This window comes from Euprymna scolopes, chromosome 38 (genome assembly GCF_053919585.1).
Source record: "Euprymna scolopes isolate OS-2025 chromosome 38, ASM5391958v1, whole genome shotgun sequence".
NCBI classification, from domain to species: Eukaryota; Metazoa; Mollusca; class Cephalopoda; order Sepiida; family Sepiolidae; genus Euprymna; species Euprymna scolopes.
This window is the reverse complement of record NC_136519.1, coordinates 43,904,419-44,048,597: the sequence shown is the minus strand read 5'-3', so window position 1 is coordinate 44,048,597 and position 144,179 is coordinate 43,904,419. Positions and strand designations below refer to the sequence as shown.

Sequence of the window (144,179 nt, the reverse complement as noted above, 5' to 3'; positions counted from 1 at the left end):
TACTATTTCTGACTTTTGAATCTCAAACCATAAAAAAACAAAAAAAACAAAAGAACAAAAAAAATAAATAAAACCAGAAGTAGATAATTAGAAGGCAGGCGCGAAATAAGAGAGAACTTTGATACAATGGAAAATTCTTTTAACTCTATTTATAATAATAGAATCGAATACATAGGAATTGAAGAAGCAATGAAAAATGTGTGAAGGTGTGGAAATAACTATATAATAAAAAATAAATATGGATAATTCGATAAAGGAATAAATTTTACGCGGCAAAAGATTGATTTATTGTAACCACAAGATAAATGTTATTGTAATGCAGGAAAGTTAGTAACGGGCACCAGTATATTACTTAATCTGAAAAATACCAGAGGAAAGCCGAAAGATATAATTCAAAATAGACTTCGTATCCTAGTTGGAGATGACTTTTTCTCTTCCCTACAACCTCTTTCCCACAGAAGAGACGTTGCGAGCCTGTCTCTTTTTTATACTATTTTTCATGGCAAGTGCTCGCCTGAGCTCCAATCTATCGTCCCTTCTCGCCAAAAGTTCATGATAAACATATGTCTAGTTGCAACCACTATCAATAATTCCCCCATTCTTTATCTGTACCTAAACCTAAACGTAGATTACATGAACAAAGTTTCTTTTTCAGACCAGCACACCTGCGGAACTCTCTTCCGTTTGCCTGCTTTCCACGTACTACAATTTGGTTGACTTACAGCCCACTGTAACTAAATGCTTGATGAACCGTTCCAACTTACCTAACGATCACTACGATATTATTTCATTGACTGCTGTACACCCATTAACTCGTATCCTCGAGTGGTGTCCGGGCCTTGATAAGTGAGGACTCCTATGTAAAAAGACAAAACAAAAACTAAATAGCTTTTAAAAGACAAGCACAACAGATTATGGGAGTTCCGATGGAATGTTTGGTAAAAGAAAAATATATTACAAAACGAAATGAAATGACGAAGTATATCAAAGAAAAATAACTTAAGGCAAAACAAAATAATTGTACCTAGAGAGTGTGAGTTAAAAGAGCCAGAGAACGTATTACCCTTTATCTTGAATGTCATCAATAAATATAAAAGCGAAAACATGTGTGTGTATGTATGTATGTTCGATTTTTGTGTCTGTCTGCAAAAGGCTTTTTATTCCGCCGGGCTCTCGAAGCCGTCGATTATTTTAAAAACTTTTTATATGCTGCCTAAATGATAGTATCTACGAGTTAACAACAGGGGTCGCCTGTCTATTAAATTTGCCCGACTTTGAAACGTTAAATATTCGACATTTTCAGATCGCCGCGTGTTGCTTTCGTTTTCCGGTATAAAAAAGGCGAAACTCGATTCGAATCTCTGGCCTTGGCCAGTGGTCTCCAGAAAGCGATGTAACGTTTGGTCAATGTCGGCTTATCATCGTCATATCAGACGGTTGCTTTCATTTCGAGACGGGACACTCATGTCGTCGTAACGCGCGCACAAAATATTAACTCTATGATTTCCACTTGACGTCATTAAATGGGGGCACCTGTCAATTCTGTTGTTATTTAAATGAATTCCAACTTCTTTAAGTAACTCATTTTTGCTGGCCGAGCGGTTAACGTGTCATGCTTTTTTTCACATTTTAATTTATAACTTCGCCTCAGGGCTTCGGGTTCGAACCTATCTACTTACCAAAACTTTTTACCCCCTTCTGTATTTCTTTTTTTATATAAGAGAACACACACCTCGAAACAACCGGGCAACGCCGGGTTCCTCCCGCCTAGTTATATATAAAGCGTAAAATGGGCGCGAGTGTTTGTGTATATCACCGAAAGCCTTTTTGCATCGGGTGTTATCGATTCGGTTAGATTCCGCGAAATTTTTCGCATACTTTCCAGATCGTAATATATCGCATTCGCAAAAGGACATTGTCTCCTTTTCTTTCTTTTTTTTTGATCGAGTTAAACAAAAACCCCGCCGTACAGTCGTCTCAGCTTTTTTTTTCTCTTTCGTATAAATAAAGCGAAACTATCAAAACGCAACCGCCTGGCTGTCGGACTGGGAATTATCTGTTCCGTAATTGGTCCTTGGTCAATGTAGGGGAAACCCTTCATACTGAGACAATTACTATTTATTTGGATACTGCCAGAGCGCTCATTTTTCGAGGGGGGCTGTTTTTTCTCTACATTAAAAAATACCTTGTGTCTAATTTACATTTCTGGGAGGTTTAAAAGCAACGCCATTTCTGCAATCCATTTCTTAGGATAAATTTGAACACTTTAAACTTCTGGTCGCGTCAGTTTTTTTTTTTTTTTTTCACTTTATTTTCCGTCATATTTCGAGCCTGCCTGCCTACTAATATTTTTTTTGCTCAACACACTCTTACAAACAGCTAGGCAACGCGGGACACACAAACTAGTCGCTTATCAAGTCCCGGAAACTACTCCAAGATAAGGGATTAGGTAGATGACGAGACAGCACCGATCAGTATTGGTGGAATTTGTTAGGAATTAATTAAATAAAAGGACGGTTCAACAAGTACTTATTTACATAAGACTTGAAAACGATCATGTTATAGTCAGCTGGGAATCAACTCCGCGGAAGATCTGACACGACCACGATGCAACCAATACAAAAGTTAAGATTGAACTATAGCTGGCTGCAGGTATTGATGTTTAATATCACAAAGCATATGTTTGATTATAAGATAATGTAACAGCTAGTTAAAGATAAAAGAAGTGGCTAACTATAAATCTAGTCAATTAGCTTTACGATCCCCCCCCCCTGGAATGACTCATAACATCTTTGTAATAACTTACTCGTTATAAGTACATGTTTGTACTTATAAACGACCTTTAACACGTATGACATATTATTACAGAAAATATTAGAAATGTATATAGTAATAATTTCTGTTATTTAATATTATAATATTCTCATGGCTACAAAATAGCTATTGCAAAAAAGAAAAACAACGAGGCAATACAAAACTAAATTCCCTGATTACAAACAACGTACTCTTTGCACTGAAAATCCAAAACACGTCCTTATATATAAATGATCTCCTAATTATATCTTCGAAGATAAAAATAAAATTATGATTACAAATGTTAAACTGACACCACCCAGAATTGCGTATCAGACTGTTATAAAATGCAACCGTCCCTTTAAATTAAAGAAAAGTTATAAAATGTGACTCATTATTCACTATAAGAAATTTTAGACCTAATCTCTTATAGCAAAAGAAAAAAAAAACTATTTTCTAACCCTTGCAATATTAAAACGAAAAATCTATTCGATAAGTGTAAATGCTACAAGACAATGGAAATATCATAATAAAACTCAATATGCTACGCTAGTTTTACGATCACTATCCAATCAAGCTGCATTAAAACGCATCCTGTTAATTCTAGAATCATTGATCAACATCTACAATATTATAACTACCATCTTTAATTTAAGAACAACCATAATGATCCTTCAAATTATGTCCCCGTTAGTAACCCCCTACTTCAAAGTAGCCCTCTTCCTTGTTTGGAGTGAAAATTGAATAATAATAAAAACAAATCTTAGTTAATAACACTAACATAATACATACATAAGCCAATTAAAACAAATTAAATTACTTAAAGTTATCTATATAAATGGACAACAACCTACAATGGATCCCGTTATCTAAAATGCAGTTATAATATTTTAATATGTTTAACATAAAACAATTTTTTTCAGTTGACGCTAATTCGTTCATAATGAATTTAAACAGTTAACGTCTTTACTAGAAAAGTTTAAAGAAGTTCAAACGGCGGTAATGTGACTGCGTACATCCGTCCACAACTACCTTTTAAAATTCTCTTCTTTACTGCAGCAATTATGTTATTTGCTTTTTCAGTTACTGATGATTCGACGAAAAATCGAAAACGTTTATCATAAACACAGAACATATATTCATATTTTTGTAGTTAATACAAACAATTGATAAGATATTCGGAAACGATGAAAACTGTATGATTAAGCAGATATTTTTATTATTTTAAACAAAAATACACACACATGTATGTATAGTGCCTCTCAAACGTATTGAATACATTACATCTTTCTTCATAACTCTGATTAGGGCTCAAGATTTTACCTAAAATATAATCAGTATATTCATTTTTTTATACGGTTTGCATTTTGAAGGCGGAAGAGTTTGTTCGAGATAAGTGACTTCTATATTAATCGTACTTTTTATGTTTAGATTAAAATATTAATAACTACATTTTATTTCAGTATTTATTTTATATATTTCTGCTTTATTAAATGCTAGAGTTTTTCTCGTCGATAAATATTTATTTATTAACCAAGTTGATCTTAAATATTGAATAGGCTCAATCCATTATATATTCTTTCAGTCCCCGCCCCTTAATCCTGCTTTCATTTTACCTCGCAATTACTTATAACATCACCAACTAACTTTCGGAAGAAACCCCTCCGCTTTTCTTTTATATCGCAGGTTTCTTAAAACGTGACCAACTAAAGTCCAGAATACGATCACACTTTTCTTTTAACGGTTAAGTTTAAAAAAGTCTTTTGAACCCTGATGTTATTAAAACTTAAATTCTTTTCTACAGTTTGCATTCTGGAGACGGAAGTGTTTTTTTCGAGATAAATGACTTCTATATTAATCGTACTTTTTAATTTTAGGTTCAAATATTAATAACTACATTTTATTTCAGTATTTAATTTATGTATTTTTGTTTTATTAAATGCTAGCGTTTTTGTCGTCCATAAATGTTTTTTTTTATCTACCAAGTTGATTACAAAAATAGATTAGGTAATTTTATTAATTTTAAGTTCGGGAGAGGGGAATCTATCACAATACTTTCCCTTAAACACGTCCGTTGAACTTCTATTTAGTATAATACTTAATATTTTTTTTTATTAATGGATAGTAGAAAACGCATTGTGGATGCGTTATCGGCAGCTCCTGTTACTCTCGCTTCTCCTTATTTGTCCCTCAGTCCTGATTTTCTAATGAGTGATTTTGCTAATAAAGAGAGAAAAAAAACGCTGTTTTCTAGGTTAGCAGTATTTTGCGCGAACACTTGGTAGAGATGACGGAGATTTTCTATTTCTATGTCTATCATTGTAGCCATGTCAATAGTAAGGGTGCTGGAGGTAAACGTTTATCTGGGCTGACGTTATCCGCCTGATCGTCAGGGACCCGAACTTTGGATTAACCACTAAGGAGGCTGTCCTATCAGCAGGTGTAAAGTACTAGGGCTGCTGTATCGCCATTTGGTGAATGGATTCTGACCCATGCAGTAACTTCTGTTAGGGCCTCTCGATGCCATATTAGTGGGTAATTGTTACGGCTTTACCTTATCATGTTCTACAAAAAAAAAATCTTCGTCTCTTTTTCTCTCTTGGAGTCCCCTCTCTGTCCTGCTCTAAATAAATCTGACATTCTAACCTTCCAGAGGTTGAACCCCAATTACAGGAGACTAAACCAGACCATTTATTTTTAAACAAAACTGGCATTGGACAGGCTATTTCCCTAGAAGAGTTCGCAATTAAAGGATACTCTAACTTAACTTCTAAATTTGACCCCCAAAATCGCCATGGGCATGGAATATGTGCTTATATTAAAGATGGCTTTCCATGTGGTAGGGACATCTCCAGAGAAGATCCTAACTTACCCTATATGTGCTTACGGGTTGCATTAGCTCACACTACTGCATTTATACCTACTCTCTATCGCCCCCAACAGTGGACTTACTATCTTTAAAAGCATATCTGAGAAACTTGACCAAGTGCTATCTGCTTATCTTTCAGCTAACATTCACGTATGTGGAGACTTCAATGTTCACAACGTCGAATGGTTGACTAACTCAAAATGGACCGATGATCAGGGGAGGTTCTGCCATGATTTCTCCATTGCATATGACCTTACTCAGATTGTTCACGAACCCACCCGTGTGCCCGACAATGACGGCCAGTATGCGAGTCTACTAGACATTTTTCTCACAACTTGCCCTGAACTATGTTCAGTTTCTGTTTTGTCTCCTCTTGGATCTTCCGACCACTCTTTTGTATCAATTAAGATAAAAATGAAATGTAATAAGTCCCGAGACGTACCTCTCCGTCGTACAGTATATCGATACACTAAGGCTGACAGGGATAACTTCCGTACATTTATATCGGATCTTCTCTCTGCGTTCCATGATTAAAAAGGATAGTATCAGGCCTGACCGAATGGTTAATTGTAGGTATAGACCGTTTCATATCCTCGAAAAAGTTCCGCAAAAACCTAATGGACAGCCATGTTTCTCTCCAGAATGTGCTGCTGCCATTGCGCACAGAAATCAATTTTTCCACTGTTTCCAACGTAATAGATGTATAGAAACTAAAGCCGTTTTTAGGAATGCTAGCAACCATTGTAAGAAAGTAATAAAGAACGCAAGAGAGTTGTATGCTCAATACGTCAATTCCAAAGTAGACGAGCAGCGGCTTGGTTCCCACCAGTTTTGGCTAATAGGAAACAGAATCCTGAACAGAAGCGTGTACTCTATCCTAACTATCATCAATGGACCTGAGGTAATCTCTTCAGCATCAGACAAAGCCAAACTCTTTGCCAAGAACATTGCAGCTAATTCTACCCAGTGCGACCAAGGCCGCCAACCCCGAATATTTTCTCCCATATCAGAAAACATGCTATGTGATATACATATATCTGTACGTGATGTTGCCAGCTAATCAAAAAACTTGAATCCAGTAAATCAATTGGCCATGACGGTATTCCAATTATAGTACTCAAAAACTTCAACCTGAACAAGCGGCCATACTTACAAAACTGTTTAAACGTTGTCTTAAGGAGAATAGCTTCCCATCACCCTGGAAAATCTCATTAGTATGCCATGTATTTAAGAATTCAGGTGATCCCTCATCCCCCTCTCAGTACAGGCCAATAATTCTCCTGTGCGTCATGAGTAAGTTGCTGGAATCTATGTTAAACAGAGAAGTAATCAATTATCTCAACAAAAATAACCTTCTTAGTGACACTCAATATTGTTTCCGTTCTGCTAGATCTACAGCAGATGTGCTTACAATTACATCTCATATGATTAGCACATCTTTCGACGGAGGCAACCTTTCTAGGGCAATTGCTCTTGACATATCAAAGACCTTTGATAGAGTATGACATAAAGGTTTACTTCACAAGATCTCTAGCAATGTTATAGCTGGAAATGTCTTCTCAATTATTAAATCATTTCTTTCTGCTAGGTTCATAAGAGTAGTAGTTGAGTGGCAGAAATCAGAAGCTCACAGTATTAATGCTTGAATCCCTCCTGGGTCCATCCTGGCCCCAATCTTTTCCTGATCTGCATTAATGATCTTCCAAATTAAATCTTACATTATTTGTAGACATTTATGTTGATGACACTACCATTTATGGTAGGGCATCTAAGAGAGTAAACGACCAGGTTCTCTCCGATTCTATCTCCTCTGATCTTGAGCACGTGGTACAATGAGGGAAGGAGTGGCTGGTTACTTTTAATGGGCTTGACCGTTACTCCTGATCTTAAATGGAACACCAAATGTTGCCAAGGTCGCTGGAAAAATTGTTGGATCTTTCGATCGAACCAGTAGATAGCTCACTGCTGATACAATTATCTATCTATATGAGAGCCAGGTACGTCAAAGTGTGGAATACTGTTGCCACATCTGGGCAGGAGCTGCTAGAAAGGGTTTGTCCTGCTTTGATAGAGTTCAAAATAGACTTCGTAGCCTCGTAGGAGATACCCTTTTCTCTTCCTTGCAACCTCTATCTCACAGAAGAGATGTTGCGAGTTTGTCTCTGATGTATCGTTATTTTCATTGAAAGTGTTCGACTGAGCTTCAATCTATGGTCCCCCTCGCCAAACTTTCACAAGAAACACTTGTCTAGCTGAAAACAATATCAATAATTTCCCCCACTCTTTATCTGTACCTAAACCTAAACGTAGATCCCATGAACAAAGCTTCGGTCTTAGAACTGCACGCCTGTGGAATTGTCTTCCGTTTTCCTTGTTTAGGCTGACGACAATATGGTTGCCTTCAAGTCTAACGTAAATAAGTTCTTTATTTGCCGTTACATATAAGTTAACAAATTTATCGAATTTTCATTACTAATGATTACTATATCGACCAATTTCTACTGTACACTCTTAACCCTTATCCTCGAGTGACCTCTTGACCTTGATAATGTGGTGATGCCTGTGTAAAAAATGTTCCTGTTACTATTGTAACTTATATTTGGTGTTTGGGTTAGGGTTAGGTTTAGTAATTATAGTAATTAAAAAATCAAAGTTTAGAAAGTTTATATTTAAGGAAAATATAAATTAGCAAACGCAAAAGTATAGGATACAATTTAAACATTTCTTAATTTTAAAAATTTAGATGCCTTTAATTTTGGGTCTTGCTGATCTTTATATAAAATAATTTTCATAAAACTCTTTCGGAATGTGTACATCTGCTTCAAAATCAATCTGTTCATTAATAAAAGTGCCAAAAACGAAAGAGTTGTCAGCAGTTATTTTTCGAAAAATCATCGATAATCACACAAAAAAGAAATGGGTACCGAATATTATGAAAGAAAACTTTGCCTATTACCTAGTACAGTTGGAAAGGTTAATAGAAATTAAAACACCCTGGTGAAGCTATTGCAAATCTTCCAACATTTGGTCAACTAAGGAAATTAAGAAAAAACAGGTGGCTAAGCAAAATGGTACAACAAAACCCTTTTATTACTCGTGGTGAAACTGACCTCAGAGAGGATGGGATTGATGTGAGCAAGGCAACAATCATGTCAAGGTTTTCTTTCAAGATCTCCGAGCATAGTTTTTTTGTTGCAGCGTCAAGATGTCAAATCTCGTTTGAAATATATAAAAACATCCGGAGAAAACAAGAGAAATTTTTGTACAAGGTAATTTGGTCAAACGAAATGAAAATTGAAATCTTGGGAAGAAAAACAGCAACACAGCTAGGGCGGAAAAATCGCACCGCCTATAACAAAAGGAATACTATTCCTACATTAAAATTTGGTGGTAGTTCGATTATGGTTAAGGGGTGTTTTTCATCCAACATACCTGAGGAAGAATGGCGCAACATCCCTGCATACTTTTGCCAAAAAATATATGTGCAACTATAGAAAGCGACTGGAAGCTGTTAAACGCAACAAAAGCTATGCAACCAAATATTAAATCACTGTATCCATTTGCGTTTATTAAAACAGTTTTCGTCTTAAATATACACTTTCTCTAAGTTGATTTTGTAATTACTACCCCAAATATAAGTTAGAATAGTAATAGAAATATACTGACCAAATTTAAGGAAAAATCTTGAAACCTAATAAGAGTCATGAAGAAAAATGTAATGGATCTAATACTTTTGCGTAGCAGTGTATTAATGTGTGGGTTTGTGTGTATGTAGGTTTGTGGGAGAGAACCCCATGAAAACGCTCGGTTATAAAGACGATATATAAAAGCATAATATTTATTAATGTTATCTTATCTTGTTACAAAGACTCGTCCATGCACAAGATATGAACGTTTTTGAATTGCAGAAATAGACCGATTCTCGCTATGGTCAGTGTATTTCATAATATGCTATCTTGATGGAATGTGGTGTGCGTATTACTTTTTGTATATACTGTGTTTGCTTCAATATATTTTACCTTTCTAACCCATATACCATCTCTAGTGACCCTTCCAGGCCTCAATATTTCATAATCACAAAAAAACGAAATTGGTACCAAATATTATGAAAGAAAACTTTGTCTACTACTTAGTGTGTAACCATCTTTTACTCTCTCTCTCCCTCTCTCTCTCTCTCTGTATATATATATATATATATATATATATAATGTCCTAATGGAAACATATTAAAGGTATATGAAGCTCTCTTCCAGTATTTGAATAAATACTTGTTTGCTAAATTCTAAACTCGAGTGTTTCGTTCATCTAAGCAATATACTTCTTTCCAAATCACAAACTTGGGTACCTTTTACAGATTCGTTTCGTTGACAGGGAACAATCAATATTTTTATGTTAATATAGCATATTTCTTCCATGGAGGCATCAGAAAATGAAACAATTCTCACAAAGAAAAAATTATTGTGATGTAATATGTGCAATTAAAAAGACCCGAAAAACACCCATCTCACACAGACACAGAAAAACAGACAGAAAGACACACACACACACACACACATATATATATATATATATATATATATATAAACTATACAGAATCTCAGAAAAATATTGGTACCGTCGGTTTCAAGCCTAACATAGGTGGACTAGTTAATGGTAAATAATCTTAGGCTTTCGTCATTCATATTGTTTTCTGTTAATTATAAAGATATAGAGAAAGATGAACAGAAAACGATATGGCTGAAGATAGCCGAACATTATTTACAATTAACTGCACCCCTGATGTTAGGCTTGAAACCGACAGTAGCAATGGGTTACTGACCCTCTGTACAATTTTAAATGAATAAATATTAAACAATTATGTAGAATTTTTTTCTATGTAATCGAGAACTTTAATGGAATTCTTTTCCCCAAACAGTAAAAAATGCTATATATATATATATATATATATATATATATATATATATATATATATATATATATATATATACTAGCATTTCGACCCGGCGTTGGGCGGGTGCTTGGATGTGTGGACAAAAATAAAGTGGACGTAGGAAGGCAGGCTCGAACCCGTACCGCAACGTTGAAAAAGAACTGGGTAAAAACCTAATGTCTATGCTGTTACGACCACCACAAAACCGGAAGTGGCATTTTCTAAAATTAAGGCTAGACAATCTAACGGAAAGGATAACTTTCAAAAATATCGGCGAAAAAAGTGACCTCCCTGTAGAAAAATGCCTAGTTGAAGGGGAATATATTAAAGTTTATAGCCAATTATTCGATATTTGTCGCATGAAACTTCGAACTTCAAGACGATACTGATCTTGATAAAATCCGTTGCCTCTATTGAAAGTTTTAGGCAGACATGCACACATACATAATACATACCTTTATATATTGGCAACTAAAAATTTTCGACCCACCCCGATGAAGAACCTTGCCCTATCTCTGAACACCCTTTATATAAAATTTCAAATATTTAGTCCAGAAATTGTCTGAGTAATGTTGAAGACCCCGCAGAGGTCAATTTTTTTTTTTTAAATTAGACCACTTTTTTGATTCCTTAACATTTATTGTTTTGGGCTCAAATCAAGTGATGAAGTTAGATCCATGTCCAAGGAACCTATCTCTAAAGTTTCACGTGTTTAGACCGAAAGTTGTAGGAGGAGTTTGCTAGAGTTCAAAAAGGTCGAATCGCCAAATTTCTCTCCGACACCCAATCACATCGAGTTTTCCAAATCTCAGTAGCCTGTACATCAAATTTCAAATATGTAGGCTTAAAATTGACAGAGTTATTGCGTAGGGAAATGTACACAGACACACACAGAGACACGTTCACTTATATATATATATATATATATAATTATATATATATATATATTCATATATATATGTGTATATATATATTCAGAATATGAGAGAATATATATAATAAATTTCACAGCCAAACGACGTCGTAGCCCATAAGGGCTGTGAAGTCACCTAACCGGAAGTCCAAGACTCGAGTTCGGATGTGTTTAACTGATGAGACCAAATGAGGGAAAAACTCCAGTTTTGGGCTTCCGGTTCGTTGACTTCAATGCTCTTGTGGGCTGTGACGTTGTTTCGCTGTGGAATTCATTATATATATATATATATATATATATATATATATATATATATATATATATATATATATATATATATATATATATATATTTATATATATATATTAGTTAATTTGAAATGGAATTATTGATTCCCAAAAATATACGTAAGATTATTAAACCATAATACCGTAATATATATAAGAAATATTGACGCAAATCGTTAGCCACATTCCAAATGAGTTAATAACAAAATAGGGCTGACAAAATGAAGAAGTAACATTCTTGATAAATCCGGTGTTTTGATTTCCGCATGTAACGTTTGTGTTCATCACTTTTCTAGCTTATCTAACATCTGTCAAAATGATTGCCGGGCCAGTTTGCTTATATTCGCTGTTGGCACAATCCGCTTTCTGCATTGGCGACGCCCAACAAAAGTTTCTCTGTTACCGCCCCCCCTCCCATCACCACCATCATCTCTGTTAACATCACTTCTCAGATGCTGCACCGTTTACCACTCCTTCCCTGTGTACGCTCCGATGATTTGCAATATCGCACCAATCAATATTGAGCGAATCAATATCGAACCGATCCAAATTTCTGAAACCAAGGCCAAAACGGCCACCGATTTTGACATCAATTTCTCGCCGGTTGTCCCTGACACCGCCTCCACTTCCACAGCCTTACTTGTTTTTTTCTCCCGCCATAAATATCTTTTTCAGTATTGTAACGAACAGATGACATATCTCAACTCAATTAGTGAATGAGAGGTAATGTTGCGTCCAAGGATGCTGAAATAAAGTATTATTTTGTAGGTGCTATGACAAAATATTAAGAAAGAATCTGGAGGAAAGTGATTCTCTATACTCACAATACTCATAAATTTAGCAAAATAAAACTGAAAAAAATATTTAAAATGAAGGCGATGATTTTATTGTGAATGAATGCCCGTATTTCAATTCAAGGTTTCGATTATCGGCTGGTCCATTACACGGGGAATAGCTCTGCTTCAAATATGTTTGATAAGGTAGGATTTACACTAATTCTGCAATTGTATTGTGCGTATTTCATACACTGACATTTGAAACTGCAAGTTCTAGATAAGCGTTCCTCATGACTGAATTGTATCAACTATTTATCTTTATACCACTTGTCGTTGTGGATAGTATCTGTATATTCTTACTATTTATCACTCTAGATGTTTACCTAATACTTCAGATAACTGTACACCCCCCCCATATATATATATATATATATATATATATATATATATATATATATATATAATAGGGAAATCAAAGGAGATGCAGTGTTTATCTAGTTTAAGCAATGGTAAACACTTCGATTTAATATAAATTCCAACTATTTATATATATATATATATATATATATATATATATATATATATATATATTTTTATATAGCTGTTTTCATCTCAACCAAATAAAAACTCTCAATACACACACATTAGACAGTAGAGCTTATTATAAGAGAAAAGAAATTGACATTTAAGATCAAATATAGTATACGACTTAATACCCCCAAACCACAATTTTCAAAGCCCTTATTCCGCGGAGTTTCGAATAATGCTATTCTTGCTCTTCTTCTCATAAGAGGGAACTGTAATTTGTTTTCTGGAGTATTCAGTCGAACTATAAATTTGATTGTAAATTTCAACTTACAGATTTAATTTTTTTCTTTTATATATATATATATATATATATATATATATATATATATATATATATATCAATACATACATATAGAAGCAGGCCGCCCGTCATGGCCTCGTCGAAAAAAATGTTTAACTCTCATATTTTGATTAGTGCATGTTTCATATTGAATGTTATATTATATTGATTATAGTGATGATTTAAAATGATGCGTGGGCCATCACCGAGAATCGAAACCAAAATATTAAGCTAATGATATATGATTTCTTTTAGATTAATAGGTTAATATTTGAGCTATTAATATGCTTACTGTAAGGTTAACTATTAAAACATAAACAAATGACTTCTACGTTACGAATTTATATTCATAATGCCGTCGTCTGACCTTTACCTATCAGATTCCATGTTTTAATTTTCACACTTTTGCACCTATTTTCCCCCAGTAAAACTTAAATATCAAGTTTTGTATGGGTTCGAATACCCTATATATGAAGTTTAATGTCTGTAGACTAAAAACTTGCAGAAGAGTCCGGTAGGCATTTTTAAAACAAAAAAAAAATATATATATATATATATGTATATATGTATATATATATATATATATATATATAAATATATATGATACCAAAATATATAAAAAAAGAGGTATGTGTTTACTATACCTTTTAACGACAATATTACACAAGTATAAATCATTTAGAATAAGTGCATGAATGGAATTACACGTAATAGTTAACTAAAAATATCATCGCAAAACCGAAAAAAAATAATAGGTATTAATTAAAATGAATATTCAAATAAGCTGGTTAGTTTGCAGATGAATGCAATCCTTCGACCAATATATAACGAATTTACATTTTCTTTTTAAATAAATAGAAAAAAGGAGTTTTAATATGAATATCAATACACAACAACAATTATAGTATATATATATATATATATATATATATATATATATATATATATATATATATATGCATTCTTTTTGTAATTGAAAAAACACTCAAAGTAACATTAGTGCGAATAATCTAAATGCAACGATGTTATTCCCGGTTGAAATTTAAATAAACTTCATTCACTTTTTAGAAATAAAATACTCAAAAGTATTATTATTTTCTTGTGGACTGATAATGTATTTGATGACGATTATGGTAATTATAAGTACGATGATAGTGATGGTAACCGCATTTTGCATTTAGTATTATGCCCAGCAGCGTCTCCAGTGGGAATAAAATTTGAAGTTGTGGCTTGCGTTTAAGATGTATGCCTGCGCCAGTGATAAGGAGACCTAGGTGTGTATTTTTCCAGTTTCTCTCTCAACCTCTCTCTCTCTCTCTCTCTCTCTCTCTCCCTTTCTCTCTCGGCGTTGAAGTCAAACAGAAGAGCAAGATATTCTAGTTGGAGCCAACGCAGCTGAAGGAGTTGCTGGTAAAAAGTGTTGCTGTGCTTCACCATCTGATTTTTGATGCTAAAACAGATGTTTGTCATGTTTTTTTTGCCTTTTTCTAATACATCCAAAACACTTATCTATCTGACAGCTATCAGATTGCTTTGATAACTGTTAGATAGATATTTACCACATTCCATTTATGTAATGCGTAATGAAATTATCTACGCTCAAACCTCAAGCCCTCAGAATATTCCTGGGACATTTAGGGGTGCTGCTCAGAGCACTTTTGGCTGCTTAGATCGCGTTTAACATTTTGTGAGAAATTAGCTCTTATGGTTGTTACCAAGTTTCTAATCTTGGTTTTTCATTGAAGGTGCACATTTTGCTACCACCCCAAAACTTCCTCTTCTGTTTTACAGCACTTTTTCGTGCAAAAGCAACGATGCTAGTTATTCGTTATTTCAAAAAGATGCCGCAATCTTTGATCAATCCATATAAGGTATACATAATAATACTCCTCTTCTTTTCTCGCAGTAAAAACACACACACACACTTTACTCCATCTTGTGCCTAGCGTCCTGCAATGACTTACACAGATATTGCCTCTTTGTAGTGGTTCCCTATCTATAAAAGACATTGTAAAACATTTGCTATGCTTGCAATAACAAAATGGCCGTCTTCAAATCCAATATTAAAAGATTCCTGCTATGAACAGCCTCCCCAATTTTTGAACTAATTGTATTACAACTACTATTTTCAGTCCTTTATTCTTAAACTGACGGTCATTAACAATTTCTCAGAGTTGCTTTCGTCGCGGTCTATTATATGTTTACTTAAAATACAACAAAAAAATTATGGAGCAACCAGGAAAATAAGATTTAGATTGTTCCGTTTAATTTGAAGGTCTTAAAATCCTATTTCGAAATAGAGAATGTTAATGAAACCCATTTTAAACTTCGTATTATTGAAAATTTTCAGACAAGTTTTCATATCCTGTTACGTTCCTGGTCCGAGTTTAAATGCGCAGCATTAATTTTGATGTCAGCACACGGACTTACAGATACTATCTGATCCGGCTTAAAGAAGGGTACGGGGATGTACTCCTAGAGACGGCTACCCGGCTGATCCCAAGTTCAGTCGAGTGTGAGCAAGTTTCATCACCACTCGATTTTCCCGAGTGTTATCAAAGACAAGGGAGCATGCGGCAAAAAAAGAAACATTCAACATGAAATAATTAGGAGGTCGGAGACAGGAATATAGTTTATATATATGTATATATTTTCTTTTGTTATCTGGGCTTCATTAATACCTTTTTTATAAAACAAGTTAACAGAAAATAGACAAACAAAACGTATAGTCCAGGATGACAATAACGTAAAAATCTCTTCGATGAGGAAAAATGGAGGGAAATTCACAAACTTTCATGGCGAACCTATATTCGACTGGCTAACGTTTTTGCTTTCTTTCTTTTCAAGGCATTATTTTTTTCTTAGTTTTCCGCCGCCCATACTACGTGTCAAGCAAAACGAAATCATAGGGTTTTTTTCCCACAGAAAACAAACAATGCCTTTTCCTTTTGAAGATATCATCCCTTTTTCTTTCTTGGTTTTTCGCCGCCGATTCTACGAGTCAAGCATCCCCTAAACAAAACGTCTTTCCTTTTTGAAGCGCCAACACAGAACCCCACTTCCTTTCCTTTCTTCTTTTTCCTTTTCGCGCCTCTCGGAAACTGCTGCTGCTGCGAACCCTACGGCATTCGCATGGCTTCGCATCGATTCTACAAATAACTTGCCCTAACAACGTCGCGGTCGCTCTGCAATAAACTTGCGTCCACGCCTTGGACTTACGCCCAACTTTTTGGGGTGTCTGTTTTCTTCCCACTACCTTTGGACCCTGACAATTCTAAATGTTATTTTCACAAAGTTCCAACTGATATAATTCTTACCTTCTTAAAGTGTATCTATCAAACTCGCGCATCTGTGCAGAATTTAGTGCGGCATCCTTAAAATTCGGTATCAAATGAAGCCGTTCTGGAGGTTGACAATTCGAGTATTAGTGCGGCGCTTTCTGAAATTACAATTGCGAATCGTTTAAGCATGTGATAATGTTGCTTAAATGTTAGATATAATAATGTGTTCTGTTCGTTATTCCCTTAAATTCCGGAGTTCGATGAAAAATATGCGGCTAGACAAAGTACACATAAAGAAGATCAAATGTTAAATCGGTGGGCATGTTGTTTAAATCGCCCTGAATACGAGAACGTAAGTCAGAAAAATAAAAAAAAAAACTGTCACAATCGAGGTATCATAAATGTTAGCAAATGCAGTCAATTGCAGAAAAGTAGATTTAACAAAATAAAGTGTTACGTTGTCAGGGCACCAGTACGTTGTATGCTCAGCTGTAAAAAGACAAAGTATAGAAAAAGTTCAACTCGCATATTTTATTGCGCAACGTCATTCATTTCCTCATTGTTACGTGATGACGCTCGCATTCAGAACGTGATTTCGAACGTTTCTCACGTCTCTAACGTGATCCCATATTTAAAGTATTTATTTTTTGTAAAGTTTACATAATTTCGCATGCATAATTTTGCATACGTGCGTCCGCGCTGTTACAATAGTTCACATTTTAATCATTCACGCACAGAAGCCGTGCTTATCTATAATAAACCAATCATTCTATGATAGATTTCTTGCATGAAAATGTATAAACAGATGCGCTTGTTTTATTTCATAACGATGCCCCAGATTACGTCTGTCCATATGCCACATTAGTGAAACAATAATCGGACGAAATATCTGTACGAATTCCTCTTTCCAAAAAGGTCATCTCCATTAGTTAATTGATACAAATACAATGGTTGTAATTCCTTTTCATTAAAAGCTTATCAGGATAATATTTTGCTACAGTCTCGACAAACCCTATTTGTACAAATTAAAATAAAAACAGAACAACTAAAAAAAAACAAAAAAAACTATAAACTTTATGAGTGTGACAAAATGGCGTCCACACTAATCGACACGTCTCTCTATCTATTGACTTTAGTAGAGAATCTTCATTATGCACTAGAAATTAATTAGATATTAATGTAGAGATCGCAGATAGGGTATGTGTTCCGGTGAGAAAGGTTACAGGGTTATTAACATTTCATAAAGATGTTTATCTGTAAAAATATAAAACTCTTTCATATTAGAAAATAGGATTTGCATCGTTAGAATTTTAAATAGTCACTTAGTGCAACTAAAAACAGTAACAGGGCTAATAACAATTTTTCACTCAGCTCCACTGCGTTTGAGAAGAATATGGAGAGCAAAATAGAAGTCTCACCTCAGATACACATTGACACACAACACACACACTTACAAGGTGCCTTCAATAAGTTTCCTCACTTAGTACACACATGAAAGTCTAATTCCCTCGAAGTAATCTCGCGTAGCTGCAATACACTTGTTGCACCGTTCCACCAACGCCTGCAAGGTCAAGTTTACTTGTGTGAGCGTGTCAATGACCTTCCTAACAACCTCTTTCATCTCTTCAGTTGTCACGTAACGGCAGCCTCTAAGGATTTTATCGAGCTTAGGGAACAACCAACATAAGAGAGAGAAAGGTGTGCACTATAGGAGGGGAAACGAACGGTCTTGATTCCTATGCCAACATCTTTCGTTCTGACCTTCTTTGAGCACCATTGGAACAACATTCGCGCAAATCTTCTGCATGGTCAGTTCCTCGCGAATAACTGTGACAGTTCTCACAATTATATCAAACAGTGCACTATCCTGTATGGATACACGACGGTACCTATCCATGGAATTATTTATTTGGCCTAACAACTGTGGTGTTCTGATATTCTTACTCAGACTACAACTCTTGTCGTCCCTCACAGACTGCAAGCTTTCCCTGAATCTCTTATGCCACTCAAAAGCTGATGCTCGATTCATGAAAGATTGTCAAAAAGCAGTCTGAAGCATCCCATATATTTCACAGTTTAAAAATAAAGCCTTGCATCAGATAAATATTTGAAGTCACTCTGCTGAGCCGCCGAGACGGACGGACGTGAAAAATTCCCATCCTGACAAACAAGAGAAAGGTGAACGAACGGACGTCGTCGATATATAGAATGTCGATTTTGCGAACACGAGGGACGTGTCGCATGGAAAAGACATACCCCAAAGAATAACAGAAAAAAAAAGATAATGCCAACTATAAAATGACGAGGAAATGGCGAACTTTACAAATATGTTTTCGAATTATGGACTAACGAAGAGACGGATATTGAAGAAATTTATTTTACCCAACCACCCGAAACAAAAGAAAAAAAGAAAAATCAAAATCTGTGAGTCCCCTCTCTCTGCATACCTCTCTTGTATATTAGGATGGCGAGTTCATTTTTCCATTGTTTTATTTGATATCGATATATTTCTCGTCGACATTTTCAGATGGAAGATTAAGATATTCCTTCCACATACTCGTAATTTGTTTTTTTTTTAATTTTGTTTTATCTCATCCCCCTACGGAAGTTTAATATTTTATAATAAAATTAGCTTTAAAACCTTATTACTGACGTTCGTGTTTCGGTCTGTCCCGCAGTTCGTTGTGGTCGAACCTTCGTGTATGCTATTTTTTTACCCTTGTCAAAGGTTCCATAAATATTTGTTTTTCGTAAATTTCTTTCCATATCCCTTTGTTTGCTTTTTATTAAATTGCTTTTGTTTTAATTTACCCCCCCGCCCACATTTTATCGCATGTATTACAGCAGTGAATATTAAACCGACAAAAGTCCAGTTGAAACAGACAGAAGTATAAAGAAGGGAGAAATAATTGCAAGAGAGAAATTGCGACAGCTAGGAGAGAATGCACTGAAACCACCAGAAAAAACGCATCGAAGCAGAAATTAGGAACCCATGATTTTTGGAAAATCTACAACAGTGTAGTAAATAATGGGCAGTCATCGATTCCCATGCTATCAAACAATCATGGGGTTGCTTGCACGGCAACCGACAAGGCTAAACTACTTGCCCGTCGGTTTGCCTCAAACTCCACACTGAAACGTCACACACTCCCTCCCCGGCTTTCCATTCCGGACAGACGCCCCACAAGACGATTTGGAAATCACCCGTTCTCAAGTATATGGTATCATAAAAAGCATATACATCTCAAAAGCAAGTGGGCCTGATCTCATCCCGGCTGTGCTATTAAAAACATGCTCATCTGAGGTTGCTCCAGTTCTCTCCAAACTTTACAATAAATTCCTTAACGAATCTTTCCTTCCCGACTGCTGGAAAACCGCTTCCGTGGTACCACTCTTCAAAAATTATGGTGAAAAAATGACCCATTAAATTATCGCCCTATTAGCATTCTCCTTCTTTTCGCCAAAATATTTGAGTCCTTAATTAATCAAGCCCTAGTCCAACACCTTACAGCTGCAAAACTCCTGACCGACAAACAATATGGATTTAGGCACAGATCTCTGAACGTTTATAAAGTTGACTGGACAAAACAGGGGACGATAGAGCAGTATTCCTCGATATATCTTAGGCTTTTGATAGAGTATGGCACAAGGATCTTCTAAGGAAAATTAGATCATACGGTATCACTAGAAAAATACATAATGTAAATAAATTCTTAAGTAAGAGAAAAATCCAGGTTGTTTTCGACGGCTTGCATATAAACAATATAATATAAATGTGGGAGTGCCCCAAGGGTCTATCCTTGGACCTCTATTATTCCTAATATTCATAAATGACCTCCCTGACAAAATTATCTGTTAGATAGGTATATATGCTGATGACACCACGCTCTATAACATACACGAGAGGAAAAAAATGAACACATATCCAAAGAAATGACAGACACACTAGAGAATGACATTCAATCTGTAGTGGAATGGGGGCAAACATGGATTGGCACATTCAATGCCGCCAAGACTAAGATTGTTTACTTCAGTAATTGCAAGAAACCTTCTCTACCACCAATAGCAATGGCCAAGAACACATTACCTGAATGTACTTCCTTTAAACTCCTCGGCCTAACGTTTACAGTAAACATGAACTAGAATAGATACATTGAGAGCATTGCGAACGTTTCTGCAAAGAAGGTGGACTCTCTCACTCTCTCTCTCTCCCTCTCTCTCTCTCACACACTCTCTCTACCGTACTATAAAACTACACCTGGAAGTATCCTGTACTTCTATAAGGCCACCATTCGCCCATGTATGGAGTACTGTTGTCACATTTGGGCTGGCGCATCTGCTGTTGTCTATCACACCTGGACAGTGTACAAAAGAGAGTCGCCAATCTGATAGGTCCTGAAGTGTCATCTAGGTTTCATCCTCTGTCTCACCGACGAAATGTTGCATTTCTCTGCCTTTTCTATAAGTACTTTAATGGGGAATGCTCTGACGAACTACAAGCACCTGTACCCCTTCGATGTGACTACTCCCGACAAACCCGACACACCCGACAAGCAGCTAAGTCCCAACCCTTCAAAGTAGAGATCCCTAGGTGTAAGAATGTCTTTTACTCATATAGTTTCTTCCCCGGAACTGCTAGACTTTGGAACTCCCTTCCGGGATTCTGCTTTCCCAACTATACTGACATGCTGAAGTTCAAGTGTAATGTGAACAAACACTTGCTACTCATCTCCCTTCATAATGCCCCCGCGACTTATGTTCCCGATAGTAGTCCCCTACGTCAAACTGGCACTGTGACTTTTTTGAGGTGAAAATTGATTAAAAAAACAAAATAGAATTTTATTGAATATTCTTCTTCTAAAGTGTCCTAACGAGATGTATAGTAATGCCATATAGAATTCTCATGAGTCTACTAGAATTTTAAATGATTGTACAAAACAACCCCTGGAAACTTATATGTCACCTCGTATGTATATTGACAAAAGCAGAACCTAAACGATGGTTACTGAACCAGAACAATGCTTATGCATAACGTCATTTGGAATTGGATTTCTAATGCTATTTCATACAATCGTACCTTTTTCTTATTTCGAACATTTTGTTAGTTGGGAAATTAACTTACATGATATTACTTCCAAGCACTTGGATATCTCTAGCATTATAATAAAAGAACTTTGACTGTGTGAGGGAAAGAGAGATAGTTTCCTACTGAATCGGACACGGCTGGGCGACACAAATATATTTGATGTTTCTGCGAGTGTTACCTAGGTAGTGTATCGGAATGGTCCAATAAATATCGAAAAGCGATAATCGAAAATCCTATTATTGACGGATTTTTGATTTTGACATAATTCAACTTTTTACACAACCTGAAATCACGAGTCAATGTAAGAAGGGATATGACCGCACAAGCAGATGGGGCAAGCGTAAAAATAGTAGTTCTATTCAATAATACAGTTGTGCGTTCGAAATGAATGTTTCTTTTTCGTGCACAATTGAATTCGGATTTTTAGTTTTCGAAAATACGATTTGAATTCAAGAGATTATGTTAAAATAAATTAATAAAATTTAGAGTTTGCTCTTTGCTAAAACAGGGAGGCGTTCGAAGTCAATGTTTCTGCTTGAGGTTAATTGAACAATGAGCTTAAATTTTGCATTTTAAAATTCAGTTGTTTCTAAAAGTAGGCTTCCAGAGGCAAGATTTAAGATGTAACATGTAAATTAGTTGGATAGTAAGGAAGAACATTATAAAAAGAAAAGTAGTCGAGTATATTAACTGAAAGGTTAATAATGTATGAAAGAGATTATATATGAGATATTATGCCAAGATTGAGTATTATGAGTATAAGATGATATGTAGTGGGTATTATTTCTCTTGTATTGCTTAGTGTTAAATAATGTATGTTATCTAAGATTGGCTGCATTTACATTTTCTCCTGTGTTTGCAGTGTGAGATAAATTAGTTCTTAGTATTTATTGTAAGTTTAGGGAAAATGATTCTGTTAACAAGTTCGGAGATACAACGATTACAAAATTTAGACATTGGTTTGTATGATTTTTATATACGCCACATGATTAATAAGGAGTCTTCTTTAGTGTTGGGTTTTTAATTAAGGCAGTTAAGGAAGTGCCTTTTTATTCCGTGTATTTTAGTTTTTGACGGAATGTAAGTTGTTTCAGATTCTTAGTTTTATTAAATTAGAAGTTGCGCACATGTATGTGCGAGTAATTACATCGGATTTCAATTTTGTTCCATTATTTATATATGCATTATGTTTGGATTCGTATTTACATCAGGGGGTTTGAATATATATTGGTCAGTTTGCTGCGAATTAATAATGAGAGAACTATTATATGAATTAATTTGTCGGTTGTTGTATCGGTCTGGTGAACTAAATTTAGAATAATTTCGTCGGAGTCATCGGTTATAAGTCTATTTTGAGTGATCTCATGCATAGGTAATTGGGTTACCATACAAAAGTACACAACGTCCTTATGTACGCATTTATTATTTAAGGGGCACTCTCTTTTTTTCTACAGTTACATTTAGTCATGAGGGTCGTATTTGGGAGATGAGTCTGAGTTTTTTTATATTCATGTTATTGGAATATATTATTGTTTCCGCTAAATACTAGAGTATGATATATTTATGGAGTTTATGTTTTATAATGTAATGCGGGTATTGAAAAGAATTTTCTCCTATTTTGAAAATATCATTAGGTATGGTTGTTTTACGTTCAGGCTAAAAGGTGAATACAACGATATGGAGTTTTGTTGTCTTAGCCCTCTTTTATTTTAGCTTGTGGTTCGAATTTCTATTAGTATTAGTATCTTTTATGATTAGCTTATATTTGCATGGAAAGCGTTTTATTATACAATTATTAACTGTCTTCATGGTTATCTACTAAGCAATTACTGATTTAATTTTTTTTACCTTGGAGTCTTTTTTGCTGTATTCTATACTAGCGGGGGTACCCGGTGTTTCCCGCGTTGTTAGGAGGGGTGTGTGTAAGCAGGGGCTAAAGTAAAGAATAAGCGAAGTAATAACCCTGTGAAAATATAAAAATTTAAAAAAAATCTATGTACAACTTCTTAAAAAAATCGGCAAAACAAAAAAAACACGGAAAAATAAAACGCATAAATCAGAAAGAAAAATGATGGACGTGTTCGGAAAAACAAAAACCAAAAAAAAACACACAGTGAAAAGCGATACAATGGCAAAAATAACCCTTCGATTCGGTTAACTCCATGGGGCATTTCACCTAGTAAAATTAAAATTCCATTCCAGTTTTTTAAGCAACTACGGTGTAAGAAAAACCGACACCAGTGTTCCTTCGTAAGTGTCTCTTGTGGACGATTCCGAAACAGTGTTAAGTGGTGGCGGAGGAAAGAGGAATTTATTAGAGGGAAAGGATTTAACCACTTCCATTGATCTTAACCGGTTTTGGCTGTGAACTCTCATTTCTCTGACCCATTTTAGCTAACTATTCTGATATATATATATATATATATATATATATATATATATATATATATATACATACATTGTGGTTCATTTGTACAAATGTATAATATATTCTTTGTATTGATTTTCAAAACGAAACAAAATATATTTGCCCTAACTTTTATTTTTGCGCTAAAAAAACGGCTGTTTTCTGCTAGTTTTATTATGTAAACAACACAGGAAGAAAAAGAGAAAAAAGACATGTGAACGGGGGGAAGAGAAACGGATCCTATACGCGAAGGACAGAAGAGACAGAGAAAAGAAAGCTTCTAGTTGAGAGAAATAGAGGTGAGAAAAACGATAGGGACTTTATAAACCGTACGGAAGGATAGAGAAATATAAACCGTATATATAAAGAGATAGACAGCGAGAGAGAGAGAGAGCGAGCGAGAGAGAGAGAGCGAGAGCGAGAGAGACTATATAAAGGTATATATATATATATATATATATAGAGAGAGAGAGAGAGAGAGAGAGACGGAAAGAGAGGGGGGACTGCCAAGTGTCGTGGGCAGTCAGTCAGAGCTTTGCTCTGGGGAGTGAAGATCGGGGTGGCTAAGGCAGCGAAAGTAGAGACAGTGAACGCGAAGACGACGACGCCGCTTATCTGAATATAGACAGCGAAGGTAGTGGAGGTGAACATCAACGAGGCATAGCTTCAAAGCGAAAGCGGCGGCGACGATAAAAGTCAATATGACTAGCGACCAAAACGAAAAGGCCGACTGAAAAAGAATAAACCAAACGACGAGATAGTTAGGCGAAAATCGAAAGAATCACAAAATACTAACGACAGACCAGTGATTACATATGAGCTTCAGAAACGCGAATTTGGACTAAAAAACGCACATAACAATTAGAAACAATGAAGTAAGGCAATCCAATATAAGCAAACCAAAGGAAAGAAATCTAAAAACAAATAAAGGACACAGTTTACAAGGAAACTTTTTATCTGTCTCGCATATCTCTCATATAACTTATAACACATTTAAAACAGAGCAGACGGAATTTTTCTTTGATATGAATAAAAACTGTTACCTGTTGCTTATATATTTTATTTTATTGTTGTCTTCAGGATGGATTCCTATTTCCACACCAACGTATTACTAAGGAACCAGGTAAATTTCTGTTTTATATATTTCGTTACATCACCCAATTCTCAGTCCAACATAGGGCTGGGTTGCACTGTAACACTATATATATATATATATATATATATATATATATATATATATATATATGCATATATATATAACTTAAAGTGTCTGTCTGTCTGTGTATCTGTGTATCTGTATATACATTTCCCTACGCAATTACTTTGTCAATTTTAGTCTACAAACTCGAAATGTAATATAGAGGGAACTGAGATTTGGGAACACCAATGTGATTAGGGTTTGGCATGAAAATTGGGGATTAATGAGGTCAAAGTTTAACGATTTGACCTTGGAAAACTCTACCAAACCCCTCGGACAGTTTTCGGGTTAATCACTTGAAATTTTAGATATATGTTCCTTGAGCATGGATCTTACTTAATAACTTAATTTGAACCCAGAACAATAAATTTTAAGGGGTCATAATAGGGGTCAAAGTTAAAAAAAATGACCACTGTTTTTTGCTCAACGTACATCTCCAAATACCCGGGCAACGCCGGGCACCATGCTAGTATATCTATGAAAGTGAACGTGTCTGAGTGTAGTGTTTCAGTGTGCGTGTCTGTCTGTGTGTCTGTGTACATTTCCCTACGCAATAATTATGTCAATGTATTGTCTACAGACTCGAAATTATATATACAGGGTACTGAGATTTGGGAAAAACTATATGATTGGTTTTCGGACAGAAATTTAGGTATTAATGGGTCAAATTTCAACAATTTTACATTTGAGAACTCTACCAAGCTCCTCCCACAATTTTGGGTCTAAACACTTGAAATTTTAGATATAGCTTCTTTGGACATGTATCTAACTTAACAATTTGTATCTAATCTCAAAACAATAAATGTTAAGGTGTCATAACAGGGCTCCAATTTAAAAAAAATGGCTGTTTTTTCTTTTATTGCTCAGCACACACCTCCAAACACCCGTGCAACGCCGGGCTGAAATGCTAGTATATATATATATATATATATATATATATATATATATATATATATATATATATATATATATATATATATTCAAATTTTTTTATGTTTACCATTATACAATGTTTTTGGTTTAAAACTTTAGAGCGCAAAATCATTCGTTTAATTATTATATCCATTAATGAATATATTTTGCCCTTGAACCATCAGAAGAAATAGCAAATATAAATCTACCAAAAGAAAAGAAAATACAATGTTACAGGAATAAGGCTGTCCCTTTCCATGTAAAGAGGAAAAATATTAGACAAGTTAAAATGAGATTAAGAAAAGCCGATACTCGAACCTTATAAGCAATGTTAAGAAATAGAATGTTAGAAATCGGAAGGTTAAAAATGTGTATTGTTAAATTCTATTGGAAATAGTAAGATATTGTTTATATCGTAAGAAGAATTGATTGTTCATTTTTTTATAAAACTGAATATTAAAAAATGTTAGCTTAAAAGAATAAACAATACAAATGAAAAATGTATTGTTAAAAATAGGTTAGGTTAAAAATAGGTTAGGAGAGAATTCTTTGTTTGCAGAAGCGTGTTTTGGAGAAACATGCATAGCCACGTGAATTGGTCACGTTTGGGAAACACACTTTTGACGTCAACGCAAAAGGGGGGTTTTCAATATAGGGAAAAAATTCAGTCAGAGAGTCAGTCTACTAGTTAGCAAGAGAGACAGTGTCAGTCCGTGGTCCGCTGATCCTTTGAAAGCGAGGGGGAGAAGATTGAACCATGTTAATACAGGTTAATCCCTGACGTCATCAGCATTCGACCGCTCCAAATGAATAAAGAATCATCATTGTGTTTTTGTAACTGATGTTATGTGCCATCTTTCAGCAATCAAAATCTTAATCATTTGTAATGAACATTGTGTAACCCTTCCGAGAATATGCACCTCTCCTCCTCTCTATATATGTTGTAAGTAATATAAGAACTGTGCATCTATCACCCTATCTCGTCGCTTATATATGTTCTCAGAATCCACAGAACTGTATAAATGTCCAAGTCATCATTGATATATATATGTATATGTATATATATATATATATATATATATATATATATATATATATATATATATATATATATGTCTGCCGTCTCTCCTTAATATGAGTCCCCAGCTATACAACATTTAAAAAATCAAAAAAATTGGAAAATAATTAACTTTTTATTTTATCTTTTATTACGCAATTAATTAACATTCTTTATTGCTAATTAATTTTTATCATTAATCCTACTTGATTTCCCTTTGTAATATTTTATCGTCGATAATACACTTTTAAATTAGAATGTGCTGTTTTAATACATCAAACGTTGTTATATTTATATATTCTATGATTATATTGATGAATTTAATATATTTATCTAGTTTTATTGTTATTTTATTATATATTATTATATTATTAATCCAATTTGTTTTATAGATTGAAATATTTTATTAACTTAAATTATATATTCACATGTAAAACATTACAGCATAAATAGTTCTATATTTATGTATTTCATTTCTCCAGATATATACGGCATAATCACGTTGCCACGCCGGTTGTCGCAAGATCACAGACGTTAACAACGATGAGCCTCGCCATTACCGGATGGTTGGCAATTTAGGAAGGCGAAACGCTGCATGTACTGCAAGGTAAAATACCAGGCTGTGAAACAGACACGGTCTATCCTTCTCTCGAGGGTAGATTGAACTTTCTTAAGCATGGAAGGAACCCGTCTCGAAATTGCGTCAGGTTAAAAAAATTCTCTTGATAGCCCTAGCGAAGCATTAAGAATTCAGCTACCGACAAGATTTTAATTACACTGCAAACTCATGTAGTGAGTTCAATCTCGGCTACGGATGTGCTGCATTTATCCACAATCTAAGTTAAATTTTGCTATTCAATTCGTCAGTTAGCTGGTAGGTCTATTAGTTAGCCTTCCATAATTATATTTCATATACTCTAATTAATTGAATAGAAACATATCCCAATTTTTCTTATTTTTAATTGTATCCTTACATATTGAAATTAGATCACATACGTAGTGTATTCCATATCTTAGCCCTAAAATCTAAAGTAATAATAAATTAGTTGATATTCTTTAAGTTATTTTTTTGTATTAATATTTTCATTTGTGATTTTTATCGACATATATTTTACTTCAATTCATCGTATAATTAGTAATTATAATGCATATTTATACATATATATATATATACTTATTCTTATATAATTATTAATTATAATGTATATATACATATATATATATACATATATATATATGTGTGTGTGTATATATATTAGTATGCTACCCCCCTTACAACAGGACAACGTACATAATTTATTAAATATCATGTGAGGGTCATAGTACTGTTTCTAAATGATATAATTTAAAAAGTAGGTTCTCTTTACACAAACAGTTGCCTTGAATATTTATATATATATATATATATAATATAATTAATGCTGATATATTAACTAATTTATCTTTTTTATCATGTTGACAAGAAACTGCTTGCAGTTTTACGCTATTTAATTCAGACCAAGTTATATTGGCTCAACAAGAAAAATTATGGATCGAAAAATATACTATCATAATCAACACAATGTTAACAACGAAACAAGAAAACGTAAAAATCTTGCGTTCTAGTGGGGATACAATCCCTGAAGAGTTTTTTTTTATATCGATTAAACTTTTGAAGCATATCTTACGCAGAAAACTTTCGAGATGCTTGAAAAAGTGGTAGTCGGTAGCTGAGAGATCTGGAGAGTATTGAGGCTGAGGCAACATTTTGTAGTATAGACCGTTGAACTTTTGTAGTGTGGGTTTAGCAACACGCGGGCGGACATTGTCGTGGGGAAAATTGTGCTATTTCTATTCACTAATGCTGGGATGTCGTTGTCGAATTTTCTGATGCATTTAATCCATTTGTTGACAGTTCTTATCCGCCGTAATGGTTTTCGAAAAACTATAATTAATAGTATTGGTCTAACAAAACAGCGTGCCCTTCTTTTGGTGCAACTCTGGCTTCGGGAATTGTTGTGGAGATTCGTCGGCATATAACCACTGAGCTGAGCGTCGCCGATTGTCGTAAAGCATTCCCTTTTCATAGCAGGTCACAGCCCGGCCGAACAACGGTCGTATTTAATGCGAAGGGGAGAACACTTCATAACGACGTTTCTTTGCTTGTCGTTCTATTCCTGAGACACCCATTTTTCAGGGTTTTTTTTTCTTTACAGTGTGTTTTTTAATTAACAATTCACAATTTTTATGTGCATTATTTTAAATTTCATGATATTTGCAGATTCATTTTATATCTGATCATTTTCTCAGTATCCTCGTAACTTCTGAGTGCCACTTTGAATTGACTAAAAATCATGGGTTCTTCTTTCTGGGTTATCACGGTGAGAAATGACTTAACTAAAGACGCACGTTGAGCCCATAAACTCGAGAGTTTAAAGCTATGTTTAGTTTCAAAAATAAAAGCTTAGGTGTTGACTTGTATTGATACAAAGAAAACATAGGCAAAATTGCTACAGAAAATGTTTAATTTTTATAAAGCAATTCTGGTCTCCCATTGGTTGGTAGTAGAACGTGAATTAATTTGATTCGTCAGTTCCTAAGAGCATCGTTTATAAATACAATCTGCCCACTGAGCAGGATCATACCCCCATTATAGTAAAAATAATATTGCAACACTAGCTCAACTGCACGCCCGTGGAACTCTGTTCCGTCTGCTTGCTTCCCACCGGACTACAACTTGGATGTCTTCAAGTCCAACGTTAACAAATTCCTAATGAACCGCCCCCTTAAGTAAACACTTCATCAAATCTATACTAACGTAATGTATTTGCAATAACCCTTATCCCTTAGTGGCTTCCGGGACTTGATAAATGGTGATCACTGTGTAAAAAAAAAGAAGTAGTTGTAAATTGTCAAATATGTTACGCCTAATTTAGAAGCAAATTCTGGAACAGTTCTGCATCTATTGGCTTCGACTAAGGCTCTTATTTATCTGTTGTCAACATCCGATGGCCGACAACTTCGCTAATCATCTTCAACCTTCTTATCGCCACTACGAACTTCCTAAAACCATCATTGTGCTGTGTATTCAATAGTGGCTCCTGGGCCAAATGCTTTCTTGATATCGCGAGCTGTTTCAGCAACTTTTGGAACAGCTTGAATTAAAATAAGAAAAAATGTGCAAACTTGCTTTTTTTTATCGTCTCGTAATCAACGTTCTGAAGAAAAGACATAATTATTTTAAAACGATTGTAATTCAAACGATTAAATAGACCGAAAAACACCGTTAAAATGATGTATAATTTAACGGTATTATAAAGAGCACTTACTATTACGAAATAGTCTTTATAAAATGCATTAAATAATATTAAATGAATATTTTCTCTATAATTTTTTTTTTAGCGTACGTATATCAAATATTTTGACGACTCAGCGAATCCTATTCAGTACACATGTTAGATTAAATCGCTCATGTTTCTCACCATGTTGCTGAGAATATATATTGTAAAATTCATAATGATCGTTTCATAAAAATAAATAAACAATTAAATATACATATGTGAACCGCTTAACTGTTTAAATTCTTAAAAAAGATGAAGTTACTCAGATATTTTTAAGAATAAATATTTCCTCAATCAATTTTTTTTTTTAGTGTAGTAAAAGATTTTGAGAGGTGGATGTTTTTGGAATGTTGACGGACTCTGCCAAATGATGAATATTACAAAAAAATAAAGTGCCTGTGTTTCCCGCCAAGATCGGAGAATATGTATGAGAAACTTTATAATAACCGTTTCATAAACAAGAATAAATATAAACGATTATATTGTTTTTATATGTGAAATTTACTACATATTTACGTATACTTAATTCCCCCTTCTTTCTCCTCTCTCTCTCTCTCTCTCTCTCTCTCTCTCTCAACTTTGAATTTATATAATCATTCCCAAATTGTTGGATTTCTTTTTAATATTGTTTTACTTTTTGGTCCCCCGACAAAAGGAGGGTGGACCTATCAATTCAGCCTTGTCCGTTCGTCCGTTCGTCCGTCCGCACATTTATAAAAAGTACGCCTTGTTTTTCTTTTGTTGTTGTTGAAATTTGACACAAACATTACACATAATATGAGTATAAAAGTAACAGAACCGAAACCCCCTCCCCCTAGGCGTGCCTTTCGGGCTAAAATGGGTAAAATTGACACTTTTGTGCTTATTAAAAAAATTGATACCTTGGATTTTTATAAGTTGTAACTAACTGATTTCTATATAATTTTGTTTGTCTATACTTCGCGATAACTCTAGAATGTGCCCTACGGGCTCTTGTAGGGATAATAAAAACACTCCATTTTAGAGGACTATTTTACCATATTTGTCCAACATTTTGTGTGTATGCCTATTTAGTAGTTTTGCATTGCTGAACTCAAATTTTAATATGTTAAGGCCTTGGTGACTTTTGGGCTAAAACTGGGGGCAAATGATGGACTTAGTCATATCTTTTTTTGCATGGTGCAGAACTCAAATTTACACATGTTAAGGCCTAAAACTGCACTGTTTGTTCATTTTCCCCAGGATTTGACGTCCCTTGGGGACTTTTGGTACTAAATCGGCGTAGCACAGGCTGCAATTATTCATTTTATTTATGCTTTGTTCACAGTGCAATCACGGGGGGGGGCAAGCATGATTCATCTTTTTTTTATTTATTTATTTTGGTTGTTTAATAATTTGATATTAAGTTAAATATTCGTATTTTCTCATACCGTCGTTAGTATTAAATACATCTTCCAATGAGTAAACATTGCCTTATGTTATTTTTTGTTATTAATATGAGTGCTGTTTGTATTGTTTTGGTATCTTTCAAGAGACGCAATGATGGAATATTCAGGACATATACGTCTATTTAAAAAAAACCCTTATCATTTCGTTGTAGCTGGGGATGAAGGTCCCTCTCAAATCTCAGACATTCACCTGCTATTTAATACATTCCAACCTGGAAATATTTTAAGGATTATAAGCGTCCTTTTAAGTGCAATAGCTTGCCTCTCTTTTACTTTGTTCACAAGGTATATTTGACATGCAATTTTTGGAATTATTTTTTATGAATTCAGTTAGTGCGATAATTATTAGTGTGCTCTACCTAAGATTTCGGTTTCTCTTATATGGTATATAAGGACTTGCTATTTTGTTATGTTTTCACTATAATCTCCATTAAACAACTATCATCGAATACATTAACTTCTACAAAATTTGTTTGTTGTCTCATATCCCTATATCAAACTAGATAGATGGCTATAGGAATTTCATTGTCCTTATAAGTAGTGTATTACTTATTTCCAATTGTTCTCTCTGGCATATGTTCCCAGGATTGCTGCGGCATTGTATAATGAAGTTCTTACAGATGATCTAGTGGATATATTACCGCACTATTATGCCGCATTGTATAGTAAAAGTCCCCCAGCAGCACATTGCATGTTGATGTCAGGTTGTTAACACGTTCTACTCTGTGTGACAGCATCTGCATATTGTTATTTCTGAAACCACCCATCTCCTTAAAATAATCAGTCATCAAGTCCTGATTGTGGCGGGCCAATATAATCTTTTTGCACGCTGATGCTTGGTTCATTCTCCGAATTTTATTGCAATAAATGGTTTTGCTAAAATTTATGCGACTCTTGTTTAGCTATTTCTATAGCCAACTTGGTTTCTGATACTTCCTCACTTGTAAGGTAGTCTTGTGAAAACTGTTTGGCTAGTTCCGTGACAAATGTTATACTCCTACCTCTTACTTTGTAATGCTGATATACTCATCAGGAATTGGCCAGTGGTTATAATTGTTGAAGGATGTGGAGAGCCAATTACTGAGAGACCACAACTACCTGCTCCCCTTCGCAGATGCAACCTAGACAGACACTGGCTTATGCGTGTAATTTTCTATTGTGTCAACGTATCCATGTTGAACTATCTAGTTTGTTTATTCTCGTATTTGACAAGTCGAAATTGCCAACTTTGTATGTTATCAAAGGCATAGCAAGTTCATTTATGGCAGATCCCTGAGCTCTGTCTGTCTTACACATTTTCATACACATTCACCGCAAATTTCTTCTCTGGTCTTGACATGCTGACTTGCATTGGCCTCCTCTATGCCATAATATTTGTATTCTTGCTGCTTTTCTAGATCCTTGAGGATAATATTTTATCACGCTTTACTTTTTCTGATTAGCATTCTTCCCGACTATGATGGGGTACTTGGCATGTTGGTCTGGGACAGAATTAATTCCTATATCTTTGGAAAAGTTATATACGACCTGCGAGAGTCGTCTAAATTCAGCATATAAGCAGGCATACAGCTTGGGAGCAAGACTTGAATGTCTACTGGAGAGAACTTTAATTACTACTTAACAGTGTTCTCTAGTGTCTAAAATTTCTCCGTACAACCAGACATGGGGGGTCGCTTCTCTACGACTATAACCTGACCCAAATCACATAGTACTCGCTGCCTAAATAAGATCTCCTCTATATCACTAAGCAAAACTGGCTTTTATATATGCTGGTGCACCCTCACCATATGTGGTTACTGTAAGTAATACTGCAACATACCACATGAATACTTTTTATAGAATTAAGTAAAGCGAAAAAGCTTTACGATATGTAAACTATAATCCATGTAAATGGTTTATTAGGGAGGGAAAACTATGTTTTCAACTTTTTTACTAACTCAGTGTTTGGTAGCAAATAAAGAACTTTAATTGAATCTTTGAGTACTTATGTATCTAATACAAAAATCAAGTGTTAGCCCTAGTATGTGGAACACTTGATTCCTGTGAACTTTGCCTAAAGTAATATAAAACCTTAAAAAAAGAAGAAAACAAAAAGTGAGGTTATTTATTAAGAGCAGGTGATTGACTGTTTTCTTTGGGCCTTGTTGGCGGCCCTGGCTACACCTATATTATGGTTGGTCACGTGTTACCAAAAACGGTCTGTCAAGTATATAGGTTTTCTAACATTAGTTACGGGAATCTTACTGTTTATATACTATATAAATATATAATAATATATAATATAAAATATATGTATTATTAAATACACATACATAATTTTATATATATATATATATATATATATATATATATGTGTGTGTGTGTGTATGTGTGTGTCCGCACGCGCCTATGTGCCGTGTGTGTGTGAGTGCCGTGTGTGTGTGTGTGTGTGTGTGTGTGTGTGTGAGTGTCGTGTGTGTGTGTGCCGGGTGTGTGTGTGTGTGCCGTGTGTGTGTGTGGGTGTGTGTGTGTGTGTGCCGTGTGTGTATGCCCAGTAGAAGTTGTCAGTTTCGAAATTACTTTGAATATCGCACATTTCCTTATGCAATTTTCCACACATGGCTTCAATATTTCAGATGTTTTTAGCTCTTTTTAAATAATTATTAGATTTTATCACGTTTTGTACTTTCTTATTTTCGGCCTTTTTAAAACGCCTTCGTCTGTGGATTTAATTAAATTGCCCATCAATGCGAAACTAATACTCATCTAAAATGAAATAATCGGTGATGAGACACCTGCGGTCCACACGCCTCGAGAAATTACAAGCTGGAACACACAAAAGGCGCCTAAAAAAATGAAATATTAAACAACTTGCTACACATATTAATCGGATTATTTTGGAGCTTTAACACTAACAAAATATTAAAATCCAGATGAGTTAAATTGTATAAATATAAGAATAAAATTATACAGAGCTGATATGAGAAATGTATATGTTGATGCTTCACGGGGATAATAAACACGTAAATATTCTTAATTGAAAACCGACTACTTTTCATTTTTCATAAAACATGAATAAAAAAATACTATTGAGAAGTAGAAAGTGAATATAATCAATATTTAACAGCATAATGAATTCTTTCATAAAAAAACATGTATTATTCTTTAGATAAATATTTATTTCTGAGACACGATTTTCCTTAATTTAAATATTTATCTCTCATGCACACACGAGCAAACGCACCCACCCACCCATATATATATATATATATATATATATATATATATATATATATATATATATATATATATATATATATAGTAATTTATAAAATATATATGGCGATTAAGCTACACTGAATATTCCGCGTTTCATCCACTCTAGGACTCTTCAGGCTTATGCGCATAAGCCTGAAGAGTCCTTAAGTGGATAAAAAGCGGAATATTTAATGTAGCTTAATCGCCATATATATTTTATAGATTACTAACTAGCTCTACCTACGTATTGAGCACTTTTGAAGTAAATACTTAAAGTTTACGCATAAATCTATGCTTTCGTATATTAATTTTATGTGAGTAAATTAAGTAGTTATATATATATATATATATATATATATATATATACAGCCCCCCATGTATATATATATATATATATATATATATATGGCTAAATAAATACCAATCAACATGAAGATATAAAAAATTAAAAAAATGAAAATAAAGGTTAGCTAACCAGGTTTCATCCCTCGCTCAACATACCTAAATCAAGGAAAATGCGATTAAAAAAAAGTGATGAATATATAAACGGGGGAAAATTGCATGGAAAGTACATTAATTCCTAAAAGATTTTCTTTTTGCTTGAAAAGAGAATGTCTCAAAAACTTAATAGAAATTGTGTCTCGAATTTCTAAATGAAAGGGCAAGTGCGACTTACTCAAGCCCGTAAACATCTTCGCAGTGAAATTCGTGGCACGTGAATGGTTATTTATAATGTGATCGCAAATTGTAGAATCATTCGTATTATTCAGAACATCCGAGGGTAAAAAATTTGCATAAGGAATCTTTGATGGTACATGCTGTTTCAAACGGAAATCCAATCTTTGCCATGTTCGCCCAACATAGTGCGTACTGCAACTACATTTAAATAAATAGATAATAGAACTATTATGGTGGTGGGGGAGAACATCTTGCAAATCGACAACAGCATAGGTTTGGTAGAAAAACAATACGTGGAGTCGATTCAAAATAACACTGTTGCACAGACAAAGAAATTTCCTTGCAAATCGGTCACTGATAATACCTAGAAAAGGTAGACGTAGGTCAACAGGGCATCTATTAACTATAATTGATTTAGGTTTATAAAAATTGGAAACCTTCTTATTCATAGTAGTTTCAACAATATCTAAGGTGTAGCCATTGTTACAAAGGGTCTTAGTAACGTTAGAACAACTCATCCAGACCCTATGTGCTAAAGTCTTAATTAAATTGTATTTTTTGTTTGAAAGACAAAAAGAATCCCAATGCGTATAGACCGGTAAAGTTTGGTTTACAATAAGCAGAAGTAAGAAAACACGAGGATGTTTTGGACACAAGAACATCCCCAAAACGGAAGAGTAGAATTTGTTTCCTTGTCTACCGTAAACTTAAGGGCTGGATGAACGTTATTGAGGGACACAAAAAAGCATCCGCATTCGTTTCGTTGTCAAATAAGCAAAAAGTGTCATCAACGTAACGAAAGTAAATGTCTGGCTTATGCAAACCAGATAATAGACCATGTTCATGAAAACCCACGAAGATATTAGCCAACGTTGGCCCCAATAAGGAACCCATGACCACACAATCTGTCTGTCTGTATATAATAACATTAAAACTGAATTAAACCGACATGTTGACGAATTCCATCAATTCTACAAAAATATTTTCTGGAATTGAGGGAGTTGGAAGTTTAGTCCGATATAAGGCGCCTGCACAAATATTAATAGTCTCTTGCAATGGCCCATCTCCTTCCCAAACTAAAAACCCGCTGGAATACTTCATTTGGTTATGCATCACCATTTTTTACTTGCTTGAAATTTATATTTAAATATACATAGGAGTTTGCGTTGTGGTTTGGCTTTCAAACTACCTCATACGTATTTTTGACGAAGCCTTGTTCTCTACCAACTGTTTTTGTCTTCAACTTTACAACATTGCAAAAGAAATACTGATGATATAGTTTCCCTCCAAAATATATTTAAATTATAAATTTCAAGCAAGTAAAATATTTGTTTATTTCATTTCATAGCGTTGTGATTGGGCTTTTAAACGCACATGATACGTATGATATATAAAACATGAAATACGGTTGGCAAAATGTGTAGCTGTGAACAGATACTAATTTTGCTTTTCAGCACAAATATTGAAAATAGTTTTTGGAGTGGTTGTTGCTAATTATATGGAGATAATTATAGGAAGAGAGAATTTGATACAACCTGGAGAGTCCATTATCGGAATGTGTAACAATTTCCTCCGGGGTTATAATCCAGGTAGGCAAAGGATAGGTCCAGGGGAGAAGGTAATATTTCCATCTAGCAGAAAAGCGTATTGCTCCTTATTGATTTTCTGAAAAATTACGGGGCAGCTATTCTTAAATATTGAGCTTTTCCTTTTTCGCTAGTATTACCTTGAAATTGTTACTTCAAGTAATATCTATCAGTATATATATATATATATATATATATATATATATATATATATATATATATATATATATATATATATATATATACCTCGTTCCGGTGAGTTTTGAAAAATGCAATTCTTCTTATCAGAAGAAATAGGTTAGCAAAATATACAATAAATGTGTCAGGCTAATGCGTTAAAAGGGCCTACGAATATGAAATTGTATCGAAAAGCTATTAAATAGTTAATGACCGTGTATAAGGATTCAAAGAATTTAAAAAGCGGAGAGAATGAAACGGGAAAGATGGTGAAAATCCAATGAAAAAAATTATGAAAATCCAGAACAGGATTATCCCAAAATGAATTCATGGAAAATGCATTGCTAATCCATCATTATTGAAAATGCACTGGCAATGTCGACTTGTCAAAACTTGGCATCATTCATTGAAAATGCACTTGGCAATTTCGACTTGTCAAATAAGGAAATAAAAAAAACTAGACAGTTTAACATGGATACCGTTGACACAATAGAAATTACACGCATTCATAAAACATGCAATAATAATATAAAAATTTATAAACGTGCATTGATAATCCATAATTCAGTGAAAATGCATTGATCATCCATAATTAATTGAAAATGCATTGATCATCCATAATTCATTTAAAATGCATTGATAATCCATAAGTCATTGAAAATTCATTGATAATCCATAATTTATAAAAAATGCATTGATAATCCATAATTCATAAAAATGCATTGCTAATCCATAATTCATTGAAAATGTATTGATAATCAATAATTCATTGAAAATACATTGATAATCCATAATTCATTGAAAATTATATGATAATCCATAATTAATTGAAAATGCATTGATAATCTATAAATCATAACAAAATGCATTAATGATCCATAATTGATAAAAATGCATTGATAATCCATAATTCATTGAAAATTCATTGATAATCAATAATTCATAAAAATTCGTTGATAATCCATAATTAATTGAAAATATATTGATAATCCATAATTCACTGAAAATTCATCGAATCCATAATTCATAAACCATTCATTGATAATCCATAATTCATAAAATTCATAGATAATCAATAATTCATATAAAAATGCATTGATGATCCATAATACATTTAAAATGCATTGATAATCCATAATTCGTTGAAAATGCATTGATAATCACTAATTCATAAAAATGCATTGATAATCCAAAATTCATAAAAAATGCATTGATAATCTATAATTCATTGAAAATGAGTTGATAATCTATAATTCGTTGAAAATGTATTGATAATCCATATATCATAAAAATGCATTGATAATCCATAATTCATAAAAAGTTCTTTGCTAGTCCATAATTCATCGAAATTGTGTTGATAATTCATAATTCATAAAAATGCATAATTCAATAATTCATTGAAAATGCATTGATAATCCATAAGTCATTGAAAATTCATTGATAATCCATATTTCATTGAAAATATAATGATAATCCATAATTCATTGAAAATGCATCGATGATTCAGATATCAAAAAAATGCATTGATAATCGATAATTAATTGAAAATGCATCGATAATCCATAATTCATTTAAAATGCATTGATAATCCATAATTAATTGAAAATGCATTGATAATCCATAATTCATTGAAAATGCATTGATAATTCATAATTCATTGAAAATGCATTGATAATCCATAATTCATATAAAATGCATTGATGATCCATATATCAAAAAATGCATTGATAATCCATAATTAATTGAAAATGCATCGATACTCCATAATTCATTTAAAATGCATTGATAATTCATAATTAATTGAAAATGCATCGATACTCCATAATACATTTAAAATGCATTGATAATTCATAATTAATTGAAAATGCATCGATACTCCATAATTCATTAAAAATGCATCGATAATCCATAATACATTGAAAATGCATTGATAATTCATAATTCATAAAAATGCATTGATAATCCATAATTCATTGAAAATGCATCGATACTCCATAAGTAATGGGAAAACAGAATTATAGATTTCCAGGGAAAACTAAAGCTTTAAAAAAAAGGTAAAATAAAACATCAAATCGTGGAGAAGTGAGGTGTTGGTTTTAATTTATAAAACGTTTCTTTTTAATAATGGATGAGGCAAAGGGGAGAGTTTTTTAAATTAAAATTGAGAAATGAGGCGGAAATAAAAACATGGGACCAATGTAAAAGAGAGAGAGAGAGAGAGAGAGAGAGAGAGAAAAGAAAGATAGGAGAGGACGAAAGGATAGTCAGAAAATGAAAAAAATATGAAAGAAGATGGGAGAAATAAAAATCGACATGGTTTAGAGAATCGGAGAGTAAGATAGAGGAAAGAGGGCATATGGAGCATTATGTTTATAAATACTTTTTTAGAACATATAAATGTAGGTCACTTGTGGTCGATTGCACCCAAACATGAAGATAATTGTGTGGAGACGATAATTCAGACTTGGTATTTTAAATTTGGAAAGAAGTAAAAATGGGTTAAGTGTTTCCTGATCATAAGTACTGGTTTAATAATTTAATGTATACTTTTAATTATTCGCATACACATATATACATATACAAATGTATAGAGGAATATACACAGAAAAAATAAAATGATGTAAACTAATATAGGATAAGAAGTTAGACTAAAGAACACAAATAAGCCACAACCAATATGGACACGCATATCTGTTATTATCCACAGATATAGATGCATATATTCATACACACACACACACACACACACACACATATATATATATATATTAATGTGATTGATAATTTAAAATTTAAAAATCAAATTATAATTAAATTAAAAATCCGTTTCATAAGAAGGAACAACAACAATATCAATTATTTGTACGATCGTTTCGGAAAACAGTGTTTTTATTGTGGCAGACATCATATTACGTCCCCTACAAGGCTCATGTAAAATTAAAAATGTTATCTATAGCTGAACAGTATCAAACACCCCAACTCTACATGAATCTATTAACAGCCATAACTCAACTACCAGATTAAATAATGGCACCAACTTAAACCAATCTACCGATCAATTACAAACCAACCCACCATATAATAATCCAGCACCAGACCTAACGGAAAATAATCACAATAAGCAAGAGGCAATATATTTTGGTTCCACATCTGGCCTAATAAAACATAGAATTTCAACGCACAAATATTCTTTTAAAAATAACTCTCTGTCAAACAAAACTAGTCTATCCAACTATATTTGGCAACTAAAAAATAGCAATATTTCTTTCAACTTGAAATGGCGAGTAATTGAATCTTGCAAACCATATAAACCAGGAGATAAATTCTGTGCACTATGTACAAAAGAGAACCTAAAAATGTTAAAATATGAAGATATAAAAAATACAACAACCCTATTAAATTCAAGACAAGAACTAATATCCACATGCAGTCATAAACGTTAGTTTAAGTTTAATAAATATAAACAACCTTAAATCATTAAAAATTACTTATTAGTAAAATAGATTAACATTTTTGTTGTAATAAATTAAGTTAGACTAATTATCCCCCTTGCACCCTTTAATTAAAGAAAACATGACTAATTATCCCCCTTGCATCATGTAATTATAAACACAACATTCGAATTATGAACTGTGGCGTCTTTAAATCCAAAGTATGCTAAAGTAAATAATTTATTGCACGGGCGTCCCTTTTGAAAATTAATCATTCGATGAGGTGAAAAGCTATAGCAAACATCTATATGAGTACTTTAACCATAGTTCCTGATTTCAAAAGGCGAAAAATTAAAAGGTAAATTTTTGTACCTATATTTTTATGTATATTTAATTTTTTCTTTGGTTTATCATAATCTAATATATTTGAACTATATATAGCGTCGCTTATTAAAGAATATGATTATTTAAAATTATGAATTTAATTATTTTCGATTTTAAACGGATTTGTTTTATCCTAACTTGATTTTTTACTAGTCTTATTAAGATAATTGTGTAATGGCACAAAAGCTAATTCTATTTGATAATGAGTATTTGATTATGATTTTTATTAACCTTGATTCTTATTCTATATCTTCAATAAAATACATGTTTACATTTTCCTTTACATATCTTATTTAAGATGGGTAAAGTCTAAATTTCTTTTAAATAGTTTGAGAAAGTTTATTTTTGTTCGAAAGTTTATTCTAAAATAATATCTTTTAGATTAAATACCATATGTTCTTTAGTCAATTAATTTTAAAATTTATTCCAAAATTGCCCATTCTAAAACAGAATTGTTTTCGTCCTAACCCAATTTATAACGAGTATAAATGAGATATATTTCTAAAGGTAAAATTGATAATAATTTTTTAAAAATATTTTTAAAACTTTGTTTTTAGTATATACAGGGTGTCCCAGAAGTCACGCACCATGTAGATTTATATAAAAACAAATATGAATATCAATGAATATCAAATTTATTAATCAAAATCACAATAGATGCATCGATTCTCTTTATTTCTTTATTTCTGTGTTTTAAGAATACGATGTACTGATGATTTGCTAATCTTAAGCTCCTGGCTTATTCTCCTTACTGATTTCACGGGGCTTCTAGCAACATTCGCCAAAACCATAGTTGATGTTACACTCTTTCATCGACCACATCTCTTGCGGTCAGCAACTGAACCTGTTTCTTGGAAACGTTTGATCAAACGGCAGACAGTGGTATGGCTCAATGGTTTTTCTTGCTCGGGATGAGTGAGGTTGAATTCTTTAGCTACCGAGCGGTATGTAGCCCCATCTCTTCCAAACATAAAATACAATTAAACTCTTTCTTGCATTGTAAATTTCTTGCCCATTTCGAATAAAATCTTAAACAAAAAAATATATATATAAATATAAATATATGGTGCGCGACTTCTGGGACAGCTTGTATGTATGTATATATATATATATATATATATATATATATATATATATATATATATATATATATATATATATATATATATATATATGCTAATGAAAACAAAGGGATGGGTTAACCTGATATACGCAAACGTAAACTTCAAACTAATATAAATAACAATATTTATATATAGAGCATTTAATACAAACCGAATTAAAAACGCTCAATATGCAATAGAGTGAAAGCTTATTATTTTTCACTTTTATTTCTTTTATTTTGCAATTTATAACTACAGTAACTTACGGTTTCAATTAATGCCTTAACTAGTAAATTATCGCATTGCTACAAATATAATTTGCTGGTATCTTTATGTCCTCTGATTAGAAGAATAACAAGAACAATAGTCTTTACAACTAAGCGGAATGAGGACTTTGTAAAGGGTTGTTGGAGTATTCAGTCGAATAATAAATTGTGATTGTACAGTTAATGTAAAGTTTTAATTTTCTCTCTCTTGTATATATATATATATATATATATATATATATATATATATATATATATATAACTACTTCATTTATTCACATAAAATTAATATACGCACGTATAAATTTATGCGTAAACTTTAAGTAATTACTGCAAAAGTGCTGAATACGTAGCTAAATCTTGTTAGTAATTTATAAAATATATATGGCGATTAAGCCATGTATGTTTTATTGCTATATATATATATATATATGCCCTAGGATGTGAAGAAGAAGCGGTGCAGGAGAAAGATTCGGAAAAACTTAGCAGCCACACCTAACGTGACTTTTGTCCAGCATCGAGCTCATCAGCCACACATGTGCCTGCAGTCGACGTGAAAAAACCCCTTTATAGAATCCTCGTTTGCGAAATACTGCCAAGAAGATGCCCTAGAAACTCACTTCTGATTGATATTTACTTTAGAATACGGAAGCATAAATAATTTGTGCTCATTTTTAACGGTAGATTTCCTTTCATCAGAAATTGAACTAAATTTTTTTTTGTAATTCAATGCTGAGGTTCACTCGAAATGAAACATCGAATGCTATACCACTGTGCTATGTTTTCAGATATCAACAAATCCGTTTTTTTTTCTAAGAAGAAATGAATGGCTAAGATTTTATTAGCTCCCTTGTTGATACCACATAAAATATGTTTCTATCTATTGTTATTCTATACATAAGAAAGACTATTTTATGATCGATTTTTTTTTTATTTTCAATACTTATTGGACTAATTTCTGTATAAAACATTTTTCGAGCACTGCAAGATTGCTGTGGTGTGAACTTTTAAAAGATAGGCTCAGCCGGTTCGGAACTTATAAGGAAAGGACGCACACACAGACAGAAAGTGACTTATATATATAAATATATATATATATATATATATATATATATATATATATATATATATAGATATATATATATATAAAGGTAAAGCGATAAAATAGATTTTTAAAAACCGTCTTATCAGGAAAATGCTACCTCAATTAATCGATATTCAGCTTATATAAAATACCAGCGGAGGGCACCATGTATTGCCCGATCGTAAAATACGCTCAAATATGATATTTTAGTTCATCCAGATTTCGTACATATGTATTATGAGTCGTGATATCAAAAGTAAAATTAAAATCATTTGGGTGCTATCACCTAGAATCGAAACCGAAAGCTAAACTAGCATAAAAATACTGGTGACGTTACCACTGTACAAAAGTTGCACGCATAAAAACTAAGTAAAATAAGCTAATATGACTGTACAAAATGTACAACGACTTTCTCAATTTTACTCGGTTTTTACCCCTTTAAAAAATTAAACCGGTTAAAGACGCTTATTTAAACGGTACATAACAATCTAATAATTGAAAACCCTAAGTGCTGGTTTTCGATGTTTAGTTTCGGAACAGTTAATTTTTGAAAATACGCAGAGACAGACGGACAGACATGAAGAGTTTTATCAATTTTCTGAAGAAATAAAGAACGACTATAAAATAATATATACTAAAGCAGTGTCGACATCTCTGAATGCATATCTCAACATGATATATCATGTTGAGACATGCACTGTGCGTCAAGTTTCAATTCCAGTTATCAATACGAAAATAACAAACTTCCAAGGACGTATATACGACATGAAAAGAAACTGAAAGCTGCGAAAGGAATCAGTCATATTAGTCATTATAGGAGCCACCGGGCTAAGGAAAAAAGAATGTACAAAAATTATCTGAAGATACACCCGGCGAACCCAGTTCAAATATATATATATATATATATATATATATATATATATATATATATATATATATATTACACAATACAACTGATGCTACGTGGGTAATGCATTAACTATGTTTTGACATAGTCCAAATGCCTCCGCTCGATTTGTTTACACAAAGACCGTCGCTTAATACGCTAATGGCAATTTGTATATAACTTCCCAAAATGCTCAACCCAAGGTAGGGAGCAGAGCCAATATATATATATATATATATATATATATATATATATATATATATATATATATATATATATATATATATATTTATATATATATTTATATATATATATGTATACTCTATAATAATAAAATTGGCTCTATAATAATACAATTGTCTTTAAAAAATAATATTGTCTTTCTAAGATTAAAATTGTCTCTATAATAATAACATTTGCTCTATAATTATAAAGAAATCCGCATTAATAACAATCATGCGGATTTTACGACCTCACAGCTTGCTAGTACACACACATATATACACACACATATGTGTATATATATATGTGCATATATATATACATATATACAAACGTATACATATATATATATTATGTCGCCCCCTGTATATATATATATATATATATATATATATATATATATATATATATATATATATAGTGTGTGCGGCGTAAGTGACGCCTTCTTTTTAGAAGAATAGAATTAGAACTTGTTAAATATGTTTATTTAAGTTATATTTCAAAGATGAATACAAGTAAATGGTAAATTTATTAATAAAATTAAACACATGTTTTTCTGATATCAAAATTGTTAAATAAAAATAAAATCAAACACAATTTAAGGAAAAACAATGATTCTAAATCTATAAACTTTAAAATCTTGGTCAGATGTTCAAAATGTTCTCTTTCCTGTTTTATATAATGTTGGAGTCTACCAGCAACACTTTTTAATTTATTTTACCACAATTCAGTGATAATTCTGTGTAAATGATCTTTAATTGCATTCGTTAATTCACGATTTGTTTTCGGCTTTTGATTGTTAACTTTATCTTTTAATATACCGCCCCCCTCACATCTGGTGATCCTGAAGGTCATTTTTTCGTCTTATCCACCTCCCTTAAAAATTTGCATACAATCATTCCCTAACTCTTAACGCATAATAAGGTGGAGCTCCATCCTGCTGAAAAAAAAATATCGTTCTGATATTTAATCTTGGCCAAAATATTGTTTGTAGCACATAATTATCTTGATTCGCAGTACTTTCAAAGAATATTGGAACTATTAGCCACATACAAGAAATGGCGGCTCAAACTGTTACTCCTGGCAAATTTATATCCTTTTCTAGGATGACATGAGGATTCTCATCGGTCCAACACGCAATTATGTCGATTGATATGCAAATTTAACTTAAAGGTTGCTACATCTGATCATCACTTTATTTTCAAGGATGACCACATCTTCATTAACTTTATTCATTGAGAGTTTACAAAATTGCAATCGTCTATCTTGATGTACATCATACAAACTTTTAAGCACCCGAGGAATGTAGGTTCTCGTCTTTAGCTTTTTCACCATTCTGCAAACACTCTTATCACTGACTCCTAAATTTGTAGAAAGATGCCTACTTGATTTTTTATGAGTATGCAACAACGATTCTGGTAGTTCATTAGATAGGATTAGCGAATCTCTTGACAATGGCTTCCTTTCTAGGGCAATTGCTCTTGACATATCAAATTCGACAAGGTATGGCAAAAAGGCCTACTTCACAAGATTTCCTGCTACGGTATAACTGGAAATGTTTTCTCAATGATTAAATCATTTCTCTCTGATGAGCTCATAAGAGTAGTGGTCGATGGAAAAAAAATCATAGGCCCGCAGTATTAATGCTGCAGTCCCTCGTGGGTCCATCCTGGGCCCAACTCTCTTCCTGATCTACATCAATGATCTCCCTAAACACCTACTTAAATCATTCATTGGCATCTATGCTGATAACTCGACCATCTACGGCAACACATCACAGGCTATAAATGACAAAGTTCTCTCTGATTCTCCTATCCTTACATAATCAACGCTCTGATCCCCATCTGGCATCAATTGAAATGGATTACTTTTGTCTGGGAGAAGCCCCATGTTTTGACAAGCTTCTGGGTTTGACTTTTACTCTTGATCTGAAATGGAGCACTTACATCAAGTCTGTTGCCAAGGTCGCTGGAGAGATGGTGGGATTCTTCTACTTTTCCAGAATATATATCACTACTGATGAAATTCTCTATCTGTACGTCCAAGGATGGAATACTGTTGCCATATCTGGGCAAGAGCTGCTAAAAACAGCCTATCATGCCTTAACAGAGTACAAAATAGACTTCGTGGCTTGGTGAGGGATGCCCTTTTCTCTTCCCTACAGCCTATCTCCTACAGAAGAGACGCTGCGAGCCTATCTTTGTTTTATAATTATTTCCATCAGGTGCTCGTCTAAGCTCCAATCTCTGCCCCCCTCTCACCAATCTTTTATGAAAAACATCCGTCTAGCTAAAACCACTGTCAAAAGTTTTCCCCACTCTTTATCTGTGCCTAAATCAAAACATAGGTTCCATGAACAAAGTTTCTTTCTTAGAACTGCACGCCTGTGGAAGTCTGTCTGCCTGTTTCGCACCTGACTAAAACCTGGATGTCTAACGTAAATAAATTCCTAATTAACCGCCCCCTTAAGTAGACACATTATTAAATCTCAACACTAACGTTCTGTACATGCAATAACCCTTATCCCTGAGTGGCTCTCGGGCCTTGATAAGTGGTGACCACCTTGTAAAAAACAAAAAAAGAAGACTTTTCTAAGCTTGTTGCAACAATTCTTTTAGAATCACTTACCCTTCCTGTGGATGCAAGTGTTTTATAAAGTTTGGGAGATTTTCGCTTTGCACCATTGGGATGTTAAATTCAGCTGATGACAATCTTGCAGCTTATGCATGATTTTTATTGTTTTGGTAACTCAATTGATTTTACTCTCTGTTCAATTGTTGATCTCATTGTTTTATAAAATATCATAAGATACATATTTAGGAATTAGTTAAACAAAATATACATATATACATTATATATACATATACATATATGCATATATATATATGTATATATGTAAGTGAACGTGTATGTTTGTGTTTCTGGGTGTGTCTGTCTCTTTGTGTCTATGTGCGTACATTTTCCAACGCAATAACTCTGTCAATTTTCAGTTTACAGACGCAAAATTAGATATACAGGGTACTGAGATTTGGGAAAATTTTAGTAATCCATTTTCGGCCAGAAATTTGGCTGTTAAGGGGTCAAAGTACAACGATTTAACCTTTGAGAACTCTACCAAACTCCTCCGGCAATTTAGGGTCTAAATACTTGACATTTTAGATATGGGTTCCTTGGACATGGATCTTACTTAATAAGTTTATTTGAGCCCGAAACAATAAATTTTAATCGAAATTAATTAAAAAAAATACCTCTGCGATCTCTACCAAATTACTCAGACAATTTCTGGTCTAAACATTTGAAAGGTTACATAAAGGGTATTCAGAGGTAAGGCAAGCTTTTTTATTGGTTTGGGTCGAAAAATTTAGTTACTAATATATAAATGTATGCATGTATATATGTATGTACGCATGTCTGTCTTAAACATTCGGCAGAGGCGACGTATTTGATTACGATCAGTATCGTTTTAAATTTGACCTGTCAGACGGCAGATATCGAAAAATTAGCTAAAAACATTAATGTCTTCACCTTCAACTGCGGACTTTTCTAGAGGGGGTGGCTTTTTCGCCGACATTTTTGCAAGTCATCCTTTCCTTTCAATTGTCTAGCCTTAATTTAAACATAAGTCACCGGTTTGACGGTGGTCGTAACAGCAAAGACGTAAGGTTTTTTCCGTTCTTTTCCTCGCTACGGGTTCGAGCCTGCTTTCCTACTACCACATATTTATCGCTGAAGACACACATCCAAACACCCAGGTTACGCCGGGCTGAAATGCTAGTAAAACTCTCTCTCTCTCTCTCTCTCTTTCTCTCTCTCTCTCTCTGTATATATATATATATATATATATATATATATATATATATAATATTACTAATTATTTTTCACATCCGATTTAATATATAATTAATTTTATAAATATTTATTCATAATAAATACAGACACTAGTATTTTATTTTATTTTTTTTCGATAATCTATAGCGCAGCGTGATACGATTAAACCCGGTCGAGGAATTCGAATCCGGTTACAATGCGATTTCTGAATCCATTTGCAAGGAATATACCATCCGACCAAAGTTACCGCGAGAAATACATCCATGCAAATGTCAAGACAGCGAGAATGACCTTATGATTATAACATCTTGATCTGCACATGTTAGCTTCAGTGACTGACTTTAATTTTTAACAGACAGTGCTCAACAATGAGAATCTAGTCCTTAAAGCAGGAGGTGCGCAATCTCCAACCACCCCTCTCCTGAGTCGACATTGTTAAACACCAGTTGCAAGTTAAGTGTACAAGCCGACTAAAAACAAATGCCAAGATAAGCGGAGAGAACAGACGGCGCCTAGAATTCCCAAATGATCACCAACCTTGTACTAACCGGGCTCGCCGTTGCTTAACTTCGGTTATCTGGCAAGAACCGGTTTGTCCACGCGATTATGCTGTATATGATATCAAAGTACACTTCTAGCATATACGGCATAATCGCGTTGACATGACCGAAGTTAAGCAACGGAGATCCTGGTCATGTACACCCCCCACACGCACACACATACACACACATATATATATTTATATGTATATATGTATATATATATATATATATATATATCGTAGGAAACAGAAGCCTAACAATATGCATAAATCTTGTACCCAAGAGCACTGATATATATAATCTAGATGACATGACCAATTTGTTCGCAGATCTTGATAGGGCAACCGTGAGCATTTTATTTGATTGCACTACGAAACCAGTTTAGAGACAGGCAATACTGACTAGTATAACGAGAACGATTACATGATATAATGTTACAAAAGAAAAGAAAGTTATACTAATTATACATTTGCGCACCTGCAAACGAAACGATATTTTCAGTAAGTAGTGCGACGTTTTCACTTCAAAGCTGTCTTTGTCCTATCAATAACCATGCTAGCTGGATATCAATCATAAGTCTAACGGCAAGACAGGCGTTAAAACACAGGTCTAAAGATGGATAATTTATTAAATAAAAAGCAGGGAGCCCCAATGTTGCCTGTTATTGACTAAAGATCCACGAATGTTTCAGAAATTTTATGGTCATCTAATTCATTGAAATCGCTTATTTCTCAATCGAGACGTATAATTGCCCGCTCCTTGTTTGAAAACCCACAGCGGTCAACGGGAAAATAGATGTGCATTTTTTTCCCGAAATAACTTTGCTCAGAAGACATTGCATTGTAGTTTACATTGCACTATAGAGAACCTACTCTCGGTTTTATTTAATCTATATATAAATATAAATTATAATGTGTGAGCGTGAAGACACTTCTCAACGTATATACTCAATGAATTTATGAGTTAAAACTTGGAATCTGGTATATAGAGTATTCAGACACGTGGAAAAAAATTAATTCATTTGCATTCAGAAAAAAAGAACTGCTAAAGGGTTTAAATTGGAAAATTGGTACCTGTGAGGCTACCGGATTTGTTTGTGTTTTCAATTGTATTACGACTGCGAATGCGCGGTCGTGAAATATGAAAGCTTTCTTATGTTAATCTGAGTTATTTTCAAAACACTATGTAATCATGAGTTCAACCTAGTCCAATTGTTATCGTACATGACTCACTCTCTTTAGGTTTCGGTTTGGATCTAAACTCGTTTTTTTGGGGGGGGGAGGTTCCTACAAGAAGTAAGATGCTTGGAAAAACATAATACTCGCATGAACATTTCCAGTTTCGTTACGTTTTTTTTAACTCTATTTCTGAAAAGGAATTTAACGTTACGTTTAATACCTATTAAATAGGTCGTTTCTGAATTTTTGAGATGAAGATTGGTTTATTGTATTATTATTCATCGGACTACTGTTCTCATCTTAAGTGTGATAACCTAGTCCGAGAGGACCCGTGGCGGAGTGGTTAGAGTACTGGGAAAAATCAATGGTAAAAGTTATATTCTCCTAAAGGTTGGAGTTTCAATCCTCAGTGTGGGCGACCGAAAAATACATTTGCGAATTACTTAGGACCTCTATTCAATCATGGCTGACAGAACAAGAGCACGCTACCCACGTGAAGTAAATAAAGGGTTCCGCTGGAAATTCCGCCCAAATCCCCGAGTTCGACTGAAACATTCCCTAGTTCGACACGATACACCTGGATAAGTTTGGAGGTTATATCGACAGAAACGTTGTGAAAATCACACTCAAAATGAGACCACTAGTCCGTTGAATAATAATAATACAAATAAAATAAATATTCTGCATTACTTAAAATATAATATTTATGCGTATTTTACGATCGGGCAACGCCGGGCGACATACGAGTTATTTAATATAATTGCTTGAATTAAAGTTTAAATTGCAAAAGTAAAATATGATGGTTCCATTGTAATGCAACTTGTTATAGCTAAGAACCTACTATTGATTTCATACGCGATACCTTCCTACTTCTGCGGTGAAAATAGCTTGAATTAAAGTATAAAATGAAAATTTCAAGTATCATGCTTCAATTGTGCTCTAAGAAGAAACGTTTATTCTGACCGCATTCCTTATATATATATATATATATATATATATATATATATATATATATATATATATATATATATTAAAGTTTACGCATAAATTTATACTTTCGTATATTAATTTTATGTGAGTAAATGAAGTAGTGCCGTTGATTTTATAAGCCGGGTCTTTCTGATTGTGCTCTTAAATGCAGTAGTTATTTTAGACAGTGTAGACTCGCTAGTTCTTTCTTTAATTGAATTTTTCAATTTTCGATTATCGATACTTATCGAAGACATTTCGATAATAAAACTCTTTAAGTACATTTCCAGCAACATAAATTACATTTGCGTTGATTAAAAAATCGGTCAAGCTGTTTAGGTGTCCATAGGGAACGAACTTACAGACACACAATCACACACACCCACATACAAGGTCTATTTCATATAATAGATAGAAAGATGGAAGATAGACAAATCAATCGATGGATTTAAAGGTGATATTTTGTTTTGCTTTTTAACTAAATCGAAATAAAACTTTTTAGGAATCAGCAGGTAAATACTTAGGCGTAAGATGCGGGATACCTCAATAAATCTGTATAACATCTGAATTGGCGATTGCCCTTAAAATTTTCTCCTTCCCGATGGCATTTATTGCAGAGAAAATATTTCTAAGACGCCTAATGCTGGTCGCTGTCAAATGTATGTACTATCAAATAAATTTAATATTTAAAGAATAGCATGAAGTCATCAGCACTCTCCATTTATTATTTTATTCTATACTGACAGAACGCCCGCCATTCGCCGGTCGTAAAATACGCTTTAATATGATATTTTGTTTTATACAGATTTCGTATTAATTATTATACTACCCGTGACCCGTTTGGTCAGTATGTTATATTAGCTAAGGTATTCATGTATGAGCGTGACTCTTGTGACGCAAAGAAAATAGTTTTTTTTTATTGCTATGAAAGTATATGAAAATGAAAAAAAGAATATAGATAGAGTTCTGTGAGTCGTTCTGTTTATTATGATTGATTATTTTTGAAAAAAAAAACATTTATAGTTCTTGAATTATAAGTGGTTGGCCATACTTATAGGTTAATGTGCACTGAACAGATACCATAATACTTAAAATAGATAAATAGCTAAAATAGTTAAATTCAAATTTTGATATATCTGCAGTTTTTACATCGTTCATTTCTGTATTACGTTTAAGCTATTTTAAACCCCACTCTTCCCATGTTAAATAATAATTTCGAAATAATAACATAAATATTCCAGCGTCCCAATTGTTCTTTTGTTTTTTTGTTTATTTTAAATCCCACTCTTCTCATGTTAAATAATAATTTCGAAAAAATAACGTTAATATTTCAGCGTCCCAATTGTTCTTTTATTGTTTTTTTTTTTTTCGCGTTTAAATTATCCAAATAAACAATTCTTAATACTGTCTGCTTTTTTTTTACATCGTTCATTTCTGTATTACGTTTAAGTTATTTTAAACCCTACTCCTCCCATGTTAAATAATAATTTCGAAATAATAACATTAATATTTCAGTGCGCAGGTTATCGCCCATGCGCAACCGGTTGTCTTAAACCGGAAAGTTGGTTACATACATCGTTACAAGCCAATTTGAGTTTTTTAATTATATAAATTGTATTGCACCTAATATATAGTAATGAATTAAAATTTTAACAAGTTAATGACTACCACCGAGAATCGAAACCAAAACGTTTAGCTTAGAGTTACTGTTTCCTTTAATACTAATGCCTGAGCGATAAAGTCATGCTTTTTTGAAGGCTAAACATTAAATCATAAACTAATAGCTACTACGTTATGCATGTATATATTTTTATGCTTTGTTCGGAATTTACCTGGCAAATTCCATTTATTTCGTACGTTTCGCATGCATATTCTTAATGCTGTCGTTCGACCTACAACTCACAAATTCCATTTGTAAAAAATGTTTACACCTTTGCACCGATTATCCTCGAATAAGACCTAAATATAGAGTTTCGCATGGGTTTTAATTTCCTATATATATAGTGTCAAGTCTGTAGACCAAAAACTGAAAGAGAAATTTGGACGTCAATTTTTTAAAACAAATATATATGCGCATGCATATAGAACGAGGTTTGCGTTTACTATACACTTTTTCCTCAAATATTACGCAAGTAAAAATCATGTAGAATACTTGTATTAATATAACTAGCATGAGTGCCCGGCGTTGTCCTGGTGTGTGGAGGTAAACAGTGGTAGTAGGAAGGCAGTCTCGAACCCGTACAGCAAAGGAGGAAAAAAACGGGGGAAAAAACTGACGTATTTGCTGTTACGACCACCGCCAAACCGGAAGGGGCGTAGGTTTTAATTAAGGCTAGACAATCGAAAGGAGAGGATGACTTTCGAAAATATCGGCGAAAAAAGCGACCACCCTTTAGAAAAGTGCCCAGTTGAAAGAGAAGACATTAATGTTTTTAGCCAATTTTTCAATATTTGCCGTGTGAAAGGCCGAACTTAAAAACGATGCTAATCTTGGTAAAATCCGTCGCCTCTGTTGAACGTTTTAGTCAGTCATGCATACATACATTTGTATATTTGTAACTCAAATTTTCGACACAACCCGATTAAAAAAGCTAGCCCTCTCTGTGTGAACGTCTGTCTGTCAGTGAACATTTCCTTACATAATACCCTGCCAATTTTCAATTTACAGACTCGAAATTTTACATACAGCCTACTGAGATTTCGGAAAATCTTAGTGAATCCGATTTCGGCCAGAAATTTTGCTGTTAAGCTGTCAAAGTTCAACGATTTGACTGTTGAAAACTTTACAAAACTCCGACAATTTTTGGTCTAAGCACTTGGAATTTTGGATATAGGTTTCTTGGACATGGATCTACTTAATAACTTGATTTGATTCCAAAACAATAAATCTAAAGGGTTCATAATCGAGGTCAAATTTTATAAACTTGACCGTTTTTTGGTTTTTTTTTTTTTTTTTTTGCTTATCATACACCTCCAAACACCCGGGCAACACTGGGGCTTAAATGCTAGTAGTTTACTAAAGACGATCATGTCATAAGAAAATCGAAAGAACTAATAGAGAATTCATTAAAATGAATGATTAAAAAATATGTAAATGAGCTAGATCTTTTGCAGATGAATGCAATCCCAAGACACATATATAACAAGGTTGTACTTTTTTATTAAATAAATAGAAAAAAGGATGTTTAATATTAATAATAATACACAAAAAAACTCTAAATTTATATGAGTATAAATAGTGTTGGTTTCCATTCGAGATAAACCTCATTGTCGTATGCCATATACAGATGGAAAGACGGGTAGATTGTTTTTATTTTTGTTAAAGCTTGGGAAGCTGTTACTACAGTAATTTGAATTTTCATTCAATGATTTCGTGCCCATATATTCATGAAAACAAAATAGCAGTTCGACCCGACTTTTCTCGCGCCCTATCTACTGTTCATAACTTTATGTGCATATGTATGTATGCATTCGAAAGTTATACTAATGTCTAGACAACCTTCATCTAAAATTTCAAGTGTTTATACCCAAAATTAAAGAAGGAGTTAGTAGAGTCTGCAAAGTTCTATTTTTTTTTCAACTCTGATTTATGGGCAGCCAAATTTTCGCCCCAAAACTGATTAAAAAGCTTGCTGCATGTCTTAATGTCATTTATGTAAAATTTCAAATATTTACACCCAGAAGTAGCTAATTAGTTTGTTAGAGATTACAAAGGTCGACTCTTTTGAACTTTAACCCCTTGGCAGCTAAGTTTTAGAACACTAATCGATTAAAAACCTTGCCATATGTGTGAATACACTTTATGTAAAAGTTCATATGTTTCGAGCAAAAATTAGCTGAGAGGTCAATTTTTTTAAACTTTGACCCCTTAGCAAGTATTGTCTTGAGCTCAAATCAAATTAAAAAAGTCGATCAATGCCCAAGTAACCTACATCTCAAACTCGAGTGTTTAAACACAAAATTGGCGGAGGAGTTTGGTAGAGTTTTCAAAGGTCAAATCGTTCAACTTTGATCCTTGAAAGCCAAATTTCTCACCGAAAACGGATTAAAAAGGTTTTCCCAAATCTCAATATCCCCTATGTTAAACTCGAGTTTGTAGACTGAAGATTGACAGAGTAGTTGGTAGGGACATGAACGCAGACAGGCACACAGACAATTACAGATATATAAATTAATTTTTAAAAATTCTCTGTAATTTTTGTACAAATTAAAGCTCTTGAATAAATGCGGTATTGTTTGTGATTGCAATGCTTCTAGGGAAAACAGGATTGGCAAATAAAAATATGGAAATCATAACCTACGACCTGTACTTGTCTCGCACCTTTTACAGCCTTGTAATTAATTTATTTCAAATTTACTATGTAATTTCATATTTCTAAAATAACCACTGTTCGAATATGAATCTTAAATTGTTTTGTATTTTGTTGAAACCATAATAATCACAATCCCAAAGGCGACCACGTGTATGAAGAAAACACTGCTTTTATTGCTAATATCTATGTAGTAATACGATAGCGAGTATATTGTTGGGTGTGTGATGCTGACATCATTTTTCTTTCTAAGTAATTGTTGTTTAATTGGCATGAATTTTCATTTCTTGTAATAAATATGTTTACCAAGAATTCTGCATGAGTTTTTGTTTCGATTTTGAATATATCTGAAGGAACTGAAGTCATCAGTTCATTATATAAATAATTTTGCCAAGAATTTTTCATAAGTTTTGGTTTCGGTTTCAGTTTCCATTATAGCTGAAAGAACTCAAATTATATATATATATATATATATATATATATATATATATATATATATATATATATATATATATATATATATATATATATACCATATGCTTTGATTTCGGTTTAGATTAAAGCTGATGCACCCAAGTCATAGTGATTTTTTAAATTTTTGCAATCACAACTTTATAACAGGTAAGAATCGATAGAAAACTGACTATATAATAATATATAGGAAATCTACTAGAATTAAAATATTATGTTTAAACGTATTTAACAACCGGGCTAGGCTGTCATGACCTTTCATTTCTCGTAATAAATATGTTTACCAAGAATTCATCATGAGTTTTTGTTTCGATTTTGATTATATCTGAAGGAACTCAATTCATCAGTTCTTTATTAAAATAATTTTGCGAATAATTCGTCATGAGTTTTGGTTTCGGTTTTAATTATAGCTGAAAGAACTCAAATTATATATATATCTACATGTATATATATATATATATATACACATATATATATATCATATGTTTTGGTTTCGGTTTAGATTAAAGCTGATGCACCCAAGTCATAGTGATTTTTTTTTAATTTTTGCAATCACAACTTTATAACAGGTAAGAATCGATAGGAAATTGATTCTATAATAATATATAGGAACTCCCCTGGAATTAAAATATTATGTTTAAACGTATTTTGCCACCGGGCTAGGCTGGGAATTCCTCCTATCTTAAATATATACTTTTGCAGTTTAAACTAAAGAGCTACAATAATACGAAGGCATCTCTATTTTCGCTGAATATCAACAGAATGCTAACATCAATATGATGCATATAAAAGAGTCTGCTGTGAGATTTCCACAAATTTCTACTTTCTAGCACGCAGGATTATTTGCAATACAAATAATCTAACATACATTTGATGCATCAGTCTCTTAATACTTGAATTCACTCATTCGTCTAAGTACCCTAAACTAAATATAAATTCAATAAACAAAAATGAATTCCGAAACGCCTCGTCGATGGAATGAAATACTACGGAACTGCATCTATACTGACAACAACGTAGCTATGTTTAATTCCAATTTTAACATATTTATTTTCATCATCTTTTTTATTATTCATATTTAACCCAGTTTTATCAGCGTATTCAAGCCCTGATTCCATTATTCATTTCCAAATTAGACGTCGCCTTAACCCTCATCCTCGAGAGCCTTCGGACCTTAGTAATTGGTTATTCAAATTCGATAGCAGCGCCTTACACCTCCTCCTTTCGTGTTTTGCATTCGTTTATAAATCTTTGTCGATTTCCACTTAATCTTCATCGATATCAACACAAGCGAGAGGCATGAAAGTGAAAACCTAATCGAATTAGACTTGCTGCGATTTTGAAATTGAATTCTTTGTCGAGGAATTCTCTGAAGAAAGATCAATGATTTAACGATTGATTCAATCAATGAATGGATTTCCTATTGGACTTATTGATTATCCATCGAGAATCAATAAGAATTGGAAGTGCAATTCGATTTTCTCTGATGTTCGATCCGAAATCTTAACTCGATCCTCTTGTAATCAATTTTAATCAGCTTCTTTTACGCGTGCGGGTGATTGTTAATTGATCGATTTAACTGTCGATCAAATCATTCGATCTTTTAAAACATGCCTGCTTGGACGAACACGCAAACACATGATTTCGCAGCATCATTACGTTAGTTATCAAAGAAGAAAACGCCAGTATATTTGCTTTTGAACACATTTTCTACAAATTGAAAGCAAACGAATGAACATTTGTTAAGTTGTCAAGACTTACATGAGTATTACTTTCAATACCACTTCAAAGTCCAGCTCCCATCTCAACAAGTCTTGGCTTTTGAGAACTGCTTGCTTTAGAGCTACGTCGTCGGCAACGTAAGTTCTTCACAAGGTAGCTAAAATAGAATTAATAGAACCAGCAGCATTATATGAACTAAAGCCTAACACATCTGCACCGAATCTGCTGGAATCTGATCGTTTTTATATATGTATCTGTGGGCAATCTACAGCAAGTAAGCGTGTTTAGTCATCGACTGCAATGCAGAATAAGGTTTGCAGCTTTGTTTGCGCCTGAGGAACATATGTGTAAGGTTTATCGATGATAATCTTCTTTGATGACCAGAAATAGCCTAATTTTTTCGTAAGACACAAAGTGCTCAACATTCCCGGAATAAAGCTGACCATATTAACATGTTCATGTTCGGCACTGACTTCAGATCGAACTAGATCAATAATAACAGAAATAAACTCCAGCAGAGATTTGGTAAGACATGCAAGAGTAAAGTAAGCGCTTCAATACGTATAGGAGAGTTTTAATGCCTTGTAGACGCCATAATCGAGCTTTTTCGTTCAATCCACATAGGAGTAGATATAAACACTAAAAGAAGATTATTTGCACGTACAAATACTGACATAACATTCAGAATCATATTCAGCGCTCAAATAAAGTCGCTATGACATGGCTACATTTTACTTCTCACGAGCGGCATAACAATATTACGTATTTTAATGATGTCAGAGCAAGTGCTAACGCAAAGTTAGACATTCAGTCAGACAAGAATTATTCTGCTAGTAAAATCAGACAATACCAAAGAATAGACTACTAGCATAACACAATATGTAATAATTATGTTGCAAACGTATTATTCGCCAGTGCTTTGTCAACTCAAGGTTTGAGAAGTAACATAAATCCTTAATTAAACATCCAATCTCTGTGACCCATAAAGCCATCAAGAATTATGTCTTTGATATATAAGAATTAGCTAACAGAATAGATAAAAAACAATAAATTTATCATGGCTTTGAGCTGAACAACTAGTAACTATTTTACGGCTATATAACAACAAATATTATGTTTCGCGGGGCATTCACTGGAACATTCTTGCTCATAGAAGTCAATTGTTTTCTGTGGAATATAATGGCAATATGCCTTCACAAAGTCCAGTACTCTCTATACCCTTCCAGTTTAAACATAATCTCATCGTCCTTTTTATCTGAACAAATATTTTATTGATGCTGTGACTGGCATGCACGAAAGCGCTAACGATTTGTATGCCAGTGCCTTAATCGAGTCAACATACAGCAAGAACTGTTAATCCAAGGGCAACAAAAACACAACGCCATAGTAGTTCAGCGAATAACTGCACAAGTTGCTCTTGTAACGTGTTGGATCGTATCGACGGAATTTTTCGGAATCGTGTCGACGGAATCGTTTAAAATTGTGCAAAGTTGTATTAGCGAAATTTTCCAGAACGTGCCAGATGGTGTGGACGAAGTCTTTACTACCGTGTCGGTATTGTTCCTGTTAAGTCGTATAGAGGGAAACACTCGATGTACTTGAGGATTGTCGCGGTCGTATAGCCGCATGTAATAACAATATATATATATATATATATATATATATATATATATAATTTAAAAGGATTAGAACAGCAGTCTAAATAGCAGAGTGTGTTTTAATGGATAGTAAAATCACTAATGTAATTAAAACAAGAAAACATTGCTCGTTGTAATGTAGATATATAATAAACTCAATAGGCATATATATATATATATATATTAAACCTATTTTAATATATAGTAAGATGATTGATAATTTATAATTAAAATTAAAAATTAAAAATCGGTTTTATAAGGAGGAAAAAACAAAACCAATAAATCGTACGATCGTTTCGAAAACGATGTTTGTATTGAGATAGACATTAAGACATGGACAATAATTTTAACATATAGTTTTTTGAAACAAAGTCTCCTCATCAGCAACAATATTGGTTTTTTTTAAAGACACCAAAAATAAGCCAGGCATTTTTCTTAAGTAAGGCAGATGTATCTTATAATGGTTTGCTTTTTAAAATTCGTAAGTATCATCGTCAAAGAATTCATTTGGATAGTGAATATAGCTTATGAATCCTAAACTAGATTTACCATCCAAATGAATGCTTTGACGATAATACTTACGAATTTTAAAAGGAGAACCATTATCAGATACGTCTGCCTTACTAAAATAATGCTAGGTTTATTTTTGGTGTATTAAACACCCACCCAATATCGTTGCTGATGAGGAGACTTTGTTTAAAAAAAAAACTATATGTTAAAATTATTGTCCATGGCTTAGTGTCTATCTCAGTACAAACATCGTTTTCGAAACGATCGTACAATTTATAGATTTTGTTTTGTTCCTCCTTATGAAACCAATTTATCAATCATCTTACTATATATATATATATATATATATATATATATATATATTATACCCCACCCCACCCTAAAGGAAAAGAAAAAAACATTAGCAGAAAGAGCAGCGACTGACTACAGCGAGGTCAACGCCTCCCTGGACAAACCAAATAAAAAAGCAATAAAAATTCAGCATACCAATGTATAATAAACACTTACAAGCCTCCACCCCTTGGAAAAACTTCGAACTAACTACGAAAATCGCCATTTTTACACATTTGAAAATAATTTCTGAAGAGGACGCATCACAGACCGCCTGAAACGCGCGTAAACGATTTCAATGATATAAAAACATTATTACAATGATCCAAACATAATTCTCAATGAAAAACCAAGACGCGGAATAATAAAATAATTTTAAAAATACACATTGTTGGTGACTACTCCCTTATTTAAATATATATATATATATATATATATATATATATATATATATATATATATATATATATATATTAGTTAAAAAAATAATACCCGGCTACAATAATATGTTTTGAAAAGTCATTTTAACACAAAGTTTGTAGTTCATTTTAGGGTTATATACTAATTAATATTTTTAAAGTCATTCAAATTTTTTGGAAGCTTACATGCCCCTCAATGATGACTAATCCAAAACGTGACCTTCACCTGCTTATGTTGCATGAGTTGAACCTTGAGCAGAATGCTTCCGAAACTTCTGCTAATATCAACGGAGCATTAGGAGAGGGAGACTCACAACTGATCGGACCGTATGAATGTGATTTCAAAAAGTCTGTAGTTGAGACGAGAATCTTGTAGATGATGAAGGTAGATGGCGGGCATGCAATCTTGACAACGCACAATTCCAAGCAGTTGTTGAGCAAAATCATTGTCAAAGTGTCAGACAAATGTCTCAACACTTTGCGTCAGTACTGCAACAGTTTCACGCCATTTACATAGTATTAGGAAGGTGAAAAAAATCGATGAATGGATCCCTCATACGCTCAATGAGAATCAACACATGAAGAGATTAAAGTCTGTTCAATGCTTTGTGTGCGTAACAGCAATGATCTCTTTCTTGTCCGAAATGCCACTTGTGATGATGAGTGGATCTTTAATGACAATCTTAAACTATCTGGTCAGTGTCTTGGTCGTAATAATTCTCCCAAATACTTCCCAAAGCCAAAGTTTCATCAGCAAAACATTATAGAGATAGTTTGGTGGTCTGCAATCGGTGTTATCCACTACATATTTTTTTGAACCAATCAGAGTATTTCAGCAGAGATCTATTGCAACTAACTTGCCCAAACCGTCCTTCCTTGCAAAATAGAGAACTGCCTTGGTGAATCGACGTGGTCCAATTCTAATCCATGATAACGCGGGACCACATGTTTCAAGATTGACTCTGCAGAAACTCTCAGACTTGGAATATGAGACAACCACATCCTCCATATTCTCCAGACCTTTCTTTAGCTTACTGATTATCATTTTTAAGCATTTTTGCTCATTTTAAGTAGTGAAACCTTTCGATCCAAAGAAGAGGTTGAATCAGCTTTCTGAAATTTTGTTGCATCAAAATCAATAACTTTTATTGACAAGGGATAAATGATATTGTAGATCGATGACAGATACATACTTTTGAAAGGCTCGTACGCTGATTAATTCAACCATTTCTATTGTTTATTTTTCAAGAATAAATGTCTGTTTCTGAAATCGGTCATTATTTTTGTAAGAAAACTATTTTGTAATATATAAACACACACACACATATATGTGTGTGTGTGTGTGTATCTGTGTGTGTTTGTGTGTGTTTGTGTGTGTGTGTGTGTGTGTTTGTGTGTATGCGTGGATCGTCTTCGTGAATTTACAGGTGTAACTACATAGTTCTAGCATTGAATTTTCTTAATATGGTCTATTCATATGATTTACCAGAGTGTAATTTAAAAGAATTACAATTCAGATATTGAGAACATATATTAGGATTGAGAACATATATTAGGATTGAGAACATATATAAGGATTGAGAAGCTATTGAAATTGTTCAAGAGTTAGTTTATTTTACTGATATCATAAAAATGCAGGGCAATAAAGGTTGTCATATATTTGCAAGACTCGGAAGTAGACTAAGCCAAATGCAAGAAGTTCGAAATTGTAATAAAATGAAACCTGGCCAGTGATGGTTGCTTATATGCGTTGCATGAAGACACATTATACGAGTCTTGTACAATGAATGTGTAATATGCGTCTTAAAGACAGACTTAGATATGATTTGCTAAGCGTAGTACAATTGAGCTTTCATGGTCAATTGCGGAGAAAAAAAAACAAAAACATAATAGGATGTAATAAACTTAGATTTGAGAAAAATGGAATTAAATAAATACTTGCTCTAAGATAGATTAATTAGAAAATCAAACCATAAAAGTCATGAAGCACGTGCCGATACGTAAAATGGACGTCGAATCCAATGATATGTGTATTATGATGATGGTTAACTGTAGCTGTTCAATATCATGTACTCAGCTGGATGTGTCTGCGCACACTACGAACATTTTTAATGTTGCATTTGTTTTCATAACTGCCGCTGTTTGCATTAACCCTTACTCGTACTCTAAACCTCTTTGGTTCAAATTGGCTTCGATTTTTTCAGAAATTTTACCTTCAATTCTACACTTATTTGTCATAACAGTAGTTTCGAGTTTCCATAGCAACCTAGATCCCTGAAATGTATACGTATTTTTACATGATTCTACGACCTACCCGGCGTTATCTAAGCCATAAAACAGGTACTAAAATGAAGTTACGTTTTCATTACATCTGCTACACTTAGGATATAAATAACGTTTTGCTGACTATATATCACTTTTTTATCCCAATAAACTCCGAGTAAGATTATATTGCATTAAATTGTATAACAAACCATATTAACGTAAATCTTCCTGGTAGACCGGGCCTTTTACCATACTCTATCAAAGGTATTGAATATATGTTTATTACTATATACGTCTTATTAGATATCGACCTATAATAACGCAACTGTAGTTTCGTATAAAAAGAGACAATGGGGTATTTAAAATAGTTCCACGCATTTCTATATAAGTGTCTTTATTTTTATTTCCCCTACCTTCTTTGATGAGGAGGGGAGTAGTATCCTCCTCATCACTTTCTATGGTCACTTTTTTCTGTCTAGATTCTCTGCGCATACCAGTTCATATTTAAATTACACAGAGGATTGTTTTTTTTCTTAAAATAACTTTATGTTTCCTCATCTGTACATAAACGATGAACTATTCTACCAAACCAATCAAAACTCTTTTTATATTCTTTCAGGGCTAACCTGCGACATCCATGCTGTTTATAGTTAAGTTCTTTACACACATGCGAGAATGAACCTTAATTTTATTCTTAGACCTTGATTATTTCAAATATTCCCAATATTTTGCTATTCGAAATGAAAATTTGAAGGTGATCTTAGTATTGTTATTTTTCTCGGTTTTCCTTGACAATTACTATGCCTATCAGATATACGGATGTGTGGCTTGGGGTGCTATGTCTCAGATTATCAGTATTTTCTTATAAACTATATTTCATGCGTTTCATGCATCTCTTTTACATAGCTCTAATCTATCATAGTTTACATTTGGTTTTGAACGCAATCTCTTTATATGAATTAGTTGTTCTTAAAGTTATACTATTTGTATAAGACGTGTGATGTGTATGTTATTTAATATCCTGTTTTATTCATAGGTCAACAGAAACGAAAACGAAAGCGTACAGCTATAAAATGAATGAGATGCTTTGGGCATTGTGCTGTCCTATCTCTCAGCGCAAAAACTGGATTAATTTTGATAATTTTAAATTCTTAGCATTAGGGCTGATTTATGGATAACTAGTGAGAGGCGCCTGGCGTCACCTGGTCTGGAAATACACTTGAGTATGATATTTAAATTTATACAGAGTTAGTATCTATTATCACATAGAATCATGCATAGAGAATAGACTATATGATATTATACCCAATGCATAGTTGTGATTTCAAAAGCACAAGCACACACACACACACACACACACACACACACACACACACACACACATATATATATATATATATATATATATATATATATAGTAGAAATGGTAATTAATAAAAACTGAAGAACGTGCTCAATACTGTTGTGATTATTAACAACTATTAAAAACCAAATAAATAAACCGAATCATAGCCCCACCCCCGAACCTAAGCGAACACCCAACAGGTCAATACATACTTATCAAGAAATCATCTCACCAACGAGAGGTTAAAAACTTTAACATTAAGACTCGAATTTTAAAGTAACCCTCCTCCTCCTACCCCCACATACCCCCTTACCCCTCCCTGTATCCCTATGCCCTCAGCCACACCAGAAATGAACTTCCCAGATCCTCCCCCACAACGTCCTTAAACTCCAAAACTAAAACATTACCGACATACTAAGCACCCCTCCCACCTTTCCGCCCTTGTTCCCTTCCTCTCTTTTTTCCGCTCTTCTCACATCACTCCCCTGACATCATTCACTCTTTCATCCCATCATAACGAACATTTCTGTAAAAGTCTGAGGAAGCTACAGATGGCCAAAAAACGGCCGAGTAGCTGAAACAATAATGTAACTTAACAGAAGGATACAGTAATATTGATTGGCACATAATTCTTCTGTTTTATTATCTTTTTTACCATCCTATCCAATCGCCGATCAGATTTCTTTTTGTGTATTTTTCAAAATTGTATAAGTTGGATCCAACGCGAGCGCTTTCGAGTGAGAATCCTCTATCATCCTCAGGCATGTTGTAATAATTATGTGTTTTCCTTTTTTTAATTATATATATATATATATATATATATATATATATATATATATATATATAAATATTTTATCATGGTCACGTGGTGGCTTATTATAAATTAGGTGGGCAGATTTATATATATATATTATTGTGTATATTAATTTATTGTATATTTACAGACAATTATTACATATGTACAATGCAGAAAATTACTGCATATGCACATATTTAAAATTTTAAATCTGGTATCCTAAGCATTTTAAAATATTTCGTTTATATTCGTAATTGATATTATTGATCTGCGTTTCTTTTTGTTTTAATATACAATGCTTCGAGCATTTTTAGTCTATTATATTTTCTCGCCTTGTAAAACCTTAGTGTTTTACCAAATGTTGCTATATCGAACTAGAGTCGGGGAGGTGGAGAGTTAGTCTTCGCGACAACGTATTTGTAGTATAGCCTATATAGTTAGTATTATTAGAGATACATTTTCCTAATGGACAGTTAAATTGGTAAACCACATTATTTTTTTCTAACAATATAGTTGTCTGCGAAATGTTGTTTTTGATTAGGAGGTTAGAAACAAGGTATATATATATATATATATATATATATATATATATATATATATATATATATATATATATATATATATGGTGTATTATTGTATAAAAAAACGCTCAATAAAAATGCAATCATTTCAGCTTCCTAGTATTGCTTTTATGAACTTTTGTCTCGGTGAAGATAATGTTTGAAAAAATTGAGAGAGACGAGTAGACAGACATAGTGTGTTTAATAAATGAGACTAACATGCGTGGCTGGGGATCAACTGACTTAAGTAAAAACAAACTCGAATTGAAACAGCCAGTACGTCTTTAGAGCACGAGAGCAGGTGTTGGCGCCGGAAACTTGTTAAGTGCTAGTTCAGCAGTTGAGGATTAGATATATTTCTGAAGTTTGTATGAATCTTGTTTCTTAAAGTTAGTTATAATTCCTATTTTCCACGTTTTTCTTTAGAACTCCTAAAATACTCCTACTATTGGTTCATGGCAAATACAGTGTTTCTGTCACATATTCCACCTAGTGAGCTCCATGTATTCAGTTTATTTTTGTCCGTTTTTTGTCTTAAAATATAATCTGCTATAACGCCGACATCTGCTATTTTGCATTTTATCATAAGTTTGTAGACTGTTATTTTGTCTAGTGTTTAATTTTGAAAAATAAATGTCTGGTTTTTAACATGTTTATCAGAATTCCGAGCCTTTGTTTTTACAAATAAAAAAAATAGCTATTCCTTTGTGCTTTTCAACCTGAATCAGATCATGCATTGCTTTCTGGTTGTGGCTTTTTGATAAATAATTCTGATCATGTTGCTTTGAGGCGCTCAGTGGTATTCTGTTTCTCTGTTGGACTGTGCTTTTGTAGCCGTGACATGTTTAATAGTGCATTTATCTTAGAGACACTTTTATTAAACGACCCTGTGATATATTTATTTATTTATTTATTTTTGCAATTCAGGTTTTATCCTCTTTTTGTTTACAACTCTTTTCCAACTGTTTGTATTCTTTGTTTTGGTCATGATTTTGATTCACTATTAACAAAAGTCTTGAGCTATTGCGTTTTAATACTAGCATGGCAAGCTGGTGCACTCAAAAGACTTTCCCCTCTTCACTTGTACATAGATTTAGTTAGTATCATACTATAAGTTGTATTACTCTAGATTGTGTATGCTCCTTACTTTTCTATCTTTTCGTTCCAAATGCCGAGTTTTTCTTTTATACTGTCTATGAATATCCAAGTAATCTTTCTAAGGGTATTGTTCTGATATTTATTTCCTTTTATTATATTTCAATTTTATAAGTTATTTTCAAAGAAATATATTCTTATATATTATACTTCTATTTCATTTCCCTTGATAAGATTCCAGATATTTATCATGTTCTCTAAGCGTCTTTATTATCTCTCGGTTAGGTAATGCTTCTATAGATACAGTTGAGGGTTTCTCTTGTTCATTTTAATAGAAACATTTTTATCATTTACTCACTAACATTTCTCACACGGGTTATTATTACTTATCTCTCGTTGTAAAATGTCGTGTTTACACGAATAAAATGAAAAGTTTTCTGCTTTATCTAATAATAATAACGATAACAACACAACAACAACAATACTACTACTACTACTACTACTACTAATAATAATAATAATATTGCCCACAAAGAGCTTTCGCACAGATCTCTCCTTGATCTTTTTCCACCTCCACTATTTGGCATCACTCTTTTTTTTTTGGTGGGGGGGGGGCGTCTCCTGTTGTGTCTCTTGGAAGCTGAGTGACAACAGTTTCGTCAGATTTCCAGTGCTCTTCATCTCTTTCGTTAAAATTTACAATTGAATTTTCGTTCTCGAAAGAGCTGCTCACCATTGATTTCTCGCTGGCGGCGGTCATTGGTCTCCACTGGAATGTGAGGTCCACTAAGCCCCCCCCCCCCAAAGTTCCAATCTCTCTTTGCACTTGTCCAGCGGTGGTCGGTCAGTGCTCTTTCCTCGGTCTTTTCATCATCCAGTTCTCTAGCTAGGTCTGTGTATTTGTTCCGTTTCGCTTTTTACTTTAATATTTACTCTATGGTCAGTTGGAACAGCAAAGGCTACAATTTTGCAGGTCTTTTCCTTCTTCTTAATTATTACGACATCCGGTCTTCTTGCCTGGATGGGTTTACCGTTTGTATGCCCATGTCTTATAGGATTTTGTGATTTTAGTTTTCAGTTACAATTGATGACTTGTGTTTGTACCATTTGTCTGTGCATTCCCGATGCAGTTGTTTGCAAAGTTCCCAGTATATAGCTTTTCCCATTTGGTTGTGCCTGTTCTTTTTTCATAATTATCCTTTCAGTGTTTTGCATTATGTGTTTTTCTAATTCTTTTTGGTGTCATTCACACAGTCTTTTATACATACTTGTCATCTCCCGCCCTTTTCTCGTAGACTCGGTCTACATCGTCTTTCGGGTGTAGTGCGGTGTGCATGGTCATGAGTTTCCTGATCTTCTGATCGGGCTGTCTCAGCTCTTTTTTAGTTCATCCTATGAACGGTCTAGAGTATCTTACTATTGATACTGCCCATGTATATATATACCTTTTATTAGGTTTCTGCTATAAAATTCAGTTTCCAGAAGTTTTCTTGTTCTCCTGAGGTATCCCGTTCCAATTCTCCCTTTCATTTATGTGTTTTTGTTGGTCTGTGCGTCCAAAAATCTTAGGTATTTATAGTCGTATCGTTCTCCTAGTGCCACTATCTCCGTTTGGTTGGGTAGTTTCCCTGCCTTCTGTCGCCTCCAGTTTTCCCTTTCTTCTAATTAGTTTTTCTATATCAACTTCCATTTGGATATCCTGGCTGAAACTCCTGGTAATATTTATTATTATTGTTAATGTTGTTGTTGCTGTTGTTGTCATTATTATTATTGATGTGGTTTGCTGAAACACCATCAACTTCGAAAACTGGAAGGATGAGAATCTACAGAACTAGCAGAATCAGTTGTGATTGCTACACTGTGGAACAAGAAAACTTCCACCGTGCCTCCCTCATAGGTGCGCTAAGTTCATGTCCAGATGATCTTGAAAAAAAAACAGTTAACGTCATGTGGATTCAATAACAACATAATAGTATTCATTAACTCTGTTCCTACTTGGCACAGCTAACATCCTCTACCATGTGCTTTCTATTTAATGGCCCTTTGACTATGCCCACTAGCTTTTTGTTTAAAAACCTGCTCCAGAGAAGAAAATAACCAGTATAAAGCATTACAAACCTGTGAAGTAACTAAAATAATAATAATAATAATAATAATAATAATAATAATAATAATAATAATAATTCTCTATCCCCTCACCTATTCTTCCTATTGGCCCAGCACCCCCTCCCCCTCAAAGAGTGATGCCAAATAGCAGAGAAAAATCAAGGAGGATGGAAAGATCGAGGAGTGAGCGCTGATCAGACCTCCATTAGACAGTTGCGAAGAGAGCTGGGACCTTGGGAAGGCTTATTGACACTCAAATTCCAGTGGAGACTAGTTGCTGCTGCCAGCGAGAAGTCAATGGTAAGCAGCTGTCGCGACAACGCAAAATCATTTGCAAATATTATCGAAAGAGGTGAAGAGTACTGGAAATCTGGACAGACTTGTTGTCACCCAGTTTCAAGGGGAACACCAAAGGCTGTTTTAACTGAGAGATCTTTGATAACCTGTTTGAAAGCTCTTTTTGAGCCAATAATAAACTAGAGGTAATCGTCATTGGTTTCTTACTGTTAATCACTGATAATATGCTTTGGTTTTTTCTAGATACTGATTAAAAAAAATCAACGGATATCCAGAAATCTCCACCTCTGATTTCACCTTATCGAAACAATCGTTAACCTGCCATGTCTCCCAGGCAAGTACAATTAGTCTTTTTTTTAGTATTTGGGAATTACTAACTATTCGTTTTTTAAAAATAAATATTTACATTTGCAACGACTTTTCCCTTGTATTAGCTGAGGCTTGTGCCGTTCCCTGTTTTTCGGAGTGGGTATTTCTTGCTGTTTCCATTATCTTGAGGTCATGGCGTTTTTACTGTTTTATGATGCGATTTCTAATAGTTTCTGCGTTCGGTGATTTTCCTATCTATGTCAGCTGTTTTCATTGATCGTTATTATATACTTCGGTTATCATTCACTCTCCGATCAGATGCTGTCATCTTTCAAATTATAATAGGATTTCATCATGTAACAGTGGGCACGTAGATAAAAAGATAATTTTTGCCAGATATGTTAACGTCCTGGTAACTAAATTGTCGAAGTAAATAAAAGGGTCCGTTCGAAATTCGTCTAAATTCCCTAGTTTGATAGAAACATTCCCGAGATCAACAATATATACTTGAAGAAAGTCGTGGGTTAAATCGACCAGAACGTTGTGAAAATGACACTGAAGATGAGAACAATAGTCCGAAAAATTCAAGTAATACGAATATCCAATCCTTGTCTAAAAGTTCAAAAACCTAATAGCAATTACCTCATGTGTAAAGATTCAGAAACATTATATCAAAAATAACTCTGACTCCAACGGCTAAAATTATCATGATACCGAGATTCTTTTCGAAAGCCTCACGTTTTTATAAGGTAAATTCTTCGGAGCTAAAATATTATTATTATTATATATATATATATATATATATATATATATGTATATATATGTATGTATATATGAAATATATATTCAAAATACTATTAAATATATATAACAAAATATTATTTATTGTATATATATTAAAATACTATTAAATATACGTATTAAAATATTATAAAATATATATATGTATATATATTGAAATATTATTAAATATATATATTAAAATATTATTAAATATATATATATTAAAATATTATTTAATATATATATTAAAATGTTATTAAATATATTAAAATATTATTAAATATATAATAAAATATTATTAAATATCTATTATTAAGTATATATATTAAATACTATAATATATATATATATATATATATAAATATTATAAATTATAGTTATTAAAAATTATTAAATGTGTATATAAAATATTATTAAATATATATATATATATATATTTACATATTATATATATATATTGAAGGATTATTAAATATATATATATATATATATATATATATATTAAAATATTATTAAATATATATATTAACATATTATAAAATATATGCATTAAAATATTACAAATCCAACCATTTTTATGCTTCCGACTACTCAGTGTCGGACTTAACACTCTGATTACAATTTGCATCACTGGGCACTATTATCATACGGGCAGGAACGATGGACGTGTTACCCTAAAGAAAATAGCACTTAAGCTTATTTAAACGTTTTATTGAAATAAAATGAATTCAGATAACTTGATAATGCAGTAGAGCTTACATCTATTAAATGTAGCCGACTTTAGCCTCAATCACCTCTCGAAAAAGGGTTGGAACAAGGAGCATTCTCGGCGGATGGGGGCCATCAATTTAGTTTGGGTGTTGTGGGAGGTCAGGTTCATGATGTTCTCGACGTATCACGAAAGTAGTGTAGCGGGGTCAGCTAGGCAGAGGATGGGGGCCAGTGAGAGAAAGGCACAAACTGGTAGCACTCATTCTTAAGCCAAACACTGAGTCCTGATACAACACGTAGTGTCTACCAACGGCCACCGGATTGTACCAGAGAATTACCACACTCTTCAGCACATTATATGCACTTTGGTGTTGAATTTCAAGCCGACTTGGAAGATGTGAGGTGGCATGATGTGACCCTCACTTGAACCCAAATCAAAGTCAATAACAGTGGCCGGAAACTTTGCTGAACTTTGCCCTCAAGCGTGGAATCGTCTGGATTTGCATTTTTAAGCCCAGTTGTCACAACTTGGGTCGGTAAAGAGCATAAGTTGTAAAGAGGCGCATCCTGATCTCGCTCATCTAACATTGTGTCACTTTCAGATATGATAGAAGGCTCCTCTCGCTCTTGTGATTTGTACACAACTGTCCAACCAGCTAAATGTCTGCAACAACAAGAACAACAGCAAACAGTTTTCATTAAACGGAAATGGAATCATGCCGCCTGTTCTCGGGCGAACTTTTTTCGTTCGACTCTGTAATTGTGTTTTCTATACTTATAAACCTAGACCCCACTATGAACTTCCTGATGTACGTAAGTATCATCATATTGAAACTATTCACACTTAGACTGAACATAGTAGACCTTTTCGACAGAATATTTGTTAAGATCACCTAGGACACAGTTTGTTAATAGTTTCTTCCTGTCCTAATGAAATCCAAGCCTTGATGGTGATATGTATTAATTCAGTTTCTCAGCGCACATCATATGAATTCCAATTACTAGCTTGTTATATTTGGACAGTTTTTTTCCAGTCAAGAAAGTGTTATTTCCTCAGTGTAGATGCATTGATTAATATACACTTAGTTTTTTTTTTCTGCCATCGATAATTATGTCGAGGTTAGTGTGTCTTATCATCTTATCAATAACGATATGAATGCCCCAGAGGACGCTGACCTCAATGTGTTTCAATTAACACGTTCAGCGTCTGTTCGGTATTTAATTTAAAGATACTTGAGACATGTGCATCAGAAAAATTTTCCAGCGTAAATAATATGCTAACCAGTCTTTCAGTCCGAGAAACTCAGTCAAGTCCATGTTTTACATATGTATGCTATATATTATATATTATTTTTGCATATTTCCAACTTTCTCTGAACGCTTATATTGAATTCCGCTTATATATATATATATATATATATATATATATATATATATATATATATATATATATATATATATATATACGTACGCATATATATATGCATATATATACATATGTATATATATATATATATATATATATATATATATACATATATATATATATACACAATATTTATTTCAGAACAATTCATACATATATCAAAGGCGTACCAGAGTTTTCATTGCAGGAATCAACCATAAATATGAAATGAAATATGAAATAAATATTGTATCCTCAACTCTCAATCATTTCATTTTTCTCATCGCCCTCTGATACGCTATATATATATATATATATATATATATATATATATATATATACACATATATATATATATACATATATATATACATATATACATATATATATATATGGGGGTTGTGAGTGTGTTTGAAATGGGGTTTCAAAGAATTGCTCTTTTACTAACTTATTTCCTTCAAGGATAACAGCCACTCTTTGAAATCTTTTATTCCTTGCTGAATAATAAATTGGTGTGATTGCTTATTTACACAGTTTATATTGAATTTCTAGTATTTATGCTCTGTCGCGAATATTGAGCTTTTTCATCTATATAGAATTGTTATATAAACATTAATATTATAGTATAAACTGGTTTAATTTACATAATTATTCTATTTGTACATGTTGAAATTTCTTCTGAATTCATCTATCTGTCTATCTATCTATCTATCTATCCATCTCTGTCCCTGTCTCTCCCTTTCTCTCCCTCTCTTTCCATTTCTGTCTGTCTGTCTCTTTCTCTCTCTCTCTCTCTATATATATATATATATACATATATATATGTATATATATATATATATATATATATATATATATATAGAGAGAGAGAGAGAGAGAGAGAGAGAGAGAGTGAGTTGTCTACACGATTCGATCAATATATTCACCTTTCTATGTCTAATTAAGACTCGGTATAAACCACACAGTCAAAAATTAATTTGGAAAAAATACATTCCAAGAATGGCGTCGAAAATACACAGGAAAACAACAAAAAGTAAACAGTTCAATTTCGTGAATTTTTCATCAGCACTTACTCCACATCCGCACCTAACGTCTGCGCACACGTTTTTATTATTCACCTCACGACTCCTCCGTTCTACAAGCGCACATGACTTATATCTATGACCGGCCATGAAGTGATTTGCCCTTGCATTATTTCAGCTTGTAAATAACAAAATAAACATGATTAAAACCTTAAAGATCCAACATATAGATATAAACAATCTTTAGAAAAAATCAAACAAATAATTTGAATTTAATTTCGACTCTTTTAATAGGTAAGCAAGTTCTATTATTATAACAAAATATTAAAATTCGTTATTAATCAAATTAAACCTAATTGTTCGGCTTTAGCCAATGGATAATATTATATTATGTATATTTCTGGGGAAAATACTATCGGGATTTTCTACACATGTTAATGAAACTTTAATTGATAAGTCTGTAAGTCTGTAGATGAAGTTAAATAATCTATACTAGCTGGACCCGTGAAAATTACACGTTTTCTTTTCTTTTTTTTCACATACACATTATCCCATCACATATCCGTACCTTGAAACATTTACATTAACCCTTTACTGCCCTGGCCGACGAATTCACCCTGTGTACTATTTTTTTTAAATAGTAAATGAAGAGTACGGTAGGTAAAATGTATGTAAATATGTATATACCAAAATCACGATATTAGTGCTCCAAATATTCTCAATAAATACATCCTCAATTATGTTTTATAAATATGTTTATTTAAACATATTTTCAAAAGTTTTATTTAATTTTTAGCTTATTTATCATATACTTATTATATAATGGAGACTTAGAGTGTTTAAAATATGATATTGTTAATTTCGCACAGTAATGGGTTAAACCTGTGCATTTTGTTCAAAAATATTTGAACCTAACGTTGAACCTAACCAAAACTATCCCAGAATATGTTCTTGAAGTTTTGATGCATATGCTTGATTACTTAAAATACATTTAAAATGTCAACGTTTATAAATTATAAACTGTCATTACATATGTTTTTCCCCCATATACGTCCACTATTCAGATTGCCTCAGGGAACCCAAACACATGGACAATTTTAGATGACTTCTGTGTATACGATATTTCGTGTAAATGTGATTCCTCTTCTGTGGTCATGCGTGGAATCATTAAGATGTTGGACTTTAACTCTCACAGTCTTCATTGCTCTTACTCTTGAGAACGCTACATAAAGCTGGCCATGAGTAAAGCATTGCTTTGGTAAATATATGCCAACTCTATCAAAAGTCTGACCTTGAGCTTTATTTATTGTAATTGAGTATGAGAGGCGAACTGGGAACCGAGTGCGATGAAGAACAAAAGGAATATTGGCATCGCTAGGTTTCAGTTTTATCCTTGCGATAAGTACTCTCTTATGAGCGTGTGAACCGCTGATTATTGATGCCTTGATGTTGTGCTCGTGAAGCTTAATGACCTCTAGTCGAGTGCCGTTACACAGTCCCTGAGTTATGGAGAGGTTTCTCAGTAGCATAATTATTGCTCCAATTTTCAAATTCAACCTATGATGAGGCATGCCAGATGGAGTGAGAGAATTAATGAATTCCATTGGATAATTTTGTGCTTCCTCGTCATTATCGCAACTTACAGAATCAGTGCTGAGGTACGTTTTATTTTCTGTTGGCAACATTCTCAAAATTTCCTCATTGACCGCTAAGCATTCAGAATTCTTTGGAGATAGGATTACTCTTGCTTTCATCTTTTCAGTCGTACAGTTGTCAAACACCTCCGATATCAAAGAGCCATTACATGTGCACATTTAAGGAATGTCAATAACATCTGGAGCCACTTCATCAAGAGAACTCTGGAGTGATCCATTGCCCATTTGCAGAAGCAATCTTGAAAACTCCTGTTCATTTGAATTTGCTCTCATGTTCTGTGTGAGGTTCATGTGATGAAAGCTGTGCCATAAGTCTGAGCGTTTGAGGCACACATCTAGCACAGCAGCAGGAGGAGCTCTCGGGACAATCGGAAGTACTTGTCTGAAGTCGCCTCCAAATAAGATTACTTTACCACCAAATGCAGTGTGGGTGTTCATTATATCTTTCAAGCATTTATCAATGGCTTTCAGCGCATAGCATGGGATCATAGAAGCTTCATCAATAATGAAGACTTTAACTTGAATCAGAAAGTTTCCTTGCTCAGAGTTCGGCGGCACATGGCAGACACTTTTTTCGCTTAGGGGAACCGGAAGCTTGAATATACTGTGCAAAGTTTTGCCGCATTTCAGCAGTGTTGAAGCAATACCAGTCCAAGCAGAAGGGTTTGTCTTAATGTTGTTAGCGTTAAGGTATTCATATAACTTGTTGAAAAGATAGGTTTTTCCTGAACCACCGGGTGCATCCACATAAAACAATCTATTTTCTGTTTGCTCACCTTGCTCAACAGAGAAGGCACTTGCAACCACAGCATTGAATATCTGCCTCTGTTCAATATTAAGAGAAGTCACATCTATGTTAGAGTTTCCAACATCTCCTTCATGTCCAGGATGATCTCCAACTGGTTCAGGCAGACCAAACATGTTGCAATTCATGCCATTTTCCATTAATAAGGTATTCAGAAAGTGGAGAGCAACATTTTCAGCAGTTATGTTATCATATCTAAGCAGCAGATCTTCGATCATAAAATGCTTATTCTCATTCCATAAACGCACATCATGGAAAACATGGATAGTAGTTGTCGTGGCAGCTGATGAGCTGCTGTTTCTGTCAAAGCTTCCTGCAATGCATTGTCATTCTCAACCAGGCGCAGTCTGATGCATGCGTCTTTGAAGGTGGCCATTTCTTGACCATCGATTGTCTTCAAATTGCTGAATGAAGTCGCTCCGGGGACATGAAGGAGCAACATCCTCACATAAATTTTTTCTTCATTTCGAGGACTTGCAGAGTACATTCTGGTTAAAATGTTGCTGAATCTAATTCGCCGTGTCCACTTTGTTGTTTTTTTGTTGAAGACATAATGCTCAGGTACAGAACAATAGAAAAGATTTCTTGCATTCTCATCTGTTTGATTGAGTTTGAACCAAGCTGTCAATTGTGTGTCACGTTCTTCTGCTTTTGCTGCCGCCTGTCTTTGATTCCCTTCTCTATAGTAAACATGCTGCTCATCAGGCAAATGTACAGCCAAGCGATAAACAGTGTGGGATTGAGCATGCATTTTGAACTCTGACAATCTCCAAAGGCCCTCTGGAGGAGACACATATCTACATGACAAAAACTGTTTAACTTCATTGTGTTCATGTATTCCAGTGGGCTCATTATTATCTAAAACATGTCAGATTTCCATGTTTGCACAATCGTGACCTTTATATATATATATATATTTGAATACATATTTTATGCTTTTCACCGAGGAACACACTTGAACATTTTTCCAGTAGATACTTATTGTATGGGACAACGAATCTGTTGTCAACCTCATGAGTGCCAACTTGTACCTTTTTCTCCATTGTTTCTCCGTCTGTACACTGGATATCCGGATACATTTGTATTCGTTTCATCAAGGAAATCTTTTGGAAATTTTTTCTCACACGTTCCATCAACCATGCACACAGAATTAGGATTTGATATCCCACATGGGCCATGGATCATCAATGTACTCACGCATTCTCTCAACTCTGGGTAGTCTAATGAAGGTATTTCAGCACAAACCATCTAATCAATTTGTTCTCTTGTCCTCGGTTTGTCTTCTTCTCGCAGCATTATAAAAGGTGGCAATGTGGTAGACCGCGCTTTTGAAATTCAATGACATAGATATGAGCAACTGGAACACCAAATATATGTATATCCTTGATATCAATCATAAGTTCCTTTAGGTGCATGTTATAAACTCGTGCAACTAAATCTGGCCTGTTTTGTGTTGTTTAATGCGATCCAAGGTTCTCTGTGATTTCTCGACACTTTGGGTTACACGTGTATGTCATGAAAATATCTGGTTTTCCAAATTTGCAGACGATCGCCATGGCATCTTGATATGCTTGTTGCATGTTTCTCGGACTTCCTGTGAATGTAGAGGGCAAAATGACTGGAACACCTGCCTCTTGATGCTCATTCTGTCTTCCTAGGTGATCCATGAGACCCGAATAAAGTGCCACTCTTAATTGTGCTTGGTTATTTTGAATGAAGTTCAGACGGCATCCCTCCACCTTCACATAAGTGTCAACAATATATTGTTGCAATAATTTTCCAGCTCGATGCAAAGCACTAAAGCCATCTCTGATTGCTAGCTGGTATGAGTAAAACTGTTGCATGGTGACTTTTGTGCGAACACGAGTTTGGCGTTGTGCCACATGAGCCATGTGTATATGCCATCCCGATTCTCCATTCGGAAAGAGAAGAGGATAAACCATGGGATCAAGATGGCAAGAGATGTAAGCAATCCTCTCCCTCTGTTGACCTATGGGATAAACAATGATATCACGATGTACTGGAGGTGCACCATCATCACTAACGGATATGGATGCAATCTCATTGCCTGATGGGTTGTTGTATGTCCTTCTGTCAGGGCCAGGGATGAAGTGCATGGTTACTTGTCTTGGTGACACGTTCTCAATTGCAGCTCTCTCTTGTTCTTGTTGTTCAATATCCCTCATATTATGGTATGCTGCTGCATAAGGATTATTAATCAGTGCTTCATTTATCTTTTGAAAAACAGACACTAAACAGTTAGCATTTTCTGGAGCATTTACTCTATTGTGTATGGCTTTATTGGTTTCTATGATGTACAGCTTGCCATATCTTCTCTCTTCAGGGTCATTTACATGGAGGTTGCTTGCGTAGTGGTAAGTTTGACCTTGTAAACGGAAACAATAGGGTCCACGTCCTGGAGGGGGTCTAATATTGGCACCAAAAGATGCAAAAGCAAATGCAGAATTATAGTTTCTTATATTATGCCTGAAATTTGCACCCTCGGTCTTGTTGGCATCAAATAATAATCTTAAATTTTCGCGTAATCTTGTAAGGGGGGTAGCATTACTTTTCCGTTATGACAGCAATTTAGTTGTTCTCTTTGGAATCTTAAGGCTCTGCAAAATTGACATCGGGCATCCATGGCCCCAATGTAATATATTTTGCGTTCCATATTGTGGGCATTTCTATGACGTTGAACTCTATTTCGCTCATTTTCAAGATGATTTTGGTGCTCTTGTTGATTCATATTATTTCTTCTTACAAGGTCCCTGTTTCTCATGTTTTCTATAAACTGCTGTCTTTCTTCCATATTCATATTATTTCTCCTTACGTGATCTCTATTTCTCAAATGGTCAAGATGTAATTCTCGCTCATCCTGGCTCGTATTACGCCTTTGCTGTTGCATTCTTTGTCTGTTTCGATCACGTATTGATTGTCTTTCCTCTTCTCGCAAACGCTGTCGTCTGATTCTCTGTCTCTCTCTTGCTGCTTCTCTTTGCTGTGTTCTCTCTCATCCATTGCTCTAGATGGGCCAAACGGTCTGTGTTTAATCTGCCAATAATAAACGAATTTTCTTTTTTTTCTCTCTCTCTCTCTCCCTTGAGCGTTCTTTTTTTTATCTCTCTCTCTGCCTGGGTTGGCAGACGATAATAATTATTTGTAGACAATTTTTTCAGAAAAAAAAAAGCAAAAAAGGCCAAATTTAAAAGCGCAAGCAGATTTTTGAAGTAAAAAAGGCTAACAAAAAGCCAAATTGAAAATTAAAGGAAAATTGACTATATCGAAGTTCTTGACTTTCAAATATAAACATTTAGTAAGTAACTGTGTAAACATATTTTAAAATATTTTTAATTAACGAAGATTCTCTCTTTCTCTCTCTTTCTCTATCTCTGTCTATCTATATATTTACGGATTACACATTAAACGAACGCTCAAGGCAGAGTAGATAGATAAAGAGATAGATAGCAGAGAGAGAGAGAAAGAGAGAGTCTTCGTTATTTAAAAATATTTTAAAAACAAATTTTTCAGAAAAAAAAGCAAGAAGGTCAAATTTAAAAGCGCAGGCAGATTTTTTAAGTAAAAAAGGCTAACAAAAAGCCAAATTGAAAAATTAAAGGAAAATTGGCTATATCGAAGTTCTTGACTTTCAAATATAAAAATTTAGTAAGTAACTGTGTAAACAGATTTTAAAATATTTTTAATTAACGAAGACCGCGTTTCTCTCTCTCTCTCTCTATCTATCTATCTATCTATCTATCTATCTCTGCCTTGAGCGTGCGTACAGAAAAAGGCCGAACTTGAAAAAAAAAGCCAAACAGAAAATCTGATGGCCAAAATACTTTTTTTCTCTTCCCTCCCCCCATCTATCCCCCCCCTCTATCTCTCTTCCCCATCTCACTCCTCTATCTCCCCCCTCTCTCCTCCTCCCTCTCTATCCTCTTGGATTTGTTTATATCTAACAGAAATCAGTAGTAGTTAGTGGAGTAAACATATATTTTTGAAAAATATTTCATGTTTCGTTCCTGGATTAGCAGAATACACATCAAACGAAGGCTAATGTAAATTTCACGGATTTTTGTTTCTTTTGTTTTTTCTCTCTCTCCCTAGTTAATAACTGTGGAAACTGATTTTAAAATATTTTTAATTAACGAAGATTCTCTCTTTCTCTATATCTGCCTATCTATCTATCTACGGATTACACATTAAACGAACGCTCAAGGCAGAGTAGATAGATAGATAGATAGATAGATAGAGAGAGAGAGAGAAAGAGAGAAAGAGAGAGTCTTCGTTAATTAAAAATATTTTAAAATCTGTTTCCACAGTTATTTACTAAATGTTTATATTTGTAAGTCAACAACTTCTAGGGAAAGAGAAAAAAACAAAAGAAACAAAACACGTGAAATTTACATTAGCCAACCTGGCAACCCTGATATCTGCCTCGAGCGTTCGTTTAATGTGTAATCCGCTATTCCAGAATAAAATCTTCTCAACCAATCAAATATGAAGGAAAGTTTTTTTTTTCATGTAATTTAATGTTGTAGGAGTAAACATATATTTTTATAAAAATATTTCATGTTTCGTTCCTGGATTAGCGGAATACACATCAAACGAAGGCTAATGTAAATTTCACGGTTTTTTGTTTCTTTTGTTTTTCTCTCTCTACCTAGTAAATAACTGTGGAAACAGAGTTTAAATATTTTTAATTAACGAAGACTCTCTCTTTATCTATCTTTCTCTATATCTGTCTATCTATCTACGGATTACACATTAAACGAACGCTCAAGGCAGGGTAGATATATAGATAGATAGATAAACAGAAAGAGAGAGAGAGAGAGAGAAAGAGAGAGTCTTCGTTAATTAAAAATATTTTAAAATCTGTTACCATAGTTATTTACTAAATGTTTATATTTGTAAGTCAACAACTTCTAGGGAGAGAGAGAAAAACAAAACAAAAAAAAATCGTGAAATTTACATTAGCCAACCTGGCAACCCTGATCTCTGCCTTGAGCGTTCGTTTAATGTGTAATCCGCTATTCCAGAATAAAATCTTCTCAACCAATCAAATTTGCCGGAAAGTGTGACACATATAGATAGATAGTTACAAGCGTATTAATATATAGATTTGCATTCAAACCTTTCTTCTTAAAGAGATTTTGTATGCGCATAGAAATACACACACCTACATACATATATATGTATTCCCACACACCCATGTCATCATATCAGCAGGAATGCCCGACGTTACCCTGGATGAAATGATGATCAAGGAATGTTTCACTATCATACATTCTTATTGTCATGTAACTCATCTATATAAGTCACTCCGTCGGACGGTCGGTCGGTCTGACGGTCTGTCCGTAACACTTTGGTGCTTGGCCTGCTTTAGGTAAGATCAAAGGTCTGTTATTAATAGATGCTGTTCTTAGCTTTTCTTGGCCTTTTGGGTAAGATGAAAGTGTAGCATCTGTTATGCCTACATGCTATACTCATGTTTGTAACTTTGTGATATAAAGTGGGGGATCACTTTTCTGTATTAATTTAATATAAAAGGATCACCCACTTTACAACCAGTCAGTCTCAAAACCATTCAAGTCATTCTCCAGATCATTCACGTTGTTTTAAAGGATTCCAGTTATTTTTAAGCATTCAAGTCATTCTTAAGGTCATTCAATTAATCCTTCAGTTCATTAAAGTCATTCTAAGTCATTTACTTTTTATTTCTTTTAGTCATTCCAGCCCGTTTTTCGGTCATTTTAGTTTATCTTTAAGAATTTCATGTCAATCCTACATTCACGCATTCATTCATTCCACGAGAACACGCGACTAATGGCTATTGACCTTGTTTTAATCAAATTGGTCTATTGGCTGCTCTAGTTGGGGACACATCGTGGTGCAATGAGGGGAAGCTGCGCATGCATCTATGCAGTGGCTTAGTTTACAATGCGTTATAGTCTGCATTGCACTATAGAGAGCATACTGTTGATTTTTGTTCTGGGGTAACTGACACCCCTATTCCTGTCTTCACATGGACTCTCCCATCGCTGTGAAAGGCAGCCATTTTGGACTCTCTAATCAGAGATCCCATGCCAGCCTTATCGTTGACATGACTTTACAGACTCTTCTGTTTGATATTGTGAACACCTAAAATAAGGCCACAACATCTGGCGACGTAGGAATGAAAAAACCTCACAAGGACCCTTTCCTTTGGACTAATAATCAAAAACGTCTATTTTCCTATTTTTCTGACTCAACTTTAAATTTTTCTACCAGCTTTGAAAATTTCAACAAGTTTACTTCTTTTTTTCAACAACAAGAAAAAAAAAGAAAGTTATTGCCAAACCAAAACTGTGAGTAGAAAAAATATATATTGCTGTCCTAATCAATATCTTGTTTTAAAACGAAATAGATTACATTCTATGCTGGAAAGAAAAAGTTATTGGTGAACTTGAATTTACGCTTTTGTATTTTTGAACACACGTGTTGTTAGCTGGCAAACAACCATTTTTTTCTCTGTTACGGTGAACGAGAAAAATAAAAACAGAAACAGAAGAGTCATTAAATCGACTCTACACTTGCATCTAACCCACAATTATTTATTGAAACAAGTTCTACCAACGTGCCAATGGGGATATGTACTGACCATAAAAGCATATTCGAGGATTGTAAAAATACAACTCTATAAAAGGAAAATATTTCAGCAACAACAAAAGGAAATTTGAAAAATACTGAAAGTCGAAACTAAAAAAGTTTATGGACTTCAAAAAAAAAAAAACAAAAAAAAAACCGGTACCTTTTAAAAGATTTTTTTTCTCTCTCTGATATTTCTTAAATACTTTTGATGTTGGCAAAATTCTCTGACTTCAACAAATAGTACAGTTATTCACTTTTTTTCCTTTCATGGAAATTAAACAAAAACTTACGTGTCTTATTACATTTTCTGGTAAGATACAACACGGAACTTTTTTTTCTTTTCCTTCTGTCCCTCCTCATGTGTGAATATTTATTTCATATATCATCTTCATAATTTTTTTTTTTTTTTTTTTTTTTTTTTTTTTTTTTTTTGTGAAATTTCTCAGACCTAGAAATTCGGAGACTTGTTATTTTTCAACATGGAAGAACTTTCCAAACAAATAGCTGCTATGATACGGTTGCAGCAAACTCAGTTCTCCGAAATACAAAAGAAAAAAGAAGAAAGAAAGCAAATGGAGGAGGAAAAACGACAAAGAGAAGCAGAAAGGTTCGAAGAAAGAAGAAAAATTATATTTCAGGGAAATAAATCTTCGGAGGGGGGTGTTCTGGGGTAACTGACACCCCTATTCCTGTCTTCACATAGACTCCCCCCATCACTGTGAAAGGCAGCCATTTTGGACTCTCTAATCAGAGATTCCATGCCAGCCTAATCGTTGACATGACTTTACAGACTCTCCTGTTTGATATTGTGAACCCCTAAAATAAGGCCACAACAATTTTATAAAATCATTTTATAAGTAATGGCTTGAATTTAAGTTTTAAAAACAAGTCACGTATCAGTATAAATTATCGCATCATGAATGTTGTTTATTACTTCGACTTTCTACATAGAAACGGCTATTACTTTAATGTATTGATAATTGCGTGAATATAAAAGTTAAGTATAAATTAAAACACAATTGTCTAAATAAATCGGGTTGGCTGTGCTACGTTTCTGACTGGGAATACGTTTTGATTGCTCGTAGTTACTTACTATTAATACGATGCATCGGTTCCTTAACTAATAGGCTAATAATGTATCCTTGATAACGGAAATGAGTACAGAATGTTTTATTTAGCTTGAGCATAAACCGAGGATTATAGAGTGCGTTTTATAGTTAAAAAATCAGTACGTAGATTCCACGAACACGGGCTTTAAACTATCTTTATTCGACGCTCGGCTACACCGTATGTTTGAAATATTGTTTGAGATAAAAAGATGTCATTTTAAGTGATTTTTCTTTAAAAGGTTTGTAAAAGTTAATCTGAGTAATTTAAATATAAATGATAAACACAAATGTCTAAACAAAACTTTTGTTGTGTTAGTGACTTACAACTTACGGTTACTGGTTGACTATGCTACCTTTCTCACTGGGTATTCCATTGTTTGCTAAAAGTTACTAACTACTAAGACATTACATTGACTTCATCAACCAACAGGCTAAGAAATAATTGTAATTATATGAGCATTACCAAAAACATTAGACGACTGTTATCCAACTGTATAACCCGAGAGAAAGATTTGAGTGAAGCCAAATCGATCATCAAAAACTGATAAGCCCGAATACCTTGCCAATATTACAGCAAAAGTAGACTCGCATTGTAACTGTTACAAATACCTTCATCTCCAGTTATTCGACACAGACTAATCTGATTAAATCGGATAAAAAATACGCCTACACTAATATATCTTTGTGTCTTGATATTGCCGATTATTTCAGTTTGTAAGCTTTAACACTTTTTTTCAAATTTTATTGGGGAAAAAACAAAACAAAACAAAACACCGTCCAACTTGGAATTTGTGTGCCAATGAAAATGTCACGTGATATTTTTATATTGTGATTTGCGATTGGTTGTGCTATTTACTTAAGGTTAATTTATCTGGTTTGTCACAATGAATTACGATCGACTGAAGGTAAACGACGGAGAACATCACCACCTTCCTGCGGCTATTTGCACGACTGCAAACTCGAGGTCAGTTTACGAGCATTTTACTTGAAACAACTTTGTATGCTAACGGAGCTGGAATTAGCGTGGGAGCTGGTATCATATATTCCCTTCGGTTTGTCCTCGTTCACGGATAAGTGTACCCATTCCTATCGCGGGGTATCGACAGATGACCGCGTACTTATTTTTCGTCACTACCTTCCCAGGGCAGGATTGGGTAATTTGTTTATCTGTTGCCTATCATGGCTAGGTGCATTCCATTTTTTCTCTTACGCTCATATATGAATATGGTTTTCTTTGATATGATAGGCTAAGGTTTTAAATAAAATTTATGTTGGTTATTCAACATGCCTGATATCTAGTGGTGCCTACATCCCGTTCGAGTTCAGTCAGCTTAAAATAAAGTGGGCATTACTAAGAAGTTCACTTCAGAAAAAGTCAACAGTCGACTTTGTATCTCAGTCAGGATACTTGACGATGATTTTTCACAGCGACTGGAATTTCTCAAATGATCACCCATAATATACCGCACATGCTCAACGTTGCTTAACCTTACGGTGATTTAACTAACGCAAAGTCTAAACATGTTTATGCAATTGCTAAGCAAAGTATGATATTAAAATTGCAATTAGTTACACCTGCTTAGGTTTTTAAGACATTTTTTTTTAATAAATTACGATTAAATTTAATAGACTATATGTTAGTCAGGCTTGAGTTTTCAACAACAAAAAAAATCCGTTAGACATTGACGTACAAGTTTGAAATAAGTGTGCAATATGTTATTTTCGCTGACTGTGACTTTTGTTTGAAATCATATGCAACTAGGCGTTTTAAAGTCAGATCCAGTTAGAGGCTGTTAAGTTAGAATAAATTCTTTATGTCGAATTGATATTTGGATATGCTTAGATTTGTATTCAATTTTGAATTAAATACTAATCATACTAATCACTTTTAATACCTAACTGCGCATCTAAGAGATACATATACTAGTTTCTTTCACCTGCTCGTAACAAAGGTCCATATAAAATTACAATTAGATCGACGCAGTAGTTTCTGTGAAAAATTTTAAAGTATATGTTGTATCGTGGTAATTAATTTATATTGTCCCTAATACTGTGCATCGAACGGATATCATAATACTTACTTCGCGTTAGCTTATTATAACAACAGTTTACAAAAGAAATCCAGGAAGCTTGAGCCAATAGTTTATGAAAAAGATGGAACAGGCAGCAGATTAAAAGAAATAGATATGAATCAACATGTCGCTGTTATTCATGTATGCACTTTGATCTATCTGTGTGAATAAGATTTTGATTGTAAACCGAGTATACTGAACACATTCTATTTTATAACATACACACCGTAGCAACTTCACATATGTGAATTCTCATCGCTTTACGCAACCAGACATTAATAATATTTATTTTTTTTTACTTTGTATTCAATTGCTAAATTCGAAATCGTCATTGATTTTCGGCAGTTTCTTTATAAAATACTTCGTCAGGAAAAAAGATAAAATATCAGAGAATATATATTTTTTTTTTACTTAATCATCGAATATTCTTTTACATTCAAAGAATAAGGGTTTCCTTTTTCCTTACTAGCCTTCGTGTCAAGATCAAAGTGTAGTATTTGTTTTGATGCGGCACTACACTTTTTCGTCTCGGTTAATGGAGGAGAAATCTTTGCTGACTGGTACATGTTAAACATTTTTTGTCACAAACAAGGATTCCCCTTTTAAGGTGAGCTGGTTAATCCCATATAAACACCCAACTTAGTGTCTAACTCTGCCGTCGTAGGGATACAAGTAAACAACTATAAATAATGTAAAATTATAAACAATAACAACGATTTAGGTTAAGGAGACAGTTCAAAAAGAGCATGCGTAACAAATGAGAGAGTGGAAGAGACCAGAAAAAAACCTATAAAAAATGATTAAGTTATTTGCTGATACCATGTTCAGATTGTGAAATACAGAGGGCGCTTGATACTCAACAAGACGGATTTATCAGATTCTCGTCTATAGAGTGGAATAAACTTTTGTGTAGATGGTTTTAGGTCAGATTCTTGATTCTAAAGGTACATACAATCTGAGCAATACTACTTGTGTTATATTTTTTACTTGAGCCATCAACTTAATTGAACCATCAACTTAATTGAACCATCTGATTAATTGAACCATCCGATTAATTGAACCAGCTGAATTATTGAAGCATCTGATTAATTGAACCATCTGATTAATTGAACAATCTGATCAATTGAATCCGCTGATTAATTGAACCATCTAATTACTTAAGCCATCTCATTACGAACGTCTTCTGGTTGAGTCATATGGTTACTGAAGTCATGTGGTTACTTTAACTATATCGTTACTTGAGCTTATGATTGTTACTTAAAGTTTATCTGGTTACTTAAAGTAATATCTTATATAATCTGGTAACTGGGTTCTTGGTTGTAAATTAATGGAATGATATACATATCCTGTTTGCAACTTGGTTATTAATTGATGTTCGAAAGTCGCGAAAGGAATTTTGATCATTCCCTTTATTTGATGATACCATGTTTATGCACTCTCAAAGTCTGAAGGAAGCAAAAACAATCCTCACGTTTTCCTATGCAATAACAAATCGATCCTTTCTTTTTTTTTAATTTCTTAGGTATTTGTTGGTATTTTTAGTACATCTTGTCGCCCAGAAGGCTTACGAAGAAAAACACGAACAGGTATATGAGTTACAAAAAAGTAATTTTATTGAGAACAAATCAGAATATATAGAGATTACTAGTCGTAGCACGCCATACTTAGATATCCTATTCCAAATACACAAAACACTTTACCACGAAAATCAATACCTCTCGGTTTATTCATACAGTTCAAAAGATTTCATATCTTGTGCATGTGATATTCCCAACAACCTAAACTAATACAAATTTTACCTATTTTATTTTTATCACAATATCCTATTTGGATACTATTAACAACATCTTTACTCTGAGAGTCGTATCACAAATCATATACCCTATTCCTTTAATGAAACACTTAAAGAGCAACTAAGGAGGTTCTATTAATTAAATTTATTGCCGACTATTATTATCATCATTCTTAGTTTTTGTTTCACGACGTTTCGGCAAACTATTCCGCTGGCCTTCGAATCTCCTAACTTTATTCTCAGCAATTACTGCCATACATAGTTGTTATCATCTCACCACCTTTTGTGCAAGTGGATAGAAACGTTGAATCTCTACGGTTCCATGTGAGAATTCTCTGAAGATATCGGTTTTAATCTTACCCAAAGCCGGCCAGATGCTTACTTGGCCAAAACGCGGTGAGACGACAACCATTATGGATGGAAGTAATTGCTGGAAATTCATGGGCGTTTCTATCCCGTTGCGGTTACCACCTGATCAAGACAAGAGGTATAGTTGGCCGATCAGTCGTGAAACAATAACTAAGAAATATGAGGATAATAGTTCGCAATAAATAAATTAATAAATAATACTCATCTCAATAATGAATTCCAATTAAAATAATATATAAAAGAGATTTTGTTCTCCAGAATTAATGAATCTACAGAGGAACCACCATTCACAATATACATTTGCGAGGGATGGGCTAGTGGTTGTGCACGAGCGTCCAGAGGGTGTTTTGCCACTTAACTTTTTGTCGTCATTCTTAAATCGACGAACCAATATTCTAGCTGCGTTGAAATCATCTGCGTAGGTTACGTAAACGTGCAACAGGCGCCGGTGAACGTTCATCTTATTTTTGTTTACCATAGAAGTATTCAATCACACATTTCTGTATCTGACGCACGTCCATGTCAGGGGTTGTTTCTTAACCTCACCGTCAATATATGAAATAAAAAGATGAAACTTTGAACTTGTGAATGTATAAGTTCAGCCATTATTACATTGCAATTTGCGATCCTCGATGGTTTATTCGGAGAGATAAAAAATAAAAGACATTACATTGTGAACGCCATTTGCAAATTCTTAAAGTAAGCGAATACTTATTCATTATTCGTATCAACCAACATCCCATTTACTTCACTTACATCTTGTTAAACCTGTGTACGCTTTTGTATATCTCTACTATTATATAAAAAGGAGGTTTATATCTGTGTGTGAAAGATATCGCTTCCTTTTGCCTTCATAATAAAGTCGATTTTGATAGAATTTAAGGCAACTCTACTTTTGTATGTTGCAGTATGCTTAGACAGATTTTATATCGGGATAAGCATCGATAAACGATAATCGAAAAATCCGAGGGAAGAATGCACATGTATGAAAGTGACACAGTATTAAACGAGTGAGACCGGAAGTGCACCGCTGTCCAACTCTTGCAACCTACTAATCAGTGTTATGACAACAAGATCAGCACTCTAAAAATCCACCTCTTAGTTTCCTCGAATAACAGGGATGTGCCCAGGGTTATGAAAACAAAGTTTTCGGCCATTTTCTTTGGTGTGGTTTCAAGTTAGGGCCGCATAATTCCATCTTCGAAGTCGGCTTACAAGTCAACATCAAAATGCCTCTAGATGGTCTAGACAATGTAGTGATCCTGGCAAACCCTGGGTGTAAAAGCACATCCGGTGCCGGCTTACAAGTCCAAAGAAATCCAGGCTTCGCTTCAGAAGGAGGGCTACGAGTGTGTACCTTCTCTCACGGACCCACTTATTCCCCGGCCTGAACCCGCTGGACTACTCCGTTTTGGTTATTCGTCGAGAACTTTACCAACATGACCTCCCACAACACAAAAGCCAGACTGATCTCCGCCATTCACCGAGTATTCAACGAGCTTTCGACGGCGTTTGCGTAAAAGGTATAATGTATGCTTTCAGTTTCGGACCTGTATCGAGGCTGTGATTGATTTTAAAGGCGGCTGTATTCAATAGATGCTACATAATCAAGTTACCGGCATTGGTTTTCTTTCAATAAAAGTTCACACTTAAAGCTGTAGTGTTGTTTTCTTTGGGGCGACAACTTTATTGCTCCATCTTGTAATTGTTGTGATCAAATAGTGTAAAACAGACTAAGTTTAAAACATTGGTAAGAATTTCAGACTGTTTTAATTAGATAGTTGGAAACATAACCTACTGATTCAATCTTTGAAAACTTGTCTAATTTTTTATAGAAATTAGTGTCAATGTATAATTGTTGTCGATGGTATTGAATCACTTACCTTACATTAATTACATAGCTGTGAGGAAAATAGATGAAAGTAATAAGAAGCTTTAGTACATTAACTAGTTAAGAAGAAACTCAATGGTCTAGACTCATTGGCTGTGCTTAAATCATTCTCCTATTCCGGAAAGTACCTGCCCCCTAATGCAATGCACAACGTCTGGAAAAAAATCAAATATGCCTTTGTATTGTGTTATGCTGGAATATCTAAGCAAACGCTACTCGTATGGTTTCTCGGTTGCTACCTCAGATTTAAAAATCCATGCAGAAATTTAGTTTCGAATGGTCGCTTCTCTTAATTAAGGGTCTTTCTCAAAGAAATGGATTTACTATTTTTTCTTCTGTTTTTATCGTTTTAACTTGTGAAACGTCTCGACTATGCTCACATTTCTTGTTTCTGTTTTTACGACATTCGAAACAAAAAAAAAATAAGCTGTCATTGTTCTGCGTATCTACAGTCAGGTCAAATTTCTTCAAAGAGAACTTTTTCGTAGAACCTACTATATGTGATATACATTACTACGGTGCTATGCACCCGCATATTACAACTTAATCCTATTCAAATCTAAAGTAAGTAGATTGCATTCATAAAATTTATTCGCAAATAGTCTACCTCAGTTTAATCAAAAAATTGTCTGCCTCTCAATAAAGTCCAACAAAAACCAAAGGGCCAACTCTGTTTTTCTCTCAACTGTGCCGCTGAAATTGCACACACTGTTACATGATAAGGGCTGTCCCCTGTTCATGTAAGTATAAAAATAGAGAGATTAGTTAAAATGGAAATAAGAGAAAGCAGAAATCGAACCCTGGACATAAGTTTTAAAGAACAATAGGTTTAATTGAATGTCCAGTAAATTGTTAATTCGGATGAAATAAATAATAAATAAACTATTCAATTGTTAAAAGAATGTGGATAATAAAATATGAGTTAAATAAATTAGATATGTAGGTTAAATTCCTTTGTGGAAACAACACAAGGAAAATAGGTTATTGGGAAATCAATGTCGAAAACGTGCAAAGTCGCGCATGTTGTGACACGTGAATTTTGCTCACGTGGCCGGAATGCATGGAGTTCTCAATATAGCAGGTGGGAGTTAATTGGTCGAGAGAGAGTCGGAGAGAGTCGGAGAGAGTCAGAGACAGTCAGTGAGAAAACTCAGAGACAGGCGGACGTCTGAAGCAAGACGTTACTTCAGAAACTAAAATGTGAAACTTTGAGTTCTTAATGAGGAAGTCACGACCGGTCGTCAGAAAATAAATTCACCATGTGTTTTGGATAAAGCTAATCTTTGTGTTGTGATTTCTACAAAAAGGTAAATTGTATCGTTATTATATGTCTGTGTTATAAAATGTCATTACAACAACATCTCTCTCTCTCTCTAAGATACAACATCATATGTAATAAGACAAGAACTCTCACTAAGACACATATCATTACTAATAAGAACTCACGTAACATACGCGCACAAGTGGTATAGTCTAATACTAATAATAATAACTATATAACAACTCTCAATTTGGTGTTCGTGAACCTTTTGCATCAGCGATGCAGAAACCGAACCTGGGGTCGATACCACGAAGAAAAAGAAAAAAAGAAAAAAAGAAACACAACGTTTTAAAGGGGTCCAACATTATTTTAAAAAATAAATAAATAATACCACGGAAAAAGAAAAATTACACGATCACAGAATTCGAAAAAGAAAAAGAAACACAACGTTTTAAAGGGGTCCAACATAATTTAAAAAAATAAAGAAATAATACCACGGAAAAAAAAATTTACACGATCACAGAAATGTGAAAAAAAAAAGAAAAAAAATGAACACACACGCACACAGAGAACAAAAGATACAAGAAATATTAAAAAAAGAAAAATAAGAAAAGGCCGATATGCCGTAAAAAAAAAGATATTCGTAGTAATGGAAAAAAATAGTAAACAAGTCACCATGCGTAATTCATTGATAAATGAATTGGTCTGTTAAAAAAACACACACACACATACACGCGAAGGCAGAGACTGTGTAACCCTAATGTTATTGTTTTGAAATTTGTAGAAGTGTCATTAGAAAATCTGTGTCAATATGAAATCGTTTGGACGAATTGTTGAATTTAATCTGTCAATCAAAACAGGAATTTCAAAGGTCGCATGTACTCTCTATGAAACGGCGTGTAAATTGTTTTGAAATGCATTTTGTGTTCATAGTGAACTTTTCGGCTTTTGCGTGTTCATTTATCTTGTTTTTGAAAAAAAAAGGGACAATTGTTTTGGACAGACTGTTGAATTGTTGTTTGTTACAGATGATTTTTTTTTGTTGTTAAAAAAAAAAAGTTATAACTGTTGCAAAATGTTTAAATGTATTAAGGTATTTTTTTTTGAAAATGTTTTTATGATGTTGAACAAATATTGTAAATTGTCTTATGTATGTAATGTTATGATTTTCACAACAAGAATTCAAGGTTATCCGTAAATATACATTAGATTGAAATGATCTAGTAGAAAATAAGTTAAGACGTATGGTTGGCTTACAGATTCAGTTAGAATGTTAGAAGGGGGACAAGAATTAAAATTACGTAAACGGGCATTTGGAGAGTTTTTAGATGTGATACGCCGTAAAGAAACATGTTTTGTTTTAGCATTTGGTTTTGTTGTTTTTTTTTAGAGATCCTAAAATTTTTTCTCCAAGAAAAGTGACTTGGTAGGGATTGATAAGCACAAGAAGTGCCCCTATACGAAAAATTTGGGAACCTGGTTAATTAAGTGCTTAAAATAAGCTAGTTGCACGTAACGACTCCAAGCAAAGTAGTAAGTCTTGGCTTAGTTAATAAACAGGCGTTGGAAAGAATACGAAAATTCTTAAGGGGACCAGTAAACCGATGAGAGGTAGTCCCGAGGCAATCACATATAGCTTAATGAAGTAAGAGACAAGCAAAAATATGCCGTAGATTACGTAAGAAAGATATAACCTTGTATTTTTTTTTAGAGACGCATGAATGTGGGATATATCTGCTGGATCTTGGAGGCTCTGGTGAGAGGAAAGAAAAATCACCAAAAAAACGGGCAATTAGATAGAATTTAGGCGCAATTAAGTTGTTGGTCGCAGGAAACGTGTTAGTTAGTTAGGGGTGATATTTCTAAATCCTCGTCGAAGTTTCAAGAATCCAAGCAAGGAAATCCGAGTGAATCCGTATGAGAGAAAAAAAGGTATATCTTAAACTTCTGAAGCCAACCACAAAGATTTAAGTATATGAGCTTTGGTATGTCCCATATGAGATAGTTATAGAATAAAAAACAAAGCCATACTTGATAAGACTAACCATGCGGAAAGAGAGATCAGAGCACTTTTGAGACGAAGGTAGTCGTCCATTTCGAGAAAGGTGAAAACCTCTAGTCTGCGGCATATGGGTGGCTGGAAAATAGCTGATGTGAATTATAGGAATACCCTACACCCAAAAAGTAAATGCCACAAAGATCAGAAAGGTTCTGATCTTATAAAAAAAAATAAATAAATAATTGTGAAATCGGCCGTGAAGGGCTGACTAAAAGAGATTTTTTTGTGTGTTTTTTAGCCTGATCTTTCTAGCCGTGTGGTTGTGTAGATGTAAAAATAAAAAAAAATGTACTAAAGTTAAAAATGCATACATTTTTTTTTGTGAAATATGGAAGGGAGGGATGTTACATGATAAGGGCTGTCCCCTGTTCATGTAAGTATAAAAATAGAGAGATTACTTAAAATGGAAATAAGAGAAAGCAGAAATCGAACCCTGGACATAAGTTTTAAAGAACAATAGGTTTAAATGGAATGTCCAGTAAATTGTTAATTCGGATGAAATAAATAATAAATAAACTATTCAATTGTTAAAAGAATGTGGATAATAAAATATGAGTTAAATAAATTAGATATGTAGGTTAAATTCCTTTGTGGAAACAACACAAGGAAAATAGGTTATTGGGAAATCAATGTCGAAAACGTGCAAAGTCGCGCATGTTGAGACACGTGAATTTTGCTCACGTGGCCGGGATGCATGGAGTTCTCAATATAGCAGGTGGGAGTTAGTTGGTCGAGAGAGAGTCGGAGAGATTCGGAGAGAGTCAGAGACAGTCAGTGAGAAAACTCAGAGACAGGCGAACGTCTGAAGCAAGACGTTACTTCAGAAACTAAAATGTGAAACTTTGAGTTCTTAATGAGGAAGTCACGACCGGTCGTCAGAAAATAAATTCACCATGTGTTTTGGATAAAGCTAATCTTTGTGTTGTGATTTCTACAAAAAGGTAAATTGTATCGTTATTATATGTCTGTGTTATAAAATGTCATTACAACAACATCTCTCTCTCTCTCTCTCTAAGATACAACATCATATGTAATAAGACAAGAACTCTCACTAAGACACATATCATTACTAATAAGAACTCACGTAACATACGCGCACAAGTGGTATAGTCTAATACTAATAATAATAACTATATAACAACACAAATTATATTTTTTATTACTTTCAGGGAAATAGATAAGATGAGACTAAAGCCACATTTAGGTCTGCTAGTAACTACCGTGAAAGAGTAGTAAATAATATGAAAGCGTGATATCCCCAGTCTATCGAGTCCAAAGTACATGTCTCGGTTCCCACAGGTGTTGTTTGCTAAGAATTTGCAACAAATTCTACCCTTTTGCGATCATGGCAGCATTCCGTATTCTCTCCCATGACCGGAAACACACTATGCGACATACAAATAGAAGTTTTTAAAAATTCAGGAGATTGGTCATCTCACTGTCAGTATACACCTGCCAGTCTCCTTTGCGTCACAAGTAAGTTGCTAGAATATGAGTTAAATTAAGAAGTGGCAACCACCTTAGCAAATATAATCTACTCAGCAACATGAGATATCGTTCCAGCTCTGTAAGATATACTGTAGATGTACGAAATGTTATGTCCTACATAATTAGTGAATCTCTCGCTGTGGGCTTCACTTCTGAAGCAAGTGTTTTTGATCTATCAAAAGCTTTTGGTAATATATGACATAAAATTCTGATTCAAAAAAGTCTCAAGCTACTGAATTGCTGGAAATGTACCCTCGGTTATTAAATCCTTTCGCTATGCTCTTTGATCTATACTCCTATAAATTGGTTTTTCAAGCGTGTGTATTGATACCCATTATTAAAATCCCTTTCTCTATTTATTTAAAGAGAAAATACAATTTTGTTATCTATGGGGCATGGAATTGCATTCACTAGCAAAAGATCTAGCTAATTTGCATATTCTTTTGAACATTCATTTTAATTAATTCCCTATTAGTTGCTCCGGTTTTCTTATAGTAAACACAAAATTGTTTCCATATATATTTATGTATACGTATATATTTTTGTTTAAAAAATTTTGCCTACGAAACTCCTCCTAGAGTTTTTGGTCTACAGACATGAAACTTCATATATAAGTTATTTGAATCCACGCAAAATTTTATATTTGAGTTTTAGCCCGGAAAAATCGGTGCAAACGTGTGAAAATTAAAAAAAAATGAAATTTGCCAGGTAACGGTCGAACGCCGCCATTACGATCGCATAATGTAGTAGCTATTGGTTCATGCTTTAATTTTTAGCCTTGCAGTAATCATATCTTCGTGGCCCTGTCATTGGCGGAAGAGGTAAAAATAAGTCGTAAGCCGAAGGCTTTGGTTTCAATTCTCGGAGGTGGCGCACGAGTCTTTATTTTTTTTAAATCATTACTATATATTACGCCCAATATAATCTATAATTTAAATCTCACCTGTTTGTTTAAATGTATGCATATATGTGTGTATGTTTGTCTGCCTAAAACCTTCGACAGGCGAGAGATTTTCACGAGATCACTATCGTTGTGGAGCCGACGCTTCGGGCGACAAACACAGAAAAATTGGATAAAAACATTAATCACTTCACCCTCAACTGGGCGCTTGTTCGCCTATGTTGTCTAAGACATCCTCTCTTTTCGATTGACTAGCCTTAATTAACACCTAAATCACTTCCAGTTTGGCGATGGGCGAAACAGCAAAGGCGTCACGTTTTTTATATTTTTTCCTCCTTCGCGGTACGGGTTCGAACCTTCCTACCTACAACTACTTCTTTTTTTTTTTTGTTGCTCAACACATACCTCCAAACACCCGGGAAACGCTGGGCATCCATGCTAGTAGGTTTATAAGAGTAGTAGTTGATGTGTAGAAATCATAGTATCAACCCTGGTGTCCCTCAGAGTTCTATCCTGGGCTCAATTCTCTTTCTAATTAAATGATCTACCAAATGACATTCTTAGATCATTCGGAGATATCTTTGCAGACGACACTACTATCTGCAGCAACAATACAAAGACCGATAATTACTAAGGTCTCTCTGATTCTCTTTCTTTTTATCTTCAGCACGTTATGCAACAGGGAAAGTGGTGGCTGATTAATTGTAATGCATCTAAAACCAGGCTTCTCACATACTAGCATCAATGCACTGACCCCATCTTGCCCCAATTGAATTGAATAGCTCTGGTCATGGAGAAGACCAAGGTTTTCACTCCCGATCTGAAATGCATTAAATCTGTTGCCACGATCGCTGTAAAAATGGTGGAATCATTCTTCGGCTCCAGTATATATCTCACTGCCGATGTTATTCTCTACCTATATAAGAGCCAAGTAGGCGCTAGGATGGATCACTATTGCAACATTTGGGCTACAACTGCTCCGAGATACTTATACTACTTTGACAGAGTTAAAACAGGCTTCACAAGTGATGCCCTTTTTCTCTTCCCTACGACCTCTATCTCACAGAAGAGACGTTGCTACATTGCCTCTACTCTATCGATACTTTCATGGCGACTGCTTGTCTGAGCTCTAATCTCTGTTCGCCCCTTGCGAAACTTCCACAAAACACTCGTTTAGCAACAACTTCTATTAACAATTTCCCTTACTCTCTGTATGCGCTTAAATTTGACAGTGGATTTCATGACCTATGCTTCTTTCTAGGAACTGCCCGCCGGTGACGCTCTGGCCTGCTAGCCTGCTTTCCAGCTGACTACAATTTGGTCGTCTTCAAGTCTAAGGTAAACAAATTCTTACAGAGTTGTCCTCTTTATTGATCAAACCATATCAAACTCATCTACTTGCGATTACAACACTGTTGGTTTGATTACTACCTTATATCCATTAACACTAAGTGAACGTGTCTGTGTGTGCGTCTGTGTGTGTGTGTCTGTGTACATTTCCCTACGCAATAACTCTGTACATTTTCAGTCTTCAGACTCAAAATTTACTGAAGGTACTGAGATTTGGGAAAATCTTTGTAACCCGTTTTCGTCCAGAAATGTACCTATTAAGGGATCAAAGTTCAACGATTTGACCTTTGATAACTCTACCAAACTCCTTCGACAATTGTGGGTATAAATCCTTTAAATTTTAGATATAGGTTCCATGGACATGAATCTAACTTAATAACTTAGGGTGAGCCCAAAACATAAATTTTAAGGAGTCAAAATAGGAGTCAAAGTTAAAAAAAACAAATGACTGCTTTTTTTTTTTCTGAACATACACTTCCAAATACCCGGGCAACGCTGGGCATCCATGCTATTATAATATAATATCAATGGCAACGTTCAAGTTGTTTTCTGGAAAGCACTATGTATTCAACTTAGCATGAGATAATATAGAGGAAATTATATTTTCTTTGTTTTTATTTTATATTACAATACCAATTTTGTTCTTGTTTAAAAAATGGAAATGTCCATGTATAAATGATATAAGCTATCGTTTACATCGAGTATATTAATCGTGGAATGAATTGAAATTTGTACTTAAAAGTAAACGTTTTAGGAATATTAAAATTCTTTATGCGAAAGAATTATATTAACCATTATTTTAGCTTGATATTCCTCCTTCACACCAAAATTAGTTTGGTAAACCTGTTTATTTTATGTTAGATATTTTTCCCGCTTAAACGACGCCATATTGTTTTCACGGATTGAATATTTAAATTATTCATGGAAAGGTGAACTGCATGCATAAAAGAGGTTATCCGTCATATAAAGAGAATACGTATTTCTGTCTGTGGACTGAATATTGTAATCGGTATTTCATCTGTAAGTTTGGAATAGCAGCGCTAATGATGGATCGTTCATAGGCAAGAAATTGAATATGAAATACAGGAAAATAACGTTTTCTAAACGCAGAAAACATATGTTTAATAGTCTGTATTGTTGTACACTCGATATTATGAAGCCCAATTTTTGTTGGTTTTACTTAGCCAAACACAACGAAATAAGATATGGTGTTAGATTTTTTTCGAAAATAATTGTTAATTTTTGGAAATGGTTGTTACTGTCAATATTAAAAATGGAAAACATCTTAACATACTTAAGAGTCGTGTTCTACATCCGGACTCTTAGTTAGTGGTTTGTAAAGGCATGTTATAAATTGTTTGGGAACATAAAAAATAAAAATTCGTCTGTTGTATTGGATTTTGAGTGCGCCCAGATAAAATGTCTAAAAATTCCCATACTAGAAAAAGAAAAAAAAATGTAACCAGTTCCTGGATTTTTAAACAGTTAAATATTAAGTTAAATCATTTTAGACATCCCTGAACTGTACCGCTTTTTACAATACTAAATATTGTAAAAATATTAGTTAATCGAACCTTTGACATCCCCCAGCTGAATTTTAGCAAACTCTAAACTTAACTCAACGGAGACAGTTTGTTATTGTTTTTATTTTGTCCCACACCGAATATAAGTGTTAAGCAATTTTCTACGACACTCATGATACTCTTCTGGTGAAATGTATACGTATACTGATAATAATTAAAAAAATAAGTAATTAACTGGTAGAATACATGGAAATTCTAAGGAGTAAGAAATATATCGAATCAACACCTGTTTTATGGAACGCTTCTATTTTTCTGTGTAGCATAAAAATACGTTTTTAGACATAACTTACACTCGCAACAAATATGAGATTAGCGATATTTCTACATTAAAAAACTTTTGCCTTTTCAATATAGAACTAACCCAAATGAAATAAATTAATAAGTACAAAAAAATACTCAGAAAGTAGTACTGTGCTACATAGCTTAATACAAATTCGAGGTTCCTTAAATAATTTTCTGGACTTATTGTACAGACATTTAAAATTGACGTAGATTCTTGAAAATTTAGTATCTGATTGATATAGATATTAGGGAATAACTGACCAATGTTTATGATTTATGGTTCAAATTAACAGTGACAGCGGGAATTACAATACTCACTATTAAAGCATGATTATCACACCTGCTGAATTGAAAAATGCAATTTGAACATTAGGACGCTTGTGGTGAAATTTGCGCAAACAGATTCTGCTGTAAACTTGGAAAAATTCACATTGAGATAAAGAATCCTTAAGACTGATTTTGGATCTTGCATGAAACAAGCATCAGTTTTCGAGTGGCATAAGAAATTCATGGACAGCAGATAGTCTGTGATGGATGATGAGAAGTGTAGAAGCAGTAAGGCAGTAAGAACACCAGGGTTGATAAGCCGTTATTGATAAGTATCGTCGTGTCTATAGAGACAATTAGTGCACAATTATGTCAGTGTGGGAACTGTCGTCAAAACTATTCGCGAAGAACTGAAGATTTGTGCGAAGTTTATCTCAACGGTGCTCAGAGATTATCAGAAAGAAATACGTTGTTACAACAGCAGGGAGATGGTCAAGCTGATCAATTCATATCTAGCAGTTCTGTATGTTCCTGTGACATACGAGGAATGCTGGATTTGCTGCTATTGCCCTGAGACCAATAGACACAATTGGAGCTTGCTATCGCTTCCAATCCCATTAGGGCTAGACAGATCAAAATCCACCAAGAAAACATATAAGGAAGTATTATTTGACACAAGGGTATTGATCGGTTACAAGGATCAAGTTCAACCGAGTTGCAGAAATAATCTAAGTAAAAGTCGCTGGATATGCCAGTTTACTCCCTCGCAAACCTCTATCCGTTAATATATATCATCACACATTTTTTTTCCACAAAAATCTTTCATGACATACAAATTTAGAAGATTCTCTTCTTTGCTGTCTTTGAAGTTTTATACATATGAACGCATACAACTATCATAAATTAATCGCAATACGAGAGTTGAGATGTCAGCTTAGCATGTTTATAAATAAGTTTAATTGATATTTATAAAGAATTAAAAATTTTGAATGTGTACAAACAAAATCAAGCACCTCAGTACAACCTATGCGATTTGAAATACTTGCAACTATTAAAAGTTCTTGAATACACATTGACATAGTAGCAGTTTTCTGGTCCGCCCTTAAGAAAAGATTGACCATAAGAGAAAGATACAGAAGCTGTTATCTCTATTCAATACAATTTGCGTCTTTATGTCGCCTTATTTCAATTCAGTTTGGATTACTTTTTTTCGCGTATTAACCAAATGGACGTATCTTGATGATATCTGCCCCCGGTTGGATCGATGATAAAAGACATACGATTCGTTTTGCAACAACCCACGCACTTGAATGCCTACCAACTCCCAAGTCAGCCATAAATCGACTTCTTTGTTCTCCTTCTGTAAATCAAGTTGGTGTTGCTACGTGCGAATATGGTTGTTAAATACAAGCGACATATCACGACAGGTCGTTGAAGCGCGACGTCGAGTATTTGTCGGGACAAACAATCACCCGGAACAAAATCAAAGGGAACAATAGACATTTCCCCTAAGCAATAACCTACACAACCAGCGACAGCACCTACTAAGAGGTACGCATGCACAGAATCATACATGCATATACACACATTTGAATCAGCACATACATTTCAATCGCATGTTTGTGTTTTAATTAATTAATTCTATTTATATTCAATTTTGCTCAGAAGGATTTTAATATATATGTAAATGTTTCTGGGCTTGATATATGAAGTGGTGCGGATATTACTTATATATATATATACACACACACACACACATATATATATATATATATATATATATATATATATATATATATAAAGGCTATATGCATGTCTGTCTGTCTCCATATATAGCTGAGTGTCAAATCTGCTTAAAATATTGTAAAAAAAACTCTCCAAAACATGCTGGCAATAATATAGTTTCGTCCTTCTCTTGAGTGTTTCCAATAAGTGGGAGTGATTTACTAGGAAGCTTATCACTTATTAAAATTATTTAATTGTTAATTTTTTGTATTTTGGTTAAACTTGTTAGTTTGCAATCGCTGATATCCCATCACAAAATATGAACAAAAGAGGAAATTAAATAGAATGGTGTTCATGCAGTATTTGCCCCCCCCTGTATTCCAATTATGGTTAGGGTTCGACCAGCAATCAGCGGATTCAGCCGAATGTTGTTCAAATGTTGAAACACTAAATCAACGTTTTATGTATATTTTTTGCATAATTAATTAATGATGGGAGTATTTTGCTGTTTATTTTTTAAACATTTGTTGACAAAAAATAATTTGTACATTCTCTTGTAAAATTGTTTAACTAATTTCACCTAACTACAGTGTTCATATAAACCATTCATCTGTTCTTTTTGTAAGAAAAATTCTGTTTTCACAAGGAAACATTTACTGCCAACTTTCTTTTGTAAAAAAGAGTACAATTTTTCCTGAAAACAAAAGCAAAAAAAAAAAAAACCAATAACTTTCACCTAACAATTTATGGTAAAAAAAATCATCTTTTCTAGGGAGGAAAAACAATTTTCTTGATAAAAACATTGCAAAAAATAATTAAAAAGTAAGCAAACAATACAAAATGCAGTTTTTCTTGAGCCACAGCAACGCGTGGCGGGATACAGTTAGTATATATATATATATATATATATATATATATATATATATATTCCAGTTGTATCGATCGCTTTTCTTAGATGTAAATCCAATGAAACTCGCCGGATCATTATTTAGAGACAACACTTCATCAAACCAAAATGAATTGATATTGAAACAGGTGTCAGGGTTACATTGGTTTTATAATATACTTGGACGCGGGGAAAATTTGACAATTAATTAATTTTTTATTTCTTATCTCTCATTTTTTATTCGTTGATTTGTTTATAGTTTTCTAGTTTTCAGAGTATGACCTAATATTGGGCATTTCTAATCGGAAATTTTTACCCAAACAGAAACATGTTTATTCATCCAATTAAAACGAAATACATCCACTTTTAAAAGTCTAATTTGTTTCCTCAGTTTTTTTAATACTATTGCAACCTTACTACATCTATAAAAAATTGGATTTGTCTTTTTTTGTAACTTACCGATAAGTTATATAAACAATACAGCTTGATATATATGTAGTTATCTCGACTTTTTACATGTGATAAGATTTTAATGACGAGTTTTTCTGGTAAGTATTTATTCATCAAAACAGTTACTCTCCAAATATTAGGTTGGTGCAAAAATAATCTTGTTTAACTTGAAGTTAAACGTCAAAAAACACTATTTTTGCACCAACCTAATAATCTATATAATACTAAAACTCTGTCGTTCCTGGTTGTTTGCTTGTTTGCTTGCGCATTAGTCTCTTCCTACTACTACTACTACTACTACTACTATGCCTCCTCTTCTTACTACTACTAATACTTCTCCTCTTTACAACTACTACTACGCCTTCTCTTTCTTCTCTTACTACTACTACTACGTCTCATCTTCCTTATCCTACTATTACTACTACTGGTTGACATGTATTTTCCCTACTACTACTCTACTACTTATCCTACTTCTAATACTACTACTAATTATGAAGAAGTTTTTTCAAAAATAAACAATTATAAACAGAATGACTCATAGAAATCTATCTATATTCTTTTTTTCATTTTAATATACTTTTCTAGAAATGTTTCTGTTATGTCAAAAAAATCTATTTTCTTTACGTCACAAGTGGCATGCTCATACATTAATTCCATAGCTAATATAACATACTGACCCGTTAGGGGATGTTTTGCAACTATTCTGTAATACAACAATACTGTCGCATTTCTCTCACGAATAAATCAACTTTGTCCTGTTGACAACGAATTTTTTTTTACTGTGTACATTTTCAGCGGCCTAATTTTTTGTTTGCGTTTTAAATTATCCAAATAAAAGATTGTTAATACTTTATGCATCTTTTTTACATCGTTCATTTCCGTATTGCGTTTACGTTATTTTAACGCAATTTTCTTATAAATAAATCTACTATGTTACAATGTATTGTTTTACTGTGTACGTTTTCATCGACCCAATTTAAAAAATCACGTTTAAATTAAAAGATATTTCAAAATTTTCATTTAACTTTAAGTATTATGGTATCTGTTCAGTGCACATTTACCTATAAGTATGGCAAATTACTTATAATTCAATGGCTGTAAGTTTTTTTTTCAAGAATAAACAATTATAAACAGAACGACTCATAGAAAGCTATCTATATTCTTTTTTTTTTCATTTTTATATACTTTCATAGAAATTTGTCTGTTATGTCACAAACACACTATTTTCTTTAAGTCACAAGTGCCACGCTCATACATTAATTCCATATTTAATATATACTGACCCAACGGGTCATGGGTAGTCTAGTATATTTTAACACTGATCAATTTTTATCAATGTATTATGTTTGAACTTTTTGCTCATTGATTTGAGACCGTGAGTACGTTTTAAAATGTCTGTTTTTGTTTACGTAGAATGTCGTTCAGCGTTGATGAGAAATGTTTGGTTCAATAGATCACCATTATTATGAAAATCACGTCGGGGTACCAAACCTGTGGAGGATAGGATGGTCTGATAATGTAATTTACGATCACGATCTTCCATGAGTGAAAGATGCAAAGGTTGCATAATGAAGAGACGAAGCATACCAATATACGATAACAAATAAATATAGATTTATTGCCATCAATATACAAGAGAGAGCTTAAAGATAGTAAGGATATAAGGCCATAAGAGTTCAGTAAGAAGAGATGGTTAGTGACGTTACTTGCGTTACCGTATTTACTGAGCGGCTGACGGTGTGGTCAAGTTGATTGGCTATGCACACCGAAGTGCGTTATTGTCACATATTTACTTGCTGAGAGCCCAGCGAAAAAAGAAAGAATAGTTAAAAATGGAAGTGACATAGCTGCATTGCCTGCTTGTGGTTAGGCATGTGCTACCAGAGTAAAAGGGCAGTAACCATGTTTAGCTTAAATGTACAGCATTGTGTCTGTGTCTATTGGTTGGGAGATTTCGATTCCCACACATATCTGACACTGAATAAGGTTATTATTGAGAGGCAATATTTGATAATTTAGACTACCTTTTAAGAAATATGTTCTGTGGATTAAAAACATGTTTTACTTCTTTAATTTTTTATTTTATTTCGGACTATATATATATATATATATATATATATATATATATATATATATATATATATATATATATATATATATATATATATATCGCCGAAGGGCGATCAAGGGTGGATTCTTTGATGTTATAAATCCACATTTATTTATTACCTGATCTTCCATAGTCGGGTCCGTACCGATTGGTGTATATATATATATATACATATATATATATATATATATATATATATATATATATGTATATGTATATGTATATGTATATATATATATATATATATATATATATATATATATATATATATATATATATATATATATATATATACCAATCGGTACGGACCCGACTATGGAAGATCAGGTAATAAATAAATGTGGATTTATAACATCAAAGAATCCACCCTTGATCGCCCTTCGGGGCCCGTGGCGCAGTTGATAGAGACGTTGAATCTCTACGGTTCCAGATGAACATTGTCTGAAGATAGCGGTTTCAATCCCACCCAAAGCGTGCCAGAGGTAATTGGTCAAAAATGTGGTGAGACGACAACAACTACGGATGGCAGTGATGGCTGAGAATGCAGTTAGGAGATTCGAAGTTCCTATCCGTCGCGGTTACCACCTGACGAAGGCCAGAGGAAGTTTGTCGAAACGTTGTGCACCAATAAAAAGATAAGATGAGACTAATAGTCCGAAATAAAATAAAAAATTTAACTAACAATGCTCATCTCAAAAATAAAAAATTCCAATAAGGAATAATATATATATATGTTTTACTTCTTGTTAGTAAATTATTAATTTATTATCAATTATTCTCATTCTGTAAGCTTATTCCAGACAAATCTTTCACTGGAGAGTGTTTATTCACCAAAAGTATTCCTCTCCACATAATTCTTTTAAACACTGATCGATTTTTACCAATGTATTTTTAAATTTTTTTTCAGTTTGATTTTGTATCTGGCACTTAATTCGGTTATCATTGACAGACAATGTTTGATAGTTTTGTACTATCTCATAAGAAGTATTTTCTATGTATTAAAACACGTTTTACTGAGTGTTAGTTACTAAATTATCATATTTACTTTTATAAAAACAACCATTTCATCCTAATTTTCCTTTAACAAAAAAAAGTCAAGGTTATTTTGTTTTAATTTAAAGATATATCATTTGTAAACAAATTTGAAATAATTTTACTAATAATCAGGTGAAACGTGTTTTATTATGTTTACGGTTTTACTTTTAACATTTGAACATATTTTGGACTAGAGATTGATATCTTATAGACAAAATTGCACAGAGAAATATTTAAAAAAGAATGAATCCAAAATAACACACATTTCTTTTATCATAGAACGTAATTATAATGAAAAGATAGATATACTATCTTGTCTGAATTAAATAATATAAGCTTACCATTATTTCCTTTTTACACAAAATGTTTACAAAACGACATTGTTAAAATACGATCCTAGTATACATATATCAATATAAGGGTAATAGATTATCCTACTTTGTTGTGACGAGACACCAAAGCCAGGCATTTTTCATGAGCAAAATGAATGTTCCGGCATATAAAAATAATAGTAGCTTCATTTGGTGAGATAGGATCGCATTCGAATTTAATGTTTAGATATGGAGAACCAACCGAATTATAATATTTCACTTTTTCATGTTAAATTTTAATTCTGAGCCATTAATATTAAAATAAAATTACAAAAATAACAGTAGGTTCTCTACAGTGCAATGTCGACTGCAATTTATGGTGGACTAAGTCACTGCGGAGAGGGGCATGTGAAGCTTTCATTCTGATGCACTACGGTGATTCATCAACTAGAGTAGCCAATCAATGTATTTGATTGAAAAATGGGCGATTCTATCGATTCTAATAGAAATAAAAGTCGCCTTGCGAATGAGAAACATTTCAGTCTAAAACCCATGTACTTTTCCAGCTTTATACAACTGCATCTAAATTGGTTCGATATTCAAAATCCACATAAGGGAGTCATCTAATTAATCAAGTGAGACCTTGTTAAAATTATAATATTTACTGAACATTCTATTCCATGATTCGCAAATCGAATATGTTTCAAATAATTATAATATTAGCATATTTTATTTTCCTTAAAAAAGCAATACATCGGACAGGAAGCTTTCAGTTTGAACAGATGTCTCCGATCAAATGCCCAATGTCTGTGAGTTTGTTTGCAAGAAGGTCACTTCTCACTTTCATAGCAAGACGAGTGTTTTAACTAATAAAATAAAACTAATATTCAAAGTGAAGACAACAAGGCAACACACGGTAACGTTTTTCTCGCACATGAAACAGATCATTACCATCGATTTCACTGAGTAAAGTGCAGCTGTCAACTCCATTATTCAATGCATAAAGAGATGATGGACAAGATAAGAGTTTCTCAATCATCGGGAACCATCCTTCGTTATGAGGATATAGACTATATATTGGCGAGACAACACTTGCAAATCCTTAGCCAATTTTAGTCGCAGCAATTGCCGCATAATCTATAAATATCCCCATCAAATAATTCCTTGGTCGAACAAAGTGAGCAAACGGCGAGTTAAAACGCATGTAAAAATCATGTTCAAATATGTGTTATCAAAAGGTTTTGTTTCAAATAGAATTCTATAAAATGAACATTATATAAAATATAACAGGTGTCTATTAATTTGAACACATTTCTAGAATTGGGGATATATTTTTACATGGGGATCATCACTTATCAAGGCCCGTAAGCCACCCGGGGATAAGGGTTATTTTGTGTACAATAATCGATGGGATAATATCGTTGTAATAGTTGGTATTAGAGATTTGAGAAAGCGTCTTACTTAAGGGGGCGATTAATCAGGAATTTGTTTATGTTGGACTTGATGACGTCCAAGTTGTAGTCAGGTGGGAAATAGGCAAACGGAAGTGAATTCCACAGGCGTGCACTTCTCAGAAAAAAGCTATGTTCATGGAATCTACGTTTTGATTTAGGCACAAATAAAGAGTGGGGGAGATTAATGACAGTGGTTTTAGCTAGACGGGTGTTTATCACGAAGGATTGACGAGGGGCGACCAGAAATTGGAGCTCGGACGAGCACTTGCCATGGAAATAACGATAAAACAAATACAGGCTCGCAACGTCTGTTCTGTGAAAGAGAGGTTGCAGGGAAGAGAAGAGAGCACCCCTCCACTATGCCACGAAGTCTATTTTGTACTTTGTCAAGGCAGGCCAGGCTGTTTTTGAAGCTCCAGTCCAGGTGTGGCAGCAGTACTCCATCTTTGGACGTACTTGGCTTTTATAGAGAGTTTATTTGTATATCACTAAATAATAGACGCAATGAAATTCATTTGAAAATTATTGCTATTTTCAAAGAAATATGAGTAACATAATGTATAACAATAAATAAACACATAAATGAGAGGTAATGTCAGTGCAACTAATTATATGATCTCAGTAAAACTTTAAATGCTGGTTGTACTGGTACTTCTACTACCCCCGTAACTACTACTACTACAGATAATAATTATAACAACACTAAAATTAAAAATAATATATTTATATGTCCCTATAAGATTAGTTTAGTTGATAATTTATTCAACTTTGATATATTTTATTCTAAAATTATTTTCCGTCTGCAAGATCCACTTTCTTTCAAATGCGCCGATTGATATCATCAGTTGGCAAGAGGCTATTCAAAGTAATTTTGAAGCCAGGGAGTTATGTTGATAAATAAATATTTCCTTATACAAAATAATTTGAAATTCGGTATTGATTATTGTTACTGGATATGTTCTTTATTTCATAATAAATATATGACGTTAGAATACTGCCGAGGATATACATTTTAAACACTTGCAATTAAGTGATACACACTTAACACCACGAGAAAATAGAGAGATTGGCACAACTTTCAAAATATTTGTTCGAATTCCACAAAATTCAAGGAAATAAAGCCGCTTGTTATGCTCTTTAGGTGTACCAAATTTCACTTTTTCCGCCTACCAGACCAATTTCAAAATTAAAAAAAAAAACATTGGCACGCAATAAAGCGATGCACAGGGTTATATGAATGGACATTACAGTTTTGTTTACTTTATCTATAATATAAAAACTACTTGCCCGATTGCTTCGACATTTTGGTATAACATTTTCATCGTACGTATGCGTGTTTTTCCATGAAATTTTAATTATAATATTCTACTTAATTCTTATTTAATTTACCAGGTATTTTTTTCTGTGAAACAGTGTTGATATTTTATTTGTGAGAAACTATCACCGCCGAGGATTCACCGGTCACGTACCATTGACACTCCGGTCAAAACCTAGCGAATGCTGAGAACAGTGTTGTTCATCTTCTGCACGATTACTATAACTATTTCTATTGAATATAAAAATCGTTAAAATGTAAATGATAAAAATGTATAATTGTATAATGAACACACCTGTTATTTTTTTGCCGTCATTTTTTTCATTTTTTTTTTAATCTTCTGAATGAAAATGCAATTAAACAAAAAAAAACTATCATTCAATGACTTTTAGATGGTGGTCAGTTTCTAATAAATTCTTCAGGTGAATCTGTTACCGTATTGGAACTACTCGATAGATATAGGAAGCCGATTTATTGAAGAGCCTGTTTAATTGTTTTTCATTGTTCGAAGAACATTTTACGAATTGTGGTTTATTCCTATTTTAGTAACCAAAATTACTTAGAGTGAAAGCAGTTTTTGAATTTACACCCAAGAAACGGATTTTTAATTTAAAAAATCCATTAAGACACTAAGCTATTACATATTTCATCGGTAAACCACCACACACCCCTGTTTATACTTATGTTTTATTACAAACTGAGCAACCCCTAAAAATGTTTATTTATTGCATTTTAGCATCTTTTTATTTTTGCAAAATCTTGTAAATGAGTGCCTAATCAATAACAACTCACTAAAAATATTTTAACCTCATAACCATACGAGCAATAATTCGGTCTCGGGTTTCCGTTTAGTGTTTTCATAAATGAGAATCGATTTACTAAAACATTGTATTAGAAACTGAGCACCCTAAAAATCTTATATATTGATTTTGTTTTGCAGTTTGTATTGGATACTCTTGAAGATTAGTTTCCAATCGCTTATAACCCGCTCAAGAAATTGAAAAAAAAAAGAAAGTTTATAAGTGTTTATTATATATGATGTGTACTCATGGTACAGGTCGGCCGACAAAATATGATGTTTTTTCATTTGTTGTAGCAAAATCGACAGCTGAAAAGTTGATTTTTTATTTAAAAAAGATAGCTAGTTACATTTCCGTCAATTTCAAGAATAAGAAATGTCATCTACCTAATTTACATGCCCATATTAGCTCAGTGTTTTAGAAATATTACATAAAACATTTACTTCCATGATTTTACGAAAAATGATTTCGGCCACGTTTGTTTTGTACGAAAAATCTGAGTGAAATTACTAAAATTACTAATTTCTTCGAAAACTATTTTCTTTGATAATTACATAATCTACATTATCGCTTTTCGTGATTCTTTGATACTTTCCTTACGTTGACATTCCAATTCAGTAGATTCACTGTGTTTAACTAAAAACCAAACAATATTTCAATTTTCGAATTTCCCTATACTACCAAAGAAGCACCAAAAAGTGTATGAATATTCTCATTTCATGTATTAAATTTGTAGGCATTTTTTTTTCTCTAAAAGAAATGTGAGCACATAAACACATTTATTTGAATAAAAAACAACAATTTACAAAACTATTTCCTATTTTAAAACCTATCCTAAATTATTTTAAAATTCTTTCTCCTCTATTTCTTGCTTAGGCATTAGCAACTCTTTCCAAATTTGATGGTTTATTTTAAAAAAAAAAGTTTTCTATTTATTTTTTCCATTGATTCATTATCGATAATACTTTCATGCAAAAAAAAAACGCTTCTAAATTTAACAGTTTTAAGTGCGTGCTTACATACATGTTTAGAGTTAAATTAAACCGTCATATTTTCCTCCAGGAAGAACCGGCATCAAAGAACGTGCATAAATGATTTCAATGGATCTACCATTTAAATTTAACATATTGCACTTCACAATTCGATTGGCTTTTGCAATAACGATTAAACCTAGCAGAAGACAATTTTACAGTTATGTGACTAACATCTAAACACGGAGTGCTTCTCACATGAACAAATATAATTTACGTGTTTTACTGTCCAGAAAACAGACAGTTTTTATATCTGCACAGAAGATAGAACACCACAAAATATTGTGAAGCAACAAGTACTGAAAACATAATCATCTAAGAACAAATAATTGTCTTCTTTTTTGTTTCCATTTAATAAAACTGCTCCACAGCAATGCGTGGTCGGGTTCAGCTTATTATAATATATATATATATATATATATATATATATATATATATATACATATATATATATATATATATATATATATACAGTAATTTATAAAATATATATGGCGATTAAGCTACACTGAATATTTCGCGTTTCATCCACTCTAGGACTCTTCGAAGACTCCTAGAGTGGATGAAACGCGAAATATTCAGTGTAGCTTAATCGCCATACATATTTTATAAATTACTAACTAGCTCTACCTACGTATTGAGCACTTTTGAAGTAAATACTTAAAGTTTACACATAAATCTATACTTTCGTATGTTAATTTTATGTGAGTAAATTAAGTAGTTATGTATATATATATATATATATATATATATTACACGGGAGGCACCACTTATAAAAGCCCGGATGTCAGTTGAGGATTGTACAGTAGTCAATGGGACAATATCGTAGAAATCGTTTGTAGTGGAAATATTGAAAATCGGATTACTTAAGGAACCGGCTCATTAAGAATTTGTTTACGTTGGATTTGAAAACAACCAAAAGCAGGCAAACGAGTGCCACAAGAGTGCAGTTTTAAGAAAACACTTAGTTCATGGAATCTACGTTTAGATTTTGGCACACACAGATAGGGGTGAAATTACTTGTAGTTGTTTAAGCTAGACGAATGTTTTTCGTGACAGTTTCGCGAGAGGAAGCCATTGCTTAGAGCTCAGACGAGCACTTGCCAAGGAAATAACGATAAAGCAAGGACAGGCTCGCAAAGTTTTTTCTTTTCGAAAGAGGTTGGAGGGAAGAGAAAAGGGCATCACCCACTAGACTACGAATTATATCTTGAACTCTGTCAAGGTAGCATAAGTTGCTAGACGTTAATCATGCCAAACTGTGACAACAGTACACCATCCTGGAACGTATCTGGCTCTTATATAAGTAAATAATTGCATTAGGAGTGAGTTATCTACTGGAGCGGTAGAAGGACATCCTTCTTTTTCCTGCGACCTCGGCAACGGATTTGAGGTACGTGTTCTATTTCAGATAAAGAGTAAAGGTCAAGCTAAGAACCTCATATAAAACGAGAGCCATTCATTTCGATGGATGCCAGATGCGGATCAATACTTGCTGCTTTTTAGATGCATTCAAAGTAACTATCCACCTTCTTCCCCAGTGTACCAGGTGCTAAAGATCAGACCAGAGATTATCAGAGAGAACATTTCGGCTTTTGATGTGTAGTGTCGTCAACATAAATGTCTATAAATTAACTTAGGGTGTGATTTTGAAGATCATTGATGTAGATCAGGATAAGAATTGGGTTGAGGATACACATCTAAGAGACTGCAGCAATAAAAATGTGAGCTTCTGATTTCTTCCCATCAACTACTGCTTTTATGGACCTATCAGAGAGAAATGATTTAATAATTGAGAAAACATTTCCAGCTATACGGTAGCCGGAGATGTATTCCCTACCCTATCAAAGGCCTTTGATATATCATGAGAAATTGCCCTTTAAAGGAAGCCTCGGTCGAGAGATTCGTTAATCCTATGAGATATAACCATAAGCAAATCTACTGTAGATCTAGCAGAACCAAAATCACATTGCCTATCACACCGACTGTTATTTTTGCTGATTTTATTATAAATTAACCTGCCCTTTTGGTTTTTAAGATATGGAATCTTCCGAACGTCGAAGACACCATAAAAGCAAGCAAGAAACCAAGCAACGTACACAGATTTTACTAATAGTATAGATTTTACAAGGCCTCGAAACCAACCAGAATTGTATAATTTTTTCTGCCTCTGCGTTAGTCTTTTTTCTAAACGTACAATTTACATATAAAAGATTAATTCGGTCATATTTATAAATATCAATGTTCGGCAATTTCTTTATTAAAGTAGCGTTTAAATTTTGTTTGTAACTTAGCAAGCCAGTAATAATCAATACAGATACACCAACGTGTTATAAACATTACAATAGCTAAGGTATATTACAGAAATAAAGTCTGGGGTCTTCAATGTCAGGAATCGCTATCCAATAACCTGTTGCAAGTAACTATATTTATAGGTTCTGAACAATTTCTTTTCGTATCTAAAATAGGCTTAACCCGTAGCAATATTTAAAATATGGCAGTTCGTTGGTTGTTTGTTTGTGTGTCACACCTATCTTTAGAATCGCATTCCTAACACCAGATGAACTGATGAAATGGCCGCATCTTATGTACAACCAGTCAAATTAGCAACATGACGTCTCAAATGTAAATTTCGTGCCATTTATGATGACGGTAAACAGGTTTCATTACAAATATTAATTATTTTTGACTTAATTAATAATTAAGAAGTCGGAATAATATTTCTCGTCATTGAATAGGTTCGATTGATTTGATTACTTCCTGCGACAGAGTAATGATTTTAATAAATCATTTCAGCTGCTTCGCTTTTATTAGTGAAGTAAGATCCTAACTGGGGAAAAGGCGTGTGTACAATGTCCAAGAACAGTCGTCGAAGTTGTAAGGTTTCGTCACTATAATTAGCGATGTTTAACAATCACGTTTTGTAGACAATGACTTATGAGGTGAAGAATGCGAGACAATACGTTCAAATGAATTAATCTCGTTCGATAGAAAATTATTTAATTTCTGGTATGCAGTGAACGTTTCTGGTAGACTATTACCGGTCTTCATATTCCTGAACTGTAGTTTCGTTTCGTAGCCTACGTTCTAAACACGTGTAATATATTGGCCTGACAATGCCGGGAGATGTGCAGTGGACAGTTATCATGATAACTATTAATATGTACAAATAAAATTATTAATGTTAAAATATTTTAATAGAAAGGAAAGTTAGTTTTCATAACTAGCACACACAACGATATTTACTTAATTCTCATTTGCTTAATAAATTTTAGCTTACAATTATATAAACAAAGATACGTGACACAAACCCAGCAAGGATCTTTACGCTACTTGTAACTATGACGTAAACGCAAAAGATAGATTTTGAGACGTAGAGTTTTAGTTACGAGCGAGGTTAGCGCGATATGCAACCTGTTAGCCGATAGATGGCGTTTTTTAAACAGGACGCCCATTAGAAGTCAGAGTGCAACAGAGCTAAGAGTTGTCTCAGACAAAGTGTGCCAACTCTGAGAACGAACACAGCAAGAAACAAACGATTATATCAAAATATAATTCACACTAAAGCTTTTTAATATTTGTAAAAAACACACACATTTAATTTCAGGACGCATGGATAGAACATTAAAGTGTATGTGTTTTGATCGTGTTCCAACCGACAACGATGTCTATAAACTGTTAATATATGTATACACACATCAACACACAATAGATATGCATTAGACAAATATTATATCAGAAAGTTTAACACTCATGTTAAGAGTCTCATAATAGATAACAACACCATATATATATATATATATATATATATATGCATTTTTTATTTATTCTTTATTTTCTATTTATTTATTATATATTTATTTATTTATTTTTATTTTCTTTTTTATTTTTCATTTTTTATTTTCCTTTTAGTGTTGTTTAATAACTCTTGCTGCATTTTTTTAAGTGATAACCTGTATATTTCAGTTGACCTATATTATTTTGTCCTATATATATATTTTCGCGCCTTTAACATTTCATGTCTGGGTCGTTTTGACTTTTGTTTTCCCTTTATTTTATATTTAACTTTATCATTTTTTCTCTCTCCTTTTTCTTCCTAGATATTTTTTATTTATAGTTATGTCTCGAAAGTAGAGTGAAAAGCACATCTTATTTTTCTTTTAATATTATTTTTTTCCTTGTACACATGTTTGTGAATTATTCCATGGATTTCTGCCTTTGGATTATTATGGGCAATCTTCTTCCAATTACGGGATGTCTTTGGATTTTGCTTGTACAAATGGAAATTTTTTTAACTTTCTTGAAGTTTTACATTTGGATTTTACCGTCACTGGATATTTTTATCTTCCACCAGACTATCCTTTTATGTGTAATCACCTTTTTCTTTACCATATTCTCTCTGCGTAACTTATTTTGTTTTCAAGTAAGATCTTTGACTTACTTGTTGTTTCATCAAATACTTCTGCATGCAAAATCCGATCCTGCATTTTGCTAATTCCTATCCTCTGATGAGAAGGAGTATATTTCTTCGAAACTTCGCGGATTAAGGACTATCCATATATCTAGTGTTTCCTTTTCAGATTAAATATGTTTTTAACTCATTTCAAAGTGTTTATTAACATATTTTCTTAACTGTTTGCTCATATATATATATATATATATATATATATATATATATATATATATATATACACATTTATTATTTGTGTATTGATATTCATATTAAACACCCCTTTTCTATTTGTGTAAAAAACAAATACAACTATGGATGGAAGAATCGGGTTCATCTGGAAAAAATCTAGTTAATTAGCATATTCTTTTAAACAGTAATTTTAATTAATTCTTTATTAGTTTTTTCGGTTTCTTATAGGATGGTCATCTTTAGTTAACTATTAGCCTGGGTGTCCGGCGTTGCCTAGGTGTTTGGAGGTGTGTGTAGCAAAAAAAAAAAAACAGTAGTAGTAGGCAAGCAGGCTCGAACCCGTACCGTGAAGGAGGAAAAGAAAATGTAAAGAATATGAAACGTTAGTTGTTGCAATGATCGCAAAATAAGAAGTGACATAGGTTTAAATTGTGGCTAAACAATCGAAAAGAGGCGATGACTTTCGGAAAATATCGGCGAAAAAAGTGACGCCTCCATGTAAAAAATAGTGCCCATTTGGGGTGAAGGAATTAATGTTTTTTTGCCAATTTTTAATTAAGTCCAGTGTAAGGATGCATATACTCCAGTTGGACTTTTTCTAATTTAGCCGGCGATGAATGTTGACATGCTGTTCTTTTCTTCTTTTTATTTTTCGATCCCATTTGACTGGAGATCAACATCATTTTGAGCTACTGCACTGCCCGAAAAAAACAATTTCCATTATTTCAGCTGCTTTGAAAACTTTACAATTGGACTATATTCATTATTACACTGGACTTAATCGTGGACTCCATTCTCTCTAATTAAGTATTTTCGCCTTTCGGATTACCTTGAGAGAACTTTCATGCAAGCTAAAATATAATGCGCGGTTTGTTTATATATATATATATATATATATATATATATATATATATATATATATATATATATATATATCCACCATGTTTCACATCTTTTTCTTGGCAATTTAAAAGTACAATATAATGCGATTTCACTTAATGCCATACTTAGCAAATTCCAGCATTGCAACACATATAATTTCCTGATAACTTTCTGTCCTCTTATAAGAAGAATAGCAAGAATAGAATTCTTTGAAACTCCGCGCAGTAAAGACTTGTAAATTGTTTTTTTGGAATATCCAGTCGAACAATTAAATTTGATTGGAAATTTCAATTTACAGTTTTAATTTTCTTTCACTTATAATAAGCTCTACTCTCTATTGCGTATTGAGCTTTTTAATTCGATTGGGATTAAATAATCTATATATAAGTACTGGTATTTATGTTAGGTTTAAGTTTTCCACTGCGTATATCAGGTAACAACTGCACCCTTTTGAGTTATTTATATATATATATATATATATATATATATATATATATATAGTAATTTATAAAATATATATGGCGATTAAGCTTGAATATAAATTACTAACTAGCTCTACCTACGTATTGAGCACTTTTGAAGTAAATACTTAAAGTTTACGCATAAATCTATACTTTCGTATATTAAATTTGTGTGAGTAAATGAAGTAGTTATAGGTATATATACACACATATATATATATATATATATATATATATATATATATATATATATATATGTATATATATATATATTCATTAAATGACAAAAGACCATATTTCAGTACCTCACCTTTTGATCTTATAAAATGATTTTATTTATAAACACTGGCTGAAATTAAAGTTTAAAATACAAGAACCAAGTATCAGGCTCCAAACGAGCTCTGGACAGAAAAATTCATTTCGAACTCTATCCGTCCATGCCAAAAAGCTGCCGTTAATTTTATATGCCTGACCTTACTGCCTGTGCGGTGATAATAACTTAATATAATAATAATAATAATAATAATAATAATAATAATAATAATAATAATAATAATAATAAGTTTTAAATAAAGAAGTAAAGTCGCATGATGTAACTGTGGTTTAAACTGAAACCTTTATTTCGAACGAGCATCTCTCATAGCAAATAACCTATTATTGATTTTATAGGTGAAGCTTATTTGCTTGAGCGGTAATAAACTTATGTTATACCTATTTAAGGCATTCCGATGCAAGACCTTTATAAGATGACTGCCAGGTACATAAAGTAACTTCCCGTGAAATCTCACAAAAATCTGTCCCGTCGTTTTCGAGTTCATATAGGACGAACCTGTCACACATAGACATGCACACAAAGCCCCTTTCATATAACAGCAAGGGTGATTATATATGTATATATATATATATATATATATATATATATATATATATATATATATATACACGCGTGTGTGTGTGTGTGTTTGTGTGATAATAGTAAGATTATATATTTAGACATAAAGTAGGTATTAGGTTTCTATAATTCATACTATCATAGAATAGCCCTCAAGAGCCGTGACGTGCATGCTTAAGTACTTTGTACAGTTTAATTGTTAAGTTTGTGGGGGAAATGAAATTTAAGAGAAATTAAATCCCATTGCCCAAACAAAATAATAATAAAAAAATTAAATAAAACACAGCGACACCACCTTCTTGTTTAAAATGCGCTGCATTTATTTTTCAACTAAATAACAACATGAACAAGCTAATTCCGGTCAGTAAGAGTTCTTCTGAAATCATTGAGCTTAGAATATTAAAATTAGGTGAAAATCCTGTGTGGAATTACCAGGATTAAAAGGTCATGTTAGATGAAAGTCCTTCGTTAAAATAATTAGATTGGAAAGTAAAAGTCTTTTGTATAAATAATGGCCTCCTTTTTAGGTTGTTGTTTAACTGGCGAAGTTCGCCTTATTCGCCTTATATATGAGGAAAGTAGTCAGTTTTTAGTAATTCTTATAGAAAATTACCGAATCGGTGCGTGTGTGCGTAAGTGTGCTTTTTTATAATCCCGCATGGCGTGTGTAATTATAATTTCCACAGATTTGAAAACGACGAAAACAAGAGACATGTTCTCGTGTCAAAGTGAAGCGAAAAGAGAGAGAGGGATAAAGAGAGAGAGAGAGAGAGAGAGAGAGAGAGAGAGAGAAAGAATGTTTGTTGCATTTAAATACTTTTTGAATCGGATTCCAGCCCAAGGTTGGTTTGGGAAAGCGTTAAAAAAACAGTATTCTAACATTTCTCACTGATCGATATTGTCACGTGGTATTGTCTTCGCCTACGTCCGCCAGGAATATGTCTATTTCGATTTTGTTGTTGAGAGAAAAGCGCGTGGGATTATGCCGGTGCTAGAAGAACTTATGTTTGTGCAAATGCGCGGGAAAATTAAAATCAATGAACGTTCGTTTATTTGCGCCCGAACATGTTCTGTGTGTGTGTGTGTGTGTGTGTGTGTGTGTGTATTAGTAACAGCACAAGTTACACACTTCGTGATGTTGAGATCAACACTGTACATGCATCCGAAGAAGGTCGAAGTTTACATTGACAAAACCGTTTCGAAATAAAATCATAACAAGATAAGAACAGAAGTCCAATGAACCAAAATAATACGATATACTAATTCTCATCTCAGAAACATTTAAGGTTATTGTATTTCATAAACACGTTTTTAATTAGTACGGGAAATAAAATGAAGACATCTTCCTACGCATTCTGTCGTATGAGATTAATAACCCCCCCCCCCAAAAAAAAATCTTCAAAAGCGTCGGTTTTCGATTTGTAAATGCTATATTATCGATATTATTTCAGTGAAAGCCAGTTCCACTAGAGACAACACTAGACGGGCGGTAAACTCATTTACTAGCGGAAGACATTATGGATCGGGCCCAGAGTTTTACAGGGACGATGGTGGACATCGCGCGAAAGCAACTCAGCGGGACGATCGATGGAACGTTCTGTGCAGACTGGGGTGAATTTATTGCTTTCATCGGACCGAAACGAAGGGCAATAATTCTTGCCTCTCTGGTTGAGTGATTGTATCAGTGAATGGTGTCGTCGGATTAGTCACTCTTACATTTACGTATTACTTTTTCAATCGTTTTTTTCTTTCTCTCTTTCTCTCAATTGATCAATCAATCTATCTATTTTCTTTTTTCTTCTCTTTTTCCCTTTTCCTCTGCAATATACGTGCTTTCATTTCTCTCATTGCGCTCTCAGATAATGTGCTTTTGATGCATTGCATTATCGATGCGATTTTTTCTTTTTTCTATCTATCTACTTCTCTCATTCCTCTCTCTTTTATATATATATATATATATATATATATATATATATATATATATTAGAAAGAAAGAAAAGAATAATATATATTTTGCTTTGGAATATTCATTACATCTCTCTCTCTCTTTATATATATATATATATATATATATATATATATATATATATATATATATGTAATGGGTTGTATTAAGATGACGTGTGTATTATTCTTTGGTTTTGACTGTTCGTATTAGGAAGAATCATAGTGTGTTCATGTGTGTTATCATGTTGTTGGATGTTCAATATTATATATATTCATTGTGAGTGTTCACATTTTCTTAGGATGTTCATGTTTGTAGACATAAACAGGGTATATATAAAGAGAGAGACAGTTCTGTATATTTATATATATATAAATATATATATATATATATATATATATAAATATATATATATAATAGACAGTGTACATGTTACTACAAGAGCACCAAGCCTGTAATTCAAACTAGAAGAGATTTTTGAATATCTTGTTAGATAGACTGAGAGATATTTACGTTTGATAGTTGTACATATAATATAAACAAGTTACCTTTCTCGTTGTAATGATGAACACAGAAAGACGGCAGTTATAAAAACATGATGTTCATTTTTCTTCGACCGGTCGGAAATGATTCTGTATTTCAGGGATTCAAAGTTGTTACATGGTTATTTCTAAACCCTCTCACTTCCAGCGGGAGCCTTGACACTCTGAGAATCGGGATGAACATCTTTACTTCTCTGATCTGACTCCCGTCTCTGGCTTCTCTGGTCTGACTGATCTGATTCCCCCTAACTAACTTCCAACTCTTTCCTACATTCAGAAATCACACGTATGTCTGGTCAACGTGACAACTCACGTGTTTCCAACATGCGTGATTTGCACGTTTTGAAACCATTTCTGATGACCAGGAAATTTCCCATTCTCTTTTTTCTTTTACAAAGGAATTTAACCTACTCGTCTAATTCTGTAACCCATATTTAATTAAACATTCTTTCCAAGAATGTGAATAGTTTCCAGCCAAATTTGTATTTATTAAATATTTTAAAATAATACCAAATTTACTAGACATCCCATTTATTCTGTGTTTATTTTAAGTTATGACTGGAATTCTCAATTTCAATCTAGCTTCGCAAGTTCGAATCCTTGACTATCCTATTTCATATTTACATGTAACTAATCCCTCATTTTTACTTACATGAAAAGGGGACAACCCTTATCATGTAACACACGCCCACACCCACACAAACCCCCCCCATATATATATATATATATATATATATATATATATATATATATCAGTTAAAAATATTCCAAAGAAAAATATGTATTATTCTTTTCTTATTCTTTTCTTTATTTCATATATATATATATATATATATATATATATATATATATATATATATATATATATATATATGTATATATATATATAGAACAGATCCCCACAAAACTACCTTTTCTACACATCCTAGTAACAATAAAAAATAACAACATAATCACAGACATCTACCAAAAACACACAGATACTCAAAAATACCTCCACGTCAAAAGCTACCATCCCAAAATCTGTCTAAAATCCCACCCTACTCCTTGGCACGTAGAGTCTGTACCATAGTCACAGAAAGAGGCCTCGGTTCGATTCGACTAAATGAACTGCAAACAACCCTGCGGAAAAGAGGATATCCACCACCACTAATACGTAACGTAATTGAACTAGCAGAATAAATTTAAATCTTCCAAACAGACAACTACTTTTATTTAATAACACAGGAAAAAAATTCATAACAAGATTCACTCCCAAATTAAACAGAACTTAATATCAACACACACAAAAATGAAATGAAAAACACACCTGCACGCACGTTCATACACATATACATCCCCACACATAAATCAGAACCGATACATTAAAACACACACACACGCACTCAGCTACACAGAGTCACAAATCCCCTATCTCTAGTATAACAGATTAAACAATGCCAACTTACCTCGAAACCTACATCATAAAAAATACCTAGAACTACAGTGTAGTATCTGTTCAAACACTGCGCGCACCCCTCCTACCCTCAGTTAGTGTTGGAGAAATCCTTCATGACAGCTAATTATCATTTTTATACTTGTTCCTTTCCACGTGTCCCCTTCCATTCTTGGGAGCCAAATCTTCCGCACACTAAAAAGCGATCCTGGATCTGACCCTACCCACATGGGGAGACAGACAAAAATCCCCTAATCCTTTTTATTTAAACAAACATAATATTATGAATGCCCCATTCAACTAAGATTAAAACGAAACCACAATATAAAGAAACTAAAATCTAAAAATCCAACAAAATCAAAATTAAATGAAAACATCCCTAACAATTACCCCTGTTTTAGGGAAGCTGGTTCCCTCTATACCTCACCCACATTAAAAACGAACTTGTATCACCTTTGCTTTCTTAGGAAATGGTATAAAACCATTAGACCTTTAACATACATTCTACACACCAATACAAGGAAACGCAGGCACACACAGCCCCCTCATATATATTTGACCAAGTACCAACGCGGTCCTCACTTCTACCTAATTAATAAAAAATAAAAATAAAAAGTGGTAAAGGGAGAAAGAGAGAGGGGAAAGCAAAAGGTAGCAATAACCAGTGTCTGACCCCCAATAAAAAGGGTGGGAATGGACCACACTCGTGAAGACATTTAGAATCATTTACACACATTTCCACCGCTCAGGAAACATGTAACCAAAATGGGCTGTTAAAATGCTCAACACATTTTAAATAGATTTTAAATGTTTTACACTTTGAATGCTTTCTGAAGAGGACGCTTGACAGAACGTCTGAAACGCGTAAAAACTATTTCAATCGCTTAAAAACATTATTACAATGATCTAAATATGATACCTTTTTAAATGAAGATCAAAACACGGAATATTAAAATAATGTTAAAAAGTAGATAGCAATTGTTGTTGAACTTTCTTATGTATATATATATATAAGATATATATATATATATATCCTGGTTAAAATCATAAGAACACTTCAGAAAGTAAACGTTTACGCATAATATCGAATTTTTATCAAACAAATGGTTTAAACCATTGCCAAAAGGGAAAATATGATTAAATCTGCTTCATTCGAAACCTTCACCCTTATATAATAATTATTGTTTTAAAAAAAACCAAACATTTTCACCTGGTCCAAATGATAAGACCACTTAAATAAAATCGATTATTTTTAAAATAAATGAATACGAAATTCTGTCTATGTTACTAAAAACAACTTGTTAGTGGATAAAAAAAACATCTTACTAAATTATAAATGGCAAAAGGGAAACCACTATCAGAGTTTGAGAGAGGAAGGATCTTTGAGCTTAACAGGGGTGGACTCTCCCATAGCTCCATTGCAAACGAAGTGAATCGTAGCAAAACGGTCATCACAATTTCTTTAAGAAATCCAGATCTATATGGGCACAAAAAGAGTCCAGGTCGATAAAAAAAAAAAAAAACCAGTCACTGGATCGCCATATCGGAAGACGTTTAAAAAAACTCCAGTATGAGCTCAAGTCGATTGAAAAGCCAAACATCAGCAGAATGTAGTTCTAAAACCATCAGAAGGCATCTGAAAATGAAGGGTTTTAATCATTTAAAGCGACTGCAGAAACCACGTCTTCTTTAACAGCACAAAACTAACCGATTTAAATATGCCGCCAAATACCAGACTTGGGATTAAGAGAAGTGGGAAAATGTAATTTTCTCCGATGAGAAAAAGTTTAATCTAGATGGTCCAGATGGATGTCAGCACTATTGCCATGATAAAAATTTGCCCAAAGAGACTTTTTCAACTCGGCCTAGTGGAGGAGGGTCTTTAATAATCCGGGGTGCTTTCTCTGGGATCCTAAATTGTCAAGTAGTGAAAGGCCGGCAAAGATCATTGAAGTACATTTCAATGCTTGAAACTGCTTCTATCAGGACTGACAACACTGCGATACACACTTCTCGATAAGCACGAAAATACGTTTCTTCAAATAATATAGAATTGTTAGATCATCCAGCATGTTCTCCGGACCTCAATCCCATTGAAAATCTTTGGGGATGGATGGCAAAAGAAGTGTACAAGGATGGAACCCCGTATGATTCGATAAAGGAACTTTCTGATTCAGTTTTCAGTACATGGGATAAAATTCCTTCGCAACTAATAAAAACTTAGTCGCAAGCATGCCGAAGAGAATTTTTGAAGTAATTCGTAATAATGGAGGCTATATTAAATACTGAGACCCTTTTTAGCAATTTATAATTGCCTTTTGTTAGATAAATTATCAGTGGTCTTATCATTTTGACCAGGTGAAAATGTTTGTTTTAAAAAAAAAATAATTATTAGATCAGGGTTAAGGTCTCGAATGAAGCCGATTTCATTTTTTCCATCATATTTTCCCCCTTGGCAATGGTTTCAATCATTTGTTTGATTCAAGGATACTAGAAAGCTGATTGGCTAACTAAAATCTCATTAGAAGATGCACATATAAAAACGACAAACAACCACAGAATTCGCGCATAAGCATGAAGAGTCCTAGAATGGATGAAACGCGGAATATTCAGTGTAGCTTAATCGCCATATACATTTTATAACTTATATTATACTTAGCCCTACCTACGTATTGAGCACTTTTGAAGTAAATACTTAAAGTTTACGCATAAATCTATCATGTGAGTTAATTATGTAGTTATATATATATATATATATATATATATATATATATATATATATATATATATATATATATGCATATATAAGAAAGAATAGAATAAAAAATAATATATATTTTGTTTTGGGAATAATCATTACAGATATATATATATATATATATATATATATATATATATATATATATTGTGTGTGTGCGTGTAAGCTCTGTGTGTCACTTTCTTGCGTGTCAATATTTTTTTAATTTCTGGAATTACTATTAAACGCAGAGAAGTGAAATTTGTTATACTGAAAGAGCATAAACATGTGAATATTTGTTGAATTTGAACAAATATTTTAAAAATTATGCTAATTTTCTATTTCTCGTAATTTTAAGTTTATATCTCTTTATTGCTCATCTCCCAAAATGCCTAGAAAGGGATGATTTACAACTAGAAAAAAGGAACGTTTTCTTGCAGGCCTTGAAGAAGCTTCATCCCTCATAGACCTAGCCAAGGAGATTGCATGAGCTCGAATTACAATGAGTTAATTCCTCGAAAATCCAAACATTAAACCAAGGAATGAAAAAAAAAACATAAAAAGTAAGTTTCTGTTCTTGATGTTAGACAAAGTAGCCGTTAACGTATTAAGCATCCAGTCAGCAACAGTTCTACTATAGTTAACAAGACTGGAATACCTTAACTGTCCAGAAAGACACGCTGCAACGTCTTAAACGAAATTGCAAGAAGCATTAAGCCCAAGCAATACTTGTTTTAAACCAAACTCATAAGGAAAAACGTTTGGTTTGGGCTCAGAAGTACATGAAAACCGGCTTTGACAATGTTCTTGTCACTGGGGAGGCCAAAGCACCCCTTTATGGACCAGATGGGTAAGCCAAATTTTGGAGGCCTCTTGGATTCCATACTCCTCATCGCTTCCGTCATCAACATGGAGGATGAGGTGTCATATTTTGGGCTGAAATAATCTGCGATAAACAACTTGGACCATTTCGAGGGCCAGAAGGTGGCAAACTGACGACCTAGCTTTATATTTCATTTTTAAATGAGAATTTGCCACTATGGCTTTATCTTCCATTGGCACGTCACCGCAAATTTATTTTTATACACAACAATGCGCTTCACACTCACATGCTACCATAAGTAATTAAGCACTAGTGAGGAAAATTTTTAGTAGTAATAGTAGTTGAATATATATATATATATATATAAAGTAAATAAATAAAATAATTAAACTATGTGTACCGTATGGATGAGTATGGAGTTTATTTATTTTCATACTATTGTTTTAGACCCCCCCCCAGATAATGAATAATATGAAAATAGAACTATTATATTATGACTGGATTCTTAGAATACAAATTACAGAAATACGTAATGCCCCTCAAAAAAGTAAATATATATGTAAGAATAAACATTCTTATAACTGCGTGTATGCATGTATATGTATTCATATATATATATATATATATATATATATATATATATATATATATATATATGTATATATATATGTGCGTGTGTTTGTGTATGTGTATGTGTGTGTGTGTGTGCGTGTTTACGTTTACAGTGAAAGGTCACATAAATCTTCCTAATTTGAAAAATTGGAAATTTCAACAGTAACCTTCTTAAAACATCAATATTTTATATTAAAAAAAACATGAATGCGCAAAATATATTTTTGAAAACCTGTTTTTATTCCAGAACCTGACACACCGGGTGGCCGGAGTTTTAACATCTGCGGGACGTCTGCGAAACAAAGCTGAGTAAATCATCCGCTGAGATAAAGCATAGACACATTTGAAAAGGAATAATATTAAATATTAAAATCTGCAAAACAAATGAGACCATTTCTAAACAGAAACTGAAGTGAATTCGATATTTTTCGACCATACATTGCTCTACCTATATGAGATATAAAACCGACGGTACGATGGTTCCTTACCTTCTGGAATATTTTAATATAAATATTATTTACATATATAACATCATATACAGAGAGAATATATATCTATAATATAACGCTGAATGTGTGTGTGGATGTGTCTGGTCACGAATAGGCTCATATATGGTTGACCATTTAAAAAAAACTGATTACATATAATGATAGAAGATGTATCGAGACACAAGAATGGGTATATTTACTCTGGCAGAACGGTGGTTCATTAACATTGTGGGGTCTGCGTTCGCGCCTGGTCAACAAAGTATGGAAATAAAAAAATAAAAACAAAATCGTTTACCAGTGTTTTGTTTTTATATAGATGTACATAGGAATACTTTGATGAGTATGTTTTAACTTAAATAGGGATGGTATAATAAAATTTTGGGGTCTGCGTTCGCGCCTGGCCTCCATAGAATGGAAATAGGCACAAACTTTAATAAAGACTTTTCATATCTATCTGCCTAAGTATATTTTGATAATTATGTTTCAGTTTGAAGTAATATGGTATAATAAAATTATGGGGTGTTCGTTCGAACCTGACCTCCATAGAATGGAAATATGTCACAAAGATTTACAAGTTTTTTTTTAATATAGATCCACAGAATATTGTGATAAGTGTTTCAGTGTAGACATGTATGGTATAATAAATTATGGGGTTTATCTATTTTATTTTTACTTTCATCATATTTTCTTTGGTGTTGATACCCCCAAATTCAACCCAAATTTACAACCCTTCCTTTTCATAAGCTATCATACTTTCATAAATCAGAGTCCATTTTCTGTAGGCTGTTTTTGAGCCCAGTCAACGGCAGGTACTTTTGCTAGTATGCATATATATATATAGATATATATATATACATATATATATATATATATATATTCGTGTGTCTGTTGTTGTTGTTTTTTAACGATAAATACAGTTAAATAGTGGCTACGCCTCGAAGCTCATTTTTATTTACTTAGAAAGTCGCCCATAATTTATTTGAATTATTTTTAATATTTTTAAAGTAGTAATCAACGTACCTGCATGTGGCAAGATAACTGCTTCTCGTTAGAGTAGCTTGACTGTTTCTAGGAATCGAACTCGAGATCAACCACATACACACACACACACACATATATATCATATATATATATATATATATATATATATATATATATATATATATATATATATATGCATACATGTATATATAATCTGAGGTCATTGTTTTCCAGAGTTTAAATAACTAATGTTAGTTACTAAACTTAAATAATTAACTAGGTTAATACAAGAGGGCTCAATATCAAAGAAAAGCACGGTATAAACTTTATTTGTTTTACATAAGCAGTAATATTTTGCTACACAGTCATGGCCATTTTTTCGGTTAACAGTTACTAGTAACCAGAGACCTCTTTAGGCGATACGGTTTATACGAAACTGTGTTTGCAATGCAAATATCAGGTCTTTCTTTTCAAGGAGAGTTAATATCAATAGGCTTTGTCAAATTGTATGAAAATAAGGTTCGGTGTACGGAAATAAGGATCAATATTGTTGATTTGATTTTGTTGAGATATATGAATAAATGTGAGAGGGTGGGGTTAAAGATCGAGAATATGGAAGACTAGAAAAAGAAGTATTCGTATGCGAGTCTGATGGCGCCATAAATCTAGAACAAACTAGTGTGTATAGGTTTAATCAGCAGGGGGATGTGAAATTTAAATATCTATGCTAAAAGAGGTTTCAGATTTAATTGGGATTATTCAATAATAACAATGCTTCTTATTTGACTATAATTATGTGGCAAGAAAATAAATAACTTACGTCGTCCTCTTGCATATCCCTGATCCACCATTTTTATCCATATTGTGAAGAGGTTAAGACGGAAGCAAGAAAAAGAAAAGTCGCAATCGGGGAAAAAGAAGAAACAAAGGGTGGTAAAAAAGGGGATATTAAAAGAACAGAAAAGGGAACCCATATTTTATTTCTAGATGGTGAGTCTAAGGCATGCCTTTCACCCTCTTACTTGCCCCTGTCCCCATCAACTCTCCCACCCTCACTCCCATTTCACATCAGAGCTTCTTTAATATTTTACTACTCGAAGATTTGAAAGTTTTCATAATAATAATAATAATAACATTAATAATAATAATAATAATAATAATAATGATAATGACAATGATAATAATAAAAATAATAATAATAATAATAATAACAATAATAATAACAACAATAATAATAATGGCAATAATAACAATAATAAAAATAATAATAAAAACAATAATAACAACAATAATGATCATGACAATAACACTAATAACAATCATAATACTACTACTACTACTACTACTACGAATACTGCTACTGCTATTACTACTACTACTACCACTACTACTAATTATAATAATAATAATGAGAAGAAAATATCAAAAGTTATAAAATTAATTAATCCTCGTGCTTAGATATAATCATTTGGTAAAAGGTAGTTTGGGATAAATATTTTGATGGTTGCGATAGTTTTGATAATTAATAATAATACTTTTTAATAATAATTATAAAAATTCATGATGGTAACAATAGTGGGAAGAAATTCAAAACAATAATAGATGCATTCAAAATAGAATGTTATATGTAAATGGTAAAAGATAAAATAACCTAAGACATAAAATAAGTGTATATACTTGATATGAAGGTATCCACGTGTACCTAAATATGTATACGTATGCAAATAATGCTGAACACACACATATGTTTTTTATTCACTTGGAGTAGATTCAAATAACATACTTCCGAGTTAGTCTTTAAGTTTATGTCATATAACGGTGCATATTTTTTACTCTTTAAATCTGTTATTTACTTGGTGGTCGTGAGAGGTTTAAACTAGTCAGAGTTTAGACTTGACGATTTAAACGTTATGGTCAGGAGTGCTTTAATGTAGCAGAAAAAACAACTATTGATTTCAATTAAAACAAAAAAAAATGCGTGTATGCTGATTATTTATTCCTTTTTCATTTGTTTGGATAAAGTCGTAATTAATCTGATAGCATTCGTATAGTATAAGAATTGAGACGAGGCCAGCAACATAACACATGCAGATAATCTTGCTTTTGTGGAATACTTATATTAAGAGTAAACATTATTAGTATATATTATTTAATTGGAATTCATTATTGAGAGCAAGTTGTTTATGTACATTATATTTAAATTTTTGCATGTTAGTACAATCGGGGAACCAGTAAACATCGAGGGAGCTCCAAAGGCTAGCAGTCCAAGTACACATTGAAGTACACTGAATCAGAGAAGCTCAACAGAAATAAGGATGGCTGTTTGCTGTCTTTATCAGTAGTATGGGTACTCGTGCTGTGCGTTCATCGTAATATCTGTAAAACAAGCAGCGGCGAGACGGTCGTAGAGTTTGACTGTTAGTGTGGGATCTATAAGATTTCTGGCACTTTTTAAAACCCTGTTTAAAGTCTAGTGACAGATGCTCCAGCCAATATGGCGTAACAGTATTCCATGCACGGGCGAATTGGGACGTTGTAAACAAACTAGAAAAACCGCTACTATAATATAAAAAAAGCTACTTTGAATAGGTTATACTAGTTGGGACGTTGAGCCGCAAGATTCCCGTTCACATTACAGTAAAAAGTGTGCATATTGATACACTAAATGGAAACAGGAAAATAATTCTAAACAATGGCAGAGAAATAAGTTAATTATAGGACGCTTTTCGGTATTTCGACAATCCTAACTTAAATTCTGATTTTTATTGGCAGATGATGCGATAGGAAGTTTTTACGCGGATGAGGTAACATGGCAGCGCATCAGTCAAAACGCATAACAGTGAAGTACTTGTAAAAAGCAATAAAACAGTAATCCGATTTGTATGATAATGTAAGATTTCTTTGGTTAGAGACCAATTTTGTAACTGCATCAGCCCACATGTGATAAAAATACTATATGCAGCACTAATAGTGCATTTGTAGAAATATAGTATAGACGCACTGCATGATTCCATTTGTAATTTTCTCACAGGATTCATTTTTACTTTTCCATCTTTGTTTTAACAAATCGGTACCGTCTTTGCTTTTCTTGATAAAACGCGATGTTTTTAATTCTTGGTCAGTTTTAGTGAGCAGCTGTATAATTCTAAGGTTTCTTTTATTTGCGACTAATAGAAGTAGATTTATAAATACATGTATATCTATCAATCTTTATATACTTTATCTATCGATCTGTCTATATACATATATATTTATACATACATATATGCAGCTAATGTGTCTACATGTATTTAAACAAAACTGGGTAGTTATTACATATGAATAAATTACATACCCCTCTCATTTACGTAGTTCAATAATGCACTACTGCTACAACTAATACTACTACTAATATATATATATATATATATATATATATATATATATATATATATATATATATATATATGAACAAATGATTAATAAAACATGTTAAAAGACATCTTGAAAAAGAGTTAAAACATATTTTATTTTAAAAAAGGAAGCACAAGATGAGTGGATATATCTTTCTATCGCATCATATTATAAGCTCTATTTCCTTTTCGGCTTTTACATCTGGTTGAGATTACGTTACTTGTAAATATTAACTCTTTAATATTTATAATATATTTTAAGTTTGCCATTTTAATTACCTTGGTAAACTTATTGTAATTTTTATTTTATATATATATATATATATATATATATATATATATATATATATATATATATATATGAATATACGTATATGTTATTTACATGCACAATGCAAATAAAAATAGGTACACAAGTGTTTACCCATATTTCGATAATTGTGCTTTTTTGCTCACAACGTACAACGTACATTTTTTAATCTATCACAATTACGTAGTATCTTTAATGGAAACACACAGACACAAAGATACACACACACACACACAGATATATATATATATATATATATATATATATATATATATATATATATACTTAGGCTATATTCTGACTCTTAAACATATTTCATTGAATAAAATAGACGTTTTTTTTTTCTTACTTATTAATAATATGTTTGATCGTTTCAAACCTTCATATAAAAGTCTTCACTTCTGGCAGGAACTGACTTATTTTTCGTATATTGTTTAGAAAAAAAAATGAATTGTTCAAAACAGTTTAAGACGTAGCCAGTCAGAAAAACTCGGATCTAGGGTCAAAATGGAAAAGGAAATAAAGACGCTTATTCGGAAGTTGGAAAGAATCAAGAACAGAATAGACAAAAAAAAAACGTCTATTTTATTTAATTATATATGTATATATATATATATATATATATATATATATATATATATATATAGTGTTTTGTTTGAAGATAAGAATAAATCAGAATTGCTTTAATTAGGAAAATGGCGTGGCGGTCGTCAGCATATTCCTTACAGTCAAATGCTAAAATCATTAGTTGTCCTTTACTTGAATTTACTAGAAGATAATTTAGGGGTATTACTGCTAGAAGATTTCAGTAATACAGTGTTATTATAGAATGCAGCTTTGAGCAATTTTAATGAACGAAGTTTATGTTCCTCGTTCTAATATGACAGATTGTATTTTTAGCGCAGGCAATTCATGGGGAGTGGGCGATAACAGTAATATGGCCCAGTTGTAAGCTGCTAATTGGCATCTACGGTAGTGTTAAATTACAGCTTACAACTTTCTCCGGAAATTTTAAATGTTTTTTTATGTATAGTGTTACTAAATATAACTATTTTGCATATATATACCTACACACAAACACACACACACATATATACATACGTACATTCCCCCATATATATATATATATATATATATATATATATATATATATATATATATATATATATATATATATATATATATATATATACATATATATATATATATATATATATATATATATATATATATATATATATATATATATACTAGCATTTCAGCCCGGCGTTGCCCGGGTGTTTGGAGGTGTATGCTGAGCAAAAAAAAAAAGAGTATTTTTTTTTAATTTGACCCCTATTGTGACCCCTTAAAATTTATAGTTTCGGGCTCAAATCACTTTAATAAATTAGATCCAGGTTCAAGGAATCTATATCTAAAATTTCAAGTGTCTAGACCCAAAATTGTCGGAGGAGTTTGGTAAAGCTCTTAAAGGTCAAATCGTTGAAATTTGACCCCTTAACAGCCAAATTTCTGGCTGACACCCGTCACATCGATTTTCCCAAATCTCAGTACCCGGTATTTCAAATTTCGAGTCTATCGACTAAAAATTGACAGAGTTATTGCGTAGGGAAATGTACACAGACAGACAGACACGTTCACTTTTATAGATATATAGATAGATAGACAGATAGATGAAACAAAAATATATACGTATACATAAATATATATGGAAACGATTTTGTGTTCATTGTAAGCTTTTTACGCAAATATTTCGCAAGTATAAATCATGTAGAATATCTGCATGAATATAATTACCCGTAATAGTTAACTAAAGGTGATCACCCTATAAGAAAACTGAAAAAACTAATAGGGAATTAATTAAAAATGAATGTTTAAAAGAATATGCAAATTAGTTAGAACTTTTGCTAATGAATGCAATTCGATTACTCATATATAACAAAATTTTATTTTCTTTTTAAATAAATAGAAAAATAGGGTTTTTAATATGAATATCACTACACACCAAAGGAATACGGAATTATAGGTATTTATATATATATATATATATATATTTCTCCCAAAATTCTGGCCTTGATGAAAGGGAGAACAAACTTGCTGCTATGTTTTGAATGATCTGAAATAACAGCAAAGGAGAGGCTTGATTCCAAATATTTCTCATGTGTTATATCTCCTCTCTTTTGGATTATGAATATTTCCGGTATTGAATAAGTCTTATAAACTGTGAAATTTACGTTATGTATAAAAATCAAAGAGGGGAGGTATAACATATTTTTGGAAAATATCAGATATTTTATAATTATTATGCAACTCTAGGAAACAAATGACAACATCCTTTGACATTATTACTTTGATAGGTTGTCGAGGGGTACTGAAACCGAAAATAACAGTAAAAATCCCAGGAAACAAGTAGTTACCAAGAAAAAAATTATAAAATGTTGTGGAGAGGCCCACTAATTAACATAGGCGGGTGAGTGAGATATATAAAGGTATCAATCACCAATACCGGGAGAGTTCGGCAACGACCGCCAAATAGGCAAGACGCCTATGTTATCTCCAGTAAGACATGCAACACGCCACCTGCCGGAATATCTTCAACTGAAGTATATCTGAAGACATGTAAATATGTATATAACTTTTCTTCCTAATATATTATTGTATAGCTTTACTTTCTGTGTTCTTGTTAATTATTTGTGCAGACCCAACAGTGGCGACTGGGATTCGAAAAAAAATACTTACGTGGGATAAAATTCACTATTAAAACACAACAGCGGCGTCGAGAATTAAAAAAAAAGACTTACGCAGGATAAAATCCACTAGTAAACACAACAGTGGTGTCGAGAATTCGAAAAAAGACTAACGCAGGATAAAATCAACTATTAAACACAACAGTGGCCTCGAGAATTCGAAAAAAGACTTACGCGAGAAAATCCACTACTAAACTCAACAGTGGTGTACTAAAAATACGCACTCGAGAAAGATTGAAAAAAAAATAAAATTTTACTCGAAGAAAAAAATCTACTCTTTGAACACAGCAGTCACATCAAGGTTTTTGAAAAAGATTTACTCGAGAATTCACTGTTACACACAGCCACATTATTCGAAAAATAGTTTACGTGGAAAATTATCACGGTCGAATAAAAGACAAAAGAAAAAGAAACGAAAGTAACTACAAAATTGTCGAACGAGTTATTCAAACACTGGACACTTGATGAAAGCAAAATACCAATAACCATTTCAAAGTGACTACGAAAGTCAAAGAAGAAAAAGGTGTTTTCGCTAGCAAAATATGAATAAACATTTCAAAGTGACTACCAAAGTCAAAGAAAAAATGTGTTTTCGCTAGTACACCGTGAGCTAAATTATGCAAATTGTCTTGAAGGAGAAAAGTGATTTTTTTTCAGCTGTACCAAGAATAAATTTTTTTCTTGTACATAATCAAAACTTAACGGATTAAGAGAAAAAAATTAAATACATTTTTTATCCCTCAATAGAAAAAGTGAAAAAGAAAGGGTCAGCGAAAAACATAATACCTCGATAGAATTCGGTTGACACGCAAAAAAGGTGAACCTAAAAACGGTTGTTCGTAGTTATTGTAAAAAGTGAATTAGTAAAATAGACTGATTTTTCTAATCTTTGAAAAAGAAACAAGATGGAGGAATTTGCTAAAATAATGACACAGTTCATGCAGAATCAGCAGATCTTACAAAAAGAACAACAAACGCTATACGCAGAAAGAGACGAAAGACAAAATGAACGACTCCTAAAATGCCTAGAAAGGCAGGAAGAAACATTCGGGCAGATGCAACTTGAACAGAAAGAAATGTTAGAAAGATTAACGGCTAATTCTATACAAGAAAGTAATACAACCTTCTCCATAACAAAACTTGTTAACAGCATAGATGTGTTCACGTACGTACCGGAAGAGGATAAAACTTTTGATGCATACTTCAAGAGGTATGAAGATATTTTCGAAACAAACTGCGAAAACTGGCTAAATGGAAAGAAAGTAAGTTTATTACTTCGAAAGCTTGGTACCAGTGAACATTGCAAATTTGTTGATTTCATATTGCCAAGGAGAACGAATCAGTTAGATTTCGCTGAGACCGTAAAGCTTCTTAAGGAGTTATTCAGACCGAACATGTGTCTTTTCCACAAGAGATAGTCATGTATGAATCTTAAGAAAACTGATGAGCAGGACTACCTGACATATGCGTCAGTAGTAAACAAAAACTGCGACAACTTCAAATTATCGGAATTCACGGTGGACGATTTCAAATGCTAAATCTTTGCACATGGTCTTGTATCCATAAAAAAATCAGAGATCCACAGACGTGTTCTCTCAAAATTAGAGACATAACAAGGCCTGTCATTGCAGAAATTAGCAGAAGATTGCCAAAGGCCAGTATCACTAAAAATAATTCCAGGGATATAGAAAAAGCAGGAGTGGCGTACATAAGGAAGATTTAAAAACTTTCAGAATCTCAGGACAAAGAAATTTTCAGACAAGGCAAAATTTTAAAAAAATACTCAAATTATAAATACTCAAATTATAACTACAGAAAACGAAATTACGATAATAGTCAATATAATAACAACAGAAAACTAAATTACGATGATAATCAGAGGAATTATAAAAAGACAGTATCAGGTAATAATTGCAGAAGATGTGATGAAACCCATTTGGAAAAATATTGTCCTTACATAAATATCAGGTGTTACAATTGCGATAGAGTTGGACATAAGAGTGTTTGCTGCAGAACAAAAAATAGAGTACACCAAATGAGAACAAACGACAAAGGTAAACATAATTTACAAAAATATGTATCAGTATATATTTTCGACAAACAGGTGAAATTTCAGCTTGACTCTGGATCGGATTTGTCGTTAATAAATGCCAACACTTGGAAAAAAGCTGGGCAAACCGACTCTTCAAACGTCAAGTAAAGGTGCACGAACAGTGAATGGAGACAAAATAAAATTCGAAGGAGAGATCATCCTGCCCATAAATTAAAATGGCACGACGAAGGAATTGAAAATCTTTGTAATTAAAGAAAGCGAGTTCTTATTGGGAATTGACAAATTCAATCTTTGGGATAAACCAATGAACGCTTTTTGTTGAAAAATAACCAGTTGAACTCCAACATCAGAAAATATTAAAAACGATTTAAAACAGAAATTCCCAGAAATATTTACTACTGGACTGGGAAGATGCAATACATTTAAGACTTCGTCCGTGCTAAAAAGGGATGCAACACCGGTGTTTAAGAAAAAACGGAACGTACTGTTCGCCGGTTCTGACAAAGTAAATAGCGAGCTAGATAGACTCGAAAAAACAGGAATCTTATCGAAAATCGAAACTAGGGTCTGGGCAGCCCCTACGGTGTACGTAAAAAACCCCGGAACAAATTTGAATCTGTGCAGACTTTTCTACGATCCTAAACGATAAATTAAAAGGCCACCACTATCTTTTATCAAGCGCTGAGGAGATATTTGCCAGACTAAATGGCGGCAAACTTTTTTCAAAAATAGATTTGTCCGACACCTATTTACAAATTCCGATGTAAGAAGAAGGCTCAAAGATATGCATTAACACGCACAAAGGGTTGCTCAAATTCAACCGTTTACCCTTCGCAATCGAAGTCGCGCCGGCGACTTTTCAACAAGCAATGGATACAATGCTGAACGGAATAGATTGTACTTGTGCATAGCTGGATGACATAATAATCAGGAGCGCATCCATAAGTTAACACCAAGAGCATCTAAAAGAAGTATTCACAAGAATAAACGAATACGGATTCAAGGTGAAAGAAAACAAATGCGAAGTTTGTTTAGACGAAATCAAATATTTCGGGCAAATAATAAATAATGACGGTCGACGCCAAGACCCGGAAAGATCGATTAATTATTTATTAATTAAAAACATGCCGGCACCACATAATGTGACGACTCTACAGAACTTCTTGGGTCTCGAAAACTACCACCAAGTATTTATGAAAGGAATGCACAACCTAAGACCTCCGCTTAACGATTTATTAAAGAAAGAAACACCATTGATATGGACAAACGAATGTCAAGACTCATTTGAGAAAATTAAAAAAGACGCTGACGTCCGATCTATTTTTAACCTATTACGACTGAAAATTAGAAATAAGTGTTGCGAGCGACGCGAGCTTGTATGGTATAAGAACATGTATAGAGCATATTCTGTCAGACGGTTCGAAGACAACTATAGCTCACACCTCAAGGACACTACTTCCGGCAGCAAAGGCTTACTCTCAAATAGAAAAAGAGGGGTTAAGTATTATAAAGGAAAATGATGAAAAAACGCAAAGCATATTTTCCGTATGCAATGATTTTTTGCTATATAGTGAAATAGTTGTTATCCCGAAAACCTTGTAGAAAAAGATCTTACGTGATTTTCATACAGGACACCCGGTGATAAATATGATAAAGGCACTTATGCGGAGATACGTTTACTGGCGTAACATGGATGTGCATATTGCACTAACAGTAAACAAATGTAAATTTTGTGCGTTAGCCGCAAAGTCACCACTGATGGAAAAAACTGACCGTCCACGGTCACGCATTCATATAGACTTTGCTGAACCGACCGAAGGACAGTACTACCTAATCGTAGATAGTTTTTCCAGATGGCCTGAAGTAAAGCGTTTCAAAAACCCGACGACAAATAACACAATAAGTTTTCTCCATATAATATTTGCACATTTTGGTGTGCCAGACATTATAGTCACAGATAACGGAACACAATTTACATAAAGTGATTTCATGGACTTTTGTGACACTTTCCAGGTAAAACATATAACTACACCACCGTTCCATCCTTGTTAATATGGATTAGCGGAAAGGTTCGTAGACACGATAAAGCGTGCACTTAGAAAATCAATAGGGACCCCGACGGATAAAGCATTACAACAATTCCTGCAAATATACAGGATAACTAAGAACCCAAATACACCGTCGAAATTATCGCCAGCAGAATTAATGATTGCTAGAAAACTAAATCACCATTTGATAAATTAATGTCAAAGTAATCAATCGTCCATCAAACTACGCACACATCACGTAAAAGGGTTAAACCTGGTGATCGTGTATATTTTAAATGTATGAAAAAGAATATTTCATATTGGGACTTTCGTACGGTAGATAAACGTATCGGCGACTTGGCCAACATGACAAACCTGATGAAAAGGAAAATCCAATTGATATACTATACGAAGCGATGATATCGAACCACCACAAACCATGCCCGAACCGAGAAGATCGGGAAGGATAAGAAAGTTTACAGAACCAATTATAATGAACCTCAAGAGAAAAAGATATTGAAATCTACACAACTTCAAATCTTGGGAAGGGGGTGTTGTGGAGACGCCCACTAATTAACATAGGCGGGGGAGTGAGATATATAAAGGTATCAATCACCAATACCGGGAGAGTTCGGCAACAACCGCCAAATAGGCAAGACGCCTATGTTATCTCCTGTAAGACATACAACACGCCACCTGCCGGAATATCTTCAACTGAAGTATATCTGAAGACATGTAAATATTTATATAACTTTTCTTCCTAATATATTATTGTATAACTTTACTTTCCATGCTCTGTTAATTATTTGTGCAGACACAACATAAAATGAGAAATAACTTTTTTTATATTAATTTAAACGTAAAATGAACGCCCACTTTATAGCCAAATAGACCATAAATGTGTGCCCATTTTACGTTAAATTAATATAGAAAAATTATTGCGCACTTCTTAAAACAGTAATGTGCGAACGTCATGAAAAATTCCACAGAAGCCATTAGCTTTCCAACGAGCCTTCATTTGTTACATTCATATGAGTTGTTGCTGAGATTTCAGTTACCCAAAAAAGTGGTATATCTATATATGGATATATCTATACTCATCGCCAAACTGAATATTGGAATGTTTATATCTTTGCTTTTATGGGCCGAAACTACATTGAAATGTGCAGGCTTTTTGAAAATTATAATATCATTCTATTGTTAATTTTTTTAATGAAAATTAGTTAAAGAGAACCTATTTTTCAACGACTAAAATGTCTGTAAATTAGCATACATTTATATGTATATAGTATTTTAGAAAGCTTTAGTTTTTCGGGTTTATTACTTATCACTTTAAAGATATTTAGAACACCAGCATATACGTGCATGAGTGTGCGTGTGTGGTTTTAATGTTTCTAATATATCCCATTTGTACCCCGCACCCCCATTTATATATATATATATATATATATATATATATATATATTAATGGCGTTTTAGTATATTGTTTACAAGTAATCGTTTATATACTATGTAATTTAGACATATTGCTAAATTTGATACAATGTCATAACCATTATTTACTATACATTAGAAAACTATGGACACCATTATGTGCGTTTATGTCTTCACATAATGATTATATTATCCATATTTCCTCGATGTTATCAAATGAACTTCCAGTGTTTATATATATATATATATATATATATATATATATATACACATAGACAGAGAGGTATAAAGTATAGCAATATCATGGTATTAGTTTCTTTTTTATACAAATGTTATAAACTATATAGGTGCATAATATACTATCTGGGATATCTATTGAAATCCTGAGTTTACAGACCACTAAATTCAAGCGATTATTTGTCTGACACAGCTTAAATATCTATGCACATCTTTAGCTAATAATATTTGGATAAATAAAAAAAAAATATACAATATAAATGATTGACTATTCCGTCGATTTCCACATATGAGATTCCGCTACAACAACAGAGTTGCTCGCGAAATCCACGCAGATAATTTGTTTATAGTGGTGAAGTCTTTGTGTAGAACGATCTACACTTTTTTGGATTACTGCTAATCTTTATCAGTTCCGACAACTGCTATAGGAAAGAGTATACGGAAGACCTCATGTTTTTTACATCAGAACTTCCACTTCCTAGAGACATGTCTTAAGGAAAACTAGGTGTGAATCTTTCCTAGTGAATAAATGCGTTCCTAGATACCAACCTCGATATTTCTGCGACTCGGCATGATATATACAGACTCCAGACTTCCCAAATGGTAACCGATGTGCTACTGACCAAGCTGAACATTGCTTAACTTCGGTGATCTGGCGAGATCAGGTATATAAACGTCATTCTGCAATATATATATATATGTATATATATATATATGAATATGTATATATATAAATATATATGTATATATATATGTTTATACATATATACATGTATATATGTATGTATAAGTAGTTACAAGTAATTACATTAAAGATTTTGAATAGTTTTATTTGCAACATTCTTTTATATACTGTCACGTTCCGGAGACCGCGAATCAATGGGAGGCCATGCAAATATCATAGGGAATGCAAGCAGCAGCAGAAGAGATGCGGGGGGAAGAGGAAAAAGAAAGAAAGAGAATGAGTCAGGATTTGCAGGTCGGCGCAGGAAAGCTAGGATTTTGTTTTTTTGGCTCATGGAGTGAGAAACAAGAAAGCGAATGATACCTTAAAAAAACAAAAATGTTATACGGTTAGAAACTGAGTTAATCATGAATAGCGACGGATGTTTCTCCAGTTTTCTTTTACTGGGCTCCGAAAAGAAAAGGAACAGAGAAGGTAATGAAGCTTTAAGAAAAAAAGTGGTATATGCGGTAACATATTACCCCGGAATCGAAAGAAGCTCCGATATGGATTCACTGGAGATACACGTTTGTGAATTACCCATCCTCTGTTCCTCCACCATAAAAAGGCTATTGCAATCCGGTAGATATCTGATACGGAGTTTACCGTGCGAATGCGCCTTTAAACGAAGTATTGATGCCATCTCAGAACGAACCAACCTTTTTTTCCCCCGGAATTAATGGCGACCGCTTTTTCTTTCTCGTCATTAATGCACCCTTTTCTTTTACCACTTTCAATCCTGAGTTATTTTGTTTGTTGTTTGTTTGTTTTTTATTTGTTTTTAGATAAAAATAAATAAAACCCATAACAAAGGGGGTACATACACAATATTTCTGCTTCCGACCTCCTCATTATGCCATATTGAATTTATTTGTTTGCCTTTTTGCATGCTCGCTTCTCACTATGTGATTAGAGATTCGGGAAAATTCGACAGACCATTAAATTTACTTACACTCGACTATTGGGAACCAGCCGCGTAGCCGTTTCCTGTGGTTAATTCCCTTACAGTTCTTTAAGCTGGGTTTATGCATTAAACCTACGTCCGTTTGTAGGAGGCAAAAGTAGGAAAACATGTAGGGAATAGAGGATTTTCTTAGTGAACCTTACTTGATGAAGATTGACGCGATCAGCAAAGGCGAACTATTTAAAGTCGGCGAAATCCGGAACTTGTTATTCAAAACTCAATGAGCAAGGGGCGATAATGAGAACATGGTGAACGAGCACGTGTTTGAGGAGGAAATACTCTACGTGCTACCAATTGAAGTAACGCGCCTAACTGCCGAACATTTAGAGTTCGAGAAAATTCGAATCCAGGCAAAAGTCGTATTAGCCCGAATAGAGCAGGAGACGACGATTCAGGAGCTACAACTGAGCAGGAACGAGCGTGAGAGGAACCACGAGTAATTTGATTTAACAAAGCAGGTCAGATTCGTACTGAAGTTTGCAGAAGAAAATATTGACGAATATTTCCATATTTCGAGATGACGGCAGCAAACTTGAACTGGCCAAAAACTATAGGGCTATGTAGTTGCAGACTCTGTTGGCACAGAAAGTGTATGCACCACTGGCGGCGTGGGACTGCTCGGATTACGAGGAAATAAAGAGGTCCATTCTCCGGACCTTCGAGCTGGTGCCAGAACCCTATCGGCAACGATTCAGAAACCAGCGGACAATGGAAACGAAATACTATGTAGAATTTACAAAAGGTAAAGAGCGTCTGCTTGGGAAATGTCTCGCCGGGAAAGAAGCCGAACATAGCGCAAAAAAGATAAAACAACTCATATTGATGGAAGAAATCCTGAATGGAATGGCATAGGAGTTGCAGATATATTGGAATGACAAAAAGGTGGACACGAGCTAAGAGCTGGCAGCCTTTGCAGACGAGTACATGGTCACACACACAAGCTCTAGAAGCCAACCCCAACACCACGAGTCAAAGAGGTTACCCGTTAAGTTCCACTATGGAGGTGGAGAAGAAAACTACCACTTAGACAAGCGCGGAGTATCGAGCACAACAGGAGCGAGGAGACCACAGGACATGTTATAGATGCAAAAATTTGAGACACATAACATCTCGGTGTCGGACAGGTCGTGGATCTGAAACAGTGAAGGTTAAGCTGCAAGGAGCTGTGGTAACGTGTCTTAAAACCACACGTTTCAACCTTTCATCAAAAAAGGCCTCATCCAGAACGGGAAACCAAAACAAATACTCCTTATTGTGCTGAGAGATATGGGGGGATCACTTTGATGTTAAAGAAATAATTACCACGGGCAAGATAAGGAAATCATGAACGCAAGTAGTGATGCAAATAGTTTAAGGAAGCATCCTAAAGATACCAGTATGTCCAATCCAGCTAACAGTTGATGGACCGACCACGGCACTCGAAGTTGGAGTGGTCGAAAAATTGCCAATGGAAGGGGTATCCCTGTTGGTGGGAAATGACGCTAAAATGGAGATACCACGTCCGCAGGAAACAGCCGTCAAAACAAGGCACGAGCGTACATTGCGCAGATGTCTGATAAGCAAGATAGAGAATCCGCCTGATCGAAGATACCGAAAAAGCCAAGCGGAGACAAAATATGCTGAACGAGTATCGAAAAAACGGTTGTCAAATCGACCATCGGAAGTACTATCATGGTGGATTCCTGATGGGGCGAAGAAAGCGCCGCCTGCAAGACATGATATCGGGGTATCGCAGAAAGAAGTCTAAACCAAAACCTGCAAGGAACAACAAAACGACTGGGCTTAGAAGCGGTTACTGCGGAAATCCAAGGTCTGGTCAAGAATCTGAACCTTATAATAAACCGGCTATATCATGGGTCGCAGTACCTAAATATGTAACGCAGGCCCAGGAAAAGAATTAAAAAAAGGCAAAGTAGAAAAAAAGGAATGGGGCGAGTCCAGAGGAAAATATATATGCAATCCAGACGGGAAATAAAGGAATAGAGAATTCATATCTTCCTTGTTGTTTTCTTTTATTTAAGGGAGGGAATGTCACGTTCTGGAAGCCGGGGTGAAGTTATTTGGGGGAATCATGCAAAATCCATAGGGAACACAAGCAGCGGGAGACGAAAGAAAGAAAGAGAATGAATGAATTTTCGGGTCGGCGGAGAAAGGAGAGCTTTTTGTTTTCTTTGCTCGAGGAGTGAGAAATGAGAAAGCGAATGACACCCTAAAAAGGAACAAAAACACGTTATCCCGTTGAATATGAATTAGCTATGGAGAGCGACGAATGTTTCTCCTTTTATTTTACTGGGCCCCGAAAAGAAAAAGAACGGAGAATGCAATGAAGCTTTAAAAAATAAAATGTTATATGCGGTAATATATTACCCCGAAATCGAAAGAAGCTTCGATTTGTATTCGCTTATGCAACAGGTTTGTGAATTTCTCCTCGTCTGTTCCCCCACCAAAAAGACTTTTGTGTTATTGCAATCCGGCAGATACTCGGCCGGAGTTTACCCTGCGGGTGGACCATTAAATGAACTGCTGGCTCCATCTCGAAACAGCCCCCCCCTTTTCTTCCTCTGGAATTAATCGAGGGGGGCGATCTTTTTTACGTCATCAACGAAGTCTTTTCTTTTACCACTTTCAGCCCTGGGTTATTTGGTTTGTTTGTTTGTTTATTGGTTTTTATACAAAAATATAAAATAATTAAACCCATATAAAAAAGGGTACATAAACTATATTTCTACTTCCGACCTCCGCATAATGTCATTTTGTATTTTTTTGTCTTTTTGAATGCTCGCTTCGCTGTGTTTTTATTAGAGGCTCGGGAAAATTCGATAGACGATTAAATTTGCTTACACTCAACTTGATTGAGAATCAGCCGAGTAGCCGTCCCAGGTGGTAAATTCCATTACCCTCTTAAAGTCGGGTGCATGCATTAAGCCTATGTTCGTGTGCTTGAGTTAAAATTACTGCTGTGCATTTAAACTTGAGGCAATAATGTAACAATACTAATGACACATTATTTTTACTATATTTTACACAACATGTATGTCTTAATACCCACATGTGGATTAATTACAATTTGCATCTTCATACGCTCTGAGGTGTTGTCCTATTTATAGACGAAGACCGATCGGTATAAGCAATAAGAATAAAGGTTGAATTATGCATCTCTGTTGTTTTCTTTGTTTTGAAAACGAAAAAGCCATCATTCATTTTGCCATTTCTGCTCCGTCATAACTGGATGGCTTTCGTAGGTGGCCAGTTTCCGCCCGATCGTGACGCATTTTTCTTACTGTAGTTATTGACGTAGCACAGAATTGAATATACCCAGGGTGGCTATTTCCAATTCTGGGATGGCAGGATGCTGATATGCGGGGACAATTCAATCGCTTCCTTTGGATCCTTTACGTAGTTGTTCAATGTTTTTAAAACAGTTATTCT

At 33.5% G+C, this 144,179-nt stretch overlaps 2 protein-coding genes across 2 annotated transcripts; both read right to left on the bottom strand.

Moving 5' to 3' along the window:
- Positions 1 to 74,885: 74,885 nt before the first annotated feature.
- Positions 74,886 to 75,602, bottom strand: LOC145263267 (ATP-dependent DNA helicase PIF1-like). The gene has a single exon (XM_080120350.1). The coding sequence runs from the start codon at positions 75,600 to 75,602 to the stop codon at positions 74,886 to 74,888; it is 717 nt and encodes a 238-aa protein (XP_079976476.1).
- On the bottom strand, positions 75,603 to 76,364 carry LOC145263266 (ATP-dependent DNA helicase Pif1-like). The gene has a single exon (XM_080120349.1). It carries the CDS (start codon positions 76,362 to 76,364, stop codon positions 75,603 to 75,605), a length of 762 nt encoding a protein of 253 aa, XP_079976475.1.
- Between the last annotated feature and the right edge of the window lie 67,815 nt (positions 76,365 to 144,179).

What these genes read in the sequence shown, in the direction of transcription:
- LOC145263266 (XM_080120349.1), bottom strand. Translation starts at nt 76,364, where the DNA reads ATGTTTGGTCTGCCTGAACCAGTTGGAGATCATCCTGGACATGAAGGA.
- LOC145263267 (XM_080120350.1), bottom strand. Translation starts at nt 75,602, where the DNA reads ATGTGCACATGTAATGGCTCTTTGATATCGGAGGTGTTTGACAACTGT.